Source organism: Macaca mulatta, chromosome 7 (assembly GCF_049350105.2).
Source record: "Macaca mulatta isolate MMU2019108-1 chromosome 7, T2T-MMU8v2.0, whole genome shotgun sequence".
In the NCBI taxonomy this organism is placed as follows: domain Eukaryota; kingdom Metazoa; phylum Chordata; class Mammalia; order Primates; family Cercopithecidae; genus Macaca; species Macaca mulatta.
In genome coordinates this window covers 166,032,777-166,161,928 of record NC_133412.1, presented here as the reverse complement: position 1 = coordinate 166,161,928, position 129,152 = coordinate 166,032,777, and the positions used below count along the sequence as shown (strand labels likewise).

Sequence of the window (129,152 nt, the reverse complement as noted above, 5' to 3'; positions counted from 1 at the left end):
GGATGGCCTGACTTCAATTGCTAGTAATAAGGGGAGGGCTTCTGCCTGTGAGACCTGCTTCCATCACAGAAGGGCATCCAAAACACCTGTTCCTCATCTCTCGTGTAGCAGTGACCTTACCCATAGCCCAGCTTTCCTGGTGGAAGTCACATGATAAAAAGCACTTGGTCCCAAATGTAAGCAGTGGGGTGGTGTCTACACATTCTGGAGTAGGTCTGTGCCTGAACAGGAGGTTTTAAGGACAGCAAAGGCTACCGAATTGGCCTCAGAACCAGGGAGCCTTTCCAGCATGGAGGATCTCAGGGGCCTCCAGCTGCTGTCATATCCCTGATGAAGGGGCTTAGAAGAATCCACAGCCTCCCTCTCCTATCAGTCCCCTTGGCTCCCAGCTCCAGGATAAGTGGTTCAGGGCCAGTGGGTAGATAAATCCCTAGCTTAAGCCTGGACCTCCCTGGGTGTTGCAGCCACCTCATCCTGAGATCCCAGTGAGAGATCTTCCTCCTGAGGCATTGAGTGCTAATAAATAATAAATGCCACAGTAGGCACAGAACAATGACACTGAGAGGCCAGAGAATTTTTACAAAAGTGGGGAGCCGAGCCTCAAGTGCATTTGTCCCAGAATCACAGGGCCAGAAAGGTCCTCAGGAGGTCACCTTGTGTCCCTCATAGCCTTGCTGATAGCAGAAAGGAAGAACAAAAGATGCATACAGCAAACTCCAGATGTGGGGTGGGTGTGGGTGTGGCACCTGTAATCCCAGCATATTAGGAGGCTGAGGTGGGAAGATCACTTGAGGAGTTCGAGACCAGCCTGGCCAACATGGTGAAACCCCTCTCTACTAAAAATACAAAAATTAGTCGGGTGTCGTTGTGCATGCCTGTAGTTCTCCAGCTACTCGGGAGGCCAAGGCGGGAGAATCTCTTGAACCCGGGAGGTGAAGGTTGCAGTGAACCGAGATTGCACCACTGCACTCCAGCCTGGGCAACAGAGCAAGACTGTGTCTCAAACAAACAAACAAACACTCCAGGACCTCCAAGCCCAACCTCACCTCCTAACGAAGAAAGAAAACCTAGTCCTGGGAAAGGGGCATGGGGACGCAGGTGCTTCTCTGAGCAGAGCTCACTTTGCAACCTTGAGCATAGTTCTTAAACATTTTGGGCCTCAGTTTTCTCATCTGCCAGTCGGAACTGTGTGCAGAGGAGCAAGTGTTTGGGATGTCCTTCTGCGATAAGAGTGGGCCCCACAAGCAGAAGCCCCTCCCCATTACTAACTTGGGAGAATACTCAGTTCAGTTCAATGACCATTTAGTATTTCACTCATTCATGTATTAATTCAACAACTATTTATTTGAACACTCACTATGTGCCAGGCCCAGTGTTTGGTGTTGGAGATGCGGTGACTAACAACACAGGCAGGGCCCCTCTTCTCACAGAGCTTGCTCTCTAGTGCCTGGGGAGACTTCAGAGAGCTCTAAGCCAGTTGGTGAGACTGCTTCAGAGGAAGGCAGGGTCTCTCTTGACCAGTGCCTTGGAGGAAGAGGAAAAGAGGAAGATGAAAAGGATGGTAATGATGATATGGAAGGCTGATTGACTGAATGAATGAATGAATGAAAAGTTTTGACTTCTTCATGTGGTGTAAGAAAGAGAGGGAAGGCCGGGCGCGGTGGCTCAAGCCTGTAATCCCAGCACTTTGGGAGGCCGAGATGGGTGGATCACGAGGTCAGGAGATCGAGAACATCCTGGCTAACATGGTGAAACCCCGTCTCTACTAAAAAATACAAAAAAAAAAACTAGCCGGGCAAGGTGGCGGGCGCCTGTAGTCCCAGCTACTCGGGAGGCTGAGGCAGGACAATGGCGTGAACCCGGGAGGCGGAGCTTGCAGTGAGCTGAGATCTGGCCACTGCAGTCCAGCCTGGGCGACAGAGCGAGACTCCGTCTCAAAAAAAAAAAAAAAAAAAAAAAAAAGAAAGAGAGGGGAGTGGTTAATGTGTTGATATCACTAATCCAGGCCAAAACACTCAGATTTTAAAAGTGACCAAAATATGTTGGCGATATTAATTTAAAAGTCTTAGGCCGGGCGCAGTGGCTCAAGCCTGTAATCCCAGCACTTTGGGAGGCCGAGACGGGCGGATCACGAGGTGAGGAGATCGAGACCATCCTGGCTAACACAGTGAAACCCTGTCTCTACTAAAAAATACAAAAAAAAAAACTAGCTGGGCAAGGTGGCGGGCGCCTGTAGTCCCAGCTACTCGGGAGGCTGAGGCAGGACAATGGTGTGAACCCGGGAGGCGGAACTTGCAGTGAGCTGAGATCCGGCCACTGCACTCCAGCCTGAGCAGCAGAGCGAGACTCCGTCTCAAAAAAAAAAAAAAAGTCTTAAAATGTGCATGCCCTCAAACCCAGACATTCATCAAGGATGCAAATATGAGTATATAAAGATGTTCAGACTGGGTGTGGTGGCTCACACCTGTAATCCTAGCACTTTGGGAGGTGCTAGGGAGGCTGAGGCGGGTGGATCACCTGAGCTCAGGAGTTCAAGACCAGCCTGGACAACATGACAAAACCCCATCTCTACTAAAAATGCAAAATAAATAAATAAAAAAAAAATTAGCCAGTGTGGTGGCTACACCTGTGGTCTCAGCTACTTGGGAGGTTGAGGCATGAGAATCACTTGAATCCAGGAGGCAGAGGTTGCAGTGAGCTGAGATCATGGCAGTGCACTCCAGCCTGGGGTGACAGAGACTCTGTCTCCAAAATAATAAAATAAAATGAAAAATAAAATAAAAGTTCCTTATGGCAATGTTTATGAAAGCCCCCAAATGGAAAACATCCAGATATCCATCTACTGGGGATCAACTAATTCACATACACAATGGAGTATTATACAGTCATTTGGACTGATGCTTTAGAAATATAGCAACATGGCCAGACACAATGGCTCATGCCTGTAATCTGAGCACTTTGGGAGGCCAAGGCAGGTAGATCTCCTGAAGTCAGGAATTCGAGACCAGCCTAGCTAACATGGTGAAATCCTGTCTGTACTAAAAATACAAAAATTAGCCAGGGGTGGTGGTGGGCACCCGTAATCCCAGCTACTTGGGAGGCTGAGACGGGAGAATCACTTGAACCGAGGAGACAGAGGTTGCAGTGAGCTGAGATCACACCACTACACTCCAGCTTGGGTGACAGTGAGACTCCACCTCAAAAAACAAAAAGAAATGTAACAACATGGTAAAATATTCATGATATATAAATGCAGAAGACATGTATGGTACAACTTCCTATGTACATGAAAAATGTCTGAAGACACACATCATGTTAACAATAGTTGTTAAGGTGGTAGGTTTATGCGTGTTAAAAAAAATTTCTTTATGCCTACTGGTATTTTCTTTTCTATTTTATTTTATTTTATTTTATTTTATTTAGAGGTGATGTCTCTCTATGTTGCCCAGGTTGGTCTCAAACTCCTGGGCTCAAGCAGTCCTCCTTCCTTGACCTCCCAAAGTGCTAGGGTTACAGGCGTGAGCCACCATGCCCAGTCCCAGTGGTATTTTCTTTTTCTTTTTTCTTTCTTTCTTTCCTTCCTTCCTTCCTTCCTTCCTTCCTTCCTTCCTTCCTTCCTTCCTTCCTTCCTTCCTTTTTTGACAGAGTTTTACTCTTGTTGCCCAAGCTGGAGTGCAATGGTGTGATCTCAGCTCACTGCAACCTCTGCCTCCCAGATTCAAGTGATTCTCCTGCCTCAGCCTCCTGAGTAGCTGGGATTACAGGTGCATGCCACCACACCAGGTTAATTTTTTGTATTTTTAGTATAAACGGGGTTTCACCATGTTAGCCAGGCTGGTCTCGAACTCCTGACCTGAGGTGATCCACCCACCTTGGCCTCCCAAAGTGCTAGGATTACGGGCATGTGCCCCCACACCAGGCAGAACTCCCATACACTGCTGGTGGGAACGTGAAATGCTACAATCACTTTGGAAAGCAATCTGTCAGTTTCTTTAAAAATGAAACATATACCTCCTAAATGACTCAGCCATTCCACTCCTAGGTACTTACCCAAGAGAAATAAAAGTGTTTGGATACTTGTACATGAATATTCATGGAAGCTTTATTTGTAATACCCCCAAAATGGAAACAACCCAAATATCTATCAATGGATAAATGAATAAACAAGTTGTGGTATATCCACATAATGGGATACTACTTAGCAATAAAAATAAATGAACTATTGATATATGCAATGACATGGATGCATCTCAAAATAGAAGCCAGACAAAAAGAATACATTCTGGATAATTCCATTTATATAAAATTCTAGGACATGCAAATGAATCTGCAGTGGCTGAAAGCAGGTTTATGGTTGCCTGGGGATGGAGAGGGAGGAACGAGGAGAGAGGAAGCGATTGCAAAGGCGCAAGAGGAAGTTTTGGGAGGTGAGGGGTGTGTGCTCACTGTTTTGATTGTGGTGATGGCTTCACAGGTGTATACATATGTCAAAACTTGCCAAATTGCACCCTTTAAACCTGCACAAATGTATGCCAATAAAGCTGTTTTTAAAACAGAGGCTGCCATGAGAACAGAGGCAAAACAGTCAATGCCTCCCAGTTTCAAGCTGGTTTGGTCATCATGGGAGAGCATCGCTGTCCTCATCTCACCCACACAGAACCTGGAACCCAGAGGGGTTAAGTGCTAGTCTGGGCAGAGCCCATGGCCAGATTCTTTCTTCTCTGGATCCAGTGCTTTCTTTGCAAAGCACTGGGTGTGCTTCCAGGAGCCTCCCAGAACCTATCAGCATGCCCTGAGCTGAGGGACAGGGTGTCCCTGCCACCTGAAGGTATATTCTCCCCTTCAGTTCACACTCCTCCCCCAGTCGTGGTCCCTCAGCCTGTGTTTGCAGCCAGGAGGCTGGCTTCATTTGCAGAGAGGCTGTGGTTGCAGCATCTCCCCAGGGAAGTAATAAAGAGTGAGAATGAGATAAGGGACAAAGGCAATTATCTAACAACCTGCTGTCTATGGCAGAGAAGGACTCAGGCCAAGCTGGGGATTCCTGCCCCATCCCATGTCCTTGAGAGGCTGGCAGGGCCATCCTGCCCAGAAGAGTTCTCCTGGGCAGGGGTCATAGTGGGGGGTAGAGGGGAAGGAGATGGTAGGAGGTGAGGGTAGGTAGGGGTGGGAGTGCCAGGCTGGGCCCTAGAAACACTTGGTTTCTGTCCATGTGTTCCTCCCCAGCTCCAGGGCCCCCCACGGCATTTGGAGTCAGAGCTGGCGTGGGATCCTGGAAGAGCTGAATGAATGCAGGCTTTGCGTGTGGACAGACCTGGGTATGCATCCTGGCGCATACATATGTCAAAATAGCAGGGTCTCAGTGACCACCCCTGTGAAATGGCGGTAACAACGGTCCCTGCCCCATGTGACCCTGCCTGTAAGGTTTGGTCAATCCCACTTGCCCTCCCCTTGCTTGTTCTTCTAGTTTATGTTCTCCTTAGACTCTGCAAACCAGAGAAGGGACAAGCTGAGGTAGGAGACCTTGAGCCTTGAGAGTGGATGGGAGAAGGAGAATGTGAGAAATGGGGCAACCCTGTTTGCTGGGCACTTCCTGCAGCCCAATGCTGGACAGAGCACTTTACACGCTCTGTCCCCTTTAATCCCCACAACGGTCCCATGAAGTATTCACTGTCCTCCCAGCTTCCCCAAGAAGCACATTGAGGCCTCCCAAGAGCAAGTCACTCATCCAAGGTCACAGAAAGTAGACAGGCAAAGATAGGTCTTGAACCCAGGCGGCCTGACTCCCAAGTCCCTGTCTTGCGGCTAAAATTCCCCACCAGTTTTCTGGTCTTTGCATTTCTGAGTCCCATCCCTACTAGTTGGGATACTTTCCCCAGCAGGGATGCAAGTTCGGATTCTCTCTGCAACTCCTTGTTACTCAAGCCACCTCATGATTCCTCACGTGTGCAGAGCGCTCTACAGTTTACAAAGAACTCTTTCATTACTACTTGTACCATGGGTGGTTCCAAATCCCTTGAAATAAGAGAGGACTGTTGTTGCCCCCGTGTCTACCATGAAGATGGTACGGCTCCCTTCCTAGGGAGAAACAGACATTGATGTGCATTGGACCATTTTATCTGTACAACAAGTAAACATTATTAGGCCCAGTTTATAGATGTTAAAACTGAGGCCTGGAGGAATTAAACAGCTTGCCTAAGTTCACGAAGCTAGGGAGTGGTTGAGACAGTATTTCCTCCCAGATTTGATTGTCCCCGAAGCCCAGGCTCTTCACCACTTAATCCTCTGCAAGAAGTAATCACTGTCTGCCTTCCCCAGCCTCTCCCTAAAGAAGGCTCTGAGGTCCTTTATCTGAAGGCTCAGTCCTGCCATTTCCTGAGTCGATCAGACAATATTCATGCATTTGTTCACGCGTTCAACAAATAGGAATGAGGACTTGCTGTGTACCAACAGCCAGACACTTGGTTTCTGAATGCCCGTTAGCCACAGGCCCTGCTCTTGAAGGATTCACTGGAGGACAGAGATGAATGAGGTGGTTCATCTTGGGATACAAAGTGCAGAGACCACACACACACCTTGGTTCATTCGGTGCAGAGAAAAGCTATCTATTTTGAGTCTCAATATTTAGCAGTTTCCATAGACACCAGATCATAACTAATGAGGCCAAAGCAAGTGTTTATTTCAATCTTTGATGTCATCTACTTCTAACATTTTATCTAGTTACATTTATTTCAATCATTCATTCAACACTAACTGAGCACCTACAAGGCCTTGTACTTGAATGAAAAAATTAATAGTAATAATCATAATAATAACCAAAAAGATTTACTCACATTGATTGATAATTTCTTTTTTCTTTTTCTTTTTCTTTTTTCTTTTTTTTTTTTGAGATGGGGTCTCGCTCTGTCACCCAGGCTGGAGTGCAGTGGCACAATCTCTGCTCACTGCAACCTCCGCCTCCCGGGTTCAAGTGATTCTCCTGCCTCAGCCTCCCAAGCAGCTGGGACTACAGGTGCCCACCACCACACCCAGCTAATTTTTGTATTTTTAGTAGAGATGGGGTTTCGCCATGTTGGGCAGGCTGGTCTCGAACTCGTGACCTCAAGTGATCTGCCCACCTCAGCCTCCCAAACTGCTGGGATTACAGGCGTGAGCCACTGCATCCAGCCCGATGATTGAGAATTTCTTATGTGCCAGGCACTATTCTGAGTGCTGCACAAGTATTAATTCATTTACCGCGCAACAGCCCTTTGAGGGAGGCACTGTTATTATCTCCTGTACGGGACGAGGAAACTGAGGTGGAGAAAGGTTAAAGATTTTGCCCACTCAAAAATAATATTGGAGAGATACCTGTCACCATCTGATTTCTGGTGATCCAAATGTAGCTGAATCTGAGAGTTAAGACTTCGCTCCCCAGGTCCCAAGCCCATCTTCCTCTTGCTGGTCTCTGATTCTAGCATCAATCTTTTATATCCTTGTGCTTTTTATATAAGGCTGCCATGAAAATAAGCACACGCCCCCTGGCCCAGGCCCACAAGCTGGCTCCACGACAAGGCCTACCTAGACTAAATGCTCGGAATTGGGGGTTGGGGAGCATTTCCAGCAACACTGACACACCCAATGGCCTCAGGACAGGAGGAGGTCTCTGAGAAACGTTGTGGGGGAACATGTGACTTCCCTTCCCCTCCAGCCTCTTCCCACACCTCAACACACCCGAGTCCTCATACATGACCAAGTAGAAGTCAGGCCCTGAGTCTGGTGAGAAGGTTGCAGGGATTTGAGCCAGACAGAGTGCAATGAAAGCCCACTTCTTATCCAGAGGTCCTGGGAGTTAGGGAACAAGCTGGAGGGTCCTCAGTGCTGAATTCCAGGGGGTCTGTACTCATTTGTTACAGTGTCACTAGAGCCCTGGGGACAGGGTTGCCTTCCCTTCCCATCCCTGCTGTCCTCCAAGGCCAGCTCCCAGGGAGGCCTTGCTGCCCCTCCAGCCCTCGCGGACCTCTCAGAGCTTGTGGCCATCAGATCATTGATCCTGAAGGCACCCTACCAATTACCTTGATGAGAAAACCAAGACCAGCCGGAAGGCGAGTGGAATTTGGACCAGAGTCCAGAGCCCGCGACTCCTGTGCCCTGGTCCTTACTCCCTGCCTCCTTCCAATACCCTAGGAGTGGTTTGCACCTGCCAGAAATGCAGCCCAGTCATACGGTCGCCCCCCTTCCTGTGTGTGCTTCCTCCTCACCTGCTCAGGAAGTCAGAGCGGGAGTGCACAGGTCTTCCTGTGGGTGTCTCCACCCAGAAAGCTGCCTTTGGGTTTATTCCAGAAACATGAGATCAGAGGACCTTTGAGCTGAGCCTCAAAGAGGCCTAGTTCAAGTCTGAGGTCTGATGGTTTGGGAGGCAGGACCTGGGGCAGGTGACTCACCCTCTGATCTCAGGTGCCTCGTCTGCATCGTGGGACATGGAGGCTGGCAATGGCTTGTGAAGGTCAGATGATGAACATCATCTCTGCGCCTCCCAGCTGTGAGCTTTGCACACAATATTCTGTGTGATTAGTGGCATCAAGACTTGAACCCGAGATCTCTGCTTCCAAGGCTGGGACTCTTCTGCCTGCAGCACTCTGCCTCTTGCTGTGGAAAAGGTTCTCAGAGAGGCAGGGGTGGTGTCCTCTATCTCTTGGAATTCCTAGCATGCGAATCACAGAAGGTGTCCTAATAGACATATTTCTGTGTCCTTGCATGTCCCATTTACATTTTCCTGACTTCTGAACAGCCTGTGCCTGAGCTGGCGAGAAGCCTCCCTCTCGGGCACCTGTGGCTGCCTGCCATCCCATTCCCACGCCTGAATCAATTGGTCCCCAAGTTCTGTTGTTTTCTCTTATTGTTTTCACGCGGAGGAGTTACCTCCTTCCAAATCGGGAAAGGAGGTTGGAAGAAAATAGCGCGACAGCTGTCCTGAGTCGCGCACCGCCCTTGATTGGCCAGTGCCAGGTTTGGGTGGGGTTTCCACGTGGCTTCGTGACAGGCATCGCCTCTCCCTTGGCATCTGTAGTAAATGCTGTTGCTCTGAGCCTCGTCCCCTTAGGCCCCCGCTGACATCAGCTGTGTCCCTGGTGGTTTGTCTTCATGCTTGATGGTGGCTTCCCAACGGAAAGCTTTACTGTGTCTCTCAGTTTCTGTACTTGAGATTTTTTCCCAGCAAAGCGTGGGGATTGGGGGACAGTGGTCCATGGGCACACACCCAAGCCTCATCATCATTCAAGACAATCTTGAGGTGCATTTGGCACCATTCCTCACATGGCCCCCAGTGGAATCAAGCCCCGGTTAGCCACATCAGTAGCCAGCTCAGTAATGCACACTGAGTGGCTTTCTCTCATTCCTGATCTCACTCTCCTACGCCCTCACTTTGGTTTCGTGGCATGGATTCCATGTCAACTCCCTGCACCTGAGTCCTTGTCTCAGGCTCTGCTTTAGGAAGAGCTCAAGCTAAGACCAAAATGTGAGCCAGACTTGTGGAAAGTGTGAGAAGGAGGAGGAGGAGGAGGAGGAGGAGGGAGGAGGAAGAAGAGTGTGATGCCCTGCTTGAGGAATCAGGAGACCTGAGTTCCAAACCCACAACACCTTACACACTCAAAATTCATGGATTGAATGCATAAATGAGTGAGTGAGTGAAGAAATTAAGCCAGGCGTGATGGCTCACACGTGTAATCCCAGCGCTTTGGGCAGCTGAGGCAGGTGGATCACCTGAAGTCAGCTTGGCCAACATGGTGAAACCTGGTCTCTATTAAAAATACAAAAAATAGGCCAGGCGCGGTGGCTCAAGCCTGTAATCCCAGCACTTTGGGAGGCCGAGACGGGCGGATCACAAGGTCAGGAGATCGAGACCATCCTGGCTAACATGGTGAAACCCCGTCTCTACTAAAAATACAAAAAACTAGCCGGGCGAGGTGGCGGGCGCCTGTAGTCCCAGCTGCTCCGGAGGCTGAGGCAGGAGAATGGCATGAACCCGGGAGGTGGAGCTTGCAGTGAGCTGAGACCCGGCCACTGCACTCCAGCCTGGGTGACAGAGCGAGACTCCGTCTCAAAAAAAAAAAAAAAAAAAAAATAGCTGGGTGTGGTGGCGTGTGCCTGTAGTCCCAGCTACTCAGAAGACTGAGGCAGGAGAATTTCTTAAACCTGGGAGGCAGAGTTTGCAGTGAGCCGAGATCACCTCACTACACTACAGTGAGACTGTATCTCTCTCTCTCTCTCTCTCACACACACACAGACACACAAAGGAAAGGAAAGAAAAGATGGTAGATATTATCTTGACTATTTTGTAGATTTGGGAACTATGGTTGGCATTTCTAGTGCTCATAAATAGTTTCTTTTTTTTTTTCTTTTTTTGAGACAGGGCTTTCTCTCCTGCCCAGTCTGTCACCCGGGCTGGAGTGCGGTTGCATGAACAGCAGGAAGAGGACACATATTCTGTGGATGTGGCCTGTGTGTCCAGAGTGTGGAGCCACCAGCTCCCTGCATGGCTCTTCCTAGGCCAACCAGAGGCACAGCTTCCCCTTGGCCTCCTGATCTCACGCCCTCCTGCAGCAGGAAAGCAGCCCTCAGAAGGATGAGGAATGTGGCACCGGGGCCTGGTCTCTAACTCCAGCTCCATCTTTCTCTTCCCATGTGCCTCAGTTTCCTTTTCTGTCGAATAACAATACCAAACATCTGAGGGCAGACCAGTGCTGGGCTCAGCAGGCGTCACGCCATAATAAAGGACGTGCCACATGAGGAGTGGGGAGGGAAGGTAGGGGGCTTGTGCCCGCAGGAGAAAAATCAGACAGGGGCGTGAGAGGCGACTTTAAACCTCCACGAGGCTCTGACAGGGAGGGTGGCTTAGATATCATTTTTTGTCACAGCAATTATCACTAACGAGCAGAGTATTTGCTATTTGTCTAGAACATCAGCCCTATGAAGACAGGATGGGGACCTTGTCTGTCTTGTTTATTACTGGCACGCCAAAAATCGGGGTATGTGTACAGTAGGTGCTCACTTAATACTTATTGAAAGTCTGAACTTGTCTTCTGTGACTTCCAAAGGATGAAAGTTCCAGGGAGGTCGTTGAATTTTCTCTGCGCCCCCAACAACTCTGTTCATCCCTCCCTTCTCTGCCCTATGCGCCCCTCCGCCTCCTGGAGTCGGCCACTTCCTCTGCTAATTGGAGTCCGAGTCAGACTTCCTGCTGCTCAGGATGGTGGTTTGGGCGAATCGCATCAAGGCTGACAGAAAGTGAGTGATTAATTAGCTGGGGAGGCTGGAGGTGGGTGGTTGCTGAGTTGAGCTGAGCAACAGATGGAAGTTATCCGCACAGAGGGAAAAGGGCCCCCACCCCACCATACACCCATCATCCAGCACCAGGAGCTGTGAGCTGTTGAGCTGTGGAAATCCTTATGTTGACCCATTGGGGGCCGGGCATGAATTGGGACTCGCTGCAACTGAAAATTAATTTTAAGTATAATACAGAAGAGGTGCTGGCATGGGGCTGTCCTGCTTTGGCCTAGAGGTGAGCCAGGGTTGGATTGATTCTACAGTTGGGAAGATGAAACCCCAAAGCCAGGGTCATCTCAGGTTGCATTACTAGAAGTCTATCCCCCAACACAAGGGAAGGGAAAGTCTACCATGGACCAGGCTAATGAAGTCCTCACTTTGCTCCCCTCCAGTGGACTGGAGACCTGGTCCTGAGCCCAAGACCCTTCAGCTGAGCTGCAGGGACTCAGTGTGCCAGAGCTGAGAAGCTGCAGAGTCCAGCAGACCTGGGGCTTGGATCCTGCCTCCATCCTTCACAGCTGTGTGACACTGGGTGAGTCACATCATCTCCCTGAGCTTTCTTTTTTTCTTTTCTTTTCTTTTTTTTTTTTTTTTTTACTTTTGAGATGGAGTCCAGCCCTGTTGCCCAGGCTGGAGTGCAGTGGCGCGATCTTGGCTCACGGCATGAGCTTTCACTTTCTACATGTGTAAAAAATGTGGCCAATAACATTTTCTGGAGTTGTTGCAAAGATTAAATGAGGTAATATAGATAAAGAGTCCAGCACAGTGCCTGGAACATGTCAGGGCTCCACAAATATGAGTTTCCTCTCCTAACCTCCTCCCCTCCATGGCAGTCCTACTCCCCACCCACAGACTACCTGCACCCCTCCTGGTTGATTGAGGCTGTGTCTGCCTCGCCCACCTGACTGCAGGGCGTGTCTGCAGGGTCCAGGAAGACCCAGGCTGCTGGAGTCTGAATCCTGTCTCCACCTTAGATCAGCTGTGTGACCCTGGTCAAGTAACTTTACTTCTCTGTGCCTCAGCTTCCTTGTTGTAAAGTGAGGACAACAGTACCTACTACATAGGATCGTGCCCCGCTCCCCTGCGTTTAGAGAATTTTTTGTTGTTGTTGTTGTTGTTTTGAGATGGGGTTTCACTCTTGTTGCTCAGGCTGGAGTGCAATGGCACAATCTCGGCTCACCACAACTTCTGCCTCCCAGGTTCAAGCAATCCTCCCTGCCTCAGCTTCCCGAGTTGCTGGGATTACAGGCACGCGCCACCATGCCCGGCTAATTTTGTATTTTTAGTAGAGATGGGGTTTCTCCATTTTGGTCAGGCTGATCTCGAACTCCCAACCTCAGGTGATCCGCCCACCTCAGCCTCCCAAAGTGCTGGGATTACGGAGAATGTATTTTAAAATCATGAAATAGTTCCTAAATACAGAAAAGAATCCAGGTTTCACATTTTCACATTTGCCATTTGCTTCAGACCTTCTTTGTTTACGAAGAAATAAACTGCTGGTGATTTGACTCCATCCTGCCCCCTGGCATCCTGGTTCCTTGCACAAAGCCAGAGCCTGCAGCCTAAGGCAGGATGGAGTTCAGGGTCAGAGCGTGCAGCATGAAGGAGCTGCTGGCATCTTGGGAGCTCAGGGTGACTGTGGGATTAGTATCCCAGCGACCTCTGTTTTAGGCAGATGACTTGCGCAAACGTTGCAGGTGTGGATAGAAAAGGGGAAGGTAAAACAGGCAGCAGGGAGACCAATTGAGGGTGGTTTCTGTCATCCAGGAAAGAGGGGTTACAGCTGGGAGCAAGGTGGAGGTTGTGGGAATGCAGATTTGAGGGTTTGTTAGGAGGTGGCTTGGCGAGGGGGGAAGAGGTGAAGATTGGATTCAGGCTCAGGTGGTAAAGTGGATGGCGCTGCCTGTGGCTGCAGTCCCGAAGGGCAGCACCTGACCTGGAGCAGATGGAAGCAGTATTGGTTGTGGTGAGGGTCAGGGCCTGAGACCAGGGCCAGAGGCGCTGATGTGAAATGGGGAGGATGGGCTGGTGAGAGTGGAGGGGACAAAACAGAAGCTCGAGGGCACTGGGATTTAAGGGACCCACGGAGGACCAGCCCACAAGTATGTTGGCACCTTCTACCTCCTGGCCCCAAGGTGTGTTTCTGACACCCACGTTCCCATTCCCAGTCCTGAGTCTGTTGGAGGCTTGAGCCCTGCTGACTCAGCCCCTTTCCCAGGTCCATGCCCCTCGCTCACGCCCTTGTACTCCAGGGAGCCTGAAATTGGGCAAACCCAAAACCCACCTTGCCTAATGGCAACTCCACCCCTCCTTCCAAGTCACATCATCTACTTATAGGATAAGACCTCCCTTACATTAAAAACAAATGTATTTAAGCTCATTTAAGTTTTCATCCTTTGTAAATGAAAGAACTCTCACTAACACATGTCCCAAGGCTAATGTCTCGTGGATGTCACTCTTGAGACCTAATGTGAAAACTTTTAGAGATTTTTCCAGCCAGCCATGGTGGTTCTTGCCTGTATTTCCAGTACTTTGGAAGGCCTAGGTGGTGTTATGGCTTGAGCTCAGGAGTTCAAGACCAGCCTGGACAACACAGCAAGACCCCGTCTCTTCAAAATAAAAAAATTAGCTGGGCGTAATGGTGCATACCCAGCTACTCAGAACACTGAGGTGGGAAGATCACTTGAGCCCAGGAGTTCGAGGCTACAGTGAGCTATGATTGCACCACTGTACTTCAGCCTGAATGACAGAAAGAGACTATCTATTTATCTATCTATCTATCTATCAATCATCTATCTATGTATCTATTCTATTTCCAGAATCACCCACACCCTTACAGTGCTCAAGCTATGCCAGTTTCTCTAGGTATATCCTGTTAGTATTAGTCATCTATTATTGTGTAACTAATTACAGCAGTGCCCCCTTATCCATGAGGGATATGTGCCAAGACCCTCCCCTGACCTGTGAATGCCTAAAACCGCAGATAGTACCAAACCCTATATATACTATGTTTTTCAACCTGATAACCAAGATGGCTATTAAGTGACTGAGAGGTGGATAAGCTGGACAAAAGGATGATTCACATCCCGGGTAGGATGGAACGGCAAGGTTTTATCATGCTACTCAGAATGGCGAATAATTTAAAACACATATTAATGTATAACATTTTCCATTTAATATTTTTGGACTGCAATTGACCAAAAGTAACTATAATCACAGTAAGTGAAACCTCTGATAATGGGGGACAACTGTCCCTCAAAACATAGTGGCTTAAAACAACTCTCAATGTTTATTATCACACAGTTTCTGAGGGTTAGGAGTCCAGAAGTGGCTTTGCTGGGTGGTTCTGGCTCAGAATCATGAGGTTGTGGTCAAGTGGTTGCAGTTGTGAAAGTATAAGAATCAAAATGGAGTCACTAATGCTAAGAAAACCCTGACAAATAGAGCCAGAAAAGGCCATGAATAGAGGCTTCTCATGCTTGTATGCCTGATAATAAAAAGACTACAAAAACCACAACCTTGCACAGAGGCCATTACAACCTTACACAAAAAATACATCTGCAAGGACACCTGCCCAGCAAAAGTTCCAACCTTGAACTGGCATCACCCTTGTTACTGATTTTTGTAGCCAAGGATAATTATTTCAAGACAATTATCTAATTCTCCTCATTTTTCCTTTAAAAACCTTTGTCTTCCTTTATCTCCCTGAATATGCACATAATTTACTATGGCACACATATTCCCATTGCAATGCTCTAGTCCCAAATAAATGTCTTTTATTTTAGAGAACCTCTCTATATTTGTTATTTAGGTTAACACAGTCAAGGTGTGGGCCAGGGTTGCAGTCATCTGAAGGTTCAAATGGGGCTGGAGGACCCATTTGCAAGGTGGCTCACGCACACAAATGAAAAATTGGTGCTCCAGCCCAGGCAACATAGGGAGACCCTGTCTCTACAAATAAAAAATTTAAAAAAAAAAATCAGCTGGGCATGGTGGCACATGCCTGTGGTCCCAGCTACTTAGGAGGCTGAAGAGGGAGGATCTCTCAAGCCTGGGAGGTTGAGGATGCAGTGAGCCATGACTGCACCACTGCACTCTGTCTGGGAGACAAAGTGAGATCCTGTCTCCAAAAAATAATTTGTGCTGGCTGTTGGTTGGAGGCTTCAGTCTCCTACTTTATGGGTGTCTCCATGGGCTGCTTGAGCATCCTCCTGACATGGTGGTTGGCTTCCCCCAGAGAGAATAATCCAAAAGAGTGCCAGCTGGAAACTGTAATGTCTTTTACAACCTGGCCTCAGAAGTCATTTACCATCATTTCCATAATATCCTATTGGTCACATCAGTCAGCTCTATTCAGTGTGGGTGAGGACTGAACCATGGCATGAATACCAGGAGGTGAGGATGACTGGGGACATCTTGGGGGGTGCAGACTCTAGACTACCTCGTGGTAATGACTTGGGCACCTTCCTAACACCCCTGACATCCTGGAGAGAAAGGCTCACCCACCACCCCTGCCTGCATGAGCTAGCCCTATCTGGCTGTCTCTCCCACTCCTGTGAGCGGCTGCCCCAACTCTTCCTCCAGAGCTGTGGGGCTGGTAGGACCCCGAGAACAGCCTCCAGCCCACCAGTCTAAGCTGGACACCATGGCAATGGACTCTTGTCCACTTCTCTCTTTGGCCATCTAGGGAGCATTACTGTAACTTTGGTGGATTCTTTGATTTCCTTCTCTGACGGGGTGACAGGCTGTGGGCCAGAGAGGCAGGGCTGAAGCCATATGTGGCAGGACATGGTCCAAAGCTCCTCTTCCTAATACAGCTATTCCCAACAGCAAGTATACAGGAACTAGAGCCACTTTTAAAAATCTCATCTTTAAAAAGTGGTGTAGGAAAGAGCACAGACACTGAAACAGGTGGCCTCAAATCTCCACCCCAATACTTGCTATGTTTGCTTGGCTAAGACAACAAAATATCCTGATTCTCAGTTTCCACATCTGTAAAACAGGGGCAATAATAGTTGTTTTAGTAAATTTTGTGTTGCTATAAAGGAATGTCTGAGGCTGGGTCATTTCTAAAGAAAAGAGATTTATTTGGCTCGTGATTCTGCAGACTGTACGAGCATGGCACCAGAAGCTTGATGCCAGCATCTGCCTCTGGTGAGGTCTTCAGGAAGTATCTAATCATGGCAGAAGAGGAGGGGAACCAGTGTGTCACATAGTGAGAGAGCAAGAGAAATGCCGGGCCTCTTATAAATAACCAGCTCTTATGTGAATAATAGAGTGAGAACTACTCATTCCTGTAGGGGAGGGCATCAAGCCATTCATGAGGGATCTGCTCCTATGACCCATACCACTCCTACTTGGCCCCAACTTCAACACTGGGGGATTACATTTCAATATGAGATTTGGAAGGGACAAACATCCAAACCTTATCAATAGTGCTGTCAAAAGATAAAATTACAGCAAACTTAGTTATAGATCCAATTGTCTTTTATTCATAATTCATGAATAAAGGCTGCCTCTACTCTACAAAATAGAATGAGTGCTCTCACGAGGCAAAGCAGAGCAGTGAGCTTTGTAAGGTGGGAATAAGGAAACAGAACAGCAGAAGAGAAACGGATTCATTAATGTCAGGTTACTTCAGGTTACTTTCTCATAAAGGTCAAAGAAGAGGGAATTTTCTTATTAGGTTGACTCTGGTAGACTGAAATTTGCTGTTTTCAGGAGAAAAAAAATGGTCTGTTTTGGATTTATCTGCTTCCTTAGAGTTTCAGTTCGATTATGTGGCATTTAGAATGAGGGACTCCATTTTGATTTTGTCTGTGCTATTGGGGTCTAGTGCAGGGGCTTAGTCCATTGTTTTGTTTAACAATGCCTATCTCTGGCCAGGTGTAGTGGTTCACGTCTGTAACCCCAGCACTTTGGGAAGCTGAGGCAGGTGGATCACGAGGTCAGGAGATCAAGACCATCCTGGCTATCATGATGATACCTTGTCTCTACGAAAAATACAAAAAATTAGCCGGGCGTGGTGGCAGGCACCTGTAGTCCCAGCTACTCGGGAGGCTGAGGCAGGAGAATGGCATGAACCTGGGAGGCGAAGCTTGGCGTGAGCAGAGATCATGCCACTGCACTCCAGCCTGGGCAACTGAGCAAGACTCCATCTCAAACAAAAACAAAAACAAAACAAAACGCAAACAAAAAACAATGCCTATTTCTAGTGTTTTAACCACCCAACCAGTTCTTCTTGCCCACTGCATAGATAGAGCTAATTTACTGAGACAGCGGTATGGCAGTAGAGAAAGAGTTTAATACATACAGAACCAGCTAAGTGGAAGACAGGAGTGTATTACTTAAATAAATCTCCCTAAAAGCTCAGAGGCTAAGGTTTTTAAGAATAAAAACCTAGAGAATGGGGAATACTGATTGGTTGGACATGAAATCCTAGGGGTGTGGAAAATGGTCCTTTTGCTCTGAGTCAGCTTCTGGGTGTACCAGTTGAGTCATGAATCGTGGGTCCAGGTGGAGTCTGTAGGTTGCCACAATGCAAAAGTCTGAAAAACATCTCAAAAGACCAATCTTAGGTTCTACAATAGTGATGTGGAGCAATGACTGGTTATCATTTAACTATGCCCATATTTTAGCAGAATTCAGACCCTTCCCACATTTGTAATCTAGTAGGCTTTCATTAGTTTTATAAAGGTGGTTTCAGGGGTTAGTTTTAGGGAAGGACTATTATCATCCTTGCTTCAAAGTTAAACTGTAAAGTAAGTTCCTCCCCAGGTTTGCTTGGCCTACATTCAGGAAAAGGTGAGGACAGCCAGCCTGTGGGGCTGGAAGCAAGAAGGAGTCAGCCATGCTGGACTCTCTCACTGTCATCATCTTTGCAAAGGTGGTGGTTTCAGTGTTGAATGAGAAAACGTGTAGTCCCAGCCCACACCTGAGACTGAGGATGACTTTTGTGTGATTACGATTGTTAAGCTTTAAGAGAGGAAGGGCAGGGAGGGATGTAGTAGCTGAGGCAGGATTGGAACCTGGCTCTGGTAACTGGCTTCCTTCCCCTAGGGCTGCAGGAGAGTCCTTGTCCCCTCCCTCCGTGTCTCCCCTTTCACTGGATGCCGTCCACTCCCCCTGGGAGCCTCTTGGCTCTCTCTGCTCTTTCCCACACAATGCCTAGAGCTCACACAGGCTGTAGGGTTTCCTTTCCTGACAGAAACTAGAGCACCTCCCCTGCCAATCAATCACCCCTCAATCCGTCCACTGTGTGGAGGGAGAGGTGCTGAATTGTAGATTTACCTCCATTCCTCCTCTCCAGAAAAATCCTTCCATGGCTCCTCCCGGTCTAAGGCGAGTCCTGAAGGCACAGCCCTCCCCCAGGGTGCCAGGAGTCCCAGGCTGTGGGGACAGGGAAGGGACTTTTATCAAACACCTGCCCTTTCAGAGATTCTGATCTTCCTGTCCACCCCCACACCTGCCCTTTTGATGTCCTCTTACTGATGGGAGTGTGTCCTGCCCATCAGGGTAACCTGAGGCAGAAAGAGAAACAGTGAATACATTGAAAACTGCTGATTTACACTATAGATGCTACAGGATATCATCCCCAGATTCCTAACCCTGAGCTTCCAGTGCCTGAGATTCAGGGCTGACCTGGATACGGACTGTGATGTGCAGCTCTACAGCCACACCCTGCTCCAGCCAGGCACATAGGAGGTTCTCAACAAACATTTGCTGAGCCACTGAAGTTGCTTCAGAAGGGCTGCCTTGGACTGCTGAGTCCTTGACTTCCATTTCTCTGGGTGGTGGGTGCAGGAGTTTGGGTGGAGGAAGCTGGGGCGGTTCTGTCCAGTGGAGCTGTGGTGGGAGGGTCATTACCTGGAAGCACAAGGCCTGAGAGGCTCTGGGTTCCTGGGATGGGGGGTGGAGGCTGCTGTTTGCTTTAGTCTCTACTCAATCCCTGCTCACAGGTTGCCTGGCAACCATTGTTCATTTACTCACCATTGACTTTGAAAATAAAAATCAATTTCCTTTATGACGTGAGCCAGAGGGCTACATTAACCCCCAAGTTTAAGCAGTCCAATTTTATTGCTCAAAGATTTATGAGCAAGGATGTATACAGAGCACTATTTATAATAAGAAGGTTTTTGAACCACAATATCTATCAGAGAGGTGTGATTAAAGGAAGGCCCTTTCTTACAACAGAATATTCTGCAGCTGATAAAATAATGATAGAGATCTGAGTGTACTGACAGGGGAACATTCTCATAATGTAAGTGAAAGACACGGGCGGGTTATAGAACAGCGTGCAGCGTGTGTTGCTGTTTTCATTTAACAAGATGTGCGTCTGCGTGCATGTGCCTGTTACTTAAAAACATTCTGCAAGGGTACACATGGCAAACAGAAACAGTGATTTTCACTCTGGAAGGGGATTGCAAATTTCAATTATCTTTCTATCTTTCTCTACTATTTAATTTTTAAAATAAAGCAAGCCCGTGTTACTTTTTCAATCTGCAAAAACAGTAATGTCATTTCTTTTTCAAATGGAGAATTCCAACTCTGAGGGCCAGGGGAACTGCCTCTCCAGGGCCCACTGGGGGTTGAGACTGCATGGATAGTGCTGTTGTCCATTTGGGCTGATATAACAGAATGCCTTAGACTGGGTGGCATAAACAACTCACATTTATTTCTCATAGTTCTGGGGGCTGGGAAGTCCAAGATCAAGGTGCCAGTAGATCCTCACTGTCTGGTGAGGGCCTGCTTTTGGTTTATAGACGGCTATATTCTCACAGTGTCTTCACATGGTGGAAGGGGCAAGGCAGCTCTCTGGGGCCTCTCTTATAAGAGCACTAATCCCCTGCCCCTATGACCTAATTACCCCCCAAAGGGCCTACCTCCTAATATCATCGCACCAATGATTAGGTTTCAACATGACTTTTTGGGTCATATGTTGAAACCATCACAGGCAGCCAGGGCCAGGCTGGGGTTGAGCAGAGGAGTAGTAGGAGGAAGGGAGGCCAAGACTTCCCCTGAAGGACAACCAGAACGCTTCCAACTAGGGAGTTCTTCTCTCCAGTCCCTGGGAGTGTCCAGGCTGAAGCTGGGTGCTGAGGAGGGATGTCCTGCAGTAGTGGAGGCTGGGCCAGATGCCTCCTAGAACCCCAGGCAGTGGGAAGGTTGAGCCAGTTCACTGAGAGGGAGGGACGACAGGGCATGGACCAGAGTTGGAGGCAGTAGAGGGGCCCAGCTCTTTTGACTGATCCTCTCTTCGCTCTCTCTTTCTAGGCTGGTGTTCCCTCAGGCTCCCTCTTGGCCTCACATTCTATACCTTACTTCTGGGTGTTCTCATTCATCCTTCTGGGTGATCTCATTCATGCTCGTGACTTCAGCTACCATCTAGAGCCTGACCATGCCCTCCTCTCCACACCTGAGCTTATCCTCCAGGATGGCCCCTGTTCCTAAAAGTCATGCTTGGTTATATCAATCTCTTGCCTGAGATCTTCCATGGGCTTCCTTATGTCTGCAGAAAGGAATAGAAGGCCTTCTGAACCTGGCTCCAAGCTAAGCCCTCCCCAGTTCCATGCATCTTTTCTTTTGCATAAACATTTATCTCTCCATAATGCCACTCCTCTTGTCTACAAAACAAACTCTTCTTTTTTTAAGACCCAAAGATCAACCTCCATGGTGAAGCCTTAGTTTCTCCAGGCACCCTATACTCTGTGCTCCCATAATCCTTTGCACACCCGTTGACCACAGCACTCATCACACTCTGCCATTAATAATATTGATTTGTCTTTGTCTGACTCTTAGCTTGTGAGTTCTGTGAGGCAGATGGCTTATTCACCCCAGCTCCAAGCTCAGGGCCTGCACATAGAGGTGCCCAGAAAGTGCTGGTAGGATGGATAGACGAATGGTTGAATGAATGGATGGATGGATGGATAGATGGATGGATGGATGAATGGATGGATGGATGCTTGGGTGGATGGATGGATTGGTGGATGAATGAATGAATGGGTAGATTCCATTGTTCCCCTCAATATATGAACATGTAATTTCTCCCATCTAAAAACAAAACAAAACAAAACAAAACAAAACAAAAAAACAAAGCAAGAAACTCCCTTGATTCTACTTCACCTCCCTTTCTTTATAAGAAAGACTCCCACAAGAGTGATCCACTATACCAGTCTGTTTCCTCTTCTCCCATGCTCTCTAGCACCCCCTCCAATCGGACTTTCACTACTCCACCAAAACTCTGCTGAAGGAAATTGCCAATGACCTCTACATTGCTAAATCTAGTGGCCAGTCTCAGTCATCAGCTTACTTGACCTTGGCAACATTGGACACATGTACTTTTTTTGGAAACACATTCTTCTCCCAGCTTCCAGGAACCTTGCTCTCTTGGCTTTCTTTCTACCCCAATGATGGCTCCTTCTCACGCTCCATAGCTGGCTCCTCCATATCTCCCCAACCTCAGACATAGGACTCTGCCTCTGTTATAACTCCCTTAATGATCCCATTCATTTCATGGCAAATGCCTTACCTTCCCTTCCAAATGTGATCCTTGCAACTCTCCCCATCTGAAGAATCAGCAACTCCATCCTTCCAGGTACTCAGGCCAAAGATCATGGAGCCGTCCTTGACTTCTTTCTCTCTCTCACCCACATCCAACTCCTCAGTATCCCCATGGCTCTACCTTCAAAACATATTCAGAATCCACCCACTTCTCTCCACCTCCATGGCTACCACTCTGATTCAAGCCATGCAGCTCTTGTCTGCTAACGGTTCACTCCGCTGTTGTCCTCCACCCCTCCTGTCTCTTCTTAACCCAACTGCCAGAGTGGTCCTTTTAAAACTTAATTCAGATTGTGTCACTTCCCTGTGCCAAACCTTCCCAAGGCTTCTTATCTCACCCACTGTGGAATCTGAGGGCCTCATAGTAGCCCTGAAGGCCATACATGATCTGCACCCCCTGCTGCTGTTACTTCTCTGACGTCATCTCCAATCTTCTTCCCCTACTGCATCCATACCACTCCTCAAATACGCCAGCTCTGCTTCTGTACCACAGAATTCACATTTATCATGCCTTCTGCCTGGAATGCAATGTCTCAGATATATACCTGGCTCATTCCTTCACCTCCTTCAGGTATGGACTTGAATGTAACCTTCCAGGTAAGGCCCTGTCTGCCTCATCGTTCTCGAGAACACATCACCAGCTGTCACTCTTTAGAGCTTCCCACCTATTTATACATCATTGTCTTCCTCCATTAGACTATTAGCTCCATGAGGGTAGGGGTTATGAGTTTTTCTTCCTGCTGCACCTCTGGTGCCTAGAACAGTGCACAGCATGTCGTAGGCGCCTATGTGGATGAGTGAATGAATGATCTGATGAATCCTCACATAGCCCTCATGCAAGTATTGCTCTACCCATGTTTTGGATGAGGAAGCAGAAGCACGGAGAGGTTTGGGGAGCTCATCCGTGGCACTTGGCTCCAGCGTACATGTTCTAAATACCATGCAGTACTATCTGTGGAATGGGGACGATAATAATATCACTGCCTTGCAATTCTCACGAGGTTGTTTGGGGTTCACATGAAATGATGCTCATGTATATTCTTTCAAACTGTAAAACTGGATACAATGATAACTGTTATCATTCTCCCTCCAGTGAGAATTAATGTGTCACTGGGGAAGAACTGATATGAAGACCTTAGAGATCACCTAGTCTAACCCATGATTATAAGATGGGCATGAGAGACTTAAGTTCAGGACAACTGGATCACTTCTAGGCAGGTGCTGGATGGCTTTAGACAACAAAAGCTGGGCTGACCTCTCATACCACTACCTCTGTGTGAGGAGCAGAATCCAAAGGTATCCATCTTTCCACCCATCCATCCATCCTTTCATCCTTTCTTCCATCCATCCATCCAAACATCATTCATCCCTCTGTGCATCTATCTACCCTTCCTTCCATCCATCTACTTATCCATCCATCCATCCTTTCATCCTTTCTTCCATCCATCCATCCAAACATCATTCATCCTTCTGTGCATCTATCTACCCTTCCTTCCATCCATCTACTTATCCATTCATCCATCCTTTCATCCTTTCTTCCATCCATCCATCCAAACATCATTCATCCTTCTGTGCATCTATCTACCCTTCCTTCCATCCATCTACTTATCCATCCATCCATCCTTTCATCCTTTCTTCCATCCATCCATCCAAACATCATTCATCCCTCTGTGCATCTATCTACCCTTCCTTCCATCCATCTACTTATCCATTCATCCATCCTTTTATTCTTCCTGCCCTCCATTTTTCCATCGTGCATCCTTCTGTCCATGAGACGTTCATCATTTCTTCTGTCAGTTCATCTATGAGTCCATCACTTCCCCTATCCTTCCACTCATCTGTTAATCCTCCATTTCTTAATTTATCCATTTTTTCCACCTAATCATTCTCCCAACTATTCATTTTCCCATGTACCCATCATTTTGCACAACTCATTTCCTGAGAGCCTGCTGTTTGCCAGACCCTAAAGTCAGAGCTGGTGGCACAGAGGTCCATAAGACATCCGCTCTCCCAGAGCTGAGGGGAGCTTGCACAAGTGCAAAGAGATGTGGGAAAGTATCCAGTGAGGCTCTTGGGGTGCACAAGTTCTTTAGGTCCTGGAGCTCTGTGTGTGACTAAGTTGCTTGCCTGAGGCCGCATGCTGGTAAAGACTAGGACTAACTGGAGTGGGAGCTGGCCCCAGAGCCCAAGCTTTGAGTGATAATTCTTTTTGCTCCACCATGCTGTTTTTTTTTTCCCTGAGAGAATCGCCTGACCACTGTCAGCTGTGGGGAGAAAATGCTAAGGAGGGGGAAATGCCAGGGCTGCATGCACCGAGGGACCCCATGCTGGCCATCCTCCTGGTGCCATGATCTCCATGACATGAGTGCTCTCAGTCCAGGGAATAGGCAGGTAGGAGAGGGGACTGGTGAGCCAGCTGGGTGCCAGCAGGCAGGAGGCCTCGTCGGGGAGAGAACAGTTAATTCATTAGTCTTGCAGGCCAGCCATGCTTTTCACATTAAGCCCGTTTATCTCCTTGCAATTGCATCTGATCAAGGCAATAGAAAGCAATTTGGTTAAGTGGTTAATTTAATCACGCTGCAACCGTTCAGAAACCACTTAACGCCTCTGACTGCGATCGGCTCTGCCGTTCTCTGCTTACCTGGCAAGCACGTTTCTTCTAAACACAAGGCTTTTGGGCCCCCAGCAACTCGGTTTGCAGAATGATAAAAATGACAGCACGCCTTCCTGGCTCAGTCCTTTCAGCTTGAAATCCTAAGAGAGAGGGAACATGATGAATTCTGTTCCCCATTTTTTTCCTCCCAACAACTGTTATGGGTGTAGGCACATCTTCAGCTCACAGGTGCTGGAACTGCCTCTCAGAGAGATGGACTTCCTTGCCATTCCAAGAACGTCTTATTCCTAAGCCTTCGTCTTGGAGCCAATTGTATCATTTTTTAATTACTTCATTTTCGCATATTACTTTTGTAATTAAAATTCTTTCCATTATACTCCCCAGCCCCCTGAGTTTTCCATTTTATCTCCTAATTACTCAGCAATTTGCTACCCTCTCCACCCACGACCACCAAGGTCAGGCCCATATGACTTTGTGCCAGAACGATTGCCACCCCTATCCTGCCCCTACCGTCTCGCTGTCCCTATCTTGATGTCCTCTACCTGTCCGCTGCGTTACTGCCTGCAGCTCTTTCTAAAGAGCTGATCTGGCCAAGCCTCTCCCCTGCGGAAAACTTCAGTGGCTCCCATCACCCACCGGGGCACCAGAGCCCTTCCCAGAGCCCCCAAGGGATGGTGAAGTGACCAGGGAGGCTCCAAGGCTGCCTTTCTGTGAGATTTACTCTAGAACTCAGCTCCCTGGGTGCATGCATGGTACAGGACACTGTCATTGCCACTGCTGTGTTCTGTTTCTCCTTGGCTCAGAATCTGCCCGCCGCTTCCCACTACCTGCAGGATAAAATCTAAGCACGTTAGGGTTGCATTCAAAGCCCTTCACATGTCAACCCTCACCTGCTTTTCCTCCCACTTGAAAGGCCCTCACCATTTCCAAAACAAAACGTGCACTTTCAGCCTCAAGTTTAGCAAGCTCTTTCCTACCACAGGGCCTTTGCACGTGCCCTTTCCTCTGTCCAGATCCCCATTCCTCATACTCTTCCCTGAAATCCAGCTCCTCAGTCTGCCCCTCAGTGGCTCTCCCCATGACTGACCACTTCTCACACTTTAGGTCTCAGTTTGAGACTCATCTCCTCACTTACACCAAACCCTGACCCGGTGATTCCCAGGTGAGTGATTGATTAAGAAGTGCTGTGCGGGTAGAGATGTCGGGAAGGGGTTGAGGAAAACAGGACAGGCAAAGGGGAGAAGCCGAGCAAGTGTGGGATCTCAGCCCAAGTCCCAGACTCAGCCTGACCCCATGGAGAGCTGTGGGGAGGAAATTAGATCTCAGGTTTGGTTTTGTTTTCCTGGAGACAGAGTCTCACTCTGTCACAGGGGCTGGAGTGCAGTGGTGTGATCACGGCTCACTGCAGCCTCCACCTCTGGGCTCATGCTATCCTCCTACCTCAGCCTTCTGAGTGGCTGGGACTACAGGCACTTGCCACTACACTCAGATAACTTTTTTTTTTTTTTTTTTTTTTTTTTTTTTTTTGAGACGGAGTCTCGCTCTGTCGCCCAGGCTGGAGTGCAGTGGCTGGATTTCAGCTCACTGCAAGCTCCGCCTCCCGGGTTCATGCCATTCTCCTGCCTCAGCCTCCCGAGTAGCTGGGACTACAGGCGCCCGCCACCTCGCCCGGCTAGTTTTTTGTATTTTTTAGTAGAGACGGGGTTTCACCGTGTTAGCCAGGATAGTCTCGATCTCCTGACCTCGTGATCCACCCGTCTCGGCCTCCCAAAGTGCTGGGATTACAGGCTTGAGCCACCGCGCCCGGCCTACACTCAGATAACTTTTGTGTCTTTTGTAGTGATGAGTTTTGATCATGTTGCCCAGGCTGGTCTCAAACTCCTGGGCTCAAGCAATCTGCCTGCCTTGGCCTCCCAAAGTGCTGGGATTATAGGTGTGAGTCACTGCACCTGGTTCGTATTTTTTCTGGACTCCAGGCAAGGGACCTACTGGGCATTCATATTCCTGCAGCAGTCAGTCAGTGGCTACCAGCCTCCCTGGAGAAGACCTGCAAAGACCGCTGAGTTGCAGTGTACCCAGCTGAAAACTGGGGCTCTGGAATTAAATAAGAAAGGGAGATGGAGGTTAGGTTAGGCAGTTCACAGGGTCTGCCACAGTCACCATCATTAGTGTTTTGGAGATTCTGGTCACTAAACAAGACATAAAACAATCATAAAAGTTACAGCTCTCAGAAAGGAATAGACACAGTAACCTCATCTGAAGATAGTGTAACTTACAAGTCCAGTGAATCTCTGAGGGGAGGGACCTCTTTAGAAAGATACTGTAGAATATCTGGGGAACAGATTTCTACATTGGAAATGTAGAAATTTCTACATTGGAAATGTTGACTGAAGGAGATAAGAGAACGTGTGAATACTGAGCAAATGAAATGAGATAAAAATAAAGTTCTGTGTTTTAAAATTTAAAATGTTTACCTTTATTTAAATTTTATCTTTTAAATAAAGATAAAAATACAGTTTTTAAAAGTTGGAAAAACCGGTCGTGGTGGCACATTCCTGTAGTTCCAGCTACTCAGGAGGCTGATGCAGGAGGATCGTTTCAGCCCAGGAGTTTGAGGCTGCAGCAAGCCGTGATTGCCCCACTGCACTCCTGCCTGGGTGACAGAGTGAGACCCTGTCTCTTAAAACAATGTTGAAAAAGAGAAATGAGTGTAACCTAATATGAAAATATAAAAATACAATAATTAAGGTGATGTAGTAGTGGTGTGTGGGATTAAACAGATAAACGGCCATGGTGGCATCACTGAGGCAGACTCTAATGGATGGTTTGCAGCTGTAAGGGATCCTATGGAGACACTTGAAGAGAGGCAAAGAAAAAAAAAAAAAAAAAGCACAGATGTAGGGCTTTCAAGGACACTACACTTGGAGTCAGGAGACCTGGGCTGAAATCCTGGGGACCAGCTGGGGACCCTGAGATGTCATGTACGTGACATGTACATTACATCATGTACATGTACATTACATGGCATGACATGATGTAATGTATCTGAGCCTTGATTTTCCCTCCGTATAACAGAGACACTCACATCTGACTGTTGGAAGCTGATCAAAGAACTTTTAATGGTAAAAAAGAAAAAATAATACTCATGACAAATGACAAGTATTTTGGAGTAAGGGTCTGAATTTGCGAGGTTAAGGAAAGCCAAACTTCTTATTACCAGCAGACAGTAGACTTTTCTTTTCATTCATTCATTCTTTTTTTTTGGTGGGGCACAGGGTCTTGCTCTGTCACCCAGACTGGAGTGCTGTACACAACCATGGCTCACTGCAGCCTTGACCTCCTGAGCTGAAGCGATCCTCCCCACTCAGCATCCCGAGTAGCTGGGACTACAGGTGGGAACCACCATCCTAGGTTAATTTTTAAATTTTTTTGTAGAGACAAGGTCTTGCTATGCTGCCCAGGCTGGTCTTGAATTCCTGGCCTTAAGCAGTCCTCCAGCCTCAGCCTCCCAAAGTGCTGGGATTACATATGTGCGCTACCATGCCTGGCCGACAGTAGACTTTTCTGAAACCCCATCTGAAAATCCATATCTTTTACATTTTGTATATAGTTCGTTTACCTTTATTGTGATTAGTCATAGTTTGGATTTGTATCTAACTCCTTATTTTAGGTTTTCCATTTATCTGGCTATTTTATCTTTTTCCTTCTTTAATGTTGTATATTGGATTGATCAGGTTTTCTTAATTCCTCTTTGTTCCGCTACCAGTATAAAGTTATGCATTCTAATTTTCTTCATTAATGGTTACTCTTAAAATTTTAACACACTTGATTTAATAAACCCTAAGGTTAACCAAGATTTCTCTTTCATCCCAAATAATAAGAGGACCTTAAAGTGTTTACCTTCAGTTCTACCCTCTTGTCTTACATGTTATAGTTAACCAGAGTTTTTATGCTTAAACGTCTCCAAATTAATCATATTTATTATTGTGGTTCCCCATAGTGAATATTTATTTAAATTTATCCATGTTGACCAATTTATTTGATCAAGATTTCTTTGAATAACTAATTCCTTCCTTGAGATCGGGTTTTCTTTTTTTCTCTAGCACGTTCTTTAGTAGTGCTTAACATGGATTAGTGATGGTGACTCTCTCAGTCTTTATATCACCCTCATTTTTTTATTTTTTCTTTTTTGAGATGGAGTCTTGCTCTGTTGCCCAAGCTGGAATACAGTGATATGATCTCGGCTCAGTGCAACCTCCATCTTCCAGGCTCAAGAGATTCTCCTGCCTCAGCCTCCCGATTAGCTAGCATTACAGGTGCCTGCCACCATGCCTGGCTAATTTTTGTATTTTTAGTGGAGATGGGGTTTCACCATGTTGGCCAGGTTGGTCTCGAACTCCTGACCTCAGGTGATTCACCCACCTCAGCCTCCCAAAGTCACCCTCATTTTTGAATTGATGCATATGCTGGCTGGTAGTTCTGTCCTCCAGCACTTCAAAATCTGATTAGAATATTACTCCATTATCCTCTGGATTCCATTGCTATGACTGAGAGTTTGTTGTTCCTTTGTAGACACTTTGTCTTTTCTGAGTCTTTAAGATCTCTTCTACTTTAGGGATGTAAAGTTTCTCTAAACTATATCTAATTGTGGAATCATTTATTTTTATCCTGTTCAAGACTCATTGTGCTTCTTCAACTCCAGGTTTTATATCCTTCCTCTATAAATAATGGCTGGGAATTTTCCCCCGTACAAGGAAAATTCCCAGCCATGACTTCTTCCAATATTACCTTATTCCTGTTCCTGTATTTTATTCTTCTCATTTTATCCCCCAGGCCTCTGAATTTTTCCTTCATATTCTCTATCTCTTTAACTTGTTCATGTTTTAGCTTCTCTTTATGTCAAGTTTCTATTCCTCTTGTACAGAGATGAGCACCCTCCCTGCCCACCGACTGCTTTTCTGAGTCACCCCTGACTCAGGGCGAGGATCTCCCAAGCCCAGCCCCAGAAAGGACCAGTGGCTCCCAAGGCCCCAGTTGCTGGTGTTGAGCTGCTCGGGGTGGTGGGAAGACTCAGAAGCAGGAGATGAATGCTCCTTTTTCCAGGCTGCCTCAACCCTGGGCCTACAGGCGTGAGCAGAGGGCTCAGCAGGTCCCAGCCACATCGGAGACCTGAAGGGAGGAGATGCTTCCCTGGAGCCTTGACAGAAGCCATCTGGGTCCCCTTCCTCCTACACCAGGGAAAGCTCCAGAGCCCCTTTGCCATGGCCCGGAGTGAAGCACAGACTATGACCACACATCCTGGTTCCCCTCCACTGGCTCCAAAATCAGGGCAAGCTCCAGGCGTGTTTGCCTCTCCACTGTTCTTCTCCACCTCCCTGCGCCTACCTCACCCTTTATCTTAAAATAAGGCTGACCTTATCTCAGCCATCATGGTATGATGGAGTGTTTTACTGTGCTCTGGGCTCTGTGCAAAGAGTGAGGTGGGAGCTGTCTGCCTTATTTTACTTATGGGAAGACTCAGAGGGGTTGGGCTATTTTGCCCATGTTTACACAGCAGACAAGTGGCAGGGTCGGAATTTAGAACCATGCACCTAACCACTGGACAAATGGCCCCTGAGGATACCAGGCCAGAGGAGGGAAAGGAGCCGCCCGCAGCTGGTGAGGGCAGAGACAGAACTCCAATCCAAGTCTCCCGACCCCCGTATTTGTGTGTTGCAGGTAATCGAGCCAATTCAATGGAGACGGACCCCGCTTTATGCAACTCTGCTGTGACCCAATCCTTCCCCATGGGGCAAAACCAGAAGGTGGCTCTTCAAGCTGCTGAAGCATGCCTGCAGGTTTTGTTAAATAGCAGCTCCCCCTAGTGCACTGAAAAATGACACAATTGATTATCCGAGAGGGGAAAAGAGCGGAGAGAGAAGGGGACATGTGAGGGGAGAGAAGGAATGAAGAAAATGAAAGGAAAGAGAAGGAAAAAAAAAAAAAGCTGTGAATTGTTCACAGGGAGCTCTGCTGCTGCCATCTCTGGAGGTATTGAAGAAGAGAACCAGCATTCACTGGGGCCTTGGGAACAAATGTTCCAGTCAATGTGAACGGGAGGCAGGTGGATCTAAACCTTATTGGGAAATCTGCAACCCAGGTGGGCTTCCCAAGCGCCGTTCCTGAGTGCCCTGTTAAGGGTCCAGTGGTGGTTGTGCAGGGAGCTGGGGCCTCCTTGTACTGGGTAGACCCATTGTCTCCGGTTATTGGGTTGGAGAGGCTGGGCTGAGTTTATTGCTGCTAAGCAGAGATGTCCCTGGAGGCCATATTACTCACTGATTCCAGAAAGCAGCCCCATGGAAGAGCCTCGAGACCTCATGGTCCATCTCCCTTACTCCCTTCCCCATGTAACAGACAAAAACACCGTGTTCAGACCGGGTGTGGTGGCTCACGCCTTAATCCCAGCACTTTGGGAGGCCTAGGCGAGTGGATCACCTGAGGTCAGGAGTTCGAGACCAGCCTGGCCAACATGGTGAAACCTTGTCTCTACTAAAAATATTTTTAAAAATGGGTGTGGTGGTAGGCACCTGTAATCGCAGCTACTCAGGCAGGAGAATCGCTTGGACCTGGTAGGTAGAGGTTTCTGTGAGCCGAGATTGCGCCATTGCACTCCAGCCTGGGTGATAAGAGTGAAACTCCATCTCAAAAACCAAAAAATGTGAACCAAAAAAACCCCACTGTTCCACCCCAAATGGCATATACAGTGGGTCGGTAACAGAGCCGGTCTGTTGACTCCCATCCCTAGTGCCCCTGACTCTTTTCCAAACCCTCTTTAAGGGAAATTCATGCTGACTGACAGTCTTCTTGGTACGCTTTCTCTTTGTGTTGTGAAAACAGCTCTCAGTCTGACTACCAGTTTGCAGGAAATACAAGGGACAAGGAAGGCTAAATGACACTATAAAAATGCAAACAGCAAAATGCAAAGAACTCTACAGGACAAATGACCCAGTTTCATCCAGAAATGTATTGCAAGAGAAGAAGTGAGGGAAGGATAACAAACAGATTAACAGAGATTAAGAGACATGCTATCTCAGACTATGTGAACTGCAATAACAAAATTCCTGAGACTAGGTACATTGTAAACAACCGAAATTTGCTTTCTTACAGTTCTGGAGACTGGGAAGTCCAAGATCCAGGCACTGGCAGGTTTGGTGTCTGGTGAGGGCTGCTCTCTGCTTCTAAGTGGTACCTTCTTGCTGTATCCTCCAGGGAGGACAAAGGCTGTGTTCTCACAGGCAGACGTTGGAAGAGTAAAAAGAATGAACATTAGTTCCCTCCAGCTTTTTAATGAGATCATTAATCCCATTCATGAAGGCAGAGCACTCCTGACTTAATCACCTCCTAAGGGCTCCACTGTTAAATACTATCACACTGGAGCTGGCCACAGTGGCTTACGACCATAATCCCAGCACTTTGGGAGGCTGAGGCAGGTGAATGGCTTAAGATTAGGAACTCAAGACTGGCCTGGACAACACAATGAGGCCTCTGTCTGTACAAAAAATAAAAAGAAAATTTAAAAAGTTAGCTAGGTGTGGTGGTGCTTGCCTGTGATCTCAGCTACTTGGGAGGCTGAGGTGGGAGGATCACTTGAGTTCAGGAGGTTGAGGCTGCAGTGAGCCATGATTGTACCACTATGCTCTAGCCTGGGTGACAGAGCAATACTCTGTCTCAATAAGTAAATAAATACATAATTATAAACAAATACTATCACACTGGAAATTTTGAATTCAACATATGAATTTGGAGGACATATTCCAACCACAGCACATGCCAGCCAAATGCAAATATGAGCCTTGTTGGGATAATTTGAACAAAGCAACTATAGAAAAATAAGGATATTTAAACATTGAGTAGATTTTTCCATGCTACTATTAAGTCATTGTTATTTTTTAGGTGCAATCCATTATTAGGATGATGTTCAAAACAAGGGGTTCGTTATCTTCTGCAGACACAAACTGAAGTGTCTGCGTGTCTACAGAGGAAAATCTATGATGTCTGGAGTTTGTCCCCTAATAATCTGGAGGGAGTGTAGTAATGGGGAATTGGATGAGGCCAGGGGTGATGAGTATCACCTGGCAGCTCATCATCCTATTTTCTCCCATTTTATGTATTTACATTTTCCTTCGTTAGAAAAAAATTAAGACATGGAAAAACTGTGATGAGGAAGAGCCAAGCCCGGAATATTGACATTTATTTTGCTTCTATTTTCCTTTCTATGACTGCACAAAAGAGTGATAACTGATTTAATAAAAATTTACACACAAAATAACAATGGTCAGCAACCAGACTGCATGGTGTCCTGGTGGCCTCGGCAGGATTCTTCCTCTGCTGTTGTCTTTGTGTCTGCGAGCCTTGGCCTTTTCCATCTTTCCAGGGAGGAAACGAGCTCTGCTACATGCAGGGGCTTATCCAGGTTCAGCAGGTGAACGCTTCTGCATCCTGAGCTCTGTGGGGCCCCCTCAGTGTGCCCTGGGAGTTTTCCATTCACCACAATCCCTTCTCCCGGGACACAGAGCAGGCCTGGGATGCCAGGAACCCGCTGGAGCGGACGTTGATCAATAGCAACCTTGGAGGCCGTGGACCGCTGCTGACGCTCAGCAGGTGGCCTCTTGGAAACAAAACTGGGGTTGGCAGCGGGTCAGATCCCGCAGGAAATGTCGAACCCAAACAGGAATAACTCTCTGTACTCCCTAGAGTTTGGAAGGACAGATGGGGCGTCCTTGCTCAGACCAGACAACTGTACTCTTTCAAAATCTCGGCCAAGCGGCTGATCCAAGGGGACAGGACTGGGAGGATCCAGGGGGACAGCAGGTCATCGCTTTCTCCAGGTCAAGGGCTATTTGTGGAAGGTCACGTCTGGTGACTAAAGTGCTGGGGCTGGTATAAAGCCAGGAGAGAAGCAGGGACAAAGGACACCACCAGGCAATGCACAAAAGGAAATATACAAAAGAGCAGTTCACACCAGAAGAAATATTCAGCTTTGCCAGAAGTGAAATAAATGAAAACAACAACAGGACACATTTGGGCCTTTTAAATTGACAAACGTATTAAAAATTTATAATGCTCCAGATGAAAAGGGACTAAAAAGATGTAACACCTAAATGCAATGTGGGATCCTGCATTTGGATTGGAGTAGGGGGGAAGTAGAGAGGGTGTAATTGAAAATGTTGGTAAAATTTATATATGGATTGTGGATTAGAAAATAGTAGTAACTTCTGACCTCAAGTGATCCGCCCATCTCGGCCTCCCAAAGTGCTGGGATTAACATGGTGAAACCCCGTCTCTACTAAAAATACAAAATTAGCTGGGCGTGGTGGTGGTCGCCTGTAATCCCATTTACTCAGGAGACTGAGGCAGGAGAATTGCTTGAACCTGGGAGGCGGAGGTTGCAGTGAGCCAAGATTGCACCACTGCACTCCAGCCTGGGAGACAGAGCGAGACTTTGTCTCAAAAAAAAAAAAAAAAAAAAGTAATCGCATCAAGGTTGAATTTACTGATTTTTATAATTGTACAGTGGTTATCTAAGACATTGTTAGGAAATGCACACTGAAACAACCAGGGATAAAGCACTGTGATGTTTGCAACTTACTCTTAAATGGTCCAGAAAGGAAAAGAAAGAGGATGGATGGGATTGGGAGGGAGGGAGAAGGAGGAGGAGAGCAAATGGGGCAACTGTTGGCACTTGGTGAATCTAGGTAACAGGGGAGGTCCTTGTTCTCTTGCAATCTTTCTGTAAATTTGAAATTATATCCAAAAGGTTTTAAAAAAAGCTTATAGTGCTCAGTGCTGGCAGAAGTGCAGGGAAATGAAAACTCTTGTCCTTGGAGGGTAACAAGAGGAAACTGGGACCTGTGTGCTAGAAGAGAACTAGGCAATGAATAGCAAAGCTTTTGACCCAGAAATTCCACTTCTAGATATTTAGCCTGGAGAAATAAGTATACCGTGGATAAAGAAAATATGGTGTATACATACAGTGGAATATTTTTTTTTTTTTTTTGAGACGGAGTCTCGCTGTGTCTCCCAGGCTGGAGTGCAGTGGCGTGATCTCGGCTCACTGCAAGCTCCGCCTCCCGGGTTCATGCCATTCTCCCGCCTCAGCCTCCCGAGTAGCTGAGACTACAGGCGCCCGCCACCACGCCCGGCTAGTTTTTTGTAGAGACGGGGTTTCACCGTGTTAGCCAGGATAGTCTCGATCTCCTGACCTCGTGATCCACCCGCCTCGGCCTCCCAAAGTGCTGGGATTACAGGCTTGAGCCACCGCGCCCGGCCCATACAGTGGAATATTGTTCAGTCTTAGAAGGAAGGAAGTTCTGACATGGAGTACAACATGAATGAAGCTTGAGGACATCATGCAGAGTGAAATAAGCGCATCGCAAAAGGACAAATGCAGTGCGATTCATTCCACTTACATGAGACATCCAAAGAGGCCAAATTCACAGCGATGGAAAGTAGAATGGTGGCTGCCAGGGCCTGAGGGAGAGGGGAATGGGAGTTGCTGTACAGTGGGTATAGAGTTTCAGTTTTACAAGACAAAGAGTTCTGGCAATGGTTGTACAACATTATAAATGTATTTAATACCAGTGAAACGTCCAGTTAAAATGGTGAAGATGGTACATTTTATGTTATGTGTATTTTACCACAGTAATAAAATTGGAAAAAAAAAAAAGAGAGAATGAACCATAAATGTGCACAAAGATCGAGCCACGGAGATTTTCACCAAAGCACTGACTGTTCCATGATAGACTGGTGAAATAAATGATGGTAGGTTCACAGAATGACACACTGTGTAACCATTTAAATGGTATTGTGACACAATATTTAATCACATGGGAAAGTGTTCATAATACATTCAGTGGGGGGGAAAAGGTTCCAAGACATTATGTTCAGTACTCTGTCAGAGTGTGTGTGTGTGTGTGTGTGTGCATGTGTGTGGGTTGTTGTGGGGGGTCCATTTTAAGCTCCTTGAGGTCAGGAACCAAATCTTATTCATTATCATATTTCCAGTACCTAGGACAGTGCCTAATACCCAGGAGGTGCTAATGAGTGTTGTTTAATCAATGAGCAAAGAGCCATAGAAAGTAGGATCAGAGAACATACTTCAAAAAGTCCACAGCTGTATTTCTGAATGGTGTAAATGCAGGCGATCTTAATTTTCTTCTTTGTGTTTATATGTGAGCTCTGACTGTCCTACATAGAACACTGATCAGTTTCGCTGTGAGTTATTTAAAACAATAAATGAAATTATTTAAAGCAATCGGGAATTTTTAAAGCAATAAATGCAATTACTTAAAACAATAGTAAATTATTTAAAACAATAAATGCAAAGCAGGAAAGCAGCCTTAATCTCAGCACCCTTGGGTACAGGATCTGTCTGGCATAGGGTTCAAAGTCACCATAGACCACTGCAAATTACTCCAGCCAATTCTCCAAGTGCATCAGTATTCCCAAAGCCCAGTCACCCCAGGTGGAAGGGGACAGTGACCTTAAGCAAGTCATTGGCTCTCTCCTTGGCCTCTGCTTTCTCCCCTGGAGCACCCAGGACAGGGCCTGTGCCATCAGCCCCTCCCCTCCAAGCAGCCATGGGTCCAGGGAGATGTGGCAGAGGTGGGGAGAAAATGAGTATTGTCTCCATCGGACAGACGCAGTGGCTGGTATCACGAGGCTGAAATCCCAGTGGAGTTGCGGGGTTGTGGGGTGCTGTGGCAGGTTTTCCTTATATCTTTGCCCCCATTCCCATGCCTGATATCCAAGAATCCCTCCCCAGCCCTGCTGTGACACTGCCTGATCCCAACCGCCTGAGAACTGACCTGCCCAGGAGGTGAGACTCACAAGCGTCTGCTGTCCTGTGAGCGCTCCTGGAGAGCGCAGTTTCCTGCCAGGATTATAAACGACTGCTCTCCAGCCCTGGTCCAGACTGTCACTTCTCTGACCCAGGGAATGATCCATAGCTGACCCCACTCTCCCAGTGCAAGAGCGGGGCCAGATCCGCCGGGAAGACACACGGCCTATGGAACGCTCATCACAGGACAGCTGATGACACTACCCAGGGCTTGTTTTTAATGAAGAGCAAAATGAGGATTAAAAAAAAAATAGACTTTATGTTTGGGGCAATTTTAGGTTTACATAAAAATTGAGCAGAAAATACTGAGTTCCCAAATACCCACTAACCACCCCCTGCTTCCCTTGTTAACAGCTCACATTGGTGTTATACATTTGCTACAGTTGATGAGCCAATATTGTTACATAATTATTACTTAAAGCCCATAGTTTACAGATTTCTTGCTCTTCTTTTAATCATGGTAAAATATACATAACATAAATTTTTGCCATTTTAACAATTTTTAATTGTACTATTCAGTGACATTAAGTACATTTGCACTGTTGTGCAACCAGAACCAGGATCCATCTCCCAGACTGAAACTCTGTATCCATTAAACAAAAGTTCCCACAGGCTTCACTCTAGGTGTACATTCTATGGGTTTGGACACATGCATAATGACTTGTAGCCACCATTACAGTATCACACAGAGTGGTTTCACTGCCTTAAAAATTCTCCTATTCATTCCTTCTTGCTCCCGCCCAAACCTCTGGCAACTTGACTTTTTTTTTTTTTTTGACACAGAATCTTGCTCTGTCACCCAGGCTGGAGTGCAGCGTGGGGATCTCGGCTCACTGCAACTTCTGCCTCCCAGGTTCAAGCAATTCTCTTGTCTCAGCCTCCCTAGTAGCTGGGATTACAGATGCCCGCCACCATGCCTGGCTAATATTTTGTATTTTTAGTAGAGATGAGGTTTGGCCATGTTGGCCAGGCTGGTCTTGAACTCCCGACCTCAGGTGATCCACCCACCCGCCTCGGCCTGCCAAGCAACCTGATCTTTTAACTGTCTGTATAGCTTTGCCCTTTCCAGAATGTCATATAGTTGGAATCATACAATATGCAGCCTGCTCAGGTTGACTTCTTTCACTTAGCAATATGCACTTAAGGCTCCTTCACGTTGTTTCATGGCTTGATAGGTACATATCTGATATGGTTTGGCTGTGTCCCCACACAAATCTCACTTTGATTGTAATAATCCCCACGTGTCAAGGGTGGGGCCAGGTGGAGACAATTGAATCATGGGAAGGGGGTTTTCCTGTGCTGTTCTCGGGGTAGTGAATAAGTCTCATGAGATCCGATGGTTTTATAAACGGGAGTCCCCCTGCACAAGCTCTCTTGCCCACCACCACGTAAGACGTCCCTTTGCTCCTCCTTCATCTTCTGCCATGATTGAGAGGTGTCCCCAGCCATGTGGAACTGTGAGTTCATTAAACCTCTTTCCTTTATAAGTTACCTACTCTCAGTTATGTCTTTATTAGCAGCCTGAGAACGGACTAATACAATTTATTTTTGGCGTTCAATAATATTTCGTCATCTGGATATGCCACAGTTTGTTTATTCAAAAATGAGAAATTTTTTATGATAAAGAATTATGTTAATTTTTAGAAAAAGAAAATCTAAGAAGGGAAAAAACCAATCCTCTGTCATTCTACCTCTTAAAGACCATACTGTTATTACTCTGCTATATTTCCTTTTAGTGTGTGTATGTGCACGCACACATGTGTATGCATGACTGTGTGGACATCATTTTGGCTTGACTTATAGCTACAGTCACATGGTACAGAAAATGTTTGATTCGTTTTTCTTTTTTTTTTTTTTTGAGACAGAGTGTTGCTCTTGTTGCCCAGGCTGGAGTACAATGGCACGATCTCGGCTCACTGCAACCTGGGTTCAAGCAATTCTCCTGCCTCAGCCTCCCAAGTAGCTGGGATTACAGGCATGTGCTACCATGCCCAGCTAATTTTTTTGTATTTTTAGTAGAGATGGGGTTTCTCCATGTTGGTCAGGCTGGTCTCGAACTCCTGACCTCTGGTGATCTGCCCACCTCGGTCTCCCAAAGCGCTGGGATTACAGGTGTGAGCCACTGCGCCCGGCCTTGTGCACTGTTTTAAATGTCTGCAGTGATTTCCCTTGAGTGGGGATAACACAATTTTTTGTTTGTTTGTTTGTTTGTTTGTTTTTGAGACAGAGTCCTCTCTCTCTATCGCCTAGGCTGTAGTGCAGTGGACCGATCTGGGCTCACTGCAAGCTCCGCTTCCTGGGTTCACACCATTCTCCTGCCTCAGCCTCCCGAGTAGCTAGGACTACAGGTGCCCACCACCACGCCCAGCTAATTATTTTTGTAGTTTTAGTAGAGACGGGGTTTTACCCTATTAGCCAGGATGGTCTCCATCTCCTGACCTCGTGATCTGCCCACCTCGGCCTCCCAAAGTGCTGGGATTACAGGTGTGAGTCACCGCGCCCGGCAGATATCACAGTTTCTTAACTACACCTCTGTTTCTGGACTTCGGGGCTGTTTTCAATTTAGTGCTAATATAAATAAGTTTATCCTGAGTTCTTGGTCCTTAACTAGCTGTATAGATCCCCTGGCTCCACCCATCCACTTGCTAGGAAATGGAGTAGCTAAGACAGAGAGCGTGAACGTTTTTAAGACATCCCCAAGATTTCTTTCTTTTATAATGCATTTTTTATTGTGGTGGAAAACACATAACATAAAAGTTACCATGGTAAACACATAACATTGCAGTTACCACTGCACCCAGCCTCCAGAACATTTTCATCTCGCAAAACTGAAATTCCATATCCTTTAAAACAGCAACTCCTCGGCTGGGTGCAGTGGCTCATACCTATACTCCCAGCACTTTGGGAGGCCGAGGCGGGTGGATCACGAGGTCAAGAGATTGAGACCATCCTGGCCAACATAGTGAAACACCGTCTCTACTAAAAACACAAAAATTATCTGGGCATGGTGGTGGGCGCCTGTAGTCCCAGCTACTCAGGAGGCTGAGGCAGGAGAATGGCGTGAACCCGGGAGGCAGAGGTTGCAGTGAGCCAAGATCGTGCCACTGCACTCCAGCCTGGGTGACAGAGTGAGACTCCATCTCAAAAAAAAAAAAAAAAAAAAAACCAAACCAGCAACTCCTCTTTTCCCTCACTCCCCCAGCCCCCGGAAATCACCATTCTACTTTTTGTTTCTATGCGTTTGACTATTCTAGGTACCTCATATAAGTGGAATTAGATTGCCTTCCACTTAGTGTTTGTTATTTTGTGGCCGGCTTATTTCATTTAGCATAATATCCTCAAAGTTCATTCATGTTGAAGTATGTGACAGGATTTCTTTGCTTTTAAAGGCTGAATACTATTTCTGCTGTGGTGTGAATATTTTTGTACACCCCACCTCTGCCAAACAAAAATTCACATGTTGACACCTGATCATGAATGTGATATTATCAGGAAATGGAGCCCTGGGGAAGTGATTAGGACATGGGGGCAGAGCCGTCATGAATGGGATAGTAGCCTTTATTAAAGCAACCCTAGAGAGACTCCTCACACCTTCTAACATGTAAGGATACAGCAGGAAGATGCCATCTATGAACCAGGAAGTGGGCCATCATCAAGCAGCTCTTTTACCCACCACCATGCTGGCACCTTGATCTCAGACTCCCCAACCCCCAGAACTGTGATAAATAAACTTCTGTTGTTTATAAGGCACCTAATCTAAGATATTTTGTTCTAGCAACCTGAATGGACTAAGACAATTCCATTGTATGTATATACCACATTTTGTTTACCCACTCATCCATTAATGGACATGTGTATTTCTACTTTTTTTTTTTAGATAGAGTCTCACGCTGTTGCCAGGCTGGAGTGCGGCGGTGCAATCTCAGCTCACTGCAACCTCTGCCTCCCAGGTTCAAGTGATTCTTCTGCTTCAGCCTCCTGAGTAGCTGGGATTATAGGTGTGCCATCATGTGTGGATAATTTTTGTATTTTTAGTAGAGATGGGGTTTCACCAGATTGGCCAGGCTGGTCTTGAACTCCTGGCCTCAAGTGATCCACTCACCTTGTGCTGGGATCCACTCCCAAAGTGCTGGGATTACAGGCGTGAGCCACTGTGCCCGGCCATCTATCTCTTGACTAGTGTAAATGATGCTGCTATGCACATGGGTGTACAATATCTGCTAGAGTCCCTGCTTTCAATTTTTTAAATATATATCCAGAATTGAGGTTGCTGACGTGTTAGTCCATTTATGCTGCTATAACCTATAAAATACCTAAGACTAGGTAATTTATAAACAACAGACATTTATTTTCTCACAGCTCTGGAGGCTGGGAAGTCCAAAGGCAAGGTGCTGGCAGGTTCGGTGTCCAAGTGAGGGCTGCTCTCTGCTTCCAAGATGGTGCCTTCTCACATGTGGAAGAGAGCAAAAAGGCACAAATACTGTGTTCTCGCATGGCAGAAGAGATGGAAAGGCCCAGCAGTTCCCTGGAGCCTCTTTTATAAGGCCATTAACCCCATTCATGAGTGCTCTGCCCCCATGACTTTATAACTCCCCCGAAGGCCTCATCTCTTAACACCACCACAGTGGGGACTAAGTTTCAACATGAATTTTGGAGAGACACAAACATTCACACCATAGCAACTGGATCACATGGTAGTTCTATTTTTAATTCTTTTTAAAAGAAACTTCATATACATATATATACACACACATATATACACATACATATATACATATATATGCATGTATATATATAAAATATACACACACACACATATATATACATATATATATGTGTGTGTATATATGTGTGTGTGTGTGTGTGTGTATATATATATGTGTGTGTGTGTGTATATATATTTTAAAGGCCCCATTGCCCTGGACTTTCTGTCTCCTTCCTGTAAGCAGAACTCAGGACAGTGGCCCATCCTGCCAGCCTTGGCTTGCTGTGCTGTTACGTGGTCTTTTTGTTACAGAATGTGGCCTGTTCCCCGATTAATACAAGCCCAAAGGTCTACACACACCCATGCAAAAGGACCTGTGTTATTCATTGTTCATTCAGCATTATTCCTTGGATATGCTTTTAATAACTGAAGACTGGAAACAACCTAAATGTCTGCTAGTAGGTGACTGATTAAAGAAAATGAGACACATCTCTCCAGTGAAATTCCATGCAGCTATTTAAAAAAAAAAAAAAAGAAGAAACTTAAATGTTAAAAAATAGACTTTATTTTTCAGTGCAGTTTCAGGTTCAGAGCAAAATTGAGAGAAAAGTACAAAGAGTTCCTATATACCTCCTTCCCCCACCCATGCACAGCCTCACCTCATCAACATCCCCTACCAGAATGGTGCATTTGTGACAATTGATGAACCTCCACTGATGCATCATAATCACCCAGAGTCCATAGTTCACAGCTCACTGCAGCCTCAACCTCCTGGGCTCAAGGGATCCTCCAGCTTCAGCCTCCTGAGTAGCTGTGACTATTCAGGTATGGGTAAGTATGTGCCACCATAACCAGCTAATCTTTAAAACTTTTTGTAGAGACAGAGTCTCGTCATGTTGGCTAGGGTAGTCTCAAACTCCTGGGCTCAAGTGATTCTCCTGCCTCGGCCTCCCAAAATGCTAGAATTACAGGTGTGAGCCACTGCACCTGGCCCCAAAGTCCATAGTTTACATTTGGGTTGACTCTTGGTGTTGCATTTTCTGTGGGTTTGGACAAATGTGTAATGACATGTATCCACCATTACGGTATCATACAAAGTAGTGTCACTGCCCTAAAGAGAAGCATTTTGGTTAAAGAAAAACAAAGTTCAAAACACATGTTTGTTAACATTTGCATTTTTAAAAAAGTTGGAAAGAGAATATATATTTGGATTTGCTTGTATAAACCTAATGGGGGTCAGCGTAGGAGGAAGATTTTTGGTTTCTCTCTCTCCTCTCTCTCTCTCTCTCTCTCTCTCTATATATATATATATATATATATATATTTTTTTTTTTTTTAAACTGAGTCTCACTCTATCACCCAGGCTGGAGTGCAGTGGCATGATCTCGGCTCACTGGAACCTCCGCCTCCCAGGTTCAAGCGATTCTTCTGCCTCAGCCTCCAGAGAACTGGGACTACAGACGTGTGTCACCACACCTGGCTAATTTTTGTATTTTTAGTAGAGACAAGGTTTTGCCATGTTGCCCAGGTTGGTCTCGAACTCCTGGCCCCAAGTGATCCACCTGCCTCCCAAAGTGTTGAGATTACAGGCGTGAGCCACTGTGCCTGGCCTGTCTCTTTATATATTTTGATGTTAGTGCATTTATGTGAATGCACTATGTGAATGTGATTTAATGTGAATGTATTACCTATTCAGAACATAAATAAATAAATACAATGTAAAAGTTTAAATAATTTGGCTGGGCGCAGTGGCTCACGCCTGTAATCCCAGCACTTTGGGAGGCTGAGGTGGGCGGATCACCTGAGGTCAGGAGTTCGAGACCAGCCTGGTCAACATGGCGAAACCCCGTCTCTACTAAAAATATAAAAAATTAGCCGGGTGTGGTGGCGGCCACCTGTAATCCCAGCTACTTGGGAGGCTGAGGCAGGAGAATCGCTTGAACCCGGGAGGCGGACATTGCAGTGAGCCGAGATTATGCCACTGCATTCCAGCCTGGGTGACAGGAGTGAGACTCCGTCTCAAAAAAAAAAAAAAAAAAAAAAAAAGTGTAAGTGTAAATAATTCATCTTTCCACTCAGGTTTCTTTCTTTTTTTTTTTTTTTTTGAGATGGAGTCTTGCTCTGTCACCCAGGATGTAGTGCAGTGGCACAATCTCAGTTCACTACAACCTCCGCCTCCTGGGTTCAAGGGATTCTCCTGCCTCAGCCTCCCGAGTAGCTGGGATTACACGCGTGTGCCACCACGCCCAGCTAATTTTTGTATTTTTAGTAGATAAGGCGTTTCGCCATGTTGGCCAGGCTAGTCTTGAACTCCTGACCTCATGATCCGCCCACCTCAGCCTCCCAAAGTGCTGGGGTTACCAGCGTGAGCCACTGTGCCTGGCCTCCCAGTCAGGTTTCTGATGTTGGCTTCCTGAGCTGAAAACCTGCTGGCAGAAGGGATGGGGCTGTGGGTGTGGCCTCCACGCACAGAGGGCAGTTGGGCTACACTTCCTGCCCCTGGGACTCCTGCCCCTGTCCTGCCCGCGTCCAGCCTGCTGTGCCCAGGGGAGACCCAGCCCTCCATCTGCCACCCCAGACAGGCAAGCTGCTAGCCCTCTTCCTGCCAACTGAGCATCCTAATTACACAATAAATACTAATTGCCCGTGACCAGGCTCTTCCACTGTTGTAGACATTAACCAAAGTCACGCCTAACAAGGCTCACCATTAATTATCTGTGCTCGCTGCTCCAGAATTTAATTACGCTTTGGCAGAAATAGCAATCCACGTAGGATGACTGAGAAAACAGAGCTTGCAAAGATGCCCTCTTCTCATCAGGTGTCCTGGCAAAGCTGCTCCAAGCCCCTAGGATTTGCCCAGTGCATAGAAGGAGATACCAGGGAAGGAAACAGACGCCAGTGCCTGCTGTACACTGAGAAAAACAAGGCATTGTCAAATACATCATTTCATCAAATCCTTGAAACCCCTGTCGGAGAAGGGTCCCCACTTTACCGATGAGGAAAACTCAGAGAGACCCAGTGACTTGCTAAGCAATTGGCAGAGCCGGACCTGAGTTGCAACCCATCCATTTCCATTGCTTGTTGCTGGAGGGATAGTCTTCATGATGTTTTTCCTGTAATCTTGAGCTTATGTAGTACTTTTCTTTCTCCAAAGCACTAACAAGAATTATTACGTCTTAGTCACACATGTGTTTATTAAGAAAACAAAACACTGAAGTATCTGAAGCCTAGAAAGATTGTGACATACACACAGCCACACACCCAGGTTCACACTCTGAGTGTCATTGTCAGGAAGGCAACGGAGTAGGTGGGTAAGAGACTGGCCCTGATGTTAGATGACCTGGTTCAAGTCCTGTCTTTATCGTTGACCTGGCTTTATCGAGGCAACCTCAGTCAGGTTACTTGGTTACTTGCTCTCCCTGCCAATGGCATCTAACTGTTTGGGTAGTTACAAAGATCAAATGATATATTTATAGGGCATGATGCCTGGGACTTTTCATAATTTCCCTAAGATTTCTTCCTCTAGAGCCACACCACACTAGCTTGGGGCCTTTATTTCAAAGTCACTTTGATAAATTTGGGGGGAAAAATCGTCCCAATGATTCAGGATTCCCCTCCCTGCCTTTTTGTAAGACAACTTTTTTGCTTCTTTCATTAAGAGGTAGAGTCTGTTTCCTGACCTCTTGAAGCTGGGCTGGCCTTACACTTTGACCAACAGAATGAGACAGAAGTGACAAGGTGCCAGTTCCAAGCCTGGTCTTGCAGTTTTCCTTACTCCCTTGGAGCCCTGCCACCCACATGAACAAGCTCAAGCTAGCCTGCTGGATGGTGGGAGACACATAGCCCAGTTACCCCCATCAACTCCAGCCAATGGCCAGCCAACTCGGATGTATGAGTAAGGCCACTTAGACCAGTCAGTATCCAACAGACCTGCCAGCTCACTGTAGACCATGAGTAAGCCCAGCTAAGACCAGCGGAGCCTAGTGCAGATGAACAGATTGTCCTACTGACTCATGAGCAATACTGTTATTTTACATCACTGAGTTTGGAGGGATTTTGTTAGAAGCAGATAACTGATGTTACCATTTATGTAACTTATCCTCAGGCAAGAATGCTGATGGGGCACAGTATGGTTCACATTTCACTTCCCTACTGCTCAGGCTGGGGCAGAAGGAGAGAGTCCAGAGCAACCTGAGGAATCATTCCAATCATGGGAATTGTCCTTCTTCTCCCAGAATCTGGTGTAACTCACTTCAAACAGCCCATTTCTTTTTTTGGTCTGAAAAATGTCTTTATTTCAGCCATATTCTTAAAAGATACTTTTGCTGAATATAGAATTCTAGGCCAACAGTTCATGCTTTCTCAGACGTGGAAGGTAATCATGCCCTGTCCTCTGGCTCCCATTATTGTTCATGAGAAGTCAACTGTTAATCTCACTGAAAGCAATCTCTCTTTCCTCCTTGGCTGCTTTAAAGACCTTCTCTTCCAGGTGCGGTGGCTCACACCTGTAATCTCAGAGCTTTGGGAGGCCAAGACTTGAGGCCAGGAGTTCAATAGCAGCCTGGGCAGCAAAGCAAGACTCCATATCCACAAAAATTAGCCAACATGGTGGCACATGCCTGTGGTCCCAGCTACTTGGGAGGCTGGGGTAGAAGGATTGCTTGAGCCCAGGAGTATGAGGCTGCAGTGAGTTATGATCGTACCACCATACTCCAGCCTGCATAACAGAGAAAGGCAGAGAGAGAGAGAGAGAGAGGGAGGAAGGAAGGAAGGAAGGAAGGAAGGAAGGAAGGGAGAGAAACAGAGAAAGAAAGAAAAAAGAAAGAAGGAAAGAAAAACTCATTCTCTCTGTTTTTGTGCAATTTCATTATGATTTGTCTATATGTGGATTTCTTTTTATTTATTGGACTTCTTAATTCTAAACTTTGATTTCTGTATTAGTTAAAATAAGTAATACTAGCTGCTGTAACGAACAACTTCCAAATCTCAATGGTGTAGTAGAAGAGCTCATTGGGTGATCTTGGTGACCAACTATGCAACTGTCCTCTAAACAGGGGGCCTAGGGACCTAGGTGCCTTCCAGCTAATGTAGGAGTTTTCAACCTAGGGTTTGCTGTTGGATCCCTGAGAAGCTCATAAACAGAATTTAGGGAGTCAATTAACTTAAATGGGGGAAAAGTTGCATTGTTACTTTCTTTACTCTCTAAAATTTAGTATTTGGCCGGGCACAGTGAAATCCCAGCACTTTGGGAGGCCAAGGCAGGTGGATGACCTGAGGTCAGGAGTTCGAGACCAGCCTGGCCAACACGGCGAAACCCCGTCTCTACTAAAAATACAAACATTAGCCAGGTGTGGTGGCAGGTGCCTATAATCTCAGCTATTCGAGAGGCCGAAGCAGGAGAATCACTTGAACCCTGGGGGCAGAGGTTGCAGTGAGCCGAGATCACGCCATTGCATTCCCATCTGGGTGACAGAGTGAGACTCCATCTTAAAAAATAAAAATTAAATTAAATTAAGTATTTTATGTAATTATGAATGTAGACAACAAACCACAATTTTACGCCTGTGAATTTGTTACCAGTGGAAATTGCAAATATCTTAAATGATTGTTTACATTTATTTATGACTTTGAAACTATGGCAGTATTAAACCTACCATGGAATTGCATGTAATCAAAGTCTTTCTGTCCATGGATGCTTGGTTCAAAGTAGCTGGCCCATTACCGGGCAACTCAATACTCAATAATCATTCATCCAAAATGGTAGCATTGTGTCTGTCACATTGGTGAGCTAGTCCTCTGCTGTGTCCAATATCCTCTATCAATGATTGCGTATTGATCAGCACATGGAAAGAAAAAGAGTCAATACCACTGTTTAATGTTATGGAAGCAAATTAAGAGCAGCCTTCACCCTGATACGTCTTCGAAAAATACAATTTAATTTTAACTTGCCTACATTTTAAATGAATGGTTTTGTTTTTTAGTGTGTTAATAGAGATGTGCATAGAGGTTTTTTTTTTTGTCCTTTTTTTCTCTTGGATGTCTGCTTCTTATTCCACTAAGTATCTCTTTCAATTATTATACTTTTTATCCCCAGAAGTTCCATTTGATTCTTTCCCTTTTTTTGACCATTTCTTTAACAGATTTTAAAATTTCCTAAACATCTTTTCAAGCTCATATCCTGCTATAAACTAAATGTTTGTGTCCTCCCCAAATTCATATGTCGAAGTCCTAATCACCCATGTAATGGCATTTGGCAGTGGGGCCTTTGGGAGGTAATTAGGTTTAGATGAAATCATGAGGGTGGAGCCCCCATGATCCTATTAGTGTCCTTATAAGAAGAGGAAGAGACAACAGAGCTCTTGCTCAGTCTTTGCCATGTGAGGACACCACAAGAAGGCAGCTATCTACAAGTCAGGAAGAAGACCCTCGCCAGACACCAAATCTGCCAGCATCTTGATCTTGGACTTCCCAGCCCCCAAAAATGTAAGAAATAAATGGTTAAGCCACCTAATATATGGTATTCTGTTACAGCAGCCTGAGCTATGACATATCCCTAGCGCCAAGAATAATGCCTGGTAAATAACAAGTGCTCAATAAACAGGCGCTGGATGAAAGAACACCTGTTACATGGCATCATGTGTGTATGAAGGCGGGGGGTCGATGGAGGGGAAAGTGCAGGCCCTCCCATTGAGGACTCCATAGGGCTGAGGCAGGTGCAGCCACACTCACTGCTTACCATCTGTGGTTTCCTCATGTATAAACAAGGGATAATAATTATGTTTCCTTCCAGACAGTAGTGGGGAAATTGATTATGAATCACAGCAAACACATTGCCTGGCAGAACTTACTAAGTGCATACCCATTAGTATACTATATATTACTATAATACCAGTAACTATTTTATTTTTGTTACAGTTATTGTTGTTATACACCAGGCTCTGCACTACACACCCATCATCTCATTTAAACCCTTATAACCACCCAAAGCAATGGACGTCATTAGCCACATTTAACATGAGGAAATGGAGACTGTGAGAAGCTAGGTAACTTCCTTTTGTTCAAAAAACAGTAGCTAGAGTGATTATTATGTTCCTAAGTACTGTAAGAGTGAGACCAAGTTCTGTGAGGGGTGAGGAGAAAAGGATGGTTTTCCATAGGAGACCATGTGTGATGCTGCCCTTCACACAGAATTGCTTCATTATCCTCTCCTCTAAGCTTCCAATGCCCTGTGGCCTGGGCAGCTTTGTCCTGCACAAATGGGGTCAGCACTGTTGAGTGACATGTCCAGGCCCCCAGCGTAGTCAGAGCCCAGGTCTGTATGACAAGATGAGGCTTCCTCCCTGCCCAGGTGCCTTGGCATACTCAGCAGTAGAGACACCAGTGGCCTTTCAGAAACCAAACGTGGCCTGGAGTGAGCCAAGGCAGGGTGTGGAGTAGGGTGGGGGTGAGAGAGAGGAAGGCATAGGCAACCTTGGCAAAGCAAGCAGCAGGAGGGCTGGGGACAGTTCTGGGTAGGAGAGGCCCTGGCCAGGTGCTCTCGGGGAAGCAGACTGATACGGTGTGGCTGTGCCCCCATGCAAATCTCATCTTGAATTGTTACTCCCACAATTCCCACACATTGTGGGAGGGACCTGGTGGGAGGGAATTGAATCATGGGGGAAAGTCTTTCCCGTGCTGTTCTCACCATAGTGAATAAGCGTCATGAGAGCTGATGGTTTTATAAAGAGGAGTTCCCTGGCACAAGTTCTTTCTCTTTGGCTGCTGCCATCCATGCAAGACGTGATGTGCTCCGCCTTACTTTCCGCATTGCTTTCTGCCTTGCTTTCTGTGGTGATTGTGAGGGCTCCTCAGCTATGTGGAACTGTATGTCTATTAAACCTATTTTTCTTCCCAGTCTTGGGTATGTCTTTATCAGCAGCATGAAAAAGTACTAATACAGAGACTCTGTCCTAGAGGCGCAGGCTGTGTAGAGGAAGTCAGGGAGAGGGATCTGAACCTTGCACCCAGCTCCCAGGCTGCAGAGCTCAGTGACCCTCTGGGCTAGAGCAGGCGTCTTCCATTTCCTTCAGGGTCTGTTGGGCCCCAGCTGAGTTTCCATGACCTCCAGCAACTCCAGTCTTGGTGTTTTTTGTTTTGTTTTAAGCAACTACAAAATGCTTCCCGTATGTTGTTTCCAGTTTCCCCAGGAATGACTCTCAATCGGGCTTGGAAGCCACAGATAAGGCGATCTTTACCTAATATGGCTGCGATTTCAAACTTCCTGTGGCGCATGAGACCAAACTGCATCAGAGCAGGATTCTGCACACTTGAAGATCATCCTTTGTCAGGTCACAGAACCTCTGTCGTATACAGGGACAAAAGGTGAACGTTCCCAGAAATGTTCATGTCCCAGAATTCAGAAAGGTGCCTCCCTAAGCTTCCACTTCTCACCAATGCAGAGATTGAAGCTCCTGGGTGTTGAGAGAGTTGGTCCTTGGTACCTAGCCGGTGGTTGTCGGAGGGGTGGGGGACAGTGTTCTGCCTCTCAAAACTGAGTTCATTGAGCTGCATCCATCACTACGCCCTGGATGTGTGTCCCTGCCGGTCTTTGTCACCATTTGTGTGATGGAAGGACCAGAAGCCAGGCACCCTGCAAGGTGCTGGGGACACAAAGATGATCACAATGCAGTTCCTGCCCTCAAAGAGCGCCCAAGCAGTGAGGGCTACAGCCAAGGAGATGCTTCCAATGTGGGTGATGGGAGTGGGGTGGAGGGTTATCTGGCTGGGTTAGTGGAGCCCACTGTGGTTTCTCATTCCAGTCTTTACTTTTCCTTTCCAGCAGGCATCGCAACCCATGGCATTGGAAATTGCACATTTATCTGTTATTTGATTTGCCTCCTTCCCTTAGCTATGAGCTCCCTGGAGGGAGCAACAGATTCTGTTTGGTGCGTGACTATAGTCCTTGTGTCTAGCACATGCTTGGCACACGGCTAGTACATGGTTGGCTTCCAGGACACTTTTGGATAATGAATGAATGAATCAAGTTGGGGGGATGGTGGGCATGGAACAAGGGTGTAGCCAGGAAGGGTTTGGGAGTGGCAATGGTGGTGACTGGGCTCGGATAAGACTGAGCCAGTGAGGAGGATGCTTTGCAGGTGCATGTGACATGCGGATGGGTGGGTATGGCATGAGAAGCTGGGGTGCTTGGGTGAGGCCAGCATGAGAACCCTGAGGTGTTGCTTTCTCTTCATAGAATGTTCTCATTTGCATTTCAACCCATCTGTTTGAAATCTTTCTCCCTTTCAAAACCCAGGTTGATTGCTGTTCCTCCCGACAGTTATGTTAACCCTCAGAATGAAGTACTTGGGCTGAGGTGTGGGATGGAGTCCCACAACCTGTGGCTTATGCAACTATGGAATGGGAACTGCAGGCTTAAGTCTTGCCTTGGTCCCATTCTCTCCTGTAGCTGTTTTGCCATGGGTAGAGGGACTACATGTTCCCCTGGGAGCCCTTGGGTCCTGAGAGAAGAGGCTGCAGCGGGTGCTGACTGGCAGTGGGGCTTTGAACCTTCTAGCCTCATCTGCTGGTGATGACTCCAGCAATGTGTCTGCCACAGGACAGTCCATGCCTAGGAATGACCATGTTGTCTCGATTTAGTCCTCCCGCTCCTGGATCACGCTATGCATATTATCCAAACATTAGGAGAACATCAATAGTATTTGCTTAGTTCTTCTTTTGCTGAGTCTTCCCATTATAAAATAGCCTGATTATATAAAACATGCTCAAATTATCAACAGGAAACATGATATTCAACCTAACCCATTAATCAAAGACATGAATATTCTCTAAGGAGAACCAAGCTTCTATAGATATGGATTTGCAGAGCTGCCCCCTCCCCTCTCCGTGGTTTTTTTTTTTTTTTTTCCTATTTTTAAAAATTATACTACTACTGCTGGTAAGAGAGCACTAAGAATCTGAGTCACTTCTAATGAGTGGGCAAATTACCACAATCTTTCTGGAGGGCAATGAGGTGATTTGCAAAGAGAGTCTCAAAAGTGTCTCTACCCTTTAACCTAGTTACTCTAGAATGGATCCTAAGGCACTCATTCTCAATTCAAAACAACATTTTATGCACACAGCCTTTTATCACAGTATTATTTTGAATAGTGAAAGATTCTTACTCTTCAGAATACCCATTATCACTAAAATAGTGAAGCTGTAGTCCAACCACTTCATGGAAATATTATGAAGCAATTTAAAATGGTGGTTGCAACTTTTAAAATTGTATGGAAGATTCCAAAGTGAGGTCTTTGGATTCTAAATACCATTCTTGGCTGGGTGCAGTGGCTCACGCCTGTAATCCCAGCACTTTGGGAGGCTGAAGTGGGCAGATCACTTGAGGTCAGGAGTTCAAGACCAGCCTGGCCAACATGGTGAAACCCCGTCTCTACTACAAATACAAAAATTAGCTGGGTGTGGTGGTACGTGCCTGTAGTCCCAGCTACTTGGGAGGCTGAGGCACAAGAATCATTTGAACCCAGGAGGTGGAGGTTGCAGTGAGCCGAGATCATACCATGCACTCCAGCCTGGGTGATAGAAGGAGACTCTGTCTCAAAAAATAATAATAATAAATAAGTAAAATGGTGGTTAGCAACCTAAAAAATTGTATGGGAGATCCTAAAGTGAGGCCCTTAGATTCTAAATACCATTCTCTGCTAAAAGGAATCACAGGGTTTTCTGCAGAAATGGCTGATTCCAGGTCTAGAGAAGGGAAGAACTAGATTAGACTGGAATATCTTGGCATGCAAAGAAGCAAAGTAAAGAAAACAAAGAAGTGCTTGAAAACTAATGGGGAGAGAGGTGAGGCCACAGGTTGAAGGGGCTCCTACTGGCCAAATCTGGGACAATTTAAATATCAACAATGGTGGTGCGGTGGCTCACATCTGTAACCCCAATACTCTGGGAGGCTGAGGTGGGAGGATTACTTCAGCCCAGGAGTTCAAGACCAGCCTGGGAGACATAGTGAGACCCCATCTCTACAAAAAAAAAAAAAAAAAAAAAAAAAAGCTGGGTGTGGGGGTGCACGCCTGTGGTCCCAGCTCAGTTGGGGTGGGAGGATTGCTTGGGCCTGGAAGGTTGAGGCTGCAGTGAGCTGTTATCATGCCACTGTACTCCAGCCGGGCAACAGAGCAACACCCTGTCTCAAAATAAATATATATATAAGAATAATGAGGATAATTATTTTAACATATTTAATTTTTAAAAAACAATCTGTAAGTACATAGTGATAGTATTTTTATTTTTATTTTTTTTGAGATGGAGTTTCACTCTTGTTGCCCAGGCTAGAGTGCAATGGCGCAATCTCGGCACTGCAACCTTGCCTCCCGGGTTCAAGCAATTCTCCTGCCTCAGCCTCCTGAGTAGCTGGGATTACAGGCATATGCCACCATGCCCAGCTAATTTTGTAGTTTTAGTAAAGACGGGGTTTCTCCATTTTGGTCAGGCTGGTCGCAAACTCCTGACTTCAGGTGATCCACCAGCCTCGGTCTCCCAAAGTGCTGGGATTACAGGCATGAGCCACTGCGCCTGGCTGTGATAGTATTTTTAAAAAGGGGGAGTAGAGAGAGAGAAAATAGCCAACTAACAATAGAAGGAATGATGATAGAATTAGAAAATCACCATTTTGCATCTAAATATAATTCAGACAAGGATCTCCAATGCATTCTAAAATTGCTAAAAGTTTGTTAGGGAATAGGAAATTTGCAAGGTCTCAAGGTGTCACACATTTATTGACTAAAAACGGGAAAATATACCTTTATAACGAAGAGAACTAGAAGAAACCATTTTAACCAAGTGATCAAAGCTAGCATCACTGACATTGCCTGCCTCTTGAAGTGACATAGTGATTCAACATCACCTACATAGTATTCTTTCCAAAGTGTTGAACTTGAATCTAATCACAAAGAAATAAACAAATTCTTATGTTATAACTGGCTCATACTCTTCAAAATATCAACATTTAAAGAACCAAAAAAGGGAAGAAAGAGAGCTGTTCTAGATAAAGGAGACAGAAGAGAATGATAATCCAATGCAATCTTGGGTTGGATCTTGGATCAGAAAATTAAAAGTAGCTCACAAAAACATTTTTTGGATTGTTAGAAAAATTTAAATATGGACCATATGTAATATCATTCATTGCACAAAGTTAGATTTGTTGGATGTGTTAATGATTTTGTTGTTACATAGGAGGCTACTTTTATTCTTAGGTCCAAGCTGGAATATCCTGGGATAAAGTGTCATGAGGTCTATAATTCACCTTAAGTTATTCAGAAAAAAACAGAACAGCTGGGGCAAAATGTTAACAATGAAGTCTAAGTGAGTGCATATGGATATTCATTGTGTTATTTTTTCATCTTGTTGGTAATTTTTTTTTTCTTTTGAGAGAGTTTTGCTGTCACCCAAGCTGGAGTACAATGGCACAATCTCAGCTCATTGCAATGTCTGCCTCCCACGCTCAAACAATACTCCCACCTCAGCCTCCTGAGTAGCTGATACTACAGATGCGTGCCACCATGTTCAGTTAATTTTTTAACTTTTTTTTTGGTAGAGACAGGGTTTCATCATGTTGCCCAGGTTGGTCTTGAACTCCTGGGCTCAAGCAATCCACCTGCCTTGGTCTCCCAATGTTTGCTGGGATTGCAGGCCTGAGCCACTCCACCTGGCCTTCATGTTTATTTTCATAAACATGTTAGAAAGTTTGTGGGAGGTATTTACTGTAATACTGTTATATTGTTACATCAACAATGGATACAAGGATATGTATCCAAATGAATATGCAATTCCATATTCCATTGTATGCAATATGAAGATACATATCCATGATCTGGATGACTGCTGTTTTAATTCAGCTTCTGTTCCACCTTCTCCACCCAGCAGCACTCTTATTTTCTTTCTTCTTTTTTTTTTTTGAGATGGAGTTTCGCTCTTGTTGCCCAGGCTGGAGTGCAGTATCACGATCTCAGCTCACTGCAACCTCTGCCTCCCGGGTTCAAGCAATTCTCCTGCCTCAGCCTCCTGGGTAACTGGGATTACAGGCATGCCCCACCACACCTGGCTAATTTTTTTTTTTTTTTTTGTATTTTTAGTAGAGACGGGGTTTCTCCATGTTGGTCAGGCTGGTGGTCTTGAACTCCTAACCTCAGATGATCTGCCTGCCTTGGCCTCCCAAAGTGCTGGGATAACAGGTGTGAGCCACTGCTCCCAGCCCCCTTATCTTCTATTAGTGCTCAGCTCTCCCCCTTTTGGCTCATGAGGTCTAGATAGGGCATATGAACCACATCCACCTGTCCCCAGGGACTGGTAGGCACATGTCTTAAGTTAGTCCAACCAGAGCCAACAGACACTAAGCCCAGGGCTTTTTGCTGGACATACTGGGAAAAGGCAGTATACTTTTCCCTGGAGGCCACCAAGCTGACTGGATGTGAACTGAACGATATGGTCATCTTTGGGAAGTAGCTGCCTGTGAATTAAGCTGACACAACAAAGAGCTAAAAGGAGAAAGTTTGCAGTGTTTGAGACACTGAATATAAACATACCTGAAGTTAGGTGAAACTGGGTTTCCTTGCCAGTGTCAGTTGTGTATTTCCTGCTTAAAACCTGAGGAGTCCTGACCACTGCAGGATGGAAATGCATAGAAAACGTAGATTCCTCCCACCGCATAACAAATAACCTCAAGTTCAGCAGCTTTGCTTAAAACAACACATACTTATTATCTCATAATTGCTGTGGGTAAGGAATCTGGGCATAGTTTAACTAGGTTCCTTGTTTTTTGGTTTCACAAGGCCACAACTAAGATGTCAGCCAGTCTGTGGTCTCATCCGGAGGCTCAACTGGGGAAGAATCTGATTCCAAGTTCATTCAGGTTGCTGGCAGACTTCTTTTCCTTGCACTTGTATTATTGAGAGCCCAGATTTTTGCTGGCTGTCAGCTGGAGGCTGCCTAAGGCCCTAGATGCTGCCCATAGTCTTTTGCCACATGGGCTCCCCCATACGGCTGCTCACTTTGTCAAGCCAACAGGAAGGGTCCAGCCAGCGAAGGTGTAATCCTCTACAACATAATATAACCATGAGCCTGACAGCCTATTACCTTTGCCATGGAATGTAACCCAGTCTTAGGAGTGACATCTCTTCACATTTGCCATATTCTATTGGTTAGCAGCAAGTCACAGATCCTATGTGCACTCATAAGGAGAGAATTACATGAAGGCATGACCAGGAGGCAGGAGACTACTGGAGGTCAGGTAAGGGTCTGTTCACCACTGATGGGATGGGAAGAATCCACTTACCAACTGCTATACCTGCCCTTACCCACTGCTAAGCACTTACTTACTGAGTACTTGTGAGTACTAAGTAACATACCCTGGTATTTATCCCTGTTCTTCCTAACAGTAGCTATCACTGGAAAACGGGAAGAAGGTGCAGTGCTGAAGAGCACTAGAACTTTCTGCTCTGCATATGGTATTGTTTGGGATCTTTACAGTGAGCATGTAATCATGTGTTATGTAATTTAAAAATGCAAATGAAAATCGTATATACAGTATGGCTTCAACTAAAATCTGCTCTCTCTCCACTTCTAGACCTTCCTACATACATACACATTCACGATTGGGGAAAAAAAAAAAAAGACTGGAAGGAAACAGGCCAAATGGGACAACTTATTAGCCTGGAGTGTTGGGTTTATGGGTGAATATTTTCTTCTTTTCTGTATTTCCCACAATTAAGGAATATAATTCAAATAATGAGAAGAAAAAAAAAAACTCCAAGTGATTTGAAATGATTTTTGGGTCCAATTTTATGGCCAAAAATAAAGAAAACCCTCTTGTTTACCTTCTGTAGAAAGGCAATTTCCTGCCTGGGTGGTTGATGAAGTGTCTGTTCCAAGATCTCAAAGAAATAAATCAGATGTCAGCAGGGAACCCACACCTGCTTCCTCTCACACTGATAAAGAACAATTAACTCTCATTAGAACGTATCTGGCTTTGTCCCAGAACTAAGCATTATTTGAAAAAATATGGCAGGTTTTCTCCCTGCCTAAAAGCTACTGGAAGGTCCTAGTCAAGATGAGAAATAGAAGATTCTGTGCCAGACGGATTTGATACACTGACATGTTTAGTAACCAAATAGGCCAAACCCATGGCCATGTGAAAACAAACAAAACATATGCTTGATCTCATTTCTACGGCTAATTGGAGGACCTTGATGGGTCTTTGGATCCGTCTGCTTGTCTGTAAAATTATAGAACTGAATATGAGGAGCTTCTATCAGAGCTGACTGAAAACCACACTTGTAGTCAAATAAACAAAACAAAACTATGAGGTTTATTAGACTCGCTGGAGCAAGGGAGACTGTGTACTCAAGAACATCTCAGTAATGGGAGATGATAGGGGGCTTTTTTTTTTTTTTTTTTTAAAAGAGATAGGGTCTCCCTCTGTTGCCCAGGTTGGAGTGCAGTGGTGTGACCATAGGTCACTGTAACCTCGAACTCCTGGGCTCAAGTGAACCTCCCACCTCAGCCTCCCAAGTAGCTAAGACTACAGGTGTGCACCACCATGCTAGGCTAATTTTTAAATTTTTTGTGGAGACATGATCTTGCTATATTGCCTAGGCTGGTCTGGGATTCCTGGACTCAAGTGATCCTCCCATCTCTGTCTCCCAAAGAGCTGGGATTATAGGCGTGAGCTGCTGAGCCCAGCTGATGGACTTCTTAAAGGGTTTTGGCTTGTGTTGGAACATTATGAGGGAGAATAAGTAATGGGGGCCAGTTCCGGGATGGATGTTGTCGAGAAGCAGGGATGATTTGGTGACTGAGTAGCTCAGTCATTGTTATCTAGGAGGGTTAAAATGGGGCTCCAGTTGTTATTGGCAAAGCAGCAGCAGTTGTTCAGAAAGGGGCAATGCTTATTAGAAGAAGGGAATGTTTAGTAATTTTTGTGCTCCCAAGACTGGCCTTGTCAATGTCGTTCTGAGTATTGTTTATATTCTGCTGGACACATGGTTGATTGTCTAGCAGGGCCGCTTTTCACTATCTCAGCTTCATTCGACTTTATAAACATGCCATCCAATAAAACTCAAATTGGAATGCACTTTACAACATAGAAAATGCTCTGTTTCCCTATGGGGGACTTCTTTGTGATGGTGGCATTTTCTCCATTTTTAACAAGGAAATTGAGGGTCAGAGATGGTAAGTGGCTTCTAAGGACCACAGCTACTTAAGTCATCAAGTCAGAAAAATAGTAGCATTCAGCTCTAAGTTAGTCCTGGTTTTGAAAATTGTTCATCTGACAAATCTGCACTGAGCACTTACTAAGTTTCTTGCACTATTCTGAGCTCCGAAGAGACAACTGTGATAGAGTTGAAATGTCAAGCCTGGAGTCCAGCTGGTGGGGTGGAAAGTGAAGAGGCAGCTCTGTGAAGCACAAGGACTGTGATGAGGGTGTTGTGGGAGCTCCTCACCAGGGAGGGATGCCATGCCCATATTCTACAGCTGCTGTAACAAATTTCCACAAACTTTGTGGCTTAAAACAACACAAATTTATTATCTTGCAGTTCTAGAGAGCATAAGTCTGGAGTAGGTTTCACTGGGCTAAAATCAAGGTGTCAGCAGGGCTACATTTCTTTGTAAAGGCTTTAGGGGAGAATCTGTTTCCTCATCTTTTTCAGCTTCTAGAGGCCTCCTGCAGTCTGTGGCTCAGAACCCCTTCCTTCCTCCACCTTCAAAGCCAAGAACGGCATTGCTGCAACCTCTGCTTCCCTTGTCACATCGTCGTCTCTGATTCTTCTGCTTCCTTTTCCATCTTTTAAGGATCCCTGTGGGGTAATTCAGGAAAATCTCCATATTTTGTGATCCTTAACCATATTGGCAACACCCCCTTTGCCTTGTAAGATGACATATTTACAGGTTTCAGTGACGAGGGCAAAGAAGGGCACAGGCATCTTTGTAGGGGAGCATCATTCTGCCTACAAACACCTAGGCTACTATTTTTTTTCTTTTTGCAGGGAAAGATGGAGTTCTGATTTCACTAAGTGGCATCTATGCTGACATTAGGAGGGGACAAAAGTCAAGAAGGAAAGGTCTGGAAGCAGGAAGAAAGCTTGTTTAGTGCACTGGTGGACACACTAGTCAGCTATTGTTAGCTATTCCTCCTAATTTCAGGAATCCACAAAAGCAAAGATTTACTTTTCATTCCAGCCACATGTCCACTGTGGACATGCTTCATTCCAGGGCCTAGGCTGAAGGACAGCCCCTATCTGGGACATGCTAAACTCATGGAGGGGGAACGAGTTAGGTATCAGAGCCACAGATGACTCTTAAAGCTTCTGCTGAGGAAGGGAACTGTTCCACTAATATTTCACCACTAATATTTGGCTGGTGAGTCAAAGAAAGTCAGGTCATGTGGCCAAGGCTGATATCAGTGGGGCAGGAAGTGGGACAGGCAGTAATAATCAGAACAGTAATAGGCTAGCATAGTAGTCAAGAGACGAGGGTAGAATGAGATGTGGGGAGTGGCTTGAAAGTCATGGGGTAGTGAGGGTCAGGTCATGCATGACTTCAAAAACCAGTTTCCTTTTCACAATAGCCAAAACATAGAATCAACCTAAGTGCCTATTTATGGATGAACGGATAAAGAAAATGTGGCATATACACACAATGGAATATTACTCAGCCATAAAAAGAATGAAATCCTGTCATTTGTAGCAACATGGATGGAACTGGAGGTCATTATGTTCAGTAAAATAAACCAGGCACAGAAAAACAAATATTGCATGTACTGACTCATATGTGGGAGGTAAAAAATTGGATCTCATGGAGTGGACTGGCAGTTACCAGAGACCAGGAAAGGTAGCGGGGAGGAGGGAATGAAGAGAGGCCAATTAATGGATACAAATAGTTGATGGAATAAGACCCACTGTTTGATAAATCCATAGGGTGACTATAGTTCACAATAATCTATTTTACATTTTTAAATGGCTAGGATATTTAGAATATTTCCAGCATAAAGAAAAATAATTAAGGTGATGAATGTCCCAATGACACTAATCTTTACAAATTATGTGAATGTATTAAATTATCACATGTACCCCAATAATATGTATGTATTGATGTAAAATTTTAATAAAAATCCAGTTTCATTTGTTAGAATGTAGGCTCCATGAGGGCAGGAAACAGGTCTCTGCCTTATCATTCTAGCCCAGTGTTTCTCAATTTTTTTTCATTATTACTACCTGTATGTCTTTTTTACATTACTACCTGTATGACTACTGTATATCTTTTTTATTTTTTTGAGACAAGGTTTTGCTCTGCTGTCCAGGCTGGAGTGCAGTGGCATGATCACAGCTCACTACAGCCTCAACTTCCCAGGCTCAAGTAAACCTCCCACCTCAGCCTACTGAGTAGCTGGGACTATAGATGCATGCCACCACAACCGGCTTTTTTTTTTTTTTTTTTTTTTTTTTTGGTAGAGATGGGGTTTCACCATGCTTCCCAGGCTGGTTGTGAATTCCTGAGCTCAAGCAATCTGCTTATCCTGGCTTCCCAAAGTACTGGGATTATAGGCATGAGCCACCATGCCCAGCCCACACGTACAATCCTAATACCACAGATATACTGTTACATACTGCATGCATATCTGGGCTCTTTATGCATGCAGTATGTAGTGATGAAAACAGTAAGGTATCTTTACCCTCCAAGGAAATTTAACCCCCTTGGGGGTGACATCACCTATGTTGAGAATATGTGTTCTAGTCCTAATTAAGTTTTAATTCTTTGATTCAAGTGACTTGTGCCATGTTTATGAATTAAAGCAAATTGCTAGTAGCTAAGTTTATTTGCAGGTGGTGTCTTTGGAAGTGATTAGCTCCTAAGGATGGATTAAGAATGGGATAAGTGCCCATAAAAGAGGCCCCAGACAGGAGAATGGTGTGAACCTGGGAGGTGGAGGTTGCAGTGAGCCAAAATCGCGCCACTGCACTCCAGCCTAGGCGACAGAGCGAGACTCCGTCTCAAGAAAACAAAACCAAACAACAAAAAAGAAGCCCCAGAGAGATCCCTCGCCCCTTCTGCCATGTGAGGTTACAGTAAGAAGACTGTCTGAGAGGAAGAGGACCCTCACTAGACACCACATCTGCTGATGCCTTCATCTTGGACTTCCCAGTCTCCAGAACTGTGAGAAGTAAACCGTGTTGTTGATAAGCCAGTCTATGTTCTTTTGTTATAGCAGCCAAAACAGACTAACAAAACTATGAACATCTATGGCCAGCAATATCTTCAGGCCATCTTTTGCTTTTAAATTCGTATGGCTTTTCCCATTTTGAGGGAAGCCCTGCCAAGCTGCTCGATCTAAATCCACACTATTGTCAACGTACCTGGCCAGTTGCAATTTCTCTTCTTTACTATGGTTTTAGAAACCAGATGAGCTGTATAAATAGGATAGATGCTGAGTGAAGGTCTAGGAAGCTCCAAAGACTCGTGCATGAGCTGAGTGCTTTGCCCGATTCAGTGAAGTTCATTGAACATCAAGTGCAGGCCAGTTATGTGCCAGACACTGTTCTAGGCACTGGGGATACGATAGTGGCTAAAAAAGCAATGTCATTCCCCTCAGGAGATCAGAAAGGTCCGAAGCCATTTCAGATTATGAGTTCTGGCAGCATGAGAGTGGTGGTGAGTCACACTAAGGTTGGTCAAAGGATGGAAGATGTTTGCCTTCAGACACGAAGGGCTCTAATCTTGATTACATTTTTTGGTTCGTCCCTGACTTGAATAAAGATGAGTTGACTGTGAATGTGGAGACCAAAAGTTTTTGGGGAATCTACAAATTCACTAATTTGGTGTTCTTAATACATAGCAAAGTACCTCCTCAGGTATAGCCTGTTCTCCACAAAATGAATTATTACTATTCAGCATTTGCATGTGGAACAACTGCAGTCTGTAGATGCCCAAACATAGATTTTTAAAGGTTTTCTCTGTTTAAAGAAGGTAGTGGTTCAGGGGCAGAGGGGGTTACCAAGCAGAAACAAAAAGTGATTTTTAATACAAAATACAAAATAACGCTGGCCTACTGGTCCCTACAGGGTTGGCTCCACCCTCCTCCTCTCCTCCTCTTGTCCCCCTCCAGCCACTCTGGCCTTCCTGCCAGTCTAGTTCTCCAACACACTAAGCGCATGCCCACTCAGAGGCTTTGTGTTTCTTGCTGAACCTACTGCGTAGAAATCCCACCCTGTATTTCACATGGCCCACCATCTTCATGCTCTGCCTGCAGAGAGAACTTTGCTGGTTACCCTCCAACCTACTCTCTACCTTCACCCCACTCTATTTTTCTTCATACACTTAATGCTGAGTGACGTGATGTGTATGTTTGCAGTCTTGTCTTTACCACTTCAGTGAAAGCTCCACAGGGGCAGGGACTCTGTGGTTGCTGACCACTCTATCCCCAGTTCCAGTGGCTAGTACAAAGGGTCCTCATAATTCAAATTACTTTGCAGTCTTATCGTGATTTAAAACAAAATTATTTCACTACCCACTTTTCTCCTTGAGACATCTTCTATAAATAAGCCTTCCATATGTAGCATGCTTGTCGCTCAAGTGTGCTTATGAGAGAGTTTCACTTATTTTGAGGTGTTTGTGTGTGTTTTTTTTTTTTTTTGACCACAAAAAAACCCTATATTTTTATATTGGGGGGAGGGAGTAGAAAAGCAAGCCCCTATACTGGGCCCTATTCAGTGGCAGCTTCTTGTTCCATAGGATTAAGGAAGACTTTGAGGAAATAAAAGTTGTTTGGAAAAATCCAGGTGTAGTTGCTTTGTATGTTGTGATGGGTAGAAGGGATGAAGTGAAGTGTGAAGGCCCCTCATACCCTCCATCTTGCCTCAGACTATGTCCTGGAACCCTGGGGCGGAGAAAGCGCCACTTTCATTCCTGCTTCTTGGGATTGTTGACGGCCACGTAGTGATAGAGAACAACAAGCAAGAAGAGCTACACGCCCAGCATGTTGGCGAAGATGGCGAGCTGCACGTCGGTGATCATCCTGACCAGTCCGGCTTGGCTCCGACGCCGCCAGCGAACAAGCCCGAGGTAGGAGACCTGGACCGGAACTTCCGTTTGTGTGTTTTTATCGTGTCTCGAAAACAGATCGCCGATTAGAAGTACGGAAGTTTGGGGCCGGGCTCATTGGCTCATGCCTGTTTAATACCAGGACTTTGGGAAGCTGAGGAGAGTGGATCACCAGAGGTCAGGAGTTTGAGACCAGCCTGGACAACATGGCAAAACCCCGTCTCTACTAAAAAAATACAAAAATCAGCTGGGCATGGTGGCAGAGACCTGTAATCCCAGCTACTTAGGAGGCTGAGGCAGGGAGAATTGCTTAAACCCGGGAGGCGGAGGTTGTGGTGAGCTGAGATCGCGCCACTGCACTCCAGACTGGGCGACAGAACAAGACTCCGTCCCCCGCCCACCAAAAAAAGAAGTATTAAGTTCAGAATCATTTAACTCATGTTCTTCTCATTCGGGAAAGAATAGGAATATAGTATCAGTCTCAATGTGTGCAGAACAGCCACAAAGACACCTTTCTCAGGTATTTCTTTTTTCTGGCCAATTAGAGCCTGAGGTCCCTTAGGTCTTTAGTCCTTAACTACCCCTGAGGCTTTACCAGTCCTTTCCTTCTACTTCCGACCAGACCAAGACACCCATACCAGCCTTTCCAACACTCAGCTGGCCTCTTACACCAGGGAGCTGGAGTCCAGCAAGACACATTTAAGCAGCTTCCACCTCCCTGCCCCACAGGGTGAGATGGGTCTTAGTTTTAAGGTAAAGCTGAACTGCCCTGACCAGACATTCTCTTCCCTCATTTACAGGGTTAACAGGGAAAGCCTATTTCCACCATATTTTAATAAAATCCATGCTTTTTCTTCGAAGTTTTTGTTCCATAGAAATAAATATGGCATTTTCTTTCTATTTTTTAAAAATACGTTACCCAGGCTGGTTTCAAATTCCTGAGCTCAAGCGATCCTCCCACCTCAGTCTCCCAAAGTGCTAGGATTACAAGTGTTAGCCAGCACGCCTGGCCCAAAATGGTGTTTTTCAGTAAGCAGAAAGTCTAGAGAAAGGGAAATTTTAGAATAATCTTATTTTCCAATTGACAACTATAAATAAAAAGCAGAAGAGCTCTGATAATATATATGTATGTGTAAATATATGCATACAATTGACAGTGTCTTTAAATAAATACATCAATTTGAGAAGGAAAAAACTCTGCTCTCATGCAACCCCTTTAATTAGGTCAAGAAAGTTTTGTGTCATCTGAGGATAAGTGAATGGTAGCACTTTAAAAAACTGCCTAGTTTGTTAGTAGTCAAGATTCCTGAAACTGAAACCCAATTAAATATTTAAGTAACTGCAGAAAACAGTCCCGGAAGCACGCTGTCAAACTATTTCCAAAGCCAAGAATGTTTAAAGACTGAACGAAGGACTTAGAGACAGCTCAACAAAAGCCAGGAGGACATCCACGGAGATGGAAAGTCTGGCAATACCTGATGATGAAGCATGTGCTGTTTCTGTTTGAAGTTTGTAACCTGGTTTTAATCATTTTCCAGAAGTATTTCCAAATCAGAAGAGAGGGGAAAAAATACCAAACCTTTAAAATACATTAACAAGGCCAGGCGTGGTGGCTCACTCCTGTAATCCCAGCACTTTTGGAGGTCGAGGTGGGCAGATCACCTGAGGTCAGGAGTTGGAGACCAACCTGGCCAACGTGGTAAAACCCCAGCTCTACTAAAAATACAAAAATTAGCTGGGCGTGGTAGCACATGCCTATAATCCCAGCTGCTCGCGAGAATGAGGCAGGAGAATCGCTTGAACCCAGGAGGTGGAAGGTGCAGTGAGCCAAGATCGTAACACTGCACTCCAGCCTAGATAATGTGGGACTCTGTCTCAAAAATAATAAAAAATAAAATAAAACAATAAAATAAAATAAAATATAAAATTAAATAAATAAATAAAATAAATAGAATAGAATAGAATAAAATAAAATATATTCACAAGACTAAACTGTTACTCTATTCTGTTTGAGAGCAGCCCTGACTTAACAGCTTAGACAGTAATGGGCTACCACACCTGAGTAAGACTGTGCCATAAGTCCTAGACAGACTTAGTCATGTGCCTGTACCTCCAATCCCAACATCTGCTTTCATATGATGGGGAACTTGCTGCATTTTTCACCCATGCCAAGTTGGAAAAAAAGGCCCAAACATATTTAAGATGACCTTTAAAACTTCATTTTCTGATGAAAAATAAGAAACATACACATCTAATAGTGTACCAGAACTTCTGAAGAATTTATAGGGCTCCTATGTCAATTAAAGTCATGATGGAGACACATTTAAAGAGTAGAAACTTCAGTCAGGCTTTCAGTGAGGCACCAAGCAGACTGCTCCCAAGATGTTCCCCCTGATAGGAAGGACTAAGCCCTTGCTCAGCCCAAGATCCACATATATTAATTACTTATGAAGAGAGTAGCCGGGTGACAGAACGACTTAAGAATTCAGACACGTACAGTGGCTTACGCTTGTAATTCCCACACCTTAGGAGGCCGAGGTGGGAGGACTGCTTGAGGCCAGGAGTTTGAGACCAATCTGGGTAACATAGTGAGACCCTATCTCTACAAAAAAAAAAAAAGAAAGAAAAAAAATAATGAGCCAAGCGTGGTGGTGCATGCCTGTAGTCACAATTCCTTTTGAGGCTGAGGTGGGAGGACTGCCTAAGCCTAGGAGTTTGCGGCTGCAGTGAGCTATGATGGTGCCCCTGCACTCTACCCTGGGTGCCACAGTAAGACCCCATTTCTAAAAGTTAAAAAAAAAAAAGAGAAAGTTTAAATCAAGTTGGAGGATGTATAGATATAAAAATTAATTCAACATGGATCATAAACTTAAATGGAAAACCTAAAAGCATAAAATTTCTAGATGAAATGATAGGAGAAAATCTTCGTAACCTTGGGTTAGGCAAAGGTTTCTGTGATAGGAAGACAAAGTATGAACAAGAAAATTATAAAACTGACAAATTGGACACCTCAAAATTTAAAACTGCTCTTTGCTGGGTGTGGTAGCTCAAGCCTGTAATCCCAGCTACTCAGAAGCCTAAGGCCGGGGGATCACTTGAGTCCAAGAGTTCGAGGCTGCAGCTAGCTATGATTGTGCCACTGAACTCCAGCCTTGGTGACAGAGTAAGACTCTGTCTCTTTAAAAAATAAAAAGAATTCAGACATGTAGATGAAAGTCAAAACAGATAATACATTGGACCCAATGTAAAAGAGACAACACAATGGACATTTTCAAACAAAACGTCTCATTTTGAAGAATATCTCTGCACTAGAGTACCTTAAAAAAGCACAGGTTGCTAAGGCAGATTTGATACCTAAATGCTACAAGCAGGGGTTATGAGTATCATGAGCTAACCCAATGTATAGGCTGGAGAAAAGGAAAAAGGGAGGAGGAAGTCAATGAGTGAGTGAGTAAGAATCCAAGAAAGACAGCACAAGGAGATGGAAAGGGGAAGACAGGAGCGTCCACTGGAAAGAAGTGGCAAACACTAAGAATTACTAACAAGTGACTTCAGCTACTTTCTTTCTGGTTCTATACACTAAAGTCCACCTGGAAAGGTCTTGTTTAATGGGGATGAAAAACCATTATTTTAGAAAAGAAAAATGCGCATTTTTCTTTTATTTATGTATTTATAAAAAGATTTACACCAATCAGGCCTATAACATGTAAAAAGTAAATCTCTCTTTGCAAAGTTAAATATATGAAAATCCAAAAGCAGACTGAATTATCAAAAAAGAAAACTTTTTATTTTTGTCACTAAATACAATTAGTTTCCCTGATTATAACCCATAATCAATGTCACCTAACATACAGATGGTCTGTACAGAGATAAACAACCCCAGCAGCTTTCTCTACATATATATTAGGACCACTGAACTCAGAAAAAGCAGAGCTGAGCTTGTTAAATTATTGTGTTTTAGAAACTCTTACCATTTAAAGGAAATAGGAAGATTTAGGTAGAATACTTGTATAATAACTTAAAAAGTTAAAAGCTTATAGTGATAAAATAATCTTGTGCACTGTTCTCAGAAATTTTAGGCAACTGGCCTTCTTGCAGATCCCAAGTCTACAAAAAGACAACCAATCACTGCAACAACTGGGCTTGGTTCATTTGCCATATGGTTGGTCGTGGTGCATTTCTGGTGTATAAGTCAACAGAACAATCATGACCCAGAGGTGGAGCAAAGCCTAGAGAAAGAAAAAGCAATTTGTGGATTAGCCAATAAACCAATCTTTACCAAAGGCCCACTGTACACCGAGGGCAGGCATTATGTCTTACCTGCCTCAGTATCCCCTATGGGACACATGAAGGAATGAATGAAAGAAACAACTAAATGAGCTCAGTGCAATGGAGGGTAATAAAGACTTGCTACTCTTACAGAATTCAGTTGAGAGGAGTAAGCCCTGAACTTTAACACATTCACAATATGCATGTGTATGCAAAATAATCAATCAGGTGAATATAATGCAGAGTGATTAAAACTGCTAGATACACGTGAAGTTGGTTAGAAAACATTTTTAGAACAGTTATAGTCGGTATTTTGAAAGAGAGTTTAACCAATGTTTGGTGAAGAAGAGATGGGAAAATATTCTAGACAGGAATAATGTGTCAGGTTTCAGAGGCTGACATAGGGCCCAGAACACGATCCACAGTGACAAATTTAATTCCCTCATGGCAGTACTGAAATGATACAAGATTCCACTCGTTCTTGTCGCCCAGGCTGGACTACAAAGCCTCACCACTTTGTAGTGTGCCAGAAATCACATCTCCTGGGCACTACCTCATGACAGTGCCTGTGTTACTCATAATCACTAACACCTGGGAAATCAACCCCTCTGGGGCACATTCTGAATGCTTTCTGATAGTATTCAATTTTTTTGTACTCCCCATGCTTTTCTTTTTAAAAACTTGTTATTATGCTAGGTGCAGTGGCTCATGCCTGTAATCTCAGCACTTTGGGAGGCTGCGGCGGGCAGATCACTTGAGGTCAGGAGTTTGAGATCAGCTTGGCCAACAGAGTGAAAACCCATCTCCTAAATACACAAAAATTGCCAACATAGTGAAAACTCATCTCCTAAACATACAAAAATTCTCTGGGTGCAGTGGCGCGTGCCTGTAGCCCCAGCTACTCAGGAAGCTGAGGCAGGAGCATCGCTTGAACCCGGGAGGTGGAGATTGCAGTGAGCCAAGATCATGCCACTGCACTCCAGCCTGGGTGACAGAGCAAGACTCAGTCTCAGAACACAAAACAAAACAAAACAAAAATACAAAACCTGTTATTTAAAGGAATAACTCTTCCCTCTAGTGGATCACAGAGAAATTTCTTTTTAAAGAAAAGAAATTTCATTTCATTTTAAAGAAGTTTCTTTTCAAGAAAACAGCCCATCTTAATTCAACCCAACTACTTTTAGACATACCCACTCCAAATAGTAGCCTTCTTAGGCACACAGTACATGCGAAATGGCATCCAAACTACCATAACCATTTTACTAGAGGCAAGAAATCTGGGAGAAAGTAAATCAACCTTGAGGCTCTTTTAGAAAATAAAGCAAAACCCATGAAAACAATTAAAGCAACTGTACAACATCAAGATAAAAAACTGTTTTGTATTCAAATTGTTTTTATCATTAGAAGGGCTTTAAAATGGAGGTAACTATTAGACTGCATTTAAGTTAATTTCATTTGTAGGAAGAGTCTTTGAGGAATTTATATTCTAGACATAATGAATTGTCAATTTATACTCTACCAAAAGAAATCTTAATTACTAAAACTGAGTTCTCTCTTTCCAAACTGTCTGCTGGCTGGGTGCAGTGGCGCATGCCTGTAGTCCCAGCACTTTGGAAGGCCAAGGTGGAGGATCACTTGAGCCCAGAAGTTTGAGACCATCCTGGGCAACATGGTGAAACCCTATCTCTACAAAAAATACAAAACTTAGCTGGACGTGGTGGTGCATGCCTGCAGTCCCAGCTACTTAGGAGGCAAAGGTGGGAGGATGGCTTGAGCCTGGGAGGTAGAGGCAGCAGTAAGCCAAGATCGCACCACTGCACTCCAGCCTTGGCACAAGAGCCAGACCCTGTTTCAAAAAAAAAATTGATTGCTAAAACATCAATAAGATCAGCAGCCAAAAAAAAAAAAAAAAAAAAAGGCCGGGCGCGGTGGCTCAAGCCTGTAATCCCAGCACTTTGGGAGGCCGAGACGGGCGGATCACGAGGTCAGGAGATCGAGACCATCCTGGCGAACACGGTGAAACCCCGTCTCTACTAAAAAATACAAAAAACTAGCCGGGCGAGGAGGCGGGCGCCTGTAGTCCCAGCTACACGGGAGGCTGAGGCAGGAGAATGGCGTGAACCCGGGAGGCGGAGCTTGCAGTGAGCTGAGATCCGGCCACTGCACTCCAGCCTGGGTGACAGAGTGAGACTCCGTCTCAAAAAAAAAAAAAAAAAAAAAAAAACTAGTTAAAAATCAAATGCAGCATTGTTTATTCAAACAAGTTTACTTACCATATATATAATTACAAAAACTCGCGCTATGGGGTATCTTCGGAGAAAAATTCCCAGGCGAATACTGTGCAGACACAGGTATGGGGGAGAGAGGAGAGAGGAGAAGAGAGTCACACTCAAAACAAATCTTCCTCTGGCAATATCTAATGATGTTGATAAATTTCACTCATTTAAACTATGTGGCTACCACAGAAGAATAATTTTTATAGCAGATTGTTAAATGATTACTTGAAATAGTAATATAGAAATGTCACAGAAATAGTAATATAGAAATAGTAATATAGAAATGATAAAATGCCCTTATCATTATTTGGGGCTTGGCTGTTAAAACTTCAGCACAGGTATTTCTCTTAATTCTAGGGCCACAATTGTAGGAGGCAAACTTGATCCCTCTCTAAATCTTTGTTTTGTTTTTTTTTTTTGAGACAGAGTTTCACTCTTGTCGCCCAGGCTGGAGTGCAATGGCACGATCTCTGCCCACTGCAACCTCCGCTTCCTGGGTTCAAGCAATTCTCCAGCCTCAGCCTCCCGAGTAGCTGGGATTACAGGCATGCCGCTATTACCACACCTGGCTAATTTTTTTGTATTTTTAGTAGAGACAAGGTTTCACCATGTTGGCCAGGCTGCTCTCAAACTCCTGACCTCAGGTGATCCGCCTGCCTCAGCCTCCCAAAGTGGTGGGATTACAGACGTGAGCGACCGCACCCAGTCTAAATCTTTTTTAGTGGAATTAAAGAAGTTACGGGCCGGGCGCGGTGGCTCAAGCCTGTAATCCCAGCACTTTGGGAGGCCGAGACGGGCGGATCACGAGGTCAGGAGATCGAGACCATCCTGGTTAACACGGTGAAACCCCGTCTCTACTAAAAAATACAAAAAACTAGCCGGCCGAGGTGGCGGACGCCTGTAGTCCCAGCTACTCGGGAGGCGGAGGCAGGAGAATGGCGTGAACCTGGGAGGCGGAGCTTGCAGTGAGCTGAGATCCGGCCACTGCACTCCAGCCTGGGTGACCGCGCGAGACTCCGTCTCAAAAAAAAAAAAAAAAAAAAAAAAGAAGAAGTTACGAAAGATAAGGTGGGTGCCAACTATGTGACTGGGGAAAGAAAGAGTCTGGTTGGCATTAACCTGTAAATAGCAATCTAGAAGCTTTTGCACAGATACATGCTTCTAAAAGGTACAAAACTATAAAAACTCATGCATTCGAATAAATAGTGTGGAAGCAATATACTGTCCAGACCTATTATGCCTCTGCAACATTTTTTCCCTATCAAAACAGGTACATGTAGAAGCAAATACCCCTTTTTCTGCTTCTTTCATTGCCACTAGCACAATGTCTTGCACACAGGTTCTCAAACAACTATGTATGTTGAACAAATGAATAGTTGAACTAGATGTGCTTGATTTGGAGATAATGGCTGTGGCACCCTATTTCTGAGGCTTCAGTCATCTTGGTATATCATTCTTCTTATTTTTAATACAACAGCTCAATTCTGACACAAAAAGGTATAAAAAGATTATGCCATAATTCATTAAAACTTTTCATTATAAACACTACAAAGAAAAAAGGCACAGTAGGTTATTTGGACAAGAACCTTATCAAGGCTATATGTAAACTATTAAAGTATTTTTTTTGATAAGGCAGATGTCTGCTAATATAAAAACTTACATATAAACATAAATTTTGTTATCTATATAAAATATATAATACCATGATTACTGTTCAGTTATATATAATAGCATCTTTTATTCTAATCACATGATAAAATTCTGGGATAAACCATTCAAATGGATACTTTTACATGAAGCAGAGGCTTTCTCAATAAAATCTAATGAAGTTTTTAAAAATAGAACTTATTATAGAAAGAAGAGACACAAGTCAGGGTTAATCTTCAATAAAATGTAGGCATTGGCAGCCCCTTGACATAATTTCTTGACACTGAAATCTCATGAAAGGAGTAAGTCACTTTAAATATAGACTCTGCCTGATGGGAGTCACTGTGATTGAAGCCCTGAAAAACATAAAAACAGCTGATGGTCCATCACTCATCCCTACTGGCTGTGCTTACCTAAACTGATCGATTGAACTAGCAGCTTTGCGAACTTTTCCATACATTCCTGCCAGATTAGTTTCTGTGTCATTAAAAAGAACAGGAACATTTCGCAGACGAGTGCCTGTTTAAATAAAAAAAAAAAATTAGTGTACTGACATAAAAATTAACTAAGACAATTATAATAGGAAATACACTGGATTACATGTGGAAGAAATTTTCTTTTTTTTTTTTTTTTTTTTGAGACGGAGTCTCGCTCTGTAGCCCGGGCTGGAGTGCAGTGGCCAGATCTCAGCTCACTGCAAGCTCCGCCTCCCAGGTTTACGCCATTCTCCTGCCTCAGCCTCCCGAGTAGCTGGGACTACAGGCGCCCGCCACCTCGCCCGGCTAGTTTTTTGTATTTTTTAGTAGAGACGGGGTTTCACGGTGTTCGCCAGGATGGTCTCGATCTCCTGACCTCGTGATCCACCTGTCTCGGCCTCCCAAAGTGCTGGGATTACAGGCTTGAGCCACCGCGCCCGGCCACATGTGGAAGAAATTTTCAAGGGCAACTTTCTAAGCATCACCCCAAAGTAGATGAAACTATAAAGGACAGGTAAATCTGATGACATAAACGTTTAAACGTCCGTATCCACAACAAGAAAATTTTTTTAAATAAGAAAATGATTTTAGCAAAAATTAAGAAATTTACAAATACTAAGTGTTAATGGGCCCTCTGTTCCTGTGCGAGGAGGAGTGAGGCCAGGTGGTCTCTCCATGAAGCAGAGGACTCCCAAATGTGTACTCCAGCCCAGAGGCTTCATCCCCTGCCAGACTCATCCAACTGCCTATTCACTTCCATCTGGATGTCTAACAGGCACCCCAAAGCCTGCCTGACACTACAATTTGGAGTTCTTGCCTTAGCTGTCAACCTGCCTCAGCTGCCATTTCCCTGTCTCAGGACATCACAATTCCAATCCTTCCATCTGCTCAGGCCAAAACCCTGGACTCCTTTCTCTCAAACTCTGTATCTGATCTGCCAGCATATTCTGTCAGCTCACCTTTAAAAAAAATTCTCAGTCCACCCTCACAATCCCACTCAGTTCTAGACTACCATCTCTCACATGGATTACTGCAATGGATACCCACCCACCCACCTCTGGCCTCCTCTCGCCCTGTCTCCCTGATTCCACTTTTAGCCCTTTGCAGTCTATTCTTGACACAGTAGTCAGAGGCAGCCTATTAAAGTGCAAGTCAGATCAGTCCCCCCTCTCAAGATCCTTCAATGGCTTCCTACCTCATTCAGAGTAAACGTCCCCATATGGGCCTCAACAGCCTACTCCAAGCTCTCTGGATTCCTCTTACACAAGTGTCATCTCCACTCAGTCTACAGAGGCCCTAGCCTCCTTGTTGTTCCTGAAACATGCCAGGAACATGCCTGCCTCAGGGCCTTTGTGCCTGCTCTTTCTGCCTGGAAAAGTTTTTTCTATGCCTCCTCATTGTTCACTATCTTACCTCTTTTGGGACTTTAAAGCAGTGAAACTTTTCGGTGAGGTCTTCCCTGCCCACCCTATTTAAATTACAATGCCATCCCCATACCTGGCACCCAGTATCTCTTAAACAATTTTTTTTTGTTAAAAGAAATAACTTAAAGCCAAAGAACTGAGAAATTTGCTGAATGACAATTTGTAGACTTTATGAAGTTCCAAGATTAAAAATCTGATCTGTTGATGCTTATACTATCTTACACATTATTTTTATTACATATGTTGGGAATCAATAGATTTCTTTATTAAAATTATAGAGCACAGATATGGTTATGTGCACCAGGTATTAGCTCTAATACTCGTAACTATTTACTGGAAGATTATTAAAGCAAATCTTGTTTCAAGTGTCCTGAAAGCTCCTCTCTACTGAACTCCTCGCCTTATCAGCATCATCTTCTTAAGTATCTCAGACATTTCAATATAATTATCAATCCTCAGACTATTTTCCCCAAGTCTAATACCAGTGAGGAATATTAACTAGTCCATTATCTGGTTCACTAACAACAATACTAAATAGTGCATGGAAAATTGAGCCCTTCATTGGATGAACTTTCTTTCAAATAAAAATGGTCTTTCTGTAATTTTTCAAAACCATGTTTGAATGAAATATTCTTTTGAGATTCCTTTTATGGTTACCTTCACCATTGTCAATTCCAGACATATTAATCGAGGACCCATTACTACTACTTCCAGAGGTGGAGTTCATCTGCTGTTCGAGGCGCTCCAGTTGAAAGACCAGCGAGTTCTTTTCTGTGCTGAGACTCTCCAGCATGGTCTGTTTCTGGATGAGAGTCTCTGTTAGCTGGTGGAGTCGATTTTCTAATTCAGACTGACTGCTATTGCTTAAAGTTTTATTGGTAAGCTGAAAGAGAAAGTGTTCACAAAATTGTTACATAAAATGAAAGTCCTATAATACAGAAATCACACTACTACATTTTCATAGGTAAACTGTGGCATTCATGGATTTCTCTAAACTCTATACTGACTCAATGTCTACAGAAGTGATTTTCAAAAACAGTGGGGTCATGAAATCAATTTGGTGGGTCAAAATCGGCATCTAAAAAAATGCAACAGAATAGAATGGGACATATTCTGATATTTATGTAACACATAGTATATAAAAGTGTAATTTTGTGAAACTCCTGTTTCGGTTTTGCACATGTAAGTGCATGTGAGTATTGAGACAGGATGTAAACTGTATTTCTTACTGAGGCAACACAGTCAAAATATTTCAAAGCATGGGTTTAGAGGACACAATCCATACTTTTCAATGGGGATTCAAAAGCCTCCATCATTCAACAGTTATGGTGCAGTGCAAAGATCACACTCTGAGGTTTTCATCTCTGCTCTGCAATTTTCAAGCTATTTGACTTCGGGTAAATTGCTGTACTTCTCTGAATCTGTTTCCTCATCTGTACATGAAGATGACAGCACCTGTTGCACATGGTATTTAGGGACAGTAAATGATAGTTGTCCTAGGAGGCTCTGGTTGAAAGTTGGTACTTAACGACTTCCTTCGTTCCATGTTCTATCTGGTAGTGTCTATGTCTGTCACCATCTCCCTCTACTCTCATCCAGCCTCTGCTTTGCCGGCCACGTTTCCTCTATTTGGAAACAGTCCTCTTCTCTTACCTAGGCTCCACCTGCCTTTCTTTCTTATAAATCCCTTACAGCACTCCCCACAAATTCAGCACACCACAACAAATAACTACCAGATGGAATTATATTGAATATAAACTAAGATTTACTACTTAAAAAAGAATGCTCCATTTTAATATTGCACTGTGATCCCCTAATCAACATACTTCATACTCTTTATTGAAGTCTTCTCCAATCACTCTAGCCCAGGTTAATCTTAGCCTTCTTGGTAAGTGTCTTGGTATTTATCAGTCACTCCGATAACGCTGTTTTATGGGAGTCAATTCTGCCTCCTCAATGAAACTGTAAGTCAGCTTCATGTGGGTAAGAATCATTGTCTACATCAATACAGGTTTGAAAAAAGTTTGATCTAAGTTTAAAACCCCAGCTCTGACATTTCCTAGCTACAATATCTTGGGAAAGCTATTAAATCTGAGCCTGTTTCCTTGTTCATGGATACGATGCTTACTTAAATTAACATATAAAACACCTAACATGCTACCTGTCATATGGCAGGCACTTAAAAAATTAGCTTCCTTTCTTACGAATTCTTTACAACACTCCCCACAAATTAAGCACACCATAACAAATAACCAGATGGAATTTCAGTATAAACTAAAGTTTACTATTTTTAAAAGAATGCTCAATTTTAGGATTGTACTATGATCCCCTAATCAACATACTTCAAGATTTTTTAATCAAGGTAAAATCTATATAGTGAAATACCCAGGTATTAAGCATAAAATGAATTGTGACAAATGTTTGACGGTATAGCCAACATCCAGATCAAAACAAAGAATATTTCCATTACCCTAGACAACCACTATTCTGATTTCTATTACCAGAATTTAGTTTTGCCTGTTCTTGAATTTCTTATGAGTGGAATCACACAGTATGAATCCTTTTGCATATGGCTTAAAAAAAAAAAATTCATCTGAGTTGTGTTAGTTTGCCGAATGGTTTGCAATTTGTTTATCCATTAGGGGCTGATAGACATTTGGGTTGTTTCCAATTTGGGCTATTTATGAACAAGCATGTTATAAATATTCATGTACAAGTCTTCTTGTGGTCATACGTCTTCATTTACACTGGGTAAGTACCTGAGGTCACAGGTTAGATGTATGTTAGCCTTATCAGAAATAGCCAGTTTTCCAAAGTGGTTGTGCTGCTGTGCACTTCTACCAGCAGTGGGTGAGAGTTCCAGCTGCACCACATCCTCACCAACACGTGCTACTGCCAATCTTTTCCATTTCAGCCATTCTAGTGGGTGTGTGGTAGTATACCTTAGTGATGACTCTGAGCACCTATTCACATGCTTATTTCATCATTCATATACAGGCACACCTCAGAGATAATATGGGTTTGGTCCACTGAAATAAAGTGAATATTGCAATAAAGTCAGTCACATGAATTTTTTGGTTTCTCAGTGCATATAAAAGTTATATTTAGGCCAGGTGTGGTGACTCATGTGTGTAATTCCAGCACTTTGGGAGGTCAAGGTAGGACTGCTTGAGTCCAGGAATTCAAAACCAGCTTGGGCAACATATTAAGACCCCACCTCTACAAAAATTTTACAAATTAGCCGAGTGTGGTGGCACATGCCTATAGTCCCAGCTCCTCGGGGGGCTGAGGTGGGAGGACCACTAGAGCCTGGGAGGTCGAGGCTGCAGTGAGCTGCCATCGCACCACTGCACTCCAGCCCAGGTGACAGAGCAGTATCCTGTCTCCAAAAAACAACAACAACAAAAAGCTGTATTTACAATATACTCTAGTGTATTAAGAGTGCAGTAGCATTATGTCTAAAATAACAATGTGCATATTTTAAATCAGGGATGTCCAATCTTTTGGCTTTCCTGGGCCACAGTGGAAGAATTATCTTGGGCCACACATAAAATACACTAACACTAATGATAGCTGATGAGCTAAAAAAAAAAAAAATCACAAAAAAATCTCATAATGATTTAAGTTTACGAATTTGTGTTGGGCTGACTATGGGTCGGACAAGTTTGCTTTTTTTTTTTTTGAGACGGAGTTTCACTCTGCCGCCCAGGCTGGAGTGCGAAGGTATGATCTTGGCTCACTGAAACCTCTGCCTCTTGGGTTCAAGCGATTCTCCTGCCTCAGCCTCCTGAGTAGCTGGGATTACAGGTGCCTGCCACCATGCCTGGCTAATTTTGTATTTTTAGTAGAGACGGGGTTTCACCATGCTGGTCAGGCTGGTCTTGAACTCCTGACCTCAGATGATCCACCCGCCTCAGCCTCCCAAAGTGCTGGGATTACAGGTGTGAACCACTACGCCCGGACCAAGCTTGCTTTAAATAAACACGCTAACCATCATTTGAGCCTTCAGTGAGTCCTAATCTTTTTGTTGATGGAGAGTCTTGCCTTGATGTTGATGGCTGCTGACTGATCAGAATGGTGGCTGCTGAAGGCTGGGGTGGATGTGGTAATTTCTTAAAATAAGATAACAACAAAGTTTGTCACATTGATGGATTCTTCCTTTCATGAAAGATTTCCCAGTAGCATGTAATGATGCTTGATAGCATTTTACTCACAGTAGAACTTCTTTCAAAACTGGAGTCAATCCTTTCAAACCCTGCCACTGCTTCATCAACTAAGTTAATGTAGTATTCTAAATTCTTTGCTGTCATTTCAACAATGTTCACAGGATCTTCACCAAAAGTGTATTCCATCTTAAGAAACCACTTTATTAGCTCATCAGTAAGAAGCAACTCGTCATCTGTTCAAATTGTATAATGAGATTGCAGCAATTTAGCCACATCTTCAGGCTCCATTTCTAATTCTAGTTCTCTGGCTATTTCTACCACATGTGCAATTACTTCCTTCAATGAAGTCTTGAACTCCTCAAAGCCATCCTTGAGGGTTGGAATCAGTTTCTTCCACACTCCTGTTAATGTTGATATTTTGGCCTCCTCCCATGAATCACAAATGTTCTTAATGGCATCTAGTGTAGTGAATCCTTTCCAGAAGGTTCTCAATTGACTGTGCCTCAAGATCCAATTGAGGAATCTATGGCAGTAATAGCCTTATAAAAAGTATGTCATAAGCGATAAGACTCACCAGGCACGGTGGCTCACTCCTGTAATCTAGGCACTCTGGGAGGCTGAGTGGGGAGGATTACTTGAGCCTAGGAGTTTGAGACCAGCCTGGGGAACATAGTGCGACCTAATTTCTACAAACAATAAACAAAATTAGCCAGGCGTGGTAGCTTACACTTGTAATCCCAGCCACTCAGGAAACTGAGGTTGAAGGATCACGTGAGCCCAGGAGGTGGAGGTTACAGTGAGCCAAAATCACATCACTGCATTCCAGCCTGGGTGACAGAGTGGGACCTTGTCTCAAATTAACTGGTCAGGTGCAGTGGCTCATGCCTGTAATCCCAGAACTTTGGGAGGATGAGGCAGGTGGATTGCTTGAGGCCAGGAGTTCGAGACCAACCTGGCCAACATGGCAAAACCCCATCTCTACCAAAAATACAAAAATTAGCCCGCTGTGGTGGCACACACCAGTAATCCCAGTTACTTGGGAGACTCAGGCACAAGAACTGCTTAAACCCAAGAGGCAGAGGTTGCAGTGAGCTGAGATCAGGCCACTGTACTCCAGTCTGGGCAACAGAATCAGGCTCTGTCTCGAGAAATAAAAATAAGAAAGTTAATTAATTTAATTAAATAATGAGACCTGAAAGTCAAAATTATACCTTGGGCTGCCAAATGGATACTGTATTAGCAGGTATGAAAACAACACTAATCTCCTTGTACTCTATTAGAGTTCTTGGGTGACGAGGAGTGTTGTCAATAAGCAGTAATATTTTAAAAGGAATCTTTCATTCTGAGCAGTAGGTCTCAACAGTGAGCTTAAAATACTCAATAAACCATGCTGTGAACAGATGTGCTGTCACCCAGGCTTTGTTGTTCCCTGTACAGAGCACAGGCAGCACAGATTGAGCATCATTCTTAAGAGTCTTAGGATTTGCAGAATTGTAAATGAGCACTGGCTTTAACTCAAAGTCACCAGCAGCAGGAGCCCCTAACAAGACAGTCAGCCTGTCCTCTGAAGCTTTGAATCCAGGCATTGATTTCTCCTCTCCAGCTATGAAAGTCCTAGATAGCATTTTCTTCCAATAGAAGGCTGTTTCATCTACACTGAAAATCTATTGTTTAGTGCAGCCATTTTCATCAATGATCTTAGCTAGATCTCCCAGATAACTTCTTTATTGTACATTCAGAATAAATCTTAACTCACTCCAATGTGTGATTTTTTTTTTTTTTTTTGGCAATGTATTAAGATGCTGATCTCTTTTCAAATTGTGTAAGTTAACTTAATTCTATGGGAGAAAGGTTTTCCTCTCTTCTAATTTGATGAAAAACCTTTAAGATAAATCTTTCTATGGTTCTTTCTTTCCCAGATAACCAATTTCTCCATTAGCACTTGCTGCTTCACTTTGCATTTTTACATTTAGGAGATGGCTTCTTTCCTTATGCCTTATAAACCAAATCTCTGCTAGCTTCAAACTTCTCTTCTGCAGCTTCCTCACCTCTCTTAGCCTTCATAGAATTGAAGAAAGTTAGGGCCTTGCTCTGGATTAGGCTTTGGCTTAAAGGAACATTGTGGCTGGTTTGATCTATCCAGGCCACTCAAACTTTCTCCTTGTCAGCAATAAGGCTGTTTGGCTTTCTTATCATTCGTGTGTTCACTAGAGCAGCACTTTTAATTTCCTTCAAGAACTTTTCCTTTGCATTTAAAACTTGGCTAACTTGTGCAATAGGCCTAGTCTTTGGCCTATCTTGCCTTTTGACATACCTTCCTCACTAAGCTTAATCACTTCCAGCTTTTCACTTAATGTGAGAAACATGTGACTCTTCCTTTCACTTGAACACCTAGAGGCCATTGTAGATTTATTAATTGGCCTAATTTCAATATTGCTGTGTCTCAAAGACTAGAAAGGCCTGAGGACAGGGAAAGAGATGTGGGAATGGCCAGTTGATGGAGCTGTCAGAACACACACATTTATGGATTAAGTTCACTGTCTTATGTGGGTGCAATTTGTAGTGCCCCAAATACAATTATAATAGTTACATGAAAGGTCACTGATCACAGATCACCACAACAGATATAGTAAAAAAATCAGAAATATTGTGACAATTACCAAAATGTGACACAGACATGAAATGATCATATGCTGTTGGAAAAATGGTGTGGATAGACTTGCTTGATGCAGGGTTGCCATAAACTTTCAATTTGGTAAAAATGCAGTATTTGCAAACTGCAATAAAGAGAAATGCAATAAAACAAAGTGTGCTTTTTTCTTCTTTTTGGAAGGGTCTATTCAAGTCTTTTACCTATTTAAAAGAAATTGCTGTGTACCTTATTATTAAGAGTGCTTATCCTGGTTATAAATCCTTTATCAGATATATGTATATGTATAGAGAGAGTAAATATTATCTCCCAGTCTGTGGCTTACCTGTTTTCATTTTTATAATGATGTCTTTTGAAGAGAAGAAAATTTTAATTTTTATGAATAGCAATTTATCATTTTCTTCTACAGTTAGTGCTTTTTGTATCTTCTCTAAGAAATCTGTCAGCCTGAAAATTGCACGATTCTCCTATACTTTCTCCTAGACGCTTTATAGCTTAGAGCTTAGCATCATCTCAAATTAATTTTTGGTAACTTTACAAGTCTAATTAGGGGATAAAAATAAAGGTTCATGTTTTTCTCTGTATGTTTTCATCTACTCCCATGGAATATTTTCTTTTTTTTGAGATAGAGTCTGGCTAGACTGGAGTGTAGTGGCACAATCTTGGCTTACTGCAAACTCTGCCTTCTGGGTTCAAGTGATTCTCCTGTCTCAGCCTCCCAAGTAGCTGGGATTACAGGTCCGCACCACATGCCCAGTTAATTTTTTTGTATTTTCAGTAGAGACAGGGTTTTGCTATGTTGGCCTGGCTGGTCTTGAACTCCTGGCCTCAAGTGTTCTGCCCACCTTGGCCTCCCAAAGTGCTGGGATTACAGGCGCGAAAAATGAAAAAATATTCAAACTGGCAACCTATTTTTTTTTCAACTTACATGCAGAAAGCCCAAAAGTAATATGATAAGCATAATTCTTTATTGTGCATTCAGAATAAATCTTAACTCACTCCAATGTGTGATTTTTTTTTTTTGACAATGTATTAAGATGCTGATCTCTTTTCAAATTGTACAAGTTAACTTAATTCTATGGGAGAAAGGTTTTTCTCTCTTCTAATTTGATGAAAAACCTTTAAGAGAAATCTTCCTATGGTTCGTTCTTTCTTTTTAAGAAACAAAGTCTCTCTCTGCTGCCCATGCTAGAGTACAGTGGGGTGATCACAGCTCACTGCAGCCTTGAACTCCTGGGCTCATGTGACCCTCATGTCTTAGCCTCCCAAGTAGCTGGGACTTACAGGTACATGCCACCATGTACCTAATTAAAAATATTTTTTAGAGATGAGGGTCTCACTATGTTGCCCAGGCTGATCTTGAACTCCTGACCTCAAGTGATCTCCCTGCCTCAGCCTCCCAAGTAGTTAGGACTACAGGCATAAGCCACGCTATGGTTAATTTTTTTTTTTTTTTTGAGACAGGGTCTCACTCTGTCACTCAAGGTGGAGTGTAGTGGTGCACTGAGAGCTCACTGCAGCCTTGACGTCCCAGGCTCAAGTGATCCTCTCATATCAGCCTCTGAGTAGCTGGGACTACAGGTGTGTGCCACCACACCTACTTTTTTTATTTTTTGTAGCGACAAGGTCTCACTATATTGCTCAAACTGCTGAGCTTAAGCAGTCCTCCTGACTTGGTCTCCCAAAGTGCTGGGATTTCAAGCATGAACTACCTCACCTGGCCTAATTCTTGATTAACAAAAATGGTGCAATACTTCAGATACAGTAGGTACTCAATAAATATTTAGCAAATATAGAAATGTTTAAGGATTAAACCAGTTGGTAGTTTTTGCTCCTTCTTTTCTTTGACTTTCTGCTAGCACATCATGTTACCATTTATAAGTATTTCACAAAATAGGCAAGGGAAGAAGGGAATGCTCAAATCAGTGAGCTGTTCTCAACTCTTATAAAAAATAAGTCCTGGCTAACACGGTGAAACCCTGTCTCTACTAAAAATACAAAAAATTAGCCGGGCGTGGTGGCAGCGCCTGTAGTCCCAGCTACTCGGGAGGCTGAGACAGGAGAATGGTGTGAACCCGGGAGGCGGAGCTTGCAGTGAGCCGAGATCGCGCCACTGTGCTCCAGCCTGGGCGACACAGTCAGACTCCATCTCAAAAAAAAAAAAAGAAAAAGAAAAATTAAGACAAAATATTTCAAAACATTTCAAATTATGGACTACTATCAAGTCTGGAAACTTAAAACACCAAAATTATTTGACTTTTCATAGTTCAAACTAAGCCATTAACTAAAAAATAAAGAATAAATCTTTATGTAAATTATTCAAATTATTATTAAGTCCATTAAATCAATCATCTAAACCTAAAGAAGGAAAGGACAACTACAATTACAGGGAACATGAATGCATGAGTCTATCAACTAATGATAAAGGCTTTGGTAAGTCTGGGTGGTAGGCACATGAGTGTCATTATTTTCTGTATGTTTTACATTTTCAGGGTTAAAAAAAGATCTTGGTGACTTTATGGAACACTGATTGACCATTAACAGAAATAAATAAATGATTTATCATTACATTTTTCTTAGGAAAATGAAATCACAATTATGAAACTGGCAATCAGTGTAACCACACTGAAGTCCAAAGGTCTGAAATTCCGGGGTAATTCTCATCTACTTGGTGACTCTGGCTACAACATACTTCCATAAGAAGCAAATCATAGAACAGAGCAAATGTAGACTCAAATGGCATTAGATGAAATTTTTATACCAGGTTGAAAAGAACTTACGCCACCACTGTTACAACAGAACTCAGGTGAAAACATGGGGAAAGGTTTTACTGTGTCTTTTTGTAAAAAATATAGTTTTTCCAGTGGCAACTTTTCACAAGTTGTGAATAGTGATTCATACCTGATTCCTGAGTTTTTGAATTTCTTCTTCTCGATCTTTAATTTTGCTTTGTAATGTGTTCTTGGTTCGATAAAGATCTTCTTCTATATAGTGGAACTCCTACAAAGTGAGGCACAAACAAAACAGAAGCGAAATAAGTGTACCCTATTCCATCCTCAGTACCTAAATCAGTGCCTGGCACATGGTAGACAATCGGTATGTGCTGAGCATATAACTCAGTATATAACTGAGTGTGTAACTGAGTGTATTATACAATGAGTATGTAACTGAGTGAATAACAGACTTGGATGGGTCTGATGAAAAGTTAGCACTTCAGTATGTATTGTAAACAAAGGCTTGTAATAAATAATTATTAACAGTGTAAATAATCAGAAAACAAAAAAAATGTTTATCTTGTAGTAATGAGGAAGAATGGATAATCTCTTCAAGAATCTCAGGTATATAGTATTAATATGACAGTCACAAACTGGAAAAATATTCATAAAATGTATGATAAAGATCAACATACTGTTCATAAAATTGATTAAAAACACAAACCAGGAACATTTTAAAAATAGGGAAAGTGGCCGGGCGCGGTGGCTCACGCCTGTAATCCCAGCACTTTGGGAGGCCGAGGCGGGCGGATCACAAGGTCAGGAGATCGAGACCACGGTGAAACCCCGTCTCTACTAAAAATACAAAAAATTAGCCGGGCGCGGTTGTGGGCGCCTGTAGTCCCAGCTACTCGGGAGGCTGAGGCAGGAGAATGGCATGAACCCGGGAGGCGGAGCTTGCAGTGAGCTGAGATCCGGCCACTGCACTCCAGCCTGGGCGACAGAGCGAGACTCCGTCTCAAAAAAAAAAAAAAAAAAAAAATAGGGAAAGTATGTGATACAAAGAAAAACAATAATTCAGTAAGGTGGCAGAATATAAAATAATATGTAAAAATCAATAGTTTTATATAAAGCAGTTAGAAGATATGAGAAAAAGTCCCCAATAAATAATAGTAACAAAAATAAATTTAACAACAGATGTGTAAAACACATATAAAGAATACTTTAAAACATTTTTAAAGGGTACAAAAAATACCGGAACATATAAAAAGTCGTACCATATTCTTAGGAACACAACATCATAAAGATGTCAATTCTCCTCTAATTAATTCATAAGTTTGACATCATCTCTACAAAAACAAAAGCTGTTATTATTATTATTTTTTTAACTACGTAAAGTTATTCCAGAATTCACATGGAAAACTGTAAGAAGGAAAAGCCAGGTTGGGCATGGGAGCTCACACCTGTAATTCTAGCACTTGGGGAAGCTGAAGTGGGTGAATTGCTTGAGCCCAGGAGTTCAAGACCAGCCTGAGCAACATAGTGAGACCTCATCTCTACAGAGTATAAAAAAATTAGCTGGGCTTGGTGGTGCGTGCCTGTAATCCCAGCTACTCAGGAGGTTGAAGTGGGAGGATTACCTGAGCCTGAGGAGGTTGAGGCTGCAGTGAGCTGTGACTGCACCACTGCACTCCAGCCTGGGTGACAGAGTGAGATCCTGGCTTTAAAAAAAAAAAAAAAGGAAAAAGAAAAGCCAGAATCTCTGAAAAGGAGAACAGGTCATAAAGACATTAAAACATATAAAATCTCAAAAATTAAAAGCAATGTGGTACTGATGCATAAACAGACAAACTGACTAATGGGAGAGAATAAAAGTCCAGAAGCAGATCTAGATACCTTGAGAATTTTAGGACATGATAAAGGTGACATCTCAAATCAATAAATATTTTAAAAAATGATACTAGGAAAACAGCCATATGGAAGAAAATTAGGTTGGATCTGTAGCTAACCTCACACATCAGAGTAAATTCCTAATAAATCAAAGATTTATATGCAAAAATGAAACCAAAAAAGTACTAGAAGAAAACTACAGGGGCAAATTTCTTCATAATTTCAGAAAGAGGAACACTGTGACTGAAAATCCAGAAGCCTTGGTAGAAAAGAATGATAAAGTTGACTACACAAAAATCAACTTCTGGCCAGGTGTGGTGGCTCACACCTGTAATCCCAGCACTTTGGGAGGCTGAGGCAGGTGGATCACTTGAGGTCAGGAGTTCAAGACCAGCCCTTGGCCAACATGGTGAAACCCCGTCTCTACTAAAAATACAAAAATTAGCCAGGCATAGTGGTGAACGTCTGTAATCCCTGCTACTCAGGAGGCTGAGGCAGGAGAATTGCTTGAACTCAGGAGGCGCAGGTTGCAGTGAGCTGAGATCGCGCCAGTGCACTCCGGCCTGGGTGACAGAGCGACACTCTGTCTCAAAAAAAAAAAAACAAAATCAACTTATGCATGACAACAACACAAAATAAAAACCCTATGCAAACTAAAACACAAATGACAAGCTGGGAAAAATGATTTGCAATTCATATTACAGACAGAAGGATCATCCCCAAAAAGGCTAATACCTCTAAACTTATTAACAACTGCACTAATGCACTGTTTGTTTGTAGAATGGATCACTCAGAGTCAGCTCAGAATCTAACAGTAAAGTGCATGCCAATCCAAAAATGTGTCCAAATCACTGAAATACAATGTAGAACAGAGAAGAAGGAGTAACTGGAGTTACTAAGTACTTTCAAAAGCTTTATGCTTAACCGCTTAACCGTGAAGACAGTGAAGAGTAAAGCAGCAGTTCGGGAGCTGTCTGAACAAGTAAAGGTGATATGGCAGCACACTGCCAGAGACTCCATTAAACATTTAGCTCAAGTTGTTCATCTCACAAATGGAAAAAAATCAAGAGAGGTGAGAAAAGAGATTATGAGAAAGGTAACTAGGGTAGGAGAATCACACTTTACAAGGTTTGTCTGCTTTCTTTTAAGTTCTAGGCAAGTATGAAACTTAAGGTTGATATTACTTAAATTAATAAGAAGCACTAAAGGACTCTTCAATTGCAAGATTAAACACTTTCCATCTGGAACATCTGATTACTAAATAAATAGCCTATAGCTACATTAAGCTCCATTTTCTTCCACTTAACTCCCTCATTTTAAAAAGGCACTGGGAAGAGGTACAGTAAAAACCATCTACCACAATAAAATGAAAATTATCTCATTAAGCATCAAGAACATTAAATTGTTGCCTTTTAATATATAATAGTCCCTTGAATAAATTAAAATGCAATTTCTGAAAGGACAGCTGATGTTATAACTAAATTATCTAAAACTACCTATGACATACCCTGCAGGTTGTTACTTGGTGAGTTTTTCACTGAGTACTCAGGAAACAAATCTGAAGTACAACTTTCATAATAAAAAACATTTCTCTGAGAAGAGAACCAGTTTCAGAAGTAATAAATCCTAATGAAAAATGTCTTTAAAGAATTTAAATACAGAAAGATGGAAACATTAACAGTAAAGCACTGAGAATTATAAGAATAGTTTTCTTGTCTGTAAAATAAAGAGAAGAGTAGTGATTTACTTGTGAGTAGGAAATAAGATAATATGTACTAAATGCCTATAACAATGTTGTCACTTACTAAATTAGTGATGCTATTAACATTAGATATAGAACTTTATTCTGAAAATGTGGCTATGTTAAACTGTGTTAATATTGAAACTATTATATGAGTACATTAAAGTAAAATAATTTGGCTTGGGAGCATACAACTGCTACCTGAACAGTGAAATATAATTTTAAACATGATTTGTTAGAAGAGTCTGTATAAGACTTTTTTCTCAAGCAGAAAGAACAGTTAATATGGTACTAACATTGTATCTGTATTTTTATTAAATAATATTTACTATTGTTCCTAGAAAGCACAAATGCAATAAACTATGAAAACCAACTGATGAATATAGTATGTTTTGAAGTTTTCTATACTAGGAGATATAACAAAATACAGACAGGGTAACAGAAAGCATTCTGGGCTCAGAAACAGGAAACCTTGGTTCTATTCCATCTTTAATTAGTTGTACCAGGCAAGTGCCATCACCATTCTGTGCCTCCATTTCTCATCTGTTAAGAAACAAAAATCAAGGAGGATGGTGTAGGGAAAAGAAAGAGAGATCAGACTGTTACTGTGTCTATGTAGAAAAGGAAGACATAAGAAACTCCATTTTGACCTGTACCCTGAACAATTGCTTTGCCCTGAGATGCAGCTAATCTGTAACTCTGCCCCAACCTTGAGCTCACAAAAACATGTGTTGTATGGAATCAAGGTTTAAGGGATCTAGGGCTGTGCAGGATGTGCCTTGTTAACAAAATGTTTATAGGCAGTATGCTTGGTAAAAGTCATCGCCATTCTCCATTCTTGATAAATCAGGGGCACGATGCACTGCGGAAAGCCACAGGGACCTCTGCCCTGGAAAGGTGGGTATTGCCCAAGGTTTCTCCCCATGTGATAGCCTGAGATATGGCCTTGTGGGATGGGAAAGACCTGAGCGTTCCCCAGACCGACACCCGTGAAAGGTCTGTGCTGAGGATGATTGGTAAAAGAGGAAAGCCTCTTGCAGTTGAGATAAAGGGGAAGGCCTCTTTCTCCTGCCTGCCCCTGGGAACTGAATGTCTCGGTATAAAACCCAATTGTACATCTGTTCTATTCTGAGATAGGAGAAAAACCGCCCTGTGGCAGGAGGTGAGACATGTTGGCAGCAATGCTGCTCTGTTAGTCATTACTCCACTGATGTTTGGGTGAGAGAAGCATCAATCTGGCCTACATGCACATCCAGGCATAGTACCCTCCCTTGAACTTATTTGTGACACAGATTCCTTTTTTCACATGTTTTCTTGCTGACCTCCTCCCCACTATCACCCTGCTCTCCTACTGCATTCCTCTTGCTGCAATAGTGAAAATGGTAATCAATAAATACTGAGGGAACTCAGAGACTGGTGCCAGTGCAGGTCCTCTGCATGCTGAGCACTGGTCTCCTGGGCCCACTGTTCTTTCTCTATACTTTGTCTCTGTGTCTTATTTCTTTTCTCAGTCTCTTGTCCCACCTGACGAGATATACCCACAGGTGTGGAGGGGCAGGCCACCCCTTCAGATGGGATGGGAAGGCAGGAAGAACTTGTGGGGTAACCCTAAGCCCATACTCTAAAAATTTCAGTAAGCTGCTTTCCTGGGAGGTCTCCTCATATGACTGCTAGAGGACAGAGTCTCAGTAGTCATCAATCTCAAATCCTGACCTGCTTCAGTCGCTCCAGTTCTGTCTCTAGTTCTTGTTTAGATGCTTTCTGCCCAGCTATTTGGTCGTGCAGATCCTGTAACTGTTCTCTTGCTGATTCTGCTTCATTAACTTGCTGTGCCTCCATATCCTAAAGAGAAAAAGCTTACATGTAAAAGCAATAAATAACATTCAGTTCAACATTTATTGAGCAATTGTTTTTTTTTTTTTTAAGAATCGGAGTCTCATGGTCACCCAGGCTGGAGTGCAGTGGCACAATCATAGTTCATGGCAGCCTCAAACTCCTGGGCTCAAAGAGATCCTCCCACATCAGCCTCCTGAGTAGCGGGACTATAGGCACATGCCACCAGGCCTGGCTTAATTTTTTTTTTTTTTTTTTTTTAGAGATGGGGTATCTCTTTATTGTGCGGGCTGGTTGCAAACTCCTGGCCTCAAACAATCCTCCCACAGCACTGGGATTACAGGTGTGAGCCACACAACGTGACTACCATGCAATTACTATGTGCTAGGCTCAGGAGGCACTGAGGAATAAAGGTGAGTGAGACATGGTTTCAGCCTATAGGCAGCATATAACCTGACACCTTCATTGTCTACTATGGCTAACGGCTAGCAGAATGCATGGGGCGCTGCAGCTGCTGCAGCACATAAGCCATGTGGTTTCATGAGTATCAGCAGAGGCTCACTGGGAGGCTTATACCTTTACTCAAAAGCTAACGGTTTCAAAAAAAAATCAGAAACATAATACCACAAAGGACTTCACTGCATTAGTCCACTGAAATTGCAGGTTGTAATTAGTTTTGGCGTGCATCTGTGCCCCAGTGATCAACATATGATAAGAATATAACTTGTCTCGCATATCACCAGAAGTTGGCATATAATTTTCTTCTTCTAGCTTTATTTCTTTATTACTATTACTGGTTTTCACATGTTCCCGTGTTTCTTACTCTCATTTCTTTGAACTCACCTTCTGGATTTCCTGTCAAATCTCCTAGTAGCAAAAACATGGCTCTAGGTTTCTATATTTTCCCCAAATGGGTTAAGCATGAGTCCATTCATATGGCACAACAGGAGATGAAAATCAGCATCTTATTTTTGCTTTTTTATCTTTTGGTACATTCTTTTTCATATTCATCACCATAAACCTTGGAACTTCACATGCTGTTTGAAAGAACTAACAAGACGCCCAGATAATCACAGTGCAATCCTCTGAATTCACACAACTTTGCAGATTTAGAGGAAAAAGCAATAACGACAACGATTTTTCCCTACCTTTGAGTTTTCAGGGTTAGCAGAAGGCAGATTAATCTTTGTCATCAATTTGACTACATCGGGCAAACTCTTGAGAGGCAGGCACTATGCACAGTGGCCAAAAACACGTCCTGGAGTTAGACTAGGTTCTAATCATGGCCCTGCCACTTGACTAGTCTTGCAGCAAGTTACTTTCCTTCTCCACGCCTAAATTTCTTCAACTATAAAATGAGAATATCATTATCTCCCTCAAAAGGTTATGGTAAGGAATAAATGTAAGGATATATGTTAAGAGTTCTGTGCAGTATCTGGAACATATGTGCTCAGTAAGCAGCAGCTATTGTAATTATTTACAATTCTCCCATTTTGTTAGACCTAATAGTTATTATACACTGCATAAATTTTGAGAAGGGTAAGAAAATGGGTCAATGCCATTAATGATGCTGAGATACTAAATAAAACACATATTTTTCATAATCTCACCAAAAAGAGGTGAACAGAGTAAGTTTAGCATCTACCCAATTTCTAAGTTTGTAGGACCGAATTCTTTGGAATTCAAATTCACAGATTTAAAAAAAAATCCTACTTTAATAACAATAAACCCAGAAATAATAGCAGCTATTATTTAACTGAGGGTCTATTACATGTCAGAAACAATGCTAGGCTCTTTATATATAATCCCTTATTGTCAAGAGAACCTTTGGTTTACTGCATTCTGTAGATGAGAAAACTAAAGCTCCGCAAGATGAAGTGCCTTGTGCAAGCAGCATCTGTTAAGTACCAAAGACGGACTCTATCCAGGTCTGTCTGCTATTCAAGTCTATGCTCTAGAGAAGGCATCCTATTCTCACAACTTTCATGCTTTCTTTTGTAGTTCACAAGTCTCACAATGTGCAGAGGTAATGCATGGATGAACAGTCTTTACAAGAAGTTCCTTTCTTTTCAGAAAAGGAAGCTCGTTATGCTACACTTTATCTTCTCTCACCTTCAGAGACTCCTTCCTACAATATTGATGTCAAACACCCCCAAGTTTAAGCAAAATAAATGGCCCAACTTTACTTTTAGATTAAATACAGTAATTATACATAAACTATAAATTATAAGAGTAAGGATAAAACTGTAATTAGAAGACAATCCCTGAGCCCATACTAATATCAGAAAACATCTCAGCTTCACATACAAGCTCAAATCTGATTTGCTTTTCATCACTAGAATGTAAGCTCTATAATTACGAAGATTCTGTTCTAACTCCAAACCTAGGCACACGGCAGGCACTTGGTAACTATTTGTTGAATGAATGAATCTATTTTTTATCCCCATAACTTTATGGTCAACTTATGGACTAGAAACCTGGTCGGGCACGGTGGCTCACGTCTCTAATCTCAGCACTTTGGGAGGCCGAGGTGGGCGGATCACTTGAGGTCAGGAGTTAAAGACCAGGTTGCCAACATGTAGATACCCCATCTCTACTAAGAATACAAAAATTAGCCGGGTATGGTGGCACATGCCTGTAATCCCAGCTACTCAGGAGGCTGAGGCAGGAGAATCCCTGGAACCTGGGAGTTAGAATAGAGGTTGCAGTGAGCTGAGATCACGCCACTGCACTCCAGCCTGGGCAACAGAGCAAGATTCCATCTCAAGAAAGAAAGAAGACAAGACAAGAAAGACAGACAGACAGAGAGACAGACAGACAGAAAGAACGAAAGAAAGAGAAAGAAAGAAAGAGACCTACTGCTTTACCCCAGCATGGGCTGCAACAGCCCTGCAATCCCAGCACTCTGGGAGGCTGAGGAGGGAGGATCACTTGAGGCCAGGAGTTTGGGACCAGCTTGTACAACATAGGGATACCCTGTCTCTACAAAATACAAAAATTAGCTGGGCGTGATGGCGTGTGCCTGTAGTTCCAGCTACTCGGGAGCCTGAGGCGAGAAGACTGCTTGAGCCCACGAGTTTGAGGCTGCAGTGAGATACAATCACACCACTCCAGGGTGGGAGACAGAGCATCCTAGCTAACACGGTGAAACCCCATCTCTACTAAAAATACAAAAAATTAGCCGGGTGTGGTGGCAGGCATCTGTAGTCCCAGCTACTCGGGAGGCTGAGGCAGAAGAATGGCGTGAACCTGGGAGGCGGAGCTTGCAGTGAGCCGAGATTGTGCCCCTGCACTCCAGCCTGGGTGACAGAGTGAGATTCCCTCTCAAAAACAAACAAACAAAAAACAAAGAAACCTATCGCTTTAGTAATGCTGCTTCCCCAGAATACAGAATCTATCATGTCTCAAACTGTTAACACCTGAGGGTATATGGTGTCTGCTAAGCTGAACCACCATGAATCTTACCTGTAATTCGGATCTGAGCTGATGTATCTGACCCATCAGCTTCTGTATTTCCTCCCTCTGCATCTCTTTCTCATGCCGAAGTTCTTCCAGCTCCATGCTATTGGCAGTGCTGCTATCTAGGCCTTCAAAACCAGAGCCTTCCTTCAAGCTGTTAATCAATTTTTCCTTAGACTGTTATAAAAAAAGAAATACGTTTAAGCAAAGCAGAGATTAGTCTGTATATTGAATATCATCTACTATACAGAAAATAACTCACTAAAAAAAATTCCATTATCTCCATCAAAGAAAGTCCACAGATTTTCTTAAATCCCTAAGGATAAAAAACACAACAGAGCCTTGCTGTATGATGTCCTTGGACTTTAGCCTCACAATCATGGTAAAGTTGAAAACTTGTTACGAATATGTTGTGAATAAGATTTTTTTTTCCAGCTGGGTGTGGTGGCTCATGCCTGTAATCCCAGCACTTTGGGAGGCTGAGGCGGGCGGATCACAAGGTCAGGAGATCGAGACCATCCTGGCTAATACAGTGAAATCCCCTCTACTAAAAACATAAAAGAATTAGCCGGGCATGGTGGTGGGCTCCTGTAGTCCCAGCTACTTGGGAGGCTGAGGCAAGAGAATGGCGTGAACCCAGGAGGCGGAGCTTGTAGTGAGCCAAGATCGCACCACTGCACTCCAGCCTGGGCGACGGAGCGAGACTCCATCTCAAAATAAAATAAAATAAGAGATTAAAAACAAATTATTTATTTATTTGAGACATGGTCTTACTATGTTGCCCAGGCTGGTCCTGAACTCCTGGCCTCCAGGAATTCTCCTGCCTCAGCCTCCCAAAGTGCTGGGATTGCAGGAGTGAGCCACCACACCTGGCCAAATAAGACTTTTCTCACATTTTCTTCTCACGCTTTTTATTTTCCATCACATTCTACTCAACAAGTATTTATCTGGCATGGTGCTGTGTTCTGTGCAATATGCAATAAAGATAATGTCTCTATAGAGAGTACTCTCTGCCTTACAACCTAAAAGAGACGTTACAAGTATCCAGCAGAAGGCAATCAACACAAGTAGAAGTAGAGAGAGGGATATGGTCGGATTACTTGCAGAGTTCTGAGAGGAAAAACCACTTCTGGGTAAGAGAAGGCTTTAACTCTAAAAGAGCATAAATGTTGGCCTTAAAATATGGGTAGAAAAGTGCAGAGAAAAACAGACAGCAAAGCATAAAAATGCAAAAGCACAGAAAGTCTGTAAGAAAATATTGTGAGATGCAGCTCAGACAGTATTTTAGGACAAATTTGGAGAGGTTCCAGATCTCAGGCTAAAATGTTTTAATATTATTTGGCAGGCTAAAACAAATTACCAAAAAGTAGAGAGAGGAGTGACATGACTAGAGATGTATTTTAAGAGGCTAACCTGGTGGTGCTATGAAGAAGGTGCTCACAAACGATGGTCTGTGGGCCTGTTTTTGTACAGCCTGAAAGCTAAATTTTTTTTTTACATTTTAAAAGGGTCATAAAAAATAAAAACAAAGAATATGTGATGGGAGACTACAGGTAGCCCACATAGCCTACAATATTTACTATTTGACCCTCTCAACGTTTTCTGACCCCTGAGATAAAAAATGAGTTTGAAGAAGAGATTTGACATGCAAAGACCAGTTTACAAAGTCCTAATTCTAGTCTAGGAACAGTAAGGACCAGCAGCTTTCATGTTAAATTAAAATATTTTAAAGTCATTCTCCTCCATCAAAAATAATTTTTCCATTTCTGGGTGGCAGGATTATGGGTTATTTCCATTTCCTTCTTCAAACTTTTTTTGTGTTCTTCAAATTTTCTATAATAAACACGATCATTTATAACATTTTAAGATCTTTTTAACAAAAAACCAGAAACCTCCCAACCTCATTCCCCCATCTAGCTACTGTCCTAGTGTCCACGGTCAAGCACCCTGCCTCTGTGTCTTCAGCTCCCAGTCCACCCCGGAACTCTCTGTTGAGAGGTCCCCAGGGACCTCCTTGTTGCCAAGTCCAGGAACTCTGCTCGGTATTCGTCACATCAGAGCCGCCTGCCGTGGTTGGTGATCATGCCCCACTTGAAACTCTCCCCCTGCTTGGCTTCATTGGATGGCATCAGTCTCCTCCTGGTTCTCTCCAATCTCTGACCGCTCATCTTCTCAGTATTTTTCTTTTGCAGGCTATCTCCCTTTGCCCAGTCTGTAAATGCTGATGTTTAAGACTGTGTCTTTAGACCTCAGCCTTTCTCCCCATTAGGTTACACATCACTCTTGGCTAATCTTACCTACTCTCCCAACTTACTTCTAATTACCTTTCTAACATTGTCACCTCAATGCTGCATCAATTTTGCATACTTACCATAATTTGTCATACTCTCCTTTAACCCTAACCTGCTCTTTCCTGTTTCCCGTTTTATTAACACAAGGAAACGTCATTCATACACTCAAACCAAAAACCTGGAGTCATCCTAGATTCCATTTGTCTTTTTTCCCATCCTTCCAATTAAATCTCCACATATCAAATACTCTATCGCCCACATATCTATTAGCTGTCCCTGGCCTGCCATCCTCACTGCCACAAACTTTGATAAGGTCCGCATTATTTCTTACGCTCACCTCTTCACCATCTACATGCCACTGATGTCACCATGCCACCCCTTATCACTTTCATGTTTTCAATAATTTACCAAGTACCAGGCACAGTGCTGGGGATACAACGATGAACATGACAGAGGCCCAGATCGCCCCTAACCTCTTCATCAGGCTGCCACAGTTCTCACACTCAAACCTGACCATGGCTTCTGCCTGTCGTTGAGCTTTATGAGTCTTTTGCCTCTCTTCTCTGAAGACATTATGTTCTAGCAGTATGGAACTAGTTGCAGTCCCTTAAATATGCCATGTTCTCTCTGGCTCCCTTGCTCTGGCACAGGTTGTTCTCTCGGAAATCTCTTCCCTATCGTGAGTCTTCCTATTCATCTTTCAAGTTTCTCTTTATACCACATCTCCTCAGTGCACTGATCTTTGACAGCCCCAGGAAAGTTTTAATGGATTCTTCTCTCAAACTTCCACCGTACTGCATCAATAACTTTATTACATCAATTATCTCAGTTTCTTTCCACTAAAATGAATGTTTTCTTAAAGGAAGAGGACACATCTTTTGAGCTTTGTATCCTCTGTGCCTATTGAGTAGTTAGGTGCTCAATAAGTAACTTTTCAATGAATTAACAAATTAGGGTGATACAAAAAAGTACTTAGGAAGAAGGGTTTGGGGAGGAGATGAATATGATACTTCATAGAAGCAGCATTAGAAAAAGGTATTCATAGCCATTAGGAGTTTGACACTAAAGGAAAAAGGTAAAGTCAAAAATGACCCTGAGGTTTCAAGCTTTACTGCCACATGGCAGTAACGTTGACCAAAAGAGGGAAATGAGGGAGAAGCTGGTCTGGGAGCTGAACACCCCATGCCTGCAAAGCAGGCAGCTGGACAACGAGGTCAGGAGGTCAGGCTTGGAAACATGCTTGAAGTCATATGCAGGCGGCTATTAGAGGCAGAGTGAGCATACGGCAATGCAAGGTAAGAAAGGACGATGAAAGAGGGTTCAGGCAGAGTTTAGGAGGACTCTTACTCTTCGGAGATTGGGAAGAGGGCCTGAGAAAGACAGAAACAGCTGAAGAGGATAAAAAGAGAGCCAAGGAGATGTGAACAGCATAGAAGGCAGGAGTTCCAAGAAAGTGGGAGGGTTAACAGAGCCAAATGTTCTACCAAAATACAAGGTATGGAAACTAAGAAAAGGACAGAGAGTATTTATTTAGGTCATCAAATACTTTTGAGAAGAAATTTCAGACATGTAGTAGGAAAAGAAGGAGATAAGAGTTAACAAGTTCTACAGAAATGAAGACAGGATGCATACAACAATTCTGGTAACTATGACGTTGAAAGAAAGGAAGACAGGGAAATAGTGCAAAGTGGTCACAAAGCTAAAAGAGACTGTTTTTCTTGTAGGCAGGAGTCCGAGATCTAGTCTTCATTTTTCCACTAAGTAATCATGTGCTCTTAAGTAAGCTGAGCCAGAAGGCGGCAGCCGCAGAGAGGCACACACAGGAAGGAAGGGCATAGATTTACGGGGAAAGGGCTTACACATGAGATGGGAGATGGAATCAATGCACAGGCAGAAAAATGATCCTAGAAAAAAATGAAAGGACATGTTTTCCCTCTGAAATGAGGGGCAAAGGAAAGAACTCAAAAACGACATTAGATGACTGCAGTCTTTCTTAATAAAGTAGAGGGTAAGGTCACCTTAGATCTGAAGGAGGGGAAAAAAAGCTGGGTGAGGCAATTCTGAGAACTGGATGAGTCCTAGAGCAGTTGCTGCAAAAATTCAATAGGAGATCAACAAGGAAGAATGAACAGCTGCTCAACAACAAGCATTAATATCATCACAGTGAGTAAGGTGACAGGTTGAAGACCTGAACTAGGCAGTGGCAAAAGGAATTTTTTTTAAAAAGAAGTGGTAGGAACAAGAGACACCGCATCCTTTTAATAAAATTTCTAAAGTAGAGTAAGGCACCTAAAGCTAGCCAATCAGCCGAACACGAACAAAGCACCTCACACAGTATCTACACAGAGTCTCAAAGTGTCTTTCAGTTAACTCGCACATCTTAACATCCAAAAGTGTACATTTCATGCTTACTTGGAGTATTCTAGTAGCTTTTTGCTTGTAGTCAATTAATTCCTGCTTAGAGGACTCCAAGTTCAACTTATATAGCTTGACTTGCTGCTGCAGTTCATCAACCCTCTTCTTCTCATCTGAATATTTTCTTTCTGCCAGTGTAATTGCTTCTGCTAAATTCTGACGTTCCATTTCCACTTTATTAAGGCGTGCAGCAAACTCATTCTGTGGCAAATTTTTATATCATAATTATGATGTCATTTAGCTTTGAAACATATTTTACAACCATCCATTCGGATATCTTATGGGATTTATTAGCTCAGCCAAACAACATAATAGGGATGGGGAAAAAATTCTTAATTTGTTAGGAGCTAAAGTACAGGAAATCTAAGGTTGTGGCTCCCAAACATGGCAATGCATTAAAATCAACTAGGAAGTTTGTTAAAAATACAGCCATCCAAGGCTTTCCCAAGCTTACTAAACTGGAATTTTCAAGATGCGCCTGGGAATCTGTTTTTTTTTAAGAAATTTCTCAGGTGAAACTGGTCACTTGGATACTAGGTCTGGTCTGATATTAGCTGATCAACTGCTTCCAATTTAATAAGTAAATAAATAAGTGTAAATTACACTATATTTTAAAGAACCAGTATTCAAAAAATAACATAAAATATCTCATCAATAACTTTTAATATTGACTACATGTTGAAATGATTAATACTTTGAATATACTGTGTTAAATACATCATTAAAATTAAGAAACACACACTACCTGATACTCACTTTCAGGACTAAACTACTTTCACCTGTTGAAAAGCTAGCCCAGACCAGTGGTTTGCAACTCTGACCGCTCATTAGATACACCTGTGAATCTTGTAAAACCAAAGCACCAATACCTAGGCCCTACCTCATACAATGGAATGTGACTGCATATGGAGATCAGGCAGCATAAAGTATCACACAGGTGATTCTCATGTGTAGACAGGGCTGGGACTGAACTAGATGCAAAAATTCATCTAAGAGTGAAACTCTTTACATATTACATACAATTTTCTCCTGAAATAAAGGAGCCAGATTAATCTGGAATCAAAAAAGCTTAAATTAATAAAAAACAAATATGACCCCCCCAACCATTAGCATTTAATCAAATAATGACAATGACTTGCAAAAAATAAGTAAAAGATGTATATCTCTAATGCACATTAACTATTTTAATTGTTTCTCAACACATAAAATTAAATTTAGCAAGGATCAAGCTAAATTTTCAAATATGTGATTTTTGTCACAGAAACAGAATTTTCTGAAATGCATTGCAGAATTGCATTAAAGAGTTAACGTGCTATGAAACAGCATAAAGTCATTTTTCCCGTGTCCAAGTAACAATAGGAATCTGTTGTCTCCCATTCTAACCTGCATCTGTTTATAGCTCTCCTGCTCTCTCTTCAGAGTGGCATCGGCTTCATGCAGTCTCTCCTGCAGAGTCTGCAGAGCTTGATTCTGCAGGCTATTACCTTCACTCTGATCCTGTATTATTCTAAAGGAAAATGCATCATGTGAAATAACTCACAGTGTACCAGTGATAAGGCAGAGTAATTTTTAGAGCATCAGCTTGTCAGTCAAGCACAAAAAAAGATAATTTGACTGAAATATTTTTAGATAAATATTTCCTGTCTAATGGAATATAATCTATGTTTTTAGGCATCCAAATATAAGCACACACCGTATAATGAAAGATTAATGACACTACAAATTCTTTTAAATTCAGAATTTGCTAACAATGCATCTCAGGGTTCAAACAACGAATACATTTTATGTTGTTGTTGAGGCGGAGTTTCACTCTTGTTGCCCAGCCTGGAGTGCAATGGCACAATCTCGGCTCACTGCAACCTCCGCCTCCTGGGTTCAAGTGATTCTCCTGCCTCAGCCTCCTGAGTAGCTGGGATTACAGGCATGCGCCACCACCCCCAGCTAATTTTTTTTTGTATTTTTAGTAGAAAGGGGGTTTCTCCATGTTGGTCAGGCTGGTCTTGAACTCCCAATCTCAGGTGATCCACCTGCCGCAGCCTCCCAAAGTGCTGGGATTACAGGCTTGAGCCACCACACCCAGCCAATGAATCCATTTTAAACATACACATTTCTAACACTACCAAAAGAAATATTCCCTCTTGTAAATTTCCAAGAAAGCTAAATCTGATAAGAGGATACACTACAATGTTTACCATTACTTGCTCATTTTTTTCATTATTCATAGAATCACCTACCGTGATTTTTCACTCTGTAAGGCTTCTAATGCTTCTGTGCGAGTACTCAGTAGCTGGTCAGCTTCCTGGAGTCTCACTTTCAGTACAGCCAGCTGGGAATCCTTTGCAGCCACAGCTTCAGTCAGGTCATCTACTTGGGCTCGGAGTTCTCGAGTCATTCGGTCACTCTTTGAATGGTCAGCATTCCACTTTTCAACTCTTGCTCTTGCTCTGTTTAATTCTATAAAAAATTTTAAATTTCTCTATACTAGCAAAATCAAACACATTTTTCTCAGAGCACATACAGTTTCTACTTTGAGTGCCTTTAGTACTTTCCTTATTGACAAAATTAGGAGCTTACACGTATCTTCAATTTTCTATGCCCCAGTGGGTCATCCACTTTTCAAGGGCAATATTCACGGCTAGATTATAGGTAACAGATTAGAAAAGGGCATGAAGCTAGCTGCTCTTCTACAATGCTGTTTGTATATCATTAAGCATCTGGGAACCGAAACTAGTATTAATACATAGCAGAGTATATTTTGTAAAGTTCTGCTAGTGACAGGGGAAGGAATGCAAATCCAAATCAAAGGTATACCCTAGTAAGAACAAAACAAAACCTAAAGACCAACACAGAGGGGAAGGAATGCAAATCCAAATCAAAGGTACACCCCAGTAAGAAGAAAACAAACAAAACAAAACCTAAACACAGAAAAGAATCTATTTCTTTCAATTACTGTTGCAAAAAGATGTTATTCTTTTGACTTAGGAAATCAATGCAAAAAGAGCAAAGTAGTGCTCTATTTCAGAATACACTGGCATTTCCATACCCTCATATACCATATGTAATTGCAGTTAGCCACCAAAACATTTTTTAGAATACTGAATCAAACTTTATAGGGTGTCAAAGCTTTTTTTCTTTCAGTGAGACAGACCTTTTTAAAGAAACAAAAAACAAAAAACAAAAACATGAGACAGAGCCTCGCTCTGTTGCCCCAGCTGGAGTGCAGTGGCATGATCATGGCCCATGACTCACTGCAACCTCCAACTCCTGGGCTCAAGCGATCCTCCCAACTCAGTCTCCAAAGTAGCTTAGACTACAGGTACACATCACCACACTCAGCTAATTTAAAACAAAAAAAAATTTTGTTTTTTGTAGCCCAGGGGTCTCACTCTGTTGCCCATGCTGTTACTGAACTCCTGTCCTAAGCAATTTTCCAATCTCAGCCTTACAAAGTGCTATTACAAGCGTGAGTCACTGTGCCTGGCCAAACAGCTCTATTTCTATGTCTAAATTAGTCTGCGTAAACTGAAACTTTATTTCTAAAGTCAGCCTGACCAGTGATTATTTATTTATTTATTTTTGTTGTTGAGACAGAGTCTTGCTCCGTAGCCCAGGCTGGAATGCAGTGGCGCGATCTCGGTTCACTGCAACCTCTGCCTCCTGGATCCCGAGTCCCGGTTCAAGCAATTCTCCTCCCTCAGCCTCCCGAGTAGCTGGGATTACAGGCATGTGCCACCATGTCCAGTTAATTTGTTTTGTATTTTTAGTAAAGACGGGGTTTCACCATGTTGGCCAGACTGGTCTTGAACTCCTGACCTTGTGATCCACCTGCCTCGGCCTCCCAAAGTGCTGGGATTACAGGCATAAGTCACCACGCCTGGCCTAGTGAGTCTTAAACTATCTTCCCATTCCTCTCTTCTGGGCTCTATTCAAGGCTTGGCAAAACTTTTCCCACCAACCCCTCACTCCTTTCTAGTTAGCCCCAGGAACCAAAGCAGCAATTTTGTCCTATTTTCTTCTCAGCCACACTTACAATAACATTCACACCTTCCTCAGTGACTACCTCAGTAATGAGATTATTTCCTTTTTAATTACCTATTTCTGAGGAACTTGAGGTTTCCTACTCCAGGGCCATCTCACTGCACAATTCCCAAGGGCATTGAACTGAATTCCATGTACTTTTATGTGCCCTAGAGCAGCAATACTGCAACCCTATTAGTGTCTACTACTTTGTTTAATGGAACAGCTTCCCTTGAAAGTTCAGAATAAAGAAATGAACTAGACTACTACTCTCAGTTCTTCAATTTCATGGTTCTTAAAAGGATGACCAAAGAAGTGAATACTCTTATGTTTTGGGTTGGTGGGAGGATAACTGGTCCCACTTCCAAATCTAGGCACTATTGTTCTATGAAACTATCATTTTACGAGTCTCATCAAATTTCTCACAGTTTAAATGTAAATATTTCTAACAGTTCAAAGTTTTTATTATTATTTTATTTTTATTTATTTATTTATTTATTTATTTTTGAGACGAAGTCTCACTCTGCTGCCCAGGCTAGAGTGCAGCAGCGTGATCTCAGCTCACTGCAACCTCCACCTCCCTGGTTCAAGTAATTCCCCTGTCTCAGCCTCCTGAGTGGCTGGGATTATAGGCGCCTGCTACCACGCCCAACTAATTTTTTTGTATTTTTAGTAGAGACAGGGTTTCACCATGTTGGCCAAACTAGTCTTGAACTCCTGACCTTAGGCAATCCGCCTACCTTGGCCTCCCAAAGTGCTGGGATTACAGGCACGAGCCACTGCGTCTGGCCTTAATTTTATTTTTAAAAGTTAAATTCCTAATCCTGAACAATTTAAGTAAGCCTCTACCTTCTTGAGTCTGTTTGGATCTTTGAAGTAACGAGGCCATTTCTTGATTTAAAGACTGAACTTCATTCCTCAGCAGCTGATTCTCCAGTCGAAGGTTAGACAGTTCATGTGATTTGCTATCATCATTAGGTGTTGGAGTGTGGTCAGGGCAGGCAGCATCTGATGATGCATTTTCCTTTGAAGATTCCTCTTGATCTTCACGGCTAGAATCTGAGTTATTGGCAGCTTCTGTAAAAAAAGAATACATTTTTGTTACACTGGCGTGTTCATCACATATGTGTTAATAACTTGCTTTGGTAGGATGCTCAAGTTGACTTTTAGGACTCGGTAGGATGCTCAAGTTTAGCTATAGCTAAAACACCATAAAAAGTAAACAAATTCTCAGTTAGGCACGGTGGTTCATGCCTGTAATCCCAGCACTTTGGGAGGCCGAGGCAGGCAGATCACCTGAGGTTAGGAGTTTGAGACCAGCCTGGCCAACACGGTGAAACCCCATCTCTACCAAAAACACAAAAATTAGCCAGGCATGGTGGTGTGCACCTGTAGTGACAGCTACTCAGGAGGCTGAGGCAGGAGAATCACTTGAGCCTGGGAGGCCGGAAGTGTTGCAGTGGGCCAAGATTACACCACTGCACTCCAGCCTGGGCGACAGAGCGAGACTCCATCTCAAAAAAAAAAAAAAAAAAAGTAAACAAATTTTCAATAGTCTTCCATCTGATGAAATTTCATTCTCATAAATGGGTCATATGGACCTCTAAGGATCCTCAAGTCTGGATACACTGAATGAACGGCAACATAGAGTACAACACCGTTCTGGGGAGAACATCAGAGATCATTTGAGTGGTTGGGTTCAGGTAAAATGGGTTTGGATTTCCTTTTGTCTCCAAATGTTTTTGGAAAAAAAAACAGAAGTCTCAAACACTGAAAAATTGGGAAGGCACAGTATAGCAGCTGCAGGTTTCAAGGCAAGAAGAGTAATAACAGGTCACTGCAAATTTTTTTTTTAAATCAAACTGGAATCTAAAATGTCTTACCCAAAGAGATGGAGACTCATGAATTCAGATTAATCTTGTTTTTCTTACTAAATATAATGCAAGTATACTTTTAAATTACTCTAAAAATTATGTGATGAAAATGAACTATGTATCTAAATAATAAAACTGACTAAAACAATCAATATATGGGTAAAAGACAATACTGTATAAGGTTATATAAACAAATATCAATAATCAAATGAAAAAGTTCTAAACATCTTTAGTCATCAAGGAAATGCAAATTAAAATTATAATGAGAACCAACAGACATCCCCTAGAATGGCTAAAATTAAAAACACCAAATGTTGGTGACACTGCAGAGCAACTAGACCTGTCACTGCTGGTGGGACTATAAAATGGTACAATCATTGTGGAAAAAGGTTTTACAATTTCTTATGAAATAAAACATGCAGCTACTGTTTCACCCAGCAATTCCACTCCTAGGTATTTATACAAGACAAATGAAAATATTTGCCCACAAAAAAGCAAGTACAAAAATGTTTATAGCAGTTTTATTCACAATAATCCAAAACTGGAAACAAATCCAATGTCCATAAAAGAGAAGAGATAATCTGTGGGACAACCATAGAATAGAATACTACATAACAATAAAACAGAATAAAAAAAGAACGGTAACATGGATGAATCTCACTAATAGTTCAGTAAAAGAAGCCAGATCAGAAAGTATCTATACTATATGATTCAATTCACATGAAGTTTTAGAACAAGCAAAACTAAGGAGAGAAAAGTCAGAGCACAGGGTGCTTTCAGGGATGGGGTGGGGAGATTAACTGGAAAGGAACATGAGGAACTTTCTGGGGCAAAGGAAATCTATATCACAGTAAAGGTGTGGGTTACACAGGTATTGCCATTCGTCATATAGCTAAGATTTGTGTGCATCTTAATATATGAACATTTTACCTCAAAGAAAAAATAACCACAAAAAGCTAATAATCACGTGGGGTAGGAAATGGGTACCTAAGGCATGACTTAAAAACGGGAGTGTTGGCTAGGCACGGTGGCTCATGCCTGTAATCCCAGCACTTTGGGAAGCCAAGGTGGGTGGATCACAAGGTCAGGAGTTTGAGACCAGCCTGGCCAACATAGTGAAACCCTGTTTCTACTAAAAATACAAAAAGTTAGCTGGGCATGGTGGCAGGTGCCTGTAATCTCAGCTACTTGGGAGGCTGAGGCAGGAGAATCGCTTGAACCTGGGAGGTGGAGGTTGCAGTGAGCCGAGATTGTGTCACTGCACTCCAGCCTGGGCGAAAGGCGAGACTCTGTCTCCAAAAAAAAAGAAATAAATTATTACATTTTTAAGGTGATAATGATGTGAACATTTGCTTTTAAAGTATTTTTAGAGCAAGAAAATGAAATGTTTATAGAAAAAATGATATAAGATCTGTGACTTGCTTCAAATTGTGTGGAGGGTGCAGGTGAAGAAAGCGATGTTTCCCACGGGAGGGTATAAATGAAACATGAATGGCCATGAGTGATTATTGTAGTTGGATAATAGGAGGTCATCACTTTCTATTTTGGTATGTTTGAAATTTCTAAAATAAAGATTTTAAAAAGAAATGAAGTAGGCCAGGCGTGGTGGCTCACGCCTGTAATCCCAGCACTTTGGGAGGCCAAGGAGAAACGGTTGCCTGAGTCCAGGAGTTGGAGACCAGCCCGGGCAATACAGTGAGAACTCGTCTCTACAAAAAATTTGTAAATAATATAAAAAAATAATAAAATTCAAAAAATAAATTAAGTATATATTCAAACGTGGGATGATATCTAAGGCAGTATTCTGAAGGAAATTTATAGCCTTGGTTACAGTAAAGATGAAAGGCAGGAAGGAATAAAACTGAGTTGTATATCCAGCTTAAGCAGCTATAAAAATAGCAGAATAAACCCAAAGAAAGCAAAAATTAGCAAAAGAGGAAATAAACATACTACAGAGGATCAGCATAACCAAAAGTGTCCTCTGGGACAGATATAAACAACATTAGGCCATCAAATTTTAAAATGTACATGATACTGAAATCTATCAATTACACAATACTTATTGTGCAGTTTATTGCATGTGAATTATACTCCATTAAAGCTGTTTTAAAAAGCAGGCATTTAGCACAGTGCCAGAAACAGGGTAAGGATTCAATATATGGCAGAGACTGATATTCTTCACACAGTATGCGTGATCAAGCATTGGTTTTTGCAGGGTTGGTAGAATAACTAAATGTCTGGTTGCGCTGCAAGTTTCAGCTGTGACCCCTTCACTGTTTTCCTCAAATTAAATAAGTATAACCCCTCAAAATGTATATGACATTGACAAATTATTGGGAAAAAAATGTAACTTACCAAAAACAGAGTTAACAAATGAAAAGCCGACTGAATCAACAGTTAAAACCTTTCACTAAGAATACCCAAGGTCCTGATGGTTTTAGCACAGAGTTGTAGCAAACACTCAGGAAATAAATAATCTTAGTCTTACACCAACTAATTAACACAACAGAAAAAGAAGGAACACTTTCCAATTCATTTGATAAGGCTAATATAACTGTAATACTAAAACCTAACAATATCGCAGGTCGATTTCACTTATAAAATAAATGCAAAAGGTTAGGTGTGGTGGCTCATGCCTGTAATCCTAGCACTTTGGGAGGCCAACACAGGAGGATCCCTTGAGCTCAGAAGTTCCAGACCAGCCTGGCAATATAGTGAGACCTTGCCTCTACAAAAAATGAACAAATTACCCAGGCATGGTGGTGTGTGACTGTAGTCCCAGTTACTATTGAGGCTGAGGCAGGAGGATTGCTTGAGCCTGGGAGATTGAGGCTGCAGTGAGCTGAGATCCTACCACTGCACTCCAACCTGGGCGACAGAGTGAGATCTTGTCTCAAAATAATAATGATAAATAAAAAGTAAATTAACTAAATAAATGCAAAAATCCTAAAGGGAATATTAGCAAACTGAAAGTTAAGTTTGGTTTTATATCTGAAAGTATCAGTTGGAGGTGGCGCTAGGTGCAGTGGTGTGCACCTGTATCCCAGTGAGTTGGGAGGCTGAAGTGGGAGGATTACTTGAGCCCAGGAGTTTGGGGGCTGCAGTGCACTATGACCATACATGTGAATAGCTGCTACATTCCAGCCTGGGTAACACAGCAAGATCCCATCTCTATTAAAAATAAATAAATAAAAATCAATTCAAAAAATCAATTGATTTGTATACTATATTAATATTAAAGAAGAAAAACTATATTATTATCTCCAGGGGTAGAGGAAAAAACATTGCTAAAATTCAACATGGTAAAAACTCAAACTAGATATTTATGGAAACTTCTCTAACCTAATAAAAAATATCTATGAAAAACCTAATGTAAAATCATACTTAGTGAAACAAAGTATTCTCTCTAAGACAAAGAACAAGATACAAAACTGGTTGTTGAGTCCTAGCCAATGAAGAAAAGGATTTTTTAAGAGACAAAAGGGCTAAGAAGAAACAAATTCATTATACACAGACAACTGTGTTGTTGAAAATCTAAATTTATGTTCAGAAAAACATGAAGATTAAGAGCTATCTAGATTGCTATGTATGTACATATAAAAAACAACAAAAAACACACCAGCAATAACAAAACAAAAAATTTTATGGAATACCACATATCATTTCAAAAAATATAAACTACTTAGGAATAATACTAACACAAAGTATGTAAGATCTTTATGGAGAAAACAAAAAAATTTTAATGAAAGACAGCACAAAATATGTTGAAATTATACCCGATTAGTGGATAAGAAAACTCAATATAGCAAAAGTGCTGATTCTCACCAAACTATCTATATAGAAGCAATGAATTCCCAATAAAAAGACCAACAGAGTTTTTGTGAAACTTGATAAGCAAATCCTAAAATGCATATGGGAGTGGAAAAGTTCAAGAATAGCCAAAACATTTCTGACGAAAGCCCACAAGCTGGAAGAAGCTACCCTATCAGTTATCAAGACACTTAAAACTACATTAATTAAAACAGGGTGGCACTGGCACAAGGATACACAAATAAACCAATAAAACAGAATTAAGTGGCCAGAAACATACTAATGAATACGTGATATATAAGACAGGTGGTATTGCAAATTGGTAGGGACAAGAGACTCAGTCCAATAAATGATGCTAGAATAGCTGATTTCCCTATGGCAAAAAAAAAAAAAAAAAAAAAGATGGAATTGAATGCCTATCGCACACTATAGAAGACAATACAGAAAAATATCTTTATGATCTCAATGTAAGGAAAGATTTTCCAAGACACAAAAAACACAAGCCACAAGCATCTACATTAGGAACTTCTGCTCACTGAGATACCACAGAGAGGGGAGGGGAAAAACCAAGGTAAAACTGGAGGAGGAAAATAATTTAGAATTTAGAATATATCAAGAATGTCCATGCATCAAGAAGGAAAAAGACAAATAATCTAACAGAAAAAAATTGATTAAAAAATATTTGAGTAGACTTCCAGAAAATGAAACTTGAATAGTCAAGTATCTGAAAAGATCTTCAACCACACTAGTAATGAAGGAAATAAAGAATATCAACAACAAATCTGATCAGCAAAAAGTAAAAGTTAAATCGAAAATAAAAAACATTGGTGAGAATGTGGAGCAAAAGAAGTTCTTAAGCACAGCTGGTTAGAGTATAAATTGGCACCACCTCCGGAGAAAGCCACTTTGACATTACTAGTGTAGCTGAACATTGTTAAACCTACAGCTCAGCAATCCCATTTCCACACATTTCTAGGCATCTCAGGACACTGGTTCTCAACTGGGATGATTCTGCCCTGCAAGGAACATTTGGCAATTTATGGAGACATTGTTGGTTGTCACAATTGGGGTTGCTACCACCATCTAATGGGTTAAGAGGCCAGAGATGCTGCTAAACATCCTACAAAGAACAGGAGGGCTCCCCACACTATTGAATTAATTTGGCCCAAAATGCCAAGTCTCAAAGTTGAGAGGTACTACCCAAGAGAAACAATTTTTATAACTCCTGTGTATTACAACCAGTTCTAATTCATTTCCCTGACAACGAGGTTCCCTTTAGGTCCATTCTTTATAATTAAATGCAAGTTGTTTTCTTTAAAAGTACAAAAATAAGCCATGTCAACTCTTGACTTAAAGATCTCTACTAGCATCACACTGGCTGTGGCAGTCACTTTCAATTTTTATTGGCTAAGAACCACCTACAGAACAACAACAAAAAAATCAGATGCCCTGGCTCCATCCCCAGAAAATACGATTCAGGAATCCTGGGAAGGCACTCAATAATTCATTTTTAAATTAACAACACACAAGTGATTCTAAAGCCAGTTGTTCAGGGATCAATCTTCAACAATGATCTACAAGAGTAATGGGTTTAATTGCATAAACAGTATGACACAAGGGCCTTCACAAACAGGTCCCAACTTTGTTTGCTAGCTACATTTTCATCAACCTGCAACTCACACTCAGTGTTTCCAACTTTCTTACATTTTCTACTCTACCAGCCCCTTAAAGAGTCTGTTCTCTCTGCATGGAATGCTGTCTCTAACTTCTTTTTTTACCTGGCAAACTCCTCTTCATTCTTTAAGGCCCAGCTAAAAATACAGACCCTCTGTGAATCCTTTCTGAATACCTTAGGCAATTAGTTGCTTCCTCCTTCATACTTCCACAACACTCTGACCATACTTCAATTGCTACATTTACTAGACCACATGTAAATTATCTGTTTACATGTCTAGCTCACCCACTGGACACTTCCATATACTTGCACCTAGTAGGTTCTTTGTATAATTAATTGAAAGATAGCTGAGAATAAATTTCGGAATGTGTGAACATATTAATCAACTGCTACTGCATGATCCTATTTTGACAACCCAAAACCTCTTCCTCTATACAAGTTTTTGTCTTGAAAATACAAGAAAGATTTTATTCACTAACAGCCAAGACAATGAAAGAAGCTGTAACATCTAAGAACATGACAAACTCCCATCAATAATCAACTCTATAAAGAGTCCCTGGCTGGGTGTGGTGGCTCACGCCTGTAATCTCAGCACTTTGGGAGGCCAAGGTGGGCAGATTGCTTGAGGTCCAGAGTTCAAGACCAGCCTGGTCAACATGATGAAACCCCATCTCTACCAAAAAATACAAAAATTAGCCAAGGGTGGTGGTGCACACCTAAAGTCCCAGCTACTTGGGAGGCTGAGGTGGGAAAATCGCTCGAACTCAGGAGGTGGAGGTTGCAGTGAGCTAAAACTGTGCCAGGGTACTCTAGCCTGGGTGACAATAAGACCCTGCCTCAAGTTTAAGCAAAAAAAAAAGGCCAGGCACAGTGGCTCACGCCTACAATCCCAGCATTTCGGGAGGCCGAGGCAGGCGGATCACAAGATCAGGAGACCAAGAGCATCCTGGCTAACACAGTGAAGCCCCGTCTCTACTAAAAATACAAGGAAAAATTAGCCAAATGTGGTGGCGGGCACCTGTAGTCCCAGCTACTCAGAAGACTGAGGCAGGAGAATGGTGTGAACCCAGGAGCTGGAGCTTGCAGTGAGCCAAGATCCGGCCACTGTACTCCAGCCTGGGCAACAGAGTGAGACTGTCTCAAAAAAAAAAAAAAAAAAAAAAAAAGAATCCCTACGGCCAGGCCATGGTAGCTCATGCCCATAATCCCAATGCTGTGAGCTCAAGACCAGCCAGAGCAACACAGTGAGACACTGTCTCTATTAAAAATAATTTTTAAAACTCAGCTGGGCACAGTGGTATGCACCTATAGTTCCAGCTACTCGGGAGGCTGAGGCAGGAGGATCGCTTGAGCCTGTGAGGTCAAGAGTACTGCAAGCTGTGATAGCACCACGGCACTTAAGCCTGGGCGATAGAGCAAGGCCGTCTCAAAACAACAAAAGAATCCCTGCAAGAACCTACTATCCCTGCAAGAACCTACTATCAAGTTTCTTGCCTTTTTTCTTTTTTTATCTTTGGAGACAGGGTCTCATTCTGTTACCCAGGCTGGAGTGTTGTGGTGCAATCTCAGCTCACTGCAACCTCGACCTCCTGGGCTCAAGCAATTCTCCCGTCTCAGCCTCCCAAGTAGCTGAGACTATAGGCATGTGCCACTGTGCCTGGTTAATTTTTGCATTAACCAGGACAGGGTTTTGCTATGTTGTTCTGGCTGGTATCGAATTCCTGGGTGCGAGTGATCTGCCCACCTCAGCGTTCCAAAGTGCTGGGATTACAGGCTTGAGCCACCATGACCAGCCTATTGCTATTTTATTTATTTATTTATTTTTTTGAGACGGAGTCTTGCTCCGTGGCCGACTCTGGAGTGCAATGGTACGATCTCGGCTCACTGCAAGCTCCGCCTCCCGGGTTCAAGCCATTCTCCTGCCTCAGCCTCCTGAGTAGCTGGGATTACAGGCGCCCGCCACCACGCTCGGCTAATTTTTTGTATTTTTAGTAGAGATGGGGTTTCGCTGTGTTAGCCAGGATGGTCTCGATCTCCTGACCTCGTGATCCACCCGCCTCGGCCTCCCAAAGTGCTGGGATTGCAAGCGTGAGCCACCACGTCTGGCCTATTGATATTTTAAAACACTTAGGTACCTGAATTAGCCACATTTACAGTGTTAATCTCATTTCACAGGAAAGAAGGTGTACTTGTAGAGGTAATCTCACAGGGAATTAAACAATTGAAAACAAGAATTCTAAGCTCTTGCTTCACTACCAGGTCAATGCCTTCAACTCTTCAACCTGGATCAAAGTTCAGTCTCTCAGTTTTATTTGTGGAGGATGTGGGGGGAAAAACACACAAAAAACACAACCCAGAAAATACGTGAAGTACAGTCTCCTGTCATTTTTACAATCCTAGTAACAAAAAGATATCAACTGGGATAGTGCCCGATCCAAAGTGACATGCTTTCTTTCAGATTTCAAAATTTTCTTTTTTAATCTTAAAATGTCTTAGGGAATCAAATATGAAATACTTTGTTAGATGCTGAGTGGGTAAAGTTGCCTTCCAGACAACATTAAGTCCCTGCTACAACTGTCTATTGACTAATAGTAGTCAATGATGTCTCCCTTGTTTACACCACACATTTGCGGAGAGTCTGCCCTTACACCAGTGGAAACAGATCCCATAACAGTGAATGAGAAACACCATTGGATCATATGATGACACATTCAATTTGGTTAACTCTAAAAGAAACAGAGGACTGATTAACTACCGTGGGTTTGGCTCCCAAAAGAATTTTCTTCAGTGGTTTTGATGGTGGTTATACTGGGGTTCACGGAACTGACACTTGATGTCTGAGAACTCTGAAAGACAGGTGTCTTGCCTTTTTCCTTTTTGATTTCCACCCTCCCGGTAGGCTCCTTCTGTGAACTATTAAGAAAATCAAACAGCAGCTCATCATCAGGTTCTGACTTTTTTCTTCGCACAAATTGGGATGAAGGCCTAGGAACAGATGCATTTTCAACAGGATGAGAGGCCTCTACTGGTGTCCGAGATCCTACTTTCACATTTGCAGTGCCAGCTAAGATGGTGGCTTTTTGATTTCGAATGTTATCAGCTGCTGATGAAATATACGTAGCTTTAGGTCCAGTCTGATATGTCAAATCTGTATTTTGCTGGTGAAACTCAGTATAGTCAGTATTTTTGCTATGTATGTTGCTGGTATTGTCTTTCCTACTGAGAGCTGTTGCAGCCCCTTGATCAACCCGGTTTAAAAGATCTTCTGCCTTTCCAGCAAGATCAACAAACCAAGACATGATGGCAGCAGGATAATCCTATTGGCAAACCTGTAAAAAGGACATAAAATGATCATCGTGGCATAATGGCAGAGTATGAAAAATGGTTAACACCAGACGCTGGAGTCAGGTAGTCCTGGGTTGAAATCCTAACCCTACCTTTTACTAGCTAGGTAACCTTGAGCAAACTACTTAAACGAGGCTGAGAAATCTTATGTAGAAAACGGGGGGGGAAAGTGTACTTACCTTATAGGATGGTGTTATGATGAAATAATATATAAAAGACACTTTGCAAAATGCTTGGCACATAATAAGCACTCATTTTAGTGGCTGCTATTATCCTTATTACAACTACCACTACTGTGTTTATTATTACTATTTCAATGAAGGGCAAATCTTAATATAGCAAAAGCATCTGTTATGGGCTGAACTGCATCCCTCCAAATTCCTTTATTTGAGTCCTAACCCCCAGACCTCAGAATGTGACTGTTTTTGGAGATAGGGTCTCTAAAGGGATAATTAAAATGAGTCATTAGGGTGGGCCCTAATCAAATATAACTGGCATGTCCTTCTAAGTGGAGGAAATTTCAACAGACAGACATACGGAAAGGACACAGGGAGAAGACAGACATCTGCAAGCAAAAGAAGCAGGCCTCAGAAGAAACCAACTCTGCCAATACCTTCATTTTGGACTTCAAGCCTTCAGAACCGAGAGAAAATAAATTTCTGTTGGCTCAGCCAATCAGTCTGTGGTACTTTGCTACAGCAGCAAATTAGCAACTAACCACTATGGCAAAATTCCAGTACAACCAAATAAAAATAAAATTCACTGAAGTTTGTTTTAAAGTGCTAAAACTTAAAAAAACTTTTCCATTAAATACAAAAGCCATCTTAATGTTAAACTGTGGCACTATTACATCTAATTTAGGTGTGCATATAATTTGTCTAAAGTACATGCTCAATAATCCAAATACTCAATACCTACCACGTGCACATTAAGTTCAGAATAAAAACCAAAACTGCATAACCACTCATTCCATACATATATTTGAGTACTTACTGTGTGACACCATACATCAAAGTAATGATGAAGATACAGATATAGAAGGGTTCTATAATAAAGTCCACAACCATTTCTAGAATGTGCACGTTGTTCCTTTTGCAAAGAACTCTTTCATGGTTAACTTTCTTGTTCTTGGTGTTTACTCAAATGTCATCTGCTTCAGAGTTCTCCTTTCCATCTAAGTTAGGTCAATCACTATCTGTACATATCCTATTCTTTTGCCCCACAGCCCTTCATGTGTTATAATTACGTTTTTTTTTTTAAACATGTCTCTTGTTCTTGGGGAAAGGGGGGCAGTGGTTGGATACAGATTATGTCTGTTTCGCTCACCAATGAATTCTCAGAGTCTAGCACACAGTAGGCACTCATAAATACTGCTGAGTGGAATTTTTTCATGACAGATGCTGTACACAAGTACACATGTATCTTTCATCATATGTAACTTTCACAGTCACATTATGAGGTAAACAGCAATATCCTTTTTTAAAAGCAAATGTGGAAAGGGTTGAGAAAGATCCCAGAGTTTAGATAGCAGCTCAGATACTCAAGTCGAAGTCACCCTAGTGCCAAACCCACCTTTTAATCTTTGCCTCCCTATACCATATAGCTCAAAACCTAAAAAACCTCCAGAAGAAACTCATCCTTTAAACCTGTTTTTTACACATGTGACTATTACATGCCTATGTCTTTCGGAGTTTATAAAAAAACCAAATGAAAATGGAGACGAAATGCTCTGTAACATACAGAACACCATACAGGCCAGGCACTGTGGCTCACCCTGTAATCCCAACACACTGGGACGCCAAGCGGGGAGGACCACTTGAGGCCAAGAGTTTGAGACCAGCCTGGGCAACGTGGCAAGACCCTGTCTCTACAAAAAAAGTAATAAAAAAATCAAAACACACTCAATTCTTTCTATCTTGCCTCTCATTTTAAAATTAATTGGGCTTTAAAACACACCATTAAATTGCTACTAATGTTGCAATTAATGTTGATTACCCAATTAAATACTTAGATGGGCCCTGGGCACTTGCTCCATTGACAAACATCTCAAAGACACAAAGGACTTCAGAGGCACCCTTCAATTCCCCAGGCACTGCCCAAGGGCAGAGAGAGTGCGTGGGATGGGGATGGATCCGCAGAGGGCGGTGGCAGGGCCTGCTTCGAAGGACAGGCGTCAGCACAGAGGGAGGGAGGCTGCAGGTCAGTCGTGTAGGCCCAGTCGGCAGTGCCCTGGGGTCTTCAGTCTGTGGATCTCAGGTAAGCGAGCAGAGACCCCCCACTCCGCTCCCCACCCATCTCGTTCCGTGCGGGAAGAACTGCCAGGTCAGGCAAAGGTCAGGAAGAAAGAATACAGAGGGCAGTAAACAACGTCGGCTGAAGCCCATGGGGTCTCTCCAGCTACCCTCCTCCGCCCCTAACACAGCGAAGACGAGCGCCACCCGAAAGAAAACCGAGAGACCAGGGTCTCCGCTGAAAGGACTGCGCCCCCGCTCCTAGGACCGTTAACACTCCCGTCTTGTCCAGTGGGCCCTCGCCTCCGCCTCACCTGAGGACTCCGGAGAGGTTGCACCACGGCCTAGTCGCCGTCCTGGGCCGCGCCCCCTCGGCAGCTGGCCCGGAGGGGGCCCGAGCAGACTAAACCTTCTCCCGGACCTGCCGCGGCCGTGCTACCGCTTCCGGGAGACGTGGAAGGGGCGCGAGGACCCCAAAACAGAGTGGCTTTCGAGATGCCTGCACGGCAGGGAGCCGAGAACAGCCACCTGCAGGCGATTCAGGCGGTGGCGCCGGTGGCTACGGGGTCCTTACGCATGGCCACGCCCCTTTCCGCCCGTGGCGAGACGAGGCGCGGCGCAGGGCCTGCGTGCGTGTGACGTAGCTGTCCTCCCGCGGTGGACGGCCCGCACGCGGCCGGCGCAACGTGAAAGGCTACACCCACAAAAGGCTAGGCCTCGTTGCGGGTCACGTGAGTTCTCCCTTTACTCACCATCTCCCGAAAGTTTTACAGAAGAGAAATGCCAGAGGCCCACGGCAGAAGGTGGAAATAAGAAACCATGATCCGGATTGCATGGCGCTTACTTTCTAGTGGCAGAGACAGATACTACATGACAGTGAATGGACAAGACAATTTCAGGGCGTTACCAGAGCTGTAACGACAAGAAAACGGGGAAAAGTGACTGGAAGCACGGGAGGTACTTTAAATCAGGTGGTCAGGGAAGGTCTCTCTGAGGAGATGATATTTGAGCTGAGACCCAAAGGATAGAAAAGGTAATACTGTGGTTATGTTATGCATGCAGTTCATTGACTATCTGAAATAAGTCTAAAATCCACATTCAATAGTTCAAAGACTCAGCACCCACTATGTGTACAGGATTGGGCTAATTTGGCCCTAATGACAAGCCTACAATACAGTTCCAAGTCTCACATCTTTGAGTTGAGGAAAGTAAGGCTCAAACAGTTTAAATAATTTGTCTAAGATCATCTGTCCTAATAAGGAGTCCACATTACTCCAAAGCCTGTGCCCCGTAGACTCAAAGTTTTATTGTCTCCAAATTAAATATTGGAAGTAATTACAGCTGCTGCTTTTCTTCCTCTCAGGTGAGGTTTAGCCCAGTACAGTGAAGAGAAAATTTTTCAGCACCAGGAGGTAATAATCATAATAATGGCATCTAACATTTATCAAACTTTTTATTAAGTGTAGAATACTGTGTTAAGCATTGCATGTGCCTCACCTCATTTTAATCTCACATTCATAAGGAAGGTACTATTATTCTCTGGTAGGTGGTATTGTTGTTCCTAACTATTAAGTTGCTTTTCCAGTTAAGGATTATACATCATCGCCTGTTGCCATGTAACTGCAGCGCGTCCTGTAGGAGGAGCATTCTTTCCATCCTCACTGATGTCAGGCTTGATCGTATGATCTTCTTTTGGCCAGTGAAATAGGAGCAGGAGGTCTTTCTGAGCAGAAGCATTAAGAGTTATTACGTATTTCAACCAGAGAAATGTTTCCTTTCATGAGAATAGTCTGTGTCAGAAGGGCTGCTCTTTCAGCCTTGGTCCTAGAAGAAAAAGGGGATGTGAAGCAGCTCACATCTGAGATTTCACATGAGTGAAATACCAACTTTTGCTGTTATAAGCCACTGAGATTTAGGATTGTTTCTTACACAGGCCTACCTAATAAAATCAGACTACTATTAATATATTATCCTATTTTACAGATGAAGACACTGAGATTCAATGAGGTTTAGTTACTTGCCCATGGTCACATAGAAGCAAAGGTAGAACAACTGGGATTCAAACTTGGGTCAGTGTGACTCTAGAAACAATGTTTTAATTGTCAAAGGGATGAGAATGAAAGAAGTTGAGGAAGAACCAATCTTCCACTGTATTGGACTAAACCTGACCTGAGAGGAAGAAAAGCAGGAGCTGTAATTACTCCCAATATTTAATTTGGAGACAAAACTTTGAGTCCAAGGGCACAGGCTTTGGAATAATGTGGACTCCTTATTAGGACTGATAATCTTAGACAAATTACTTAACCCGTTTTTTGGGGGGTTTTTTTGTTTGTTTGGTTGGTTTTTTGAAATGGAGCCTTGCTCTGTCGCCCATCCTGGAGTGCAGTGGCACGATCTCGGCTCACTGCAACCTCCACCTTCCGGGTTCAAGTGTTTCTCCTGCCTCAGCCCCTTGAGTAGCTGGGACTAGAGGCGTGTGCCACCATGCCCGGCTAATTTTTTGTATTTTTAGTAGAGACAGGGTTTCACCATGTTGGCCAGGCTAGTCTCAAACTCCTGACCTCAAGTAATCTGCCTGATCAGCCACTCAAAGTGCTGAGATTACAGGCATGAGCCACTGTGCTCAGCCCTTAACCTGTTTGAGCCTTACTTTCCTCAAGTTAAAGATGAAGACTAGGGACTATGTTGTAGGCTTGTCATTAGGGCCAAATTAGCCTGATCCTGTGCACATAGTGGTCCTGAGTATTTGAATTATTGAATGCGGATTTTAGACTTAATTCAGATATTCCAAAAAATGGCAACGGGCAGGCCCCAAAAAAGAGCGTTTCAAGAATTCCCACATATACCCCCTAAGAGGTCAGCATATAGATGCCTGCCATGCATACATTGTTGGGGCCGGGGTGGATTAGCCAGAGAAACAGCACAACAGAGAGAGGCTACAACCTTGCCCAATGGGTCAGAAAATTTGCCCTTTTCTTCCCGCCTCCTCCCTACCCTAATGCTACCAGCAGAACTAACGCCTAGAAAAGAAAGGGGAAGAAGGAAGCCTCTAGTGCTGTAGTGCAACCAGGCTAGTCTGCTCCAGACATCAGGGAGAGGAACTTTGAGTAGAGCTTAAGGATGAAGTTTTAAACAAATGGGGCTTTATTGTGACTTCTAGAATGGCAGAGTAAGGAATTCAGCAAATTATCTTCCCCAAAAACAATGATGAAATTGGACACAATTGTGAAAAACAACCATTTCAAATTCCTGGAAATCCACCACTGGTATAACATAAATTAAAAAGCATTTATTCAAGAAAAAACTATTAAACCTTGGGTAACAACAGTGAGTCTGTGACACGTTACCATGGGGAAATTCCCAATCCCTCTCCAGTTCCATGGGAATAGTTCTATCAGGGCTGAGTAGATGTGAAAACCAGCAGCTTTGCTGCCAGAGGGGGCTGACTTGGAGTGGTGCCAGAAAAACCCCATGGCCAAGGAGAAAGGTTGATTGGGAATGCCAACATCACAATTACCTGGGCTGCAAGACTGGTTGAGCAAACAACTGATTAGAAAGCCTGCTGGAAGTTCAGCAGTGAGAGCCAGGGAATCAGATAGGCATGGTGGGCTTTGGCAATGTGCTTATGGTCTGGAAGGCTGTGTCAGTTCAGGAGAGTCTGGCAAAAGCCCCAGTCATCTACTCGACCCTGGCGCAACATGAAGCCTTGCACAGTGGCAGAGGAGACACAGGAAAACAAAAGCCAGGGAAGCCTTGCAGAGGATGCAGAGGAGACACAAGAAAACTCAGCAAAACAAAAGCCAGAGCAGTCTTGTAAATTGCCTGAGTTTTGAATGTTCTTCAGCCTATTTAGATGACACAGCTCCATCAAGAAAGGGTAGAAGTCTCACTGGTTTGAGGTGTCTAATTACCACATCTGATCAATCATTGACTAAATTCTAAGCCATCTTGACTTTGGCGAAAACCCTAGAAAACGAGCCTTAGAAATAAACATAAAAGAGGAAAAAAAAAAACCAAAAAACTGAGGAGAAACATCACTGTCAACACACTATGGAAGATAAACTCTGCAGAATTAGTCCAGGCAAGTCACAAAACAAACGTATAAGAAAAACACAAAAAACACCCTCTGAGGGGCACATCAAAACACGAGAGTTGCTATATCATCTAAATTGTCCAGTGTTCAATTAAAAAAAAAGCAGACATGCAAATGAACAGAAAAATGTGACCATACACAGAGGTGAAAATCAATATAAATGTTGTGAGATGTTGGATTTAGCATATAAGGACTTCAAGGAAGTTTCTCAAATATGAAATCAAGTCTCACACAGCGCATCTACTCTATTTTTAAAAAAAGAGAGAAAAAAAATATGTTCACAAAACTAAGTGAAAATATGACAGCCAGCTGTGGCAGCTCACACCTGTGATCCCAGCACTTTGGGAGGCCAAGGCAGGAGGATTGCTTGGACTCAGGAGTTCGAGACCAGCCTAGGGAACATAGTGAGACCCAGGCTCAAACAAAACAAAAACAAAAAAATTACAACAATGCTTCATAAAATAGGGAATATCAGTAAAGAGATAGGGATTATTTTTTAAAAATCAATGGAATTCTAGAATTGAAAAGTACAATAAGTAAAAAAAAAAAAATTTCACTAGGGGAGCTCAATGCAAATTTGAGTGGGCTGAAGAGAGAAAACTTGAAGATAGATCAATAGAATTTGTCCAATCAATATAAAGAAAAAAGAATAAAAAATGAGGTGATTCTCAGAGATCTGTGTGACATCATCAAATATACCAATATGTATGCAATGGGAATTTCAGGAGAGAAGGATTGGGAGGAGGGGGGATATTTGAGGAAGAAATGGCCAGAAACTTTCCAAGTTTGATGAAAACATTAATCTGTACATCTAGGAAGCTCAATGATCTTCAAATAGGACAAACACAAAGACATTCATCCTGGTACGTAACAGTCAAGCTGTTGAAAGAAAGAAAATCTTAGAAACTGTAGGAGGAAAATGACTCATCAAAGATAGAGGAACAAGAGTAACAGCTGACTTCATATCAGAAACAATGAAGGAAGAAGGCAGTAGGATAACATATGTAAAATCCTAAAGGGGAAAAAAAACTGTCAACCAAGGATTCTATTTCCGGCAAAACTATTCTTCAAAAATGAAGGCTGGATAGAGACATTCCCAGATAAACAGAGACTGAGAGAAGTTGTGGCTAGTCCTATAAGACTTGCCGTATATGAAATAATAAGAAAATCATTCAACCTGAAAGGAAATGACACCAGGTGGTAATTCAAATCTGCATAAAGAAATTAAACAGAGCAGAGTGTTAAATACTGAAACGAGTCTGTTCTAAATACTAAAAGGGGCTGAAAATTATGGAAGCAAGCAAGCTATCATCAAGGAAACTATGGCTCAGAGGAAAAAATGGGAATTGATATAAATATCTTTGAGAATTATTGGAAGAAATTAAACCATTTCCTGTCAGTGCCCCCAGTGAGTTGAGGCTACCTAATAAACAATTAAACTAATATCTCAGAATGTTTCCCTCCTCCAGCAGTGGAAACATAAGCTTCTTTTTGGGAGTGACTCCCCTTCCGAGTCTCCCACTTAACTGGCATCACAACTGATACACTCTTTCTTCTACCCTATACTTCTTCATAACATTTACACAATTGTAATTATATGAGGGAGGGCAGGGATGGTGTCTGTCTTGTCTATGACTGTTTCAACAGAACCCAGCAAAGGACATGGCACAAGAAGATACTCCTACATATTGAATAATGAATGAATAATAATGTTCAGTAAATTGAGATAGCATGGAAAAGAGGCAGAAATCAGATAAACTGGTTTTGATTTGACTGTTAATTACCCTCAAGTAACTTAATCTTTCTGGCCCTCTATTTTATTATCAGGAAAAAAGACTGTACTCAATTGGAATATATCTAGTCTAGAAAGTAGGAAAACCTTGGTTCTAATCGTGATTCTCTAGTTTCTAGCTATAGGAACTTGAGCAAACCGCTTCTCTTCCCAGGCATCATTTATTAAATGGAGATACTGAACTAGAATTAGAGATTACAAGTCTGCAGCCTCAATTAATTGCTTTCATTTTGTTTGTTTTGTTTTGGTCACAGCACAGTGTTTAATTTCACTCTGTTGCTCAGGCTGGAGTGCAGTGGTGCAACCTTGGCTCACTGCAGCCTCAACCTCCTGGGCTCAAGTGATCCTCCCACCTCAGCCTCCCAAGTAGCTAGGACTACAGGCACATGCTACCTTGCCTGGCTAATTTTAATATTTTTTTTAAGAGACAGGGTTTCACCATATTAACCAGGCTTGTCTTGAACTACTGAGCTCAAGCAATCCACCCACTTTGGCCTCCCAAAATGCTGGGACTATAGTTGTGTGCCACAGTGTCTGGCCAAAATGAAGAATTTCTGTTCATAAAAATTAAAAGAATGAAAAGAAAGCCACAGGTTGGGAGAAGGCATTTATAACACATATATTTGACAAAGGACTTATATCTGGAATATAATGTGCTCTTACAAATCAAAATTTTTTTAAAAAATCCACCTAATAAGAATGAGCTAATAAATAAACACTTCGCAAGAGAAAATATCCAAAAGCACATGAAAAGGTGTTCAACATTATTAGTCATCAGAGAAATGTGAATTAAAATGATAATGAAATAATATATTTGCATACCCACCAGAATGGCTAAAATGTAAAAAGATGGAAAATTCCAGGTACTGATGAGGACATAGGGCCACCGGAACAGGCATACATTTCTGAGAGGAGTGTAAGTGATAGGAACACTTTGGAAAACATTAGCTATATCTACTAAAATTAAACAGAGGCCTACTGTATGACCTAGCATAGATTTACCCCAGGAGTCAGTAATTCTGCTCAGGAGAAATGAATGCAAGTATCCACCCAAAGACATTTATTTACAAGGATGTTCAAAGCAACTTTATTCATAATAATGCAAACTGGAAACAGCCCAAATGCTAATAAACTGGTGAATGGATTACAAAATTGTAGTATAGCTGTACAACACGGTACTTCATACCAATGAAAAACAGGAAACCACAACACCATAGATGGAACTCACAGGCATAATTTTGACTTAGAAGAAGCCAGTCCAAAAAGACTGTAATTCTGTTTCTCTGCAGGTCAAGAACAGGCAAAGTGAATTTGTGGTTACAGAAGTCATAATAAGGCCAGGCATGGTGGCTGATGCCTGTAATCCCAACACTTTGGGAGGCTGAGGCAGGAGGATCACTTGAGCCTGAGAGTTCGAGAACAGCCTGAGCAACGTAGGAAGACCCCATCTCTACCAAAAAAAAAAAAAAAAAAATTAATTAACCAGGCATGGTGATGTGTGCTGCCTGTACAGCTACTCAGGAGGTTGAGGGAGGAGGATTGCTTGAGCCCAGGAGTTTGAGGTTGCAGTGAGCCATGATTGCGACACTGCACTCCAGCCTGGGTAATGGAGTGAGACCCTCTGTCAAAAAAAAAAATTAAAAAAAAGAAAAGAAGAAGTTATAGTATCAGTTATCTTTTGGGAGGGCAGATATTGACTGGGAGTGGTCAAGATGGAGGTGCTCATAGTATTCTACATCTTAACATTGGTATTGATTATATGTAAAAATCCATCCAACACTGTACTTGACAGTTCTTTACATATATCATGTTATACTTAAAACAATTTTCAAAAAATACATACCTTTAAGAAGGTAGTTCCACTTTTAGGAAATTACCCTACAGATATACTCACACTTATGCAAAATGACATATATGAAGTTATTAATTACAGTGTTGCTTATAACAGCAAATAACAAGTTAAATGTTCATTGATTTAAAATTCTTGGTACATTCATCCAGTGGAATATTATGTGGCTGTTTTTAAAAAGAAACAGGATCTCTTATGCAAGGATATGAAAAAACTCTAAGATCTCAAGAATATATGTTAAATTAGAAAAAAACACAAAAGGAAAATAATGGTGTATACAGTGTGATTTTGTAATTGCCTGACGGGTTCTTCTTGCCCACTGCACAGATTTACTGAGACAGCAGTATTGCAGTAGAGAAAGAGTTTAATTAACACAAGGCTAGCCAAGTGGAAGATGGGAGCTTATTACTTGAAATCAGTCTTCCTGAAAATTTGGAGGTGAGGGTTTCTTAAGGATAGCCTGGTGGCCTGGGGTCTAGGGAATGAAGGATGTTAACTGGTTGGGTTGGGGATGAAATAATAGAGGGTCAAAACTATCTTCTTGTGCTGAGTCATTTCCTGGGTGGATCACAAGACCAGTTGAGCCAGTTTCTTGGTATGGGTTACAGGTCCAGGTGGCACTGAGAGGAGTTAGCCAGCTTGCCTTAGGTAGATAGCAAGGGAAGGGTCCCCAGAGAGCCCCCAACCCACAGGTTAGTGCCTCATCCCCACATAACAGAAAAAGCAGCCTGGGAAAAAAATCAAGCTGCAAGCAACAATAAGGGAACTAGCACAGGGAGTTGTGCCTGGAGACACGCCCAAGGCTGCACAGTTAGAAGAACCTCCAGCCCATTCAGATAAAAACTTGCACAAACCTCCAGTTCACTCAGATAAGGGGACAAGGCCTGACATAGAAATGCCTTTGTCCTTTTTGTAATCAGTGGGCTCCTGGGAAAAAGTTTGTTCTCCTTTTTTGGGCATGAACACAGTGGGCTCCAGTGGGTTCTGGTGGGCACTTTCCTTTCCTTTTCAGATTGTGAGACTGGCCTCTGTGAATCATCACTTCAGCCCCTGATTGGTCCCAGGCCAAGGTCCTCGGGCCAAGCTGAATCACTTTCTCCAAGACAGCCCACAGACTAAGCACATTCCTTCCCCTTTCCAGTTTATAAAAACCCTGGACCCCAGCCTCATAGTGGGCAACCCATTCAGGCTTCCCTCTCTGCGGGCGGACAGCTTTCGTCTTTCGCTTACTAAACTTTCGTTCCCACCTCACCCTTGTGTCTGCGCTTCTTAATCATCATGGATGTGAGGTAAAGAACTCCAGGTGATACCTCACAAGAGAGATTGCCACACTGTGGTGCGTTGGTGAGACTACACCACCATCAGCTGGTCCATCAGAATTCAGGGTCTGAAAAATGCCATCAACATTTCAGATTTTAACAATAGTGGTGTTGTCTACAGGAGCAAATGAGGAGGTTACTAATCTTGTGACCTCCAGAACAATGGCTATAGTGTAACTACACTTATATCTTAGCAGATGTAGGCCCCTCCCATAATACTAATCTTGTGGCCTTTCATTAGGTTTTTTTGTTGTTGTTGTTGCTTTTTTTTCAATTGTTGTTGTTTTGTTTTGCTTTCTTGAGAAAAGGTCTCGCTCTGTTGCTCAAGTGAATGCAGGGGTGCAGTCTCGGCTCACTGCAACCCCTGCCTCCTGGGTTCAAACAATTCTCCTGCATCAACCTCCTGAGTACCTGGGACTACAGGCGCCCACTGCCACACCTGACTAATTTTTGTATTTTTAGTGGAGGTGGGTTTTCGCCAGGTTGCCCAGGCTAGTCTCCAACTCTGGCCTCAAGTGATACGCCCACTTCAGCCTCCCAGAGTGCTGGGATTACAGGTGTTAGCCGCTGCGCCTGGCCAGCCTTTCATTAGTTTTTAAAAGGTAGTTTTAGTCTCCAGAAAAGGAGGGGGTAGTTTGCGGAAGGGATACTATCATCCTTGCTTTAAGGTTAAATTATAAACTAAATTACTCCCAGAGCCAGCTTGGCCTATGCTCAAGAATAAACAAGGATAGCTTGGAAGTTAGAAGCAAGATGGAATCAGCTATGTCAGATGTTTCTTACTGTCATAATTTTGCAAATGTGGTTTCACTATCATTTGTGTAAAAATACTTTTTATAGGTAGAGTCCAAGTCTTGAAGGACACCTTGTTTGCATCCAGAGAGGAGGACTTGGCTAGGTAACAGGAGTGAGAGGAAGATTTATTTATTTATTTATTTTTGAGAGGGCATTTCACTCTGTCGCCCAGGATGGAGTGCAGTGGTATGATCTCAGCTCACTGCAACCTCCACCTTCTGGGTTCAAGTGATTCTCCTGCCTCAGCCTCCCGAATAGCTGGAACTATAGGAGTGAGCCATCATGACTGGCTAATTTTTGTATTTTTAGTAGAGATGAGGTTTCGCTATATTGGCCAGGCTGGTATTGAACTCCTGACCTCAGATGATCCACCTGCCTTGGCCTCCCAAAGTTCTGGGATTACAGGCATGAGCCACCATGCCCGGCCGGTTTATTTTTTAATGTATCCTTTTTTGTATGTACCCTTTGAACTTTGTACCATAAAAATCTTATTTTTGAAAGTAAATAACATTAAAAAATTATTTTAAACTTTGAATATCCCAGGAGATAGAATGTACTCTCTATGTCTTCACAGCCCTGCCTCTGTGAATCCTTACACCCCACATTTAAAGTATCTGTCTAGCTCCTGCAAGCTTCCCCTAGGGACTTTGTGACCCACACTAGAAGATTCCTGTGTCTTTCAGCTCCTTGGTGCTGTGATTCTACTTTGCACAGATCTGGAGAATGAAATTGTGAGCCTTTTTGTGCATTTTTATCTTCCAGCAGCAGAGGGCACTTAGCACTTAAAAATATGTACCTTATGTTTGTATGTATGTTGTATAATATCTAGGTTGACAAGCAACATGAGTATTGATGTATCCTTTCTTTTATAGAGCACAGAGTGTAGTATTTTTATGAACTGACCTTGGATGACCCAAGGGGATTTCATATTCCCACACCTTTTTGGAAGTTCCCCAGATGTGACAGGGCAGTTCTGGTGTTTTCCATGTTATCTGGGCTGCTAAACTGCTCCTAGGGATGAATCCCTTCACCCCTTCACCCCTGGTGAACCTCTTAGATCCCCCTCTCTCCCTATCCTCAGCTGTCATGCCTTTGAAGAGCCCTCCAACCCCCATATGTCCCCATGTTGGTAGTGGGGCTAAGCGGAGAAAGTGCTTTATGTTGTCCTGGAAATAGCACAAGCGTGGGAGTAAACAAACTATGTTGTGCCTTACTATGGTGTCATGGACAACTCTCTCAGGGCCTCAGTTAGTGGCTTATAAGGTATATGTGGGTGATTGTTTCTTATGCCATAAAATTCTTTCTTTCTTCCTTTCTTCCTTTCTTCCTTTCTTCCTGTCTTCCTGTCTTCCTTTCTTTCTCTCTTTCTCTCTTTCTCTCTCTCTCTCTCTTTCTCTCTTTCTCTCTTTCTCTCTTTCTTTCTCTCTTTCTTTCTTTCTTTCTTTCTTTGACGGAGTCTAGCTCTGTCGCCCAGGCTGGAGTGCAGTGGTGGGATCTTGGTTCACTGCAACCTCCGCCTCCCGGGTTTAAGTGATTCTCCTGCCTCAGCCTCCTGAGTAGCTAGGATTACAGGCTTCTGCCACCATGCCCAGCTAATTTTTGTATTTTTAGTAGAGACTGGGTTTCACCGTATTGGCCAGGCTGGTCTCGAACTCCTGACCTTGTGATCCGCCCACCTTGGCCTCCCACAGTGCTGGGATTACAGGTGTGAGCTAGTGCACCCAGTCAAAATTATTTCTTTAAAGGGCTACATTGAACTAAATTTGGCCTGAGGACGCCTCTATACTTGAGTTCTTACGTAAGGAACTGCAACCTAACTTGGCACATAAACTAACTGAAAGCCTAACTTAGGAATATACTTTTATAACAGAAGTCTCAGCCAATCACAGCAGCAGAGCTTCAGTCAGTTATAGATGGGCAACAGATCAGACCATGTCCAAATAAGGCCTCTCTCTCCAGCTCCATCTTAAACTGCTCTCCTCTTTACCCACATGCTCCAGCCATCTGGCCCTCAGGAACATTGGCCTTGCTATTCTCACTGCCTGGAAATTTACTCTCTGCACCCCTTATCTCCTACAGGGAGCAATCCAAGGGACCAGTGAGGAAACCACAATGTCTTTTATAATTCAGCCTTGGAAGTCAGAAACCAATGTTTCTACCATATTGTACTAGTTTCATAGACTATCCCCAATTCACTGTGGGAGTACAATACAGGAGGGCATGTGTACCAGGAGGTGAGGATCTGTAGAGGCCATCTTGGGGCCAACAATTACAGATAAGAAACAAGTAATGTCTGCGATTTGCTAGAAGATTATCTGAACTGGGGGAACTTGGTGAGGGTACAAATCAGACAAGACTGCTCATCATTGTTCAACACTGAGTTTGGCTGATCATTACATATGGTCCTTTACACTGTGCTGCCTATGCTACTACATATTTGAGGTTTTTTGTAATAAAAAGTTAAAAACAAAAAACACAATGTATATAGTGTGGGAGTTCACCTGCTCAGCCAGAGTGGAGCAACTGCTATTCCCAAACCCAAGTTCACATTTTCACCAGGACTTATAGAGTATCTGATACACACTTGCCTAGTTGGTCAGAATTAGCTAGAAGTGAACATAATTATTAAGAAAACAAGTTGCAGAAATACATGTATGATATAATAACATTTATTTAAAACTTTCAAACCTATAAAATAATACTATATAATTTGTATAGATATTGAAATGCATGTTAAGGGTATAAAAATTTACAGGAATAATAAACATTAATTTATTATAGTAGTTACTTCTGGATGGAGAAAGCAGGGACAGATGCCTTTAGAAATACGTTTATAATTTTTTAAGGGTAAGAAACAAATATGGCATAATGTCATCACTTGATAAAGTTGGTGCTAGGTAAATGGGTGCTAGATATTCTATAGCTTTGTCTTTTTTTTTTTTTTTAGAGGGAGTCTCACTCTGTCTCCCAGGCTGGAGTGCAGTGGCATGATCTCTGCTCACTGCAACCTTGCCTCCCAGGTTCAAGCGATTCTCATGCCTCAGCCTCCTGAGTAGCTGGGACTACAGGTGCACACCACCACACCTGGCTAATTTTTTGTATTTTTAGTGGAGACAGGCTTTTGCCACATTTCGCCACGTTGGCCAGGCTGGTCTCGAACTCCTGACCTCAGGTGATCTGCCGACCTCAGTCTCCCAAAGTCCTGGGATTCCAGGCGTGAGCCACCACGCCTGGCCTATCTTTCTATTACTGATGGAGATTTGGGTTGTTTCCAGGTTTGGAGTAATACTGATGGGAATATGATTATTCATGTATCCTGAGGCACATATGCATGAGTTTTCTTGGGTAAATGCCTGGGAGTACAATTTCTGCATCTCAAGAAGGGTGCATTTTCAACTTCTCTTTGTAACGCAAAACCAGTTTCCAAATGGGTTGTCCCACTTGACGTCCCCACCAACATGTCTGCAAGTTCCCTTGCTCCGTAACCTCACCAACATCTGCTATTATCAGACTTTTACTTTTTGCCAATCTGGTAGGTTTATAATAAGCATCTTGTTTGGGGTCTTTAATCCACCTGAAATGGATTTTTTTGGTATATTGAATGAGGCATTTCTTCCCTTCATTCGGTCTCTGCTCAAATGTCATTTTCTCAGAGAGACTTCCCTAAATATTCTATATAATAAATTCCCCAGGGCTCCCGTCTCTCATTCTCTATTCCCTTACCTGGTTTTATTTTCCATTAACTTCTGACATCGTATTCTACATTTATTTCTCTTATGTCATGATATTTATGTGGTTGAGTTATTTTTATTTTCTTAACAGATAGCAGCTGTGGTCTAAAGGCTTTGTGCATATTCATTCTTTCAACTCACATTACAACCTTGTGAGGAGCAGTCCTATGTGGTGAGTCCTATTATTAGCTTGATATTATAGATGAAGAAACCAAAGCCGGAGAGATTAACGTGCTCAAAGTCACACAGCTGATAAGTGGCAGAGCCAGGCAATGGCACAGGGACTGCTACTTATTTATTGCCTTCTTCTCCATTAGAATATGAGCTCCAGAAGGATGAAAGCTTTGTCTGTTTTGCTTACCTTGGTGCCCAGAACAGTGCCTGGCACACAGGAGGTCTTCCGTACATACTTGTTGAATAACCTAGGCAGGCCCCAGTCTTAGTTATCTCTTAGAGCTGAATGCCATATCTGACACTGATCTGCAGAGATGTAACAGGAGATTATTAAACCTAGCTGTTTATCCTTCACTTGCAACTCATATTGCCTTAGGGTGCTTCCTCAATGAAGGCTATGTCTGGGTCACCCAACCTCAGCATGATTCACATTTTAGGCTGCATAATTCTTGGCTGTGGGACACTGTCCTGTTTGTGCATTGGAGGATGTTTAGCAGCATCCATGACCACTACCCACCAGACATCAGTAACAACCCCCCTTTGCCCAGTTGTGACACTTAAAAATGTCTCCAGACATTGCCAGGTGACCCCTGGGGGACAAAATTATCCCCAGTTGAGAACCACTGAGCTAACCTTTGAAGTTTGTCTTTGGATGTGGAGCCTGAGTTGGGGGAGTATCAAAATGCCACAGCGAGGCCGGGTGTGGTGGCTCACACCTATAATCCTAGCACTTTGGGAGGCCGAGGCGGGCAGATCACCTGAGGTCAGGAGTCCAAACCCAGCCTGGCCAACATGGCGAAACCCCATCTCTACTAAAAATACAAAAATTAGCCAGGGGTGGTGGTACGCGCCTGTAATCCCAGCTACTCTGGAGACTGAGGCAGGAGAATCACCTGAATCCAGGGGGCCGAGGTTGCAGTGAGCTGAGATCACGCCAAGGTACTCCAGCCAGGGTGATAGAGTTAGACTACGTCTCAAAAAAAAAAAAAAAAAAAAAAAAAAAAAAAAAAAAAAACCACAGAGGAGGGAGAGAGGAGAAAATGATCCGGAGATATGGGCATCCAGCAAGAGAAAGCTTCTTTGTCTCTCTGTGTTGGGGTAGTGGGTGGGAAGGGGAGGTCAAACTGCAAGGCCCTTCTTTCCTCCTCCCCACCCCCAGGTTCAACTGTGAAAGGAGGGGTTCCTAGGCTGCACATAGGTGCTTAGAGAAGTCCTAGTACATAGGATTTTCTCTCCACTTCTCAGCACACAGGCCAGGAATCTGCAAGCCCCCATAGCACAGGCCCACATTCAGGGGTTCGTTAAGAAATGGCTGAGGAATGTGCCAAGGCAGGTGTGCAGGTGTGCTGGAGGGCAGCCGAGAGAGACCTACACACACCAGAGTAGTTTGGAAAAAGTGGCTGAGGGTTTCTGGATCTTTGCAAAGCACAAAAGTTCGGAACAAATCTGTGGTGTGCAGCACGGTGCCCGCAGCAAGTCCCAGTTCAGCACCTTGAAAACCCAAGTGGGACCAGCCCAGCAAGCACCAGGGCCCAGGAACTAAACCGGGAAAGTCTCAAGACATCAGAGACCAGTAAACCCTGAAGAACCCCATGTGAGAAAGGATTCTCTTCCCAGTGCCATGAGGCTACAGAAGCCCGCCCTGTCTCCAGACGCCATCTTGGAAAAGAGATGTGGGAACAGGAAGTGTGTTAGTCAGAATGCAGAGTCAGCTACCATGACAGAGACCAAAGTGACAGTGACATAAACAAGATAAAAGGTTTCTCTCTTGTGAAGCATCCAAGTATTAGCAGTCCAGAGCTAATGGAGAAGCTCTTTGGTGTTGGAGACCCAGGTTCATTCTCCCTTGAGCTCTTCCATTCCTAGACTGTTGGCTTCATCTGGTCTACGATGGCTCCACACCATGGCACTTTCCAGGCAGCAACATAGAGACTGTATGAGTATTATCCGATTGGCCAGAATTGAGTCACGTGGCTGTACCTGGCTTCAAGTGAGGCTGGGAAATGTAGTCTTTAATTGGGAAGCCATGGGCCTGGCTAAAGCTCAGGAGTTCTATCGCTAGAGGAAGTAAGGGGGCTGCCAGGAAGACAGCCTGAAGGACAAATCCACTTTCCCAAAGGAATCTGAAGGAAGGTGACTTAAACCAGTGGAATCTGAGCTGTCTCTAAGCGGCAGCTTCAAGTCATCTCTTCCCCATGCGCTGGTCTTTCTCCCTACAATGGGCGCTCCAGATCCAGAGAGCAGTTAAAGGAAATAGTGAAACACAATATCTTTTGCAGAGCTGAGGGTTACTTCGTATATTTTTAACCCTTTTGAGAAAAAAAAAAACAGAGAACTGGGTAAAGTGTGAATTGCAGCTCCTCTGTTTCAGAGCACTCAGGCAGGCTGGCGGCTCACTCTTGGGAGAAAGGGACCAGACAGGCCTCTGTCACCAGCATTAATGGCATCCTACGGTAGGTCTAAGGAGAGGCACTTCAGCCTTCTAAGGAAGTCTCATGAGTATTTAACAAGTATCAGCTGATGACAGAATAGGAGGAAGTTTAGGGTAGGTAGGAGACAGGCCTGAAGTCAAAGACCCCATGAGCCCAATACTGAAATGATTTTCACCCTTTGGTATTAGAGGAATAATAAGTGCTCTTGTTTCATTCTTAATACTACCTCAGAACCTACTAGGTAGAGTATTATTTTATCAGCTAATCTTCATGAAAAATCTGTGAAGCAGGGACTATTATTATTCCCATTTTACAGATGAGAAAATGGAACCTCAGAGAAATTAAACAAGAGTGACCCAACATCTCTAAGGCAGGTGAGCCTGGAGAGCAGAGGAATTGACCTGGGCTGGGGCTTTTCTTCCCTAAGGATCCTATCGAACATGTTGCATCACCATCAATCACAGTGGAGTATGTTTCTTAGAAAGATGGAGGAAGAAATTCCTGGCAGGTCCTGGTGGCTCATGCCTGCCATACTAGCACTTTTGGAAGCCAATGCAAGAGAATTACTTGAGCCAGTAGTTCCAGACCAGCCTGAGCAACACGGTGAGTCCCTGTCTCTATA

General features: G+C 43.3%; 2 protein-coding genes and 3 long non-coding RNA genes across 9 annotated transcripts; 2 read left to right on the top strand and 3 right to left on the bottom strand.

Moving 5' to 3' along the window:
• Positions 1-4,414: 4,414 nt before the first annotated feature.
• On the top strand, positions 4,415-6,201 carry LOC106999529 (uncharacterized). Its single transcript, XR_001446385.3, has 2 exons — positions 4,415-4,828; positions 5,230-6,201. It is a non-coding gene; the product is annotated as an uncharacterized LOC106999529 (long non-coding RNA).
• A 10,569-nt stretch (positions 6,202-16,770) lies between these two features.
• LOC106999528 (uncharacterized) lies at positions 16,771-18,821 on the bottom strand. The gene is made up of 3 exons (XR_013396507.1): positions 18,729-18,821; positions 17,507-17,860; positions 16,771-17,173 (listed from the first exon to the last, which is right to left on the bottom strand). It is a non-coding gene; the product is annotated as an uncharacterized LOC106999528 (long non-coding RNA).
• A 43,068-nt stretch (positions 18,822-61,889) lies between these two features.
• On the bottom strand, positions 61,890-62,185 carry LOC704066 (dolichyl-diphosphooligosaccharide--protein glycosyltransferase subunit 4). The gene is given in 1 exon segment (XM_015144403.3): positions 61,890-62,185. A coding segment is annotated over 1 exon segment (114 nt). The 5' UTR covers positions 62,116-62,185; the 3' UTR covers positions 61,890-62,001.
• A 3,618-nt stretch (positions 62,186-65,803) lies between these two features.
• Positions 65,804-112,811, bottom strand: GOLGA5 (golgin A5). 5 transcript variants are annotated; one of them, XR_013395114.1, is made up of 14 exons: positions 112,660-112,789; positions 109,525-110,098; positions 100,260-100,487; positions 97,628-97,847; positions 96,777-96,900; positions 95,391-95,594; positions 90,694-90,864; positions 87,109-87,237; positions 81,952-82,050; positions 76,975-77,086; positions 72,892-73,117; positions 70,748-70,853; positions 68,685-68,748; positions 65,908-66,371 (listed from the first exon to the last, which is right to left on the bottom strand). XR_013395114.1 is itself a non-coding variant. In NM_001257502.1 (13 exon segments), coding segments are annotated over 12 exon segments (2,196 nt in total). In that variant the 5' UTR covers positions 110,069-110,098; positions 112,660-112,811; the 3' UTR covers positions 65,804-66,290.
• A 144-nt stretch (positions 112,812-112,955) lies between these two features.
• LOC144330385 (uncharacterized) lies at positions 112,956-126,098 on the top strand. The gene is made up of 3 exons (XR_013396506.1): positions 112,956-113,378; positions 113,709-113,757; positions 126,016-126,098. It is a non-coding gene; the product is annotated as an uncharacterized LOC144330385 (long non-coding RNA).
• The last annotated feature ends 3,054 nt before the right edge of the window (positions 126,099-129,152 follow it).

What these genes read in the sequence shown, in the direction of transcription:
- GOLGA5 (XM_077937824.1), bottom strand. Translation starts at nt 110,068, where the DNA reads ATGTCTTGGTTTGTTGATCTTGCTGGAAAGGCAGAAGATCTTTTAAAC. An exon ending in TTTTGGGAGCCAAACCCACG is followed by an intron (nt 100,488 to 109,524) that starts GTAGTTAATCAG and finishes CTTTTTTTACAG; the next exon opens with AAGCTGCCAATAACTCAGAT. An exon ending in TTCAAAAACTCAGGAATCAG is followed by an intron (nt 73,118 to 81,951) that starts GTATGAATCACT and finishes TTTCTCTTTCAG; the next exon opens with CTTACCAATAAAACTTTAAG.